This window comes from Oncorhynchus nerka, linkage group LG22 (assembly GCF_034236695.1).
Source record: "Oncorhynchus nerka isolate Pitt River linkage group LG22, Oner_Uvic_2.0, whole genome shotgun sequence".
NCBI classification, from domain to species: Eukaryota; Metazoa; Chordata; class Actinopteri; order Salmoniformes; family Salmonidae; genus Oncorhynchus; species Oncorhynchus nerka.
The window spans coordinates 14,599,188-14,721,083 of record NC_088417.1 but is presented as its reverse complement, the minus strand read 5'-3'; the positions used below and the strand labels follow the sequence as shown (position 1 = coordinate 14,721,083).

The window sequence follows — 121,896 nt, the reverse complement described above, 5'->3', positions numbered from 1 at the left end:
TCAAGCCAGCAGTGAGTGTGCTCTGGGAGGCCAAAGCCACAAAAACAATAATACCGGAACCCCCTCCGACAGCATGTCAGCCCCAGCCCTCCTCACTCAGACTTAATGCGAGTGGTCCTCAGAGCCGATCCTGTTGTCCTCTAGGATGCCTGACCTCAGAACGTCTCTGTGTTTTGCTGCGTCTTTAAGGGTGGCATTGTCTTGCTAATTCAACGAGACAGCTCGCCAGGGTCAGGGGAAAGAGAGAAAGAAAGAGGGAGTGAGGAAGAGAGAGCAACTCCTTCTGAAGTTCATTCTGTCGACTAATGAGGGTCAGGAGAAACAAAAGAGACAAAAGAGAGGGAGACAGAGACAGAGAGAGACAGAGACAGAGACAGAGAGAGAGACTGAGACTGAGGCTCTGTTCACAAACTGACCACACAGAGCCCCAGGACAGCAACACTGAATCATCAACACATTTAGACCCAACCAAATCATGAGAAAACAAAAGATAATTGCTTGACACATTGGAAAGAATTTACAAAAAAACAGAGTAAACTAGAAGGCTATTTGGCCCTAAACAGAGAGTACACAGTGGCAGAATATCTGACCACTGTGACAGACCCAAAATTAAGGAAATCTTTGACTATGTACAGACTCAGCGTGCATAGCCTTGCTATTGAGAAAGGCCTCCGAAGGCAGACCTGACTCTCAAGAGAAGACAGGCTATGTGCACACTGCTCACAAAATGAGGTGGAAATTGAGCTGCACTTCCTAAACTCCTGTCAAATATATGACCATGTTAGATACACAAATAATTTGAAAACAAAGACAATGAGAGAGAGAGTAGAGTGAGTGAGTGAATGAGAGAGAGAGAGATAATAGTTTATCAGCTGGCCTTAACTTCTATTGGAGGCCCAGGATACACAAAGCATAATATTATCCGACCTACTTCACAGCACTTAAAAAAGTTAATTGTTTCTATTTTTGACAGGTCTAGTTTTAAGAATAAGACAAAGGAGGTAAAAGTGGCCTAAAAAAAGTATTCCAGTAAGCAGAACAAGTCAGTTGTAGGGCTAAGCTATAAATATTCATGAACTCATTTCACCACTGTTTAAAGATGCACTATGCAAAAATCTTTCTGCCATTTCCTGGTTGCTAAAATTTCAGTTAATGTGACTAAACAAGCAAGTATAGTGTAGTGAACCACTATACCATCTAAACCGCTGTGAAATATATTTTCCATAACCAAAAATATTGTACTTTTAGCTGTTTGAAGCTTGTGTACAAAACTGAAATTAAAATAAGCAAAAACAAAACTTAAGAACGGGAAGCATAGAAATAGCTCACATAGAACAGATCTACCACTTCTTAGACTTGCTTTCAATGAGAATGACAGATTTATAACTCGGTCAGGTCACCGAAAAAGTTACATATTGCACCTTTAGTCTGTGTGGACAGACACACCTAGGTCATATTCATTAGGCCACAGACTGAAACAGGGAGGGACTACTGTACGTGACTTTGCCCAATAAGAAACACTCATTTTTGTTTTCCGTTAAAAAATGTTTTGCTACGGTGTGCCCTAATGAATACGACTCAGGCATAAGTAAACTAGAAACCAGTTCTTCTTCCCATGTGGTTCTTTAAGCACCTTTAGGAGGATGATATAAGGATATCATGTTTGGACGGGGGCAAAGCCAGTGTAATTTACAGGATCGTGAGAAAAGGCTAGTCTTAATCACAGATCCTTTGACCTCAATCCCCTCAGGAGTCTGGCTTGTTACCCCCTCGCTCTCCTTCTCTTCATCTCCCTCCATCCCACATCTGCCGCTCCTGCAGTCTGTGTCCACCACACACACACACACACACACACACACACACACACACACACACACAAACACACACACACACACACACACACACACAATTCAAGCCTGACTTCTGTGCTCCAGAGCGAGATCCTAAACCTGCTGGTAATAAACTGCACTGTCATTACCATCAGCTCTAAAGACGTGGGGTAATCAGCTCACTGATACTGTCAAACATCCCCACCTGCTGGTTTCTATGGTTAGGAACCAAGAGTGTCCTGAACACAGCTTAATGTAACGGCTCTCTGCTGAAGGAGACATGCCATCGAAGGAAACGCCAACAGTTTTCCTCATATCTGTTTTGACCGAGAGTTAGTGCTCAGTATCTGAGCAGACTATAGAAAGGACTGTGATGAAGAAGTTATATTGAGAGCCCCAAATGGTGTTACCTATAGGGTTGCCAAGAAAATCCTGGATTAAAGACAATGGTTAAATCATTTTACAGCATTTTTTGTTGTTGCTTAGTCTATGAAGGGGCACAGAGGAAGTGAGAGAGAAGTTTTTTCTCACCCAGAATTGTGTAGGCCTACATACATTGCCCACGCGGGAACGGAACTCCTACTGTGCTGTAAACTAGAGGACCGTTCATACCGTGCGAGGCCTTACTATAGCAGAGCAAAGATAGGCTAATTGCTAACATGGCATGTTGTTTTGAGGGGGAATTCACTCCAACACCGTGGCAGACTGGGCCTGCTAATTACAGCCTAGGGTTGGCCAACGCACCTGCTCCACACAGAATCAGCACAGGTTTGCATGGGCAGGAGAAACAATGCTCCGTAACATACACACGCGTGTGCGCACACACACACACACATACAGCATAAAAGGAGCCCAAGGACACAAACTTTCACATGCACGCATACATTCAATTTCAGGTATGACAGACACACACACTCACAGCAGAGACTAGCACATCTCGATTGAAATAAACGCCACTCAGTCACACTGTGTCAAAACCACCCACGCCCGCCACTCGCTCCCACCACTTCCTGCTCTGGGAGATTGGAAATCCTGTGGAGGTCGTGGGCAGCAACTAGTGGTTTGTGCATCAATTTTCTGATTGCTCTCAGCATGGAAAGCCACCAGATAAAGTGTTCCTGCGTCAGTAGCACTCAAGACCCACAGTTAGCGCCTTTTGATGAGTTTCAGGTGACTCGCTGCACTGTGAAAAGTAGAGAGTTCATTTTATGTTTAATGCACATGTCCCAAAGTTGCTTGATAGAGCACTCCCACTGGGTATAGACATTATTAGTTCAAGTTTAGTTTTGGTTGAGTTGTCAACTAATTGTGAATTCAATGTGAAATCAACAACAATGTCACCATGTAATTGGATTTGGGTTAAAAAGTGATATGGTTTTGCAAATCCAAATCTATTTTCCACCTTGATTTAACATCATCACATAACTTTTGGGGGTTGAAATGATGTGGAAACAACATTGAATCCAACTATTTTTGCCCAGTGGGCTGTGAACTACAAAATCTGTTCTAATATGAATAACAATGCCTCCAAACAGGGCAGTAAGATACTATTTGCACTGCCTCCAATTGTAAGGTATGTCTACAGTAATTGAATAAACCCTATACCATATTTACTTGCACCATGCTGGAAAGGACCCGAGCCAGCACAGTACGTTTTGGATCTGCCCTATTGTGTGAATCAGGTATTACTCTCAATAGCCTATTTATTATGATAAATCCTTCCATTCAAATTCTAAACATCTGTAGCAATACCTTTGAATATTCTGGCATTCTCCCAAAAGGGCACGTGAGGATATGAACTTTCTCATGTCATTGAACAAAAACATAAACGCAACATGCCACAATTTAAAAGACTGAGTTACTGTTCATAAAAATAAATCATTACATTTAAATAAATTCATTAGGTCCTAATCTATGGATTTCACAATATTGGGAATACAGATATGCATCTGTTGGTCACAGATACCTTTAAAAAAAAAAGTGGATCTGAAAAATGGTCCGTTTCTGGTGTGACCACCATTTGCCTCATGCAGCGCGGCACATCTTTTCGATTAGAGTTGATCAGGCCGTTGATTTTGGCCTGTGGAATGTTGACCAAGTTTGCTAGATACTGGAACACTCTGTCATACACGTCAATCCAGAGCACCCCAAACATGCTTAATGGTTGACATGTTTGGTGAGTATGCTGGCCATGGAAGAACTGGGACATTTTCAGCTTGTGTACAGAACCTTGCGACATGGGGCTGTGCATTATCATGCTGAAACATGAGGTGATGGTGGTGGATGAATGGCGTGACAATGGGGCTCAGGATCTCGTCACGGTATCTCTGTGCATTCAAAATGCAATCAATAATATGCAATTGTGTTTTTTTCCCGTAGCTTATGCCTGCCCATACCATAACCCCACAGCCACCATGGGGCACTCTGTTCACAACGTTGACATCAGCAAACTGCTTACCCACACAACACCATACACACTGTCTGCCATCTGCCCTGTACAGTTGAATCCAGGATTAATCTGTGAAGAGCACACTTCTCCAGCGTGCCAGTGGCAATCGAAGGTGAGCATTTGTTCACTGAAGTCGGTTACGACGTCGAACTGCAGTCAGGTCAAGACCCTGGTGAGGACGACGAGCCTGTTGAGGACAACTGCAGACAGTTGCTGCCTAAATTCTTTGGTTGTGCAAACCAAGTTTCATCAGCTTTACATCTTGTGGTCATATTTTTGTTCAGTGTAATTTACAACGTAATGAGTTGGATTACACAAAAAAATGTGATTACATTTGATCCAGCTGTATTCAATTCCCTTTATGGTGTTGGCCTTAATAGGGTTAAGAGTATTTAGGTGATAAAAGGATTATCCCAGTCTGTACTCTACATCCTAGATTCATCTCTCCCCATATAGATTTCCCACGCAAATAGGTTGGTCTATGTAAAGCGGACACACAAGGTCCCATCTTCCAAATGAGAACTTCTCTGCTCCCCATATTTATTATCTGTTGGGAGAAGTTGATTCTAATGAACAATCCTGTGACAGTTTATTATTAATAAATTCATACATTGGAAACGTATTTCAACAAATCATCATGTCATCCCCACCCCTTCTCCTGACCTTCTGTGGCTGGTGATCCCTGACAAACAGGTTGGCATAATGGCACGCTACCCAGTAAAGCAGTGCCAGCTGAGCTCAGACTGGATTACTGTCACCCATTACGTAATGATGGCATAATCATTACAGCTAGACGACCTATGACAAATCTATCATTTCCAGCATCTTAGGGTTTCCCAAACTTTGTCCTGGGACATGCAGATGAAGGAGAGAACATGAGGACAGGACACTGCGTTATATTATTGAGATGCAGTTTGTCTGCCAGACAGACAGTGTGTGTGTGGTAAACTGGATAATGCGAGTGATGGGGGCTAGGCTGGTCATTAGCGGTGTGGTACTACTGTGTATCTGATATCCGCCTGGTCCATTTGGCGGGCGAGCGGCAGTGGATGACTGGTAGTGTCCTGAATTCGGCTAAGAGAGATAATAATAATAATAATAACAACACAAGCAGTAAAGCGACCAATAGTGCTTCTCTGTAACCCAACGAGGCATTACACTAGCGATACATGTGCTTTGCTTTTCCTGTGGTCCAATTGAAACGTTCAATGCAATTAGTAATGACAACTATCAGGAAACGCATCATTCTGTCTGGGTCCCTATTTGCGATTAGCGTACTTACCCGTAAAAGCCTGATAAACTGATTGAGTTAGAGGGAGGGGCCCCTCGTAGGACATAAGACCCCCCGGTTCGGATGTCATGGATCTGGGGCTGAAACCTCATCTCTCTGATCTGTCAACATCATTATGGAATGCAGAGGAAATATTTTGCAACGGAAGACAAAAATGTGTTTCTTATTGGACAAGCACAAGTAGTGCATCCTATTTCAGTTGGTTTTGTTCCATTTCATGTCTAATGAATATGACCCAGCTGTAGTAGGAACTGGTTTTCCATTATGATAAATCACAAGATGCTTTGATTTTGTTGACTAGTAAATGATCCTCTTATCAGACCAGAGTGGAAGGAAACCAGACAGCGTCATTTTCTGAGGCTGGTAACTTTAATGAACTTATCCTCTGCAGCAGAGGTAACTCTGGGTCTTCCTTTCCTGTGGCGGTCCTCATGAGAGTCAGGTTCATCATAGCGCTTGATGGGTATTTGCGACTGCACTTGAATAAACGTTCAATGTTCTTGAACGTTTTCACATTGACTGACCTTCATGTCTTAAAGTAATGATGGACTGTCATTTCTCTTTGCTTATTTGAGCTTTTCTTGCCATAATATGGACTTGGTATTTTACCAAATATCTTCTGTATACCACACTACCTTGTCACAACACAACGGATTGTCTCAAACACATTAAGAAGGAAAATAAATTCCACAAATTAACTTTTAACAAGGCACACCTGTTAAGTGAAATGCATTCCAGGAGACCACCTGGAAGCTGGTTGAGAGAATGCCAAGAATGTGCAAAGCTGTCATCAAGACAAAGGGCGGCTACTTTGAAGAATCTCAAATATGAAATATATTTGGATTCTTTTCACACTTTTTTGGTTACTACATGATTCCAAATGTGTTATTTCATAGTTTTGATGTCTTTTCTATTATTCTACAATGTAGAAAATAGTAAAAAATAAAGAAAAACCCTTAAATGAGTAGGCGTGTCCAAACTTTTGACTGGTACTGTATGGTCAAAGTTGTTTTCTCGAGATTAAAGTAGCCTCTAATCACCACATCAAATAATCCAAAACCAAAGACCAGGAGCCAGCCAGTTATCGTTCATTGAAGTACAATTATTTCCGAAAATATCATAGAATTACAGTAGTGGGTCTGTTTTTATTTATTTTATTTTGATGAATTCTTTATGTGATCGTTTGGGTTAGGACACTATCATAAGTCCTTATGAAGTGTTTCACTTCACTGCTCATGTTTGTCTTTTTTTGTTCTCTGATTTTACATGCAAAATAATACAAAAAATGTTGAGCCCATAGAGCCTAGACCATAAAACAGGCTGGTAATTGAGGAAACACAGTAATGTTGTGAGATGGTATACAACAGTCTTTCATGCCACGGAGAGTCACTGTGACAGTGACAGGTGTGTGTGGATTCCTTCCTTTGAAGATGGACATCACCCACTGGGCAATAACAACACAGAGCTTTGTTAGAGGGGCAATAACAACACAGAGCTTTGTTAGAGGGGCAATAACAACACAGAGCTTTGTTAGGGGCAATAACAACACAGAGCTTTGTTAGAAGGGCAATAACAACACAGAGCTTTGTTAGAAGGGCAATAACAACACAGAGCTTTGTTAGAAGGGCAATAACAACACAGAGCTTTGTTAGAGGGCAATAACAACACAGAGCTTTGTTAGAAGCAATAACAACACAGAGCTTTGTTAGAAGGGCAATAACCATTCAGTCACCACAACTGCCCAGTACCCGGGGCTCCGACTAAGGACTTGATAGCTACAAAGACCTCTCACTGGGTTAGATTACTCTAAATAAGGGGAGTGCAGCCTGTACACTAAGATTACATTTCCCTTCCTAAGGTCATACGGGGTGGCAGGTAGCCTAGTGGTTAGAGTATTGGGCCAGTAACCGAAAGGCTGCTGGATCGAATCCCCGAGCTGACAAGGTAAAAATCGGTCATTCTGCCCCTGAACAAAGCAGTTTCCCGGTAGGCCATCATTGTAAATAAGAATGTGTTCTTAACTGTTAGATAAAGGTTCAATACAACGAAACTGGGGTTGTGAAGGAAAGTACCCAACATATAACATCTATAGGCTTAGACAGTATTGTTTGTAAGACACGTCAGCAACATAGGGAAACGGGGATACCTAATCAGTTGTACAACTGAAATGTGTCTCCGCATTTTACCCTACCCCTCTGAATCAGAGAGGTGTGGGGGGATGCCTGAACTGGACAGGGACGAGCAATGTTGGAGATTTCTTACTGTCAACCAGAGTGACAAACCAGGTGGAAGAAATATAAATCTGGTTAAAACAATACCGTCTTCCACGAACTCTGTCCTACAGTAATTCCCCATAAGGACACAAGACAGGCACTCTTTGGTCTATCTCCGCTCCATCCCTTCCTGTCTTGGTTCTTTCTCTTCCCCACTCTCTCTCCCTCTTTCTCTCTGTTCTTCATCTCTAGGTGGGAGTCCTGTTCCTGTTGATGGGAGGACAGTGTGTTGGCCCCTGATAAACAACAGGGAGACCCCACTCCAGAGGGTATAATCTGGGATGAAGAGACTGCACTCCAGGCCTCTGCCCTGCTCGCCTGCGGCTGTTAAAGGCTTGCAGTGCCAACCTAAGGCGGGCATCCCCGAGAGACCCTTCTAAACATCCCAATCCCTCACAGGAAACAAGGACCGCCTGGCACTACCCAGAGGGCATTGCCACGGCAACTTGAGAGGTAGCAAAAGGAAATCATAAACTGTGTGTGTTTGTATGTATATGTGATCACTGCTGTAGCTCAGGCACCAGGTGGCTTGGGGGTTTCAATGGGTGGAACACACCCCATGTCGTGGTTGATCTGTGTGTCGAGGTAACAGCCCCAAGGGCAGCCGTCTGTCTGTTTCCACTCTGGGCCTCACTGGAGGACGCAAAAACACTCATAGCACTCCACCTATGATAGGCCAGCCACAGGGGGGCAAAGCTAGGATGCCAATCCAACGCACAAGAAAACAAACTGTAACCTGATGGCATGATGACACAGCATCTTGATAGTCTGTATTTTGTTTTTCTTTCAGATGTTAAAGCTACTGAACAACCACTGGCAGAATCTAGCAAGTGTAATATTACGAATGAGCAAGCCTATTTTATGAGACAATAGGGGTGGTGGTCAAGATTGTCCTGGTTAAAACAACAACTTAGTACTTGTGTTTCCTGAGGGTTGGAAGCATAGCGGCAGGAAGTAGGGTCGCTGAGGGTGCTGCAGCACCCCCTGAAAAATCTGAATTAAAATAACATATAAATAAGATGGGCAACATCCACATGAGGGAATTCTTTGTTCAACAGTGACATCTAGTGGCCATGAGGCTGCACTGACATTTCCAGGAAATAACAATTACACTGCCTCTTCCAGATTATTCCAATTGTATATATATATATATATATATATATATATATATATATATATATATATACCAGTACAATTATTTTGGAGCTCTCAGAAAAACTAGGACCAGTGACATTATATGGACCCTGTACCGTGCCATGTAGGGAGAAGTTGCCCCTTGACACCGATCTTGGGTCAGTTTTGCATTTCCCCTACAAATGATTAACGGGGAGAGGAAGCTGATCCTAGATCTGTACCTAGGGGAAACTTCACCCTGGACCGTACAGTGTGGTCCGCATAACAGCTTGAGTTACCTGGTAGGACTCTGTCATTTTCCCATCAGCCCACTCTTCAAGAAGAACCCGAGGTCCTGATATGAGCCACACGTTGTCAAAGCACTTGGTCAGGTCCCTGCAGTACATCTCCAGTCTGGAATACAAAACAGACTCTATTATACTGGAGCCACACACGTTCAACAGACTTCAAAGTAAAGTAAGCTTTCAGGTAGATTAGATTGACAGAGTTTCATTTCAGCATAGGTCATTCCATTTATATACAGCATTAGGACCAAGTAGTATCACTTAACGTGTGGAATAAATGCAATGAATATAACTGAATGTTTAAAAGGGGTTCCCATCTACCTGTTCCAGTAGCCGGTGTTGTTTTTATAGTTGTGGGGCACAATGTTGGACAGCTATAAGGTCTCGGCTATTGACTGCTGTTGATAGGGACAGAAACTGAGACTATTCTGTGAGAGGGATTCATATCACATACCTTCAAAACAAAAGTACTGAAGTCACTGGTGTAAATGCCATCAGCTGAGGACGAGACAATACAACAAGGTCAGCTTACTATTCTAAATGAAAAGATGACAGCCTCGTCAAACATCATGTGAAACTGTAAACAGAATTAATGTAAACTGTAACGATGACCTGGAATGACACCACTGTTTTGGACTTGTGTGTTGGGAGGGTAGGGCAGTGGTTCCTAAAATGTGGGGCACGAGAAAGTAACTCAGTCCGGTTTTAAACTGACTCTAGAATATTGAAATAGAAGAATGCACAAGGTGCAATTTCTAAATTGGGTAGTGCATCATCAGTTCCTCTTGTCATGTCAGTCATTACATACTGTAGAGAGATATTTATAACTTGTCAGAAATGTCCAGATCAACTAGCCCATGCCAGCTTTTTTTTTTTTTAAGTTCATAGATAGCATTGTATTCCATCACTCAAATATCCTCTCCTAGAACGAACTGCAAAAATCTCTGAAGCTGGAGACTCTTACCTCCCTCACTAGCTTTAAGCACCAGCTGTCAGAGCAGCTCACAGATCACTGCACCTGTACATAGCTCATCTGTAAATGGCCCATCCAATCTACCTCATCCCCATACTGTATTTATTTATTTATCTTGCTCCTTTGCACCCCAGTATCTCTACTTGCACATTCATCTTCTGCACATCCTACCATTCCAGTGTTTAATTGCTATATTGTAATTACTTCACCACCATGGCCTATTTATTGCCTTACCTCTCTTATCCTACCTCATTTGCACATGCTGTATATAGATTTTTTCTACTGTATTCTTGATTGTATGTTTGTTTATTCCATGTGTAACTGTGTTATATATGTCAAACTGCATTGCTTTATCTTGGCCAGGTCGCAGTTGTAAGCTAGTTGAGAACAAGTTCTCATTTGCCTGTTAAATAAAGGTGAAATAGAAATAAACTAAAACATGAATACACAGACATTGCACAATGTATAAAATTGCAAGAAAATGTGCTTTAAACTGCAACATTTTCTTTGCAGCCCATGACAAAATGTGAATCATTTCAGGAAGTAAGTTTTAAACTTGCCAAATTCCCTCCACCGACAAGAAGTGTGTGAACAGTTAGGGTCATGACCAGTGCTTGTGCCCATAGATATAGACGTGGCGTGTGTGGGATGTTCCCCAATGCTGGAAGGGGGGTTCCGAGTGAAAAAGTTTGGGAACACCTGGCGTACCTCTGAAGACTTGTCTCCTGCAGGGGCCATATGGCCCCTGGACCAGACAGTGCCCAGGTAGTCTGCATTGTGTGCAGTGAAGGGTTCTGGGATACTGTGGTCTGGCTTTAACTTAATGCTTCCTGTCGGCTTTCCCTGCGGCAGCAAAACGAAGAAGCACATCTAGGATCTCGCTCTAACTGTCGCTCTCATTGCTAACATTAGCCTACCACTAAATTATTTCCAAATAGTTTCATGTGACAGGTGCTCTGCGACCCATCTCAGTACTTTTCCTGGCTTAGTCATAGGACAATGTGAAGCCATACAGCCCTATGTCCTGCTGGACTTGCCGAACTGTAACAAAGCATTGGTATTATTCAGGCAGACAACAATAGGGCAAAATTCTACCAATCTAGTTAGCTATTTGAAAGCGAAATGAAAATACATCCACATTTAGCTAGTGGCTGTATTTGTGGCTACTTTTTCATATAATTCATTGAGTATTTTATGTAGCTAGTAACAACAACACTACAGTTGTCTCAACTTTTGAGGGAGCATGCAATTGGCTTGCTGACTGCAGGAATGTCCACCAGAGCGGTTCCCAGATAATTGAATGTTCATCGCTCTACCATAAGCCGCCTCCAATGTCATTTTAGAGAATTTGTCAGCACCTCCAACCAGCCTCACAACCGCAGGCCATGTGTAGGGCGTCGTGTGGAGGAGCGGTTAGCTGATATTAAGTATCAGTAGTAGAGGCACTTCACGGTTGAAGCAACAGTCAGTACAAGGAATACACCACATTATCACATAAAAACGTTAGGTTCTTTATTATGCTGCGGTGATCAACATCCTAGCACTCTATTAAAACACATGAACACACACATAATGTAAATACACTTGTCTATAATTCTAATTTAAAAAAAGGTTGTTGTAGCTTAGTTGGTAGGGCATGACACTTGCAACATGGTTAAGGGTTCAATTCCCACGGGGGACCAGTACAACAAAAAAATATGAAAATGTATACAATAACTACAGTAAGTTGCTCTGGATAAGTGTGTCTGTTAAATGAAAAGTAATGTTCCTACGCTGTCCATGACGACAGTTGTTACAAGAAAGTAGACGCAAGAAAGTAGACACATGATGCGGCAATCAAATGCTTTTTAACAGTTTTTTTTATTGTTTACTTTCATATACAAAAAGATAAAATTGAAATATTCCTTTCTAGTATTTTTTTTTCTCTAACAGTCTGGGTGTAGTTGTTTTACACTGGGCAAATACTACATTCATACTGGTTTATTCTGGCACCAAGTGCAGAGTCGAAACAGCCACACCTCAACAACTAGGCAAATCTATTTCAAACTCTGAATACTGAGATCTAAAATTACCACAGTAAAAAAGGAACAAGGATCCACTGCAAATTAAAGAACTATGTTACAATGATCGTTCAAAATAATTCCTCATCATTACAGCAATACAATGGACGTTGGATTTTTTCTGGGATTTTCATATATATATATATATATATATATATATGAAACTTTTAAACACGTTCTTCGATCCAAAAGAGGGGTTACAGCAACAAGCTCAACTCTCTGTATACATTTAGTCTTATACAGATTATTTTAGGATATTTATGTTAAAATCAGTAGTACAAGCCATCTCTGTTCTACAATTTAGCTACAATAGTGAAACATAACCTACAACATTTACATTTCACGAATCCTGGTATATAAACAACACTTTTAAATAAGACCCCTTGACAAAACAAGAACCCCCCCCCCCCCTCGTTTTGGTGGGTCTTGGAAGAAAGACATTGTGAATCAGTCCTTGCGGTGGAATTGTTTTTCAGTTTTGTTTGGTTGAACATTTCCAAACAATGCAAGGAGCCACTGGCAAGCTCTTAAGAGGAAAAAACAAACATTCACCATTGACAATGTCTACCAACAGCAAATCCCACCTCTTTTTAAAGAAGCAAAATAAACTGTCACTTTATGGAATAATGGCTTTTTAAAGTGTAGAGCAGCAAGCTATTCTCATCCAGAGGCTAAAAAAAAGTTATGGAAGTTTTTAGCAATTGGCAGAGTCAATAGTTCTCTCCAGCTGGGGAAGGTCTTAATATTTTAAGAGGATAAGTCGATTGCCCGGGCTCACAGCTGGCTGCTGCTGATTGACGCAAGACTTGAACCAACTGATCTCTGGGAAAACATGAGGTAATGTTCAGATAGCTTGAGCCACTGTCCACGCACAGTAAATAAGCACCGTAATAACACTTAAAGATGCTCAGAGTTGGGTAAAGTAAAAATAAGAAGAATCAAAGTGGGATTGATAACCAATCTTAGAGTACAATGGTAATTAGTGTTATGGTTTTTTTCTTTTAGAGAGAGCAAGAAATCTCAGCCAACTGAATCTTTTAACAGTCTGAAAAAAAATCCTCAGTCAGTAACAAATCACCAGAACCATTTTGTTTCAGTTCTGCCTGATGACAAAGTGAGCTGTCAAACCTCTATACACTAACAATTTCAGTTGGGGAAAGTAGCAGACAAAGCACTTAAAAGGCTTTTCCATACAATACAATTTCTTTGCTATTGAAAAAAAAAAGAAGTGAGCTGCTCAGAAACAAAGAGGGTTTTCACATTGTCAAGGGGTGCATGATACATGTTACACCAGTACAAACGAGGTAACCTGTTGGCATGACGAAAGTGTACACCATTATTCTGTAGTATCGATGACTATCCAGCTAGCAACACTGTTTCACGTGAGGTCTGAGGTAATTGGTTCCTGAACAACCTGGATCTAAGACTGCATCCAGAATTACAGCTGGTCACGTAAGAGTTTTTACATTACATTATATATATATATTTATATGAGATTTGTTTTTGTCAGGTACTAATAACAAATAAACAAAGAGAGGGGCACCACAGTGGTTGCTTCAGCAACAACAATGAGGAAAATAAAGGCACAACAACATCAGAACACCTCAGGTTTTCCGTCCGACGCTCCCAGATAGCAATGTTGCTGATATCACATGCTGTTTATATTCCAAAACTTCACCCTTGTCATCATGAACCACAATGTGAGTAATGGTAAGAATAGAGTTGACCCGATATCCAATACAGAGGAGGCTGGTGGGAGTAGATATAGGAGGACGTACCATTCCAGTCATTACAATGAGCAACAAACACATCAAACACATGGAAACAACGCATTTGAGACTCCGTTCAATTGATTCAATTCCAATGAGCCAATCCTCCTATATCTCCTCCCACCAGCCTCCTCTGATCCACTGCACTAAAGCTAAAATATTAATTTGAAAAGACCTGTGTTGTCCAGCTCCCATTCCATCTCATCCTGGCCCTAAACTCTCAGATTTAAGACTCAACTAGAGACAGTAGAATCCTTAAAATGGCACCAGAGTATAAAAAAAAAAACAGACAATGATGAAAAAACGGACTAATACTTGCCTTTCCCATCGGGGCTAAAACTTTAAAACGCCGATTGGTATTGTATAACTCATAACACTGACCAACAAAATAGAAAGAATTAAACCCTTAAGGTAACACTGCACAGCATGTGATGCTCAGTGTGCATCAAGACCACTATTTGGAAAGAAACAGATTTACAATTTGAATTCTAATAGCTCACTTTGCATACCTTGCTCTCCCTCATCAAATGCATCCACTTAACTCTTGAAAAAATGGAGGTAAAAAGGTCCTAGCAGGTCAAATAAAGGGCAAAAATGTAAATAGATTTTCTCTAGCTTCTCAAATCAAAGTCAAAGGTTACAAATGTTAACAGCAAAGTGAGACAACCTGGTCTCAGAGCATTTCGTATTATTCTTTATGTAAACCCAAGACATACGTTTAGTATATGTTATATTTCGTATGGTAAATTTGTGAATGTCCATTACCCACTTCATATGGTCCATTACTAACTACAATTCGTATTATATGTAACGAATTTGCAAAAGGTATGATATGTTACGAACTTTAGCTTGATGGCTAATGTTAGCTAGTTTTGTGGTTCGGGTTAAGTTTCGGAGTTAGGTTAAAGGTTTAGGGGAAGGGTTAGCTAAAAGGGTTAAACTTAGAGGAAGGGTTAGCTAACATGTTAAGTAGTTGCAAAGTAGCTAAAAAGTAGTTTAGTTGAAAAGTTGCTAATTAGCTAAAATGATGTGAGATTAAAACTCGCAACCTTTGGGTTGCTAGGCATTCATATTACACGCCCACCCATCCTACTTTCATTGTCTTATGTAACCATACCAAACGTAACATATCATACTAATTTGAGTGTCCATATATACATTTACTATGTTAAAACTAGGTAATGAGACCAGGCTGAGAGAGAATCGGGACACATTACAACCCCCCCAAAAAAATATTCAAAAAGAAAGATTTTGGTTCCACCTCTTGCAGACTTAGGTACAAGGGATTTGGCTACATGTTTCTCATGGTTAAAAGTCTGTGACTGAATAAAAGGTGAAGGCCTATCAAAACTCAACGAACACTATGACCAAGACAATGACTGGGGATCGACAAACCAACAAAGAGCATTTTTCAACCAGACGTTTTTGTTGGTCACTAGCTCAAGGGCCTATTACAGTATCCATGAGGTCAGAAAGAATATGTAGAACTATTGCTGTAGATATTGCTTGCTACATTTTATATCCAAACGGGCAATTTCTTGATCCCGTTACATTTATAGCATTAATACAGTTAAAAACTGTTTTACAATAAGATTCTACATAAAACACTAACCTAATAATTTGACACAGGCATAACCTTGATTTGCTAACAAGGCATTGAAATCAAACCAATAATAGCTCCGTCCTGGTTAATGATGAAATGGTGTGAAGTCAACCCAGAGAAAATAAAAAGTGATATACGAGTGTGCTTCCTTATTGTTTTCTTGCTCTATAACACAGGGAAAGTGGGGCTCCTTGAACAGTAGTCCCTTTACACACCCAAATACTTGTTAAAGTTCTCTAACGACAAAAGCTTAAAATTATGCTAGCTATGGTTTCACTTATTCAAAGCAACTGGGATCGCAGAAATCCGCAGGCCCACGTCAAACACTGGGGTTCATGATGACAAGAGGTTGAAGTCATGAGTCTCTCCATGAGTGCAACTAAAACACACTGAAACCCTCTGCTTATACACACACACACGTGTAACGCTGCTGAGAGATGTCAAACCTTAACATGTATGGCACAGTGAACAATAACTTATAACAATAGCTCTCCTCTGTAAGGTGTAGGGTTAAGGAGCTGAGGCCGCTGCGGTGCCCCTTGTCAGCCAATGTGTGATGAGATGACGGGGACGAGAATCCGGGGACAATAACCCCCACACCCCCCAAGGTGCTACCAAATCAAACATCAATCAAGAAAATATTACGTTATGCTTTAAAAAGTTAGAATGCTATAAAATCGAGAGAGAAACTAATTTGGAGACACGTTGCTTTGTATAAGGAAATTCAATGGTATCTCTTGGTACTCATTTAGTCTTTTCCATATAAATCCTTTCTTTTTTTCATCACGGAATGGGATAAGTCATTAAATACATTTTAAAAGCGATGACAAATCCAAGGTACACTATATAGGCAGAAGTATGTGGACACCCTTCAAAACCTGTTACTGATAGGTGTAGAAAATCGAGCACTCAGCCATGCAATCTCCATAAACAAACATTGGCAGTAGAATGGCCTTACTGAAGAGCTTAGTGACTTTTAAACGTGGCACAAATCAGTTCATCAAATTTCTGCTCTGCTAATGTGAAGTCGAATCTAGGAGCAACAACGGCTCAACCGCGAAGTGGTAGGCCACACAAGTTCACAGAATGGGACTGCCGAGTGCTGAAGTGGGTAAAAATCGTCTGTCCTTGGTTGCAACACTCACAACCAAACTCCAAACTACCAGCTCCCCGGAAGCAACGTCAGCACAATAACTGTTCGTCAGGAGCTTCATGAAATGGGTTTCCAAGGCCGAGCAGCCGCACACAAGCCTAAGATCACCATGAAAAATGCCAAGTGTTGGCTGGAGTGGTGTAAAGCTCGACGTAATTGGACTCTGGAACAGTGGAAACGCGTTTTTTGGAGTGATAAATCACACTTCACAATCTGGCAGTCCGACGGACGAATTTGGGTTTGGTGGATGCCAGGAGAACGCTACCTGCTCGAATGCATAGTACCAACTGTAAAGTTTGGAGGAGGAATAATGGTCTGGGGCTCCTTTTCATGGTTCGGGCCCTTTAGTTCCAGTGAAGGGAAATCTTAACGCTACAGCATACAATGACATTCTAGACAATTATGTGTTTCCAACTTGTGGCAACAGTTTGGGGAAGGCCCTTTCCTGATTCAGTATGACAATGCCCGCATGCACAAAGTGAGGTCTATACAGAAATGGTTTGTTGAGGTAGGTGTGGAAGAACTTGACTGGCCTGCACAGAGCCCTAACCTCAACTCCGTCGAACACCTTTGGGATGAATTGGAAAACCGACCTCACCAATGCTCTTGTGGCTAAATGGAAGCACGTCCCCGCATAGATGTTCCAAAATCTAGTTGAAAGCCTTCCCAGAAGAGTGGAGGCTGTTATAGCAGCAAGGTGGGGACCAACTCCATATTAATGCCCATGATTTTGGAATGAGATGTTTGACGACCAGGTGTCCACATACTTTTGTAGCGATGTAGCGTATATCGTGGGGTATGCAAAAATATTACAGGTCAGACACGATGATGGTGGATATTTGTTTTTTGGGAGGAAAAACCAATACAGGTTCAATGTCCCTTTAGGTAACGGAGAGGAAAAGACAAGTTGGGAGAAGTCAGCAGAAATGATGAATAATGCTCAGGTGTCATACTGTATATAGGTAGAATTCTACAACTGTATAGCGCTATTTACAAGATTTTCTTTCATTTATACAACATGACATGGTACATTTTATCCTCCAAAATTCCTTAATCACAAAATCCCCCAAAAAAAAATCACATTAAAACATACTTACTACAAGTCAACACAACTAACAAAATATATAACAGAACTCATATACATTGAAAAATCTGAGGTATTTCTGGTTTGAGGTGGTCTGTGGTTCATGAACAATATATATATTTTTTTGTGTTTTAGTTTTCTGACTTATTTATACTCGATTTTATCGTTTGTGTTGTTCTCTTTCACATCGGAAGCCTTGTCATCCCTACCAACGTACTTTTGCTCTTGTATGTACGTTTAGTTAAACCTACTGAGACTTGTATATGTAATGCACAGGGGGGGGGAAATGGAACACATATTCATCTTTGAGCTGAAACAGCAGCATTGTAGACATTCACTGTTACATTATGGCATACGGAAATGTTGCGTGTCACTTTTCTCTTCTAATGAACGAGAACGTGTAACCAATCTGAATGAAGTGAAGTTTAAAATTGGTTGTTACGCTTGGTGCCCTGTCGAAAACCTTTCTACAATGCAGGACCTACCCGGTCAAAACTCTAAGTTTGGTCCATGTGAGAAAGAGGTAAATAACGAAGGTACCAGGCAGTGACGCTTCAACTGTACTCTGCCCTCCCTCTCGACACTAGTGAAGGATATAGGCTTTTGCTGAGGCCTAAGATGGGCCTTCTGTGGATAGAGTCTAGGTCCTTAGCTCCCAATGTCCAATACACTCACTGAAACAAAATATGAAGAAATAACAGAACAAAAAGACAAAAAAAAAAAAGGAAACCATTTAATTCATCTTCAGCTGTTTACGGCTGAAACTTTCTTTTCATGGTCTTAATTTCCATCCCTCTCCGCTACACATTCAGTCAGTCACTCTCACTGCACAGATAGTCACAAGCACACACACACTCATTCATTCTCACACCCGAAATGCATACAAATCTTCACCATGGTCTTGCACCTATTGATGTTTTCGTAGTTTGTTTGGGCACCTTCAATGTTTAGACCATTTTCATCTCAGCTAAAAAGGTTTGAACCATGTCAGAAAAGCCCCTCTCACCAAAGTCTGCCCCCACCCTACCCATCAAAGGCAGCGGATGTGGCTCTCGCTCTACTTTACGGGACGCATTGCGATATCACCTTTAATCATAATCTCCTGCCCCCTTGAGACTGGTTACCTGAGAAGTAGCTCCGTACCAAACAAAATGCACTATCCAGATGCTGTGGGAAGCAAGCCATTTGCTATAGTCAACCCCATTCAGAGTCACCAGTGTGAACATAGCCAAATCCAAAATGAAACGAGTCCAGTTGCCTTCCACTTTTCTCTGTGTTCTAGAGACACCCGTTAGTTCCGAAGGTTTGTATAGCACGCTGTCGGAAAAGGAAAAGTTTTCTGAAAACTAAAATCCCTTGAGGAAGGTTAGTTGTGTGTAAGTCTTAATGTTCATATAAGGTTTTTGCAGCATTGATGTATTGTCCAACATGGTAGATGGTTGCTTAGTTGGTTGGTTTTGTCACAGGCAATCCTGTCCAGAAGACAGAAAGAGGAATAAACTAAACCCAAATAAACGGCTGAGAGCTGAAAACGGTTGAGGTACCTGCACCTTGTCAGCATTCATAAGTCGGCACCTGAATGCACTTTTGAGATGTCAATTTAGTTTTTTTTGTAATTCTTTTTTTCTTGTCCTCTCTTGATAAAAACACAGTAGAGAAGAAGTGTGCTGGTAATATTGATCCGATTGGAAAGAAAATAACAATAAAAATAAATGTAAAAAAAGATGTCAGGATAAAACAGCAGCTGCATTCATGTTTTTTCTTCTTCTGAGATCGGCTGAAGCTGAAGAAGAACAAGACACGGCTGTTTTGTTTGCTTGCATGTTGTCGCTCTGCGTTGGGTGGGTGGGTGTTGGTAGGGCGAGGTTGGGGCTCAGATACTGGACTCTTTGGGTGGCAAGTCCACGTTGGTGACAGAGGTAACCATGGAGACCAAGCAGTCTGAGGTAGGGGGGCTGGTCAGCCGGCGGATCTGCGAGATGCGCTCCTCCACGCAGCCGGCCGAAAGCCGCGCCTCGGCGTCATGGTCCCAGCACTCTTCTATCGTCTCACACATAGACTCTAGGCCCTGCGAGACACATCAGAGGACAGGAACATCTCAGCACTTAACTAACCATCATGTTGCAGGTAGTGTGACATATGTGAATCTAAAACTATACTGCTGTAAGGACATCCGACTATTGACCCACTGCTCTCTGCGTTGGAGACAAAGCGAGAATACTCACAGCATGTTTGAGCCAGCAGTCCTTGAAGACCGGCCTCATCTTTTTGTGGACCACCACATCCTGTAAGTCCTCCAGGGACGGGTGCTGACCGATCTCCTCCTCAAACGGCAACATGTACTCATCCACTGGGCCTGACCATACAACACAACAGCAACATCTTAGCATGGAACCCCAACAGGCTATGCTACGTCATTACCCACAAGCTATCAACATTCATGTGTACTAATTTGTCAATTACACTGCATTAAAAGTTTTCAGCCTGATTCCAATGTGGTATGATTGACGATAAATCAGCAAGTATGATCCCGTGTGTGCGTTTGGGTGTTAGTGTGTGACTCACCGTCGGCCGCCTTGCAGCGCGACACCAGCTCCCACAGCACCAGACCCATGGAATACATGTCTATCCTGAGGAAGGCATCCCGCTGAAAGTTAATGGCCCCTTCCAGGACCTCCGGCGCCATGTAGCGCCTGGTACCCACCTGCACGACGGACAAGACACTGTCAGACTAGGTCCCCTACACGCTCTCACAGCCTCACGCACTTCCTTTTCCATGTTGCGTGAGTACATGAGCTTTAAAACAGTGTCTCCATTTTGTTTTTTGTTCATAAACTCAGCAAAAAAGAAACGTCCCTTTTTCAGGACCCTGTCTTTCAAAGATAAATTCGTAAAAATCCAAATAACTTCACAGATCTTCATTGTAAAGGGTTTAAACACTGTTTCCCATGCTTGTTCAATGAACCATAAACAATTAATAAACATGCACCTGTGGAACGGTCGTTAAGACACTAACAGCTTACAGACGGTAGGCAAATAAGGTCACAGTTATGAAAACTTAGGACACTAAAGAAGCCTTTCTACTGACTCTGAAAAACACAAAAAAAAAGATGCCCAGGGTCCCTGCTCATCTGCGTGAACGTGCCTTAGGTATGCTGCAAGGAGGCATGAGGACTGCAGATGTGGCTAGGGTAATTAATTGCAATGTTTGTACTGTGAGACACCTAAGATAGCACTACAGGGAGACAGGACGGACAGCTGATCGTCCTCGCAGTGGCAGACCACGTGTAACAACACCTGCAGATGATCGGTACATTCGTACATCACACCTGCGAGACAGGTACAGGATGGCAACAACAACTGCCCGAGTTACACCAGGAACGAACAATCCCTCCATCAGTGCTGACTTTCCGCAATAGGCTGAGAGAGGCTGGACTGAGGGCTTGTAGGCGTGTTGGAAGGCAGGTCCTCACCAGACATCACCGGCAACAACATCGCCTATGGGCACAAACCCACCGTCGCTGAACCAGACAGGTCTGGCAAAAGTGCTCTTCACTGACGAGTCGCCGTTTTGTCTCGAATTCGGATTAGCATTTATCGTCAAAGGATTGAGCGTTACACCAAGGCCTATACTCGGTGTAACAAGCTTTTTTGTCATTGCAGGCAATCTCAACGCTGTGTGTTACAGGGAAGACATCCTCCTCCCTCATGTGGTACCCTTCCTGCAGGCTCATCCTGACATGACCCTCCAGCATGACAATGCCACCAGTCATACTGCACGTTCTGTGCGTGATTTCCTGCATGTCAGTGTTCTGCCGTGGCCAGCGAAGAGCCCGGATCTCAATCCCATTGAGCACGTCTGGGACCTGTTGGATCGGCGGGTGAGGGCTAGGGCCAATCCCCCAGAAATGTCAGGGAACTTACAGGTGCCTTGGTGGAAGAGTGGGGTAACATCTCACAGCAAGAACTGGCAAATCTGGTGCAGTCCATGAGGAGGAGATGCACTGCAGTATTTAATGCAGCTGGTGGCCACACCAGATACTGACTGGTACTTTGATTTTGACCCCCCCTTTGTTCAGGGACACATTCAATTTCTGTTAGTTACATGTCTGTGGAACTTGTACAGTTTATGTCTCAGTTGTTGAATCTGTTCATACAAATATTTACACGTTACATTTGCTGAAAGGACATTTATTTTTTTCCTGAGTTTAGTTCGTAAAGCAGTTAAAGCAGTGTCTCCATGATGTTCTTTGTTCATAGTTAGTATGATCTTTAAAGCAAGATAACGGTCTTTGTTCATAGATAGTAGGATCGATTTACTTGTCAGAAATAGCTCACTGATTTCTGTTTACGGATGAAAAGTAGTTAACTAAAATCGGGAACGGGGCGCCATTTGGGACAGACTGATGGTGACTCACTCACCTGGCCATGAGTGTCCCCTGGGGGCTTGCCCGGCTCGAACCGCACCGCCAGCCCAAAGTCTCCGATGATGGCCGTCAGGTCCGTACGCAGCATCACGTTCTTACTCTTGAAGTCCCTGGAGGGGAGAAGGAAAAGAGGACGGGGGGGTCAGTGATGGTGTAGAGCAGGGCAATTGAACGACACGGCAGCAGGGCTATTGAACTATATGGCTCGAGGGCAAAACTGGGTCATGTTTAGTAGGGCACAACGTAGCAAAAACTGTTGCGGCAGAAAACAGAAAAGCGTTTTCTTATCAGACAAGTTCAGGTAATACCTCCCCATTTCAAAACGTTGCCTGCCCACTGAACCAGACCCTGGTTTTCTTTTCTACCAGTTCAATTAACATCAGTGATTGGCCTGCGAGTTTCCTTGCCTGGTGTCCTGAAAAGGACCATATAGTATTACAATGAATAACCCTGGCTTAGAGAGATAGGATTGGCCCCACAACTGGTTTGGGATCAGTTGGCCCTTTGTCATGATCGGTCTTATCATGAACTACACACAAATAAAGAAGAAAGACCCGCTGCCCACAGGGAACGGTCCTGTCTAGACTTATAGCACAGTTTAAATCAGAACTGAGAGACACAGAACGGTCCTGTCTGGACTTATAGCACAGTTTAAATCAGAACTGAGAGACACAGAACGGTCCTGTCTAGACTTATAGCACAGTTTAAATCAGAACTGAGAGACACAGGGAACGGTCCTGTCTAGACTTATAGCACAGTTTAAATCAGAACTGAGAGACACAGGGAACGGTCCTGTCTAGACTTATAGCACAGTTTAAATCAGAACTGAGAGACCCGCTGTAAACAGGGAACGGTCCTGTCTAGACTTATAGCACAGTTTAAATCAGAACTGAGAGACACAAGGAACGGTCCTGTCTAGACTTATAGCACAGTTTAAATCAGAACTGAGAGACACAGAACGGTCCTGTCTAGACTTATAGCACAGTTTAAATCAGAACTGAGAGACACAGGGAACGGTCCTGTCTAGACTTATAGCACAGTTTAAATCAGAACTGAGAGACACAGAACGGTCCTGTCTAGACTTATAGCACAGTTTAAATCAGAACTGAGAGACACAGGGAACGGTCCTGTCTAGACTTATAGCACAGTTTAAATCAGAACTGAGAGACACAGAACGGTCCTGTCTGGACTTATAGCACAGTTTAAATCAGAACTGAGAGACACAGGGACGGTCCTGTCTAGACTTATAGCACAGTTTAAATCAGAACTGAGAGACACAGGGAACGGTCATGTCTAGACTTATACTGAATGTTGAAAGTGTTTTCCCAATGGCATAAAGTGTAAACAATTTTGATTTCCTGCGGTCAAATAAAATTGCAGTCAAGAGGTTTGAGTGGTGTTAAAAGAAAAGATGCCCTCAAGAATAGATCTCTCCGGATTGTACGACACAGGGGCCCGCAGAGTGAACAAAAATGTGAACAAAAATGTAGCATAATCATTGCTAAGGTATAGGATTACCTTAACTTACCAAATAGGTCATTGAGAAATCAGAAACGCTGCTCGAACCAGACCCCAAGTCTAATGTCTCGCATTCTCTCTCACACAAACCAGTGCTGACCTCGTGTGCCCTTACCTGTGAGCAATGGCCGGTTTGGGTCCCTCTCCTTTGTAGCGAGGAACATCCTCGTGCAGGTAGGCCAGCCCGCAGGCCATGGTCTCAGAGATGTGACACAGCTCAGTCCAGCTGATCGCGTTCCCCTTCAGATAGTCTGTCAGGGAGCCCTGGAGTATACACACAGGCAGACACAGACAGAACAAGAGAGAGCGAAAGAGAAAGGAAGCATGAGAGAGAGAAAAAAAAGAAAGTGAGACGTGGAGCTGTTAACAACAAGATAAAGTAAGACATCCCGAGAGCACACTAAATAACTTTTCAATGATTGAACTGGGGAAAATATTTGACCGCAGAGACAGGGTTGCTATCATTCATACATAGTTTATTGTCCGAGATCAATGAAGGCCAGCCACTGAGGTCTGTCAAATCGAGTGCTATTAAACTGTAGCAAAACAACTTTTGCGGAATTGAAAATTCAACAGCGAGGGAAATAAAAAGGCAATACCTCTCGGGTAGGGGATGGGCATAGTTATTTGAATAGCCAAACAACCAAAAGGTCAAAGGGTCTAAACACTTTCCGAAAGCATTGTGTGTATTGTATATACAGTACCAGTGAAAAGCTTGGACACCACTACTCATTTCAAGTTTGTTTTTTTTAAACAATGTTTTTCTACATAGTAGAATAGAAGTGAAGACATCAAAACTATGACATAACGCATATGGAATCATGAAGTAAAAATATTTTATATTTGAGATTCTTCAAAGTAGCCACCCTTTGCCTTGATAACAGCTTTGCGCACTCTTGGGATTCTCTCAACCAGCTTTTGTCACCTGGAATGCATTTAAATGAACAGGTGTGCCTTGTGAAAAGTACATTTTCTTTCCTTCTTAATACGTTTGAGCCAATCAGTTGTGTTGTGACAAGGTAGAGGTGGTATACAGAAGATAACCCTATTTTGTAAAAGACCAAGTCCAAATTATGGCAAGAACTGCTCAAATAAGCAAAGAGAAACGACAGGCCATCATTACTTTAAGACATGAAGGTCAGTCAATGCGGAACATTTCAAGGACTTTGAACATTTCTTCAAGTGCAGTTGTAAAAACCCATCAAGTGCTATGATGACACGGTCTCTCATGAGGACCACCACAGGAATGAAAACCCAGAGTTACCTCTGCTGCAGAGGATAAGTTCATTTGAGGTAACAGACTCAGAAATTGAAGCCCAAATAAATGCTACAGAGTTCAAGTAACAGAAACATCTCAACATCAACTGTTCAGAGGAGACTGCGTGAATCAGGCCTTCATGGTCGAATTGCTGCAAAGAAACCACTACTAAAAGACACCGTTAAGAAGTAGACTTGATTGGGCCAAGAAACATGAGCAATGGACATTGGACCAGTGGAAATCTGCCCTTTGGTCTGATGAGTCCAAATTTGAGATTTTTGGTTCCAACCGCCTCGTCTTTGTGAGACGCAGAGTAGGTGAACAGATGATCTCCGCACATGTGATTCCCATTGTGAAGCATGGAGGAGGTGGTGTGATGGTGTGGAGGTACTTTGCTGATGACACTGTCTGATTTATTTAGAAGATGAGGCACACTTAACCATCATGGCTACTACAGCATTCTGCAGCGATACGCCATCCCATCTGGTTTGCGCTTCGTGGGACTATCATTTGTTTTTCAACAGGACAATGACACAAGACACACCTCCAGGCTGTGTAAGGGCTATTTAACCAAGAAGGAGAGTGATGGAGTGCTGCTTCAGATGACCTGGCCGCCACAATCACCCAACCTCAACCCAATTGAGATGGTTTTGAATGAGTTGGACCACAGAGTGAAGGAAAAGCAGCCAACAAGTGCTCAGCATATGTGGGAACTCCTTCAAGACTGTTGGAAAAGCATTCCAGGTGAAGCTGGTTGAGAGAATGCCAAAAGTGTGCAAATCTGTCAAGGCAAAGGGTGGCTACTTTGAAGAATCTCAAAAATATATTTTGAATTGTTTTCCACTTTCTACATGATTCCATGTGTTATGTCATAGTTTTGATGTCTTCACTATTATTCTGCAACGTAGAAAAAAGTAAAAATATAGAAAACCCCTAGAATGAGTAGGTGTTCTAAAACTTTTGACCGGTAGAATGAGTGTGGTTTATATAAACTGAGCACATTCGTAAAAATTGAATTAACTTCACAGATCTTCATTCTAAAGGGTTTAAACACTGTTTCACATGCTTGTTCAATGTACCATAAACAATTAAGGAACATGCACCTGTGGAACAGTCGTTAAGACACTAATAGTGTACAGATGGTAGGCAATTAAGGTCACAGTTATGAAAACGTAGGACACTAAAGAGGCCTTTCTACTGACTCTGAAAAACACAAAAAGAAAGATGCCCGGGGTCCCTGCTCATCTGCGTGAACGTGCCTTAGGCATGCTGCAAGGAGGCATGAGGACTGCAGATGTGGCCAGGGCAAGAAATTGCAATGTCCGTACTGTGAGACGCCTAAGACAGCGCTACAGGGAGACAGGACGGACAGCTGATCGTCCTCGCAGTGCCAGACCACGTGTAACAACACCTGCACAGGATTGGCACACCGGTACAGCGTCGACAGGTACAGGAAGGCAATAACAATTGCCCGAGCTACACCAGGAACGCACAATCTCTCCAATAGTGCTCAGACTGTCCGCAATAGGCAGAGAGAGGCTGGACTGAGGGCTTGTAGGCCTGTTGTAAGGCAGATCCTCACTAGACATCACCGGCAACAACATCGCCTATGGGGACAAACCCACCGTCGCTGGACCAGACAGGACTTTCAAAAGGTCGGATTCGCATTTATCATCAAAGGAATGAGCGTTACACCGAGGCCTGTACTCTGGAGCGGGATCGATTTGGAGGTGGAGGGTCCGTCATAGTCTGGGGCGGTGTGTCACAGCATCATCGGACTGAGCTTGTTGTCATTGCAGGCAATCTCAACGCTGTTGAGCGCCACATCCTCCTCCCTCATGTGGTACCCTTCCTGCAGGCTCATCTTGACATGACCATCCAGCATGACAATGCCACCAGCCATACTGCTCGTTCTGTGCGTGATTTCCTGCTGGACAGGAATCTCAGTGTTCTGCCATGGCCAGCGAAGAGCCCGGATCTCAATCCCATTGAGCACGTTTGGAACCTGTTGGATCGGAGGGTGAGGGCTAGGGCCATTCCCCCTAGAAATGTACGGGAACTTGCAGGTGCCTTGGTGGAAGAGTGGGGTAACATCTCACAGCAAGAACTGGCAAATCTGGTGCAGTCCATGAGGAGGAGATGCACTGCAGTACTTAATGCAGCTGGTGGCCACACCAGATACTGACTGTTAGTTTTGATCACCCCTTTGTTCAGGGACACATTATTCCATTTCTGTTAGTCACATGTCTGTGGAACTTGTTCAGTTTGTGTCTCAGTTTGTCTCATACACACATGCCTATTTTAATGGCAAGGCTTGTCCTAAAATGTGACATTGCTACATACTAGGGTACACCATGACATTCAACATTTGTATAAAAGTTTTTTTGTGTGCGCCCCATAAAAAAGTAGTGCCCGGTAACCTACACACATTTCATGCCTGTAGCTTGTTGTTATTGTCGGTCAATGACAGTGGAGCTACAGTCAGAGGCTACATGTGTAGAAAGTGAAGTGGGAGATTTCTAATCAACGCAAACTGGAATTTCAATCACGGAATTAAGTTGGCTAAATGAGAAGGAGTAGGCTGCAATGATCAACCAACAGGTAGGCTGTTGTTTAATATGAATGGAGTTGTTGTAGACAAGGAGCGCAGCAAAATAGCCACAATTAGCCTTGTTAGCTAGATAGCTTCTTTATATCAATTTGATGCAGTCATGCCAGACCAGATGAGATGTTAGAGAACCTAGCGCCTTAACACCTCTCCCTCCACCCCTGTTTCCCTACTTCTCCTCCTCACCCTCTGGTGGAACTCAGAGATGAGCCACAGCTCCATCTCCAGGTTGGTCCCGCGCTTCTCGGCCGCAATGTAGCGCAGCAGGTTTTCGTGCTTCATCCCCGGCGTGAGGAACACGTCCCGCTCATTCATCCACGACTGCTTATCCTGTGGGAGGACACACAAACGTTACATCAACGCTTCAGAGGGTACACAAACAGAGGGAACATTACATCAACGCTTCAGCCACTTACCTGAATGGGGAAGACCTTGACAGCCACGTATTCGTTCATCATCTGGGCCTTCCACACGCAGCCGAAGCGCCCCCTTGCCTTGATCTCCAGCAACTGCAGGGGTTTGAGCCCCACCAGGGGGGAAGGAGGGGGAACTAGGCCAGGATCCTGGTAGATAAATAGTTCAGAGGTCAGTACAGGTAAACACTGGGACATTACATTCAACAAGCCTATGAGGACAGAGTGCGGCTCACAACACACTTACGACTTCTATAATAACTGGAGCTTTGATATCAAATGAAAAACTTCTAAAACTCTGTTGCAAAACAGTTTAACTTTAAGAAAAACAAATAAGCCCAAGATTCTACACATGCTAAAGACTAACACTAATATACTACCAGCAATATACTAACAGTCCTATAGGGGGGACCTATATCACAGTGGTCCTATAGGAGGGGGACCTATATCACAGTGGTCCTATAGGGGAGGGACCTATATCACAGGGCAGTGGTCCTATAGGAGGGAGCTATATCACAGGGCAGTGGTCCTATAGGAGGGAGCTATATCACAGGGCAGTGGTCCTATAGGAGGGAGCTATATCACAGGGCAGTGGTCCTATAGGAGGGAGCTATATCACAGGGCAGTGGTCCTATAGGAGGGAGCTATATCACAGGGCAGTGGTCCTATAGGAGGGACCTATATCACAGGGCAGTGGTCCTATAGGAGGGACCTATATCACAGGGCAGTGGTCCTATAGGAGGGACCTATATCACAGGGCAGTTGTCCTATAGGAGGGACCTATATCACAGGGCAGTGGTCCTAAAGGAGGGACCTATATTACAGGGCAGTGGTCCTAAAGGAGGGACCTATATCACAGGGCAGTGGTCCTATAGGAGGGACCTATATCACAGGGCAGTGGTCCTATAAGAGGGACCTATATCACAGGGCAGTGGTCCTAAAGGAGGGACCTATATCACAGGGCAGTGGTCCTAAAGGAGGGACCTATATCACAGTGCAGTGGCAGCCGACTACCTCTAGATGGCGATGGTCATTAATAGAGGCTTTGCACGGTAGCTTAGGGGCTGCTAACAAGATGGCCTCCGAAGAAGAAGGGATAAAAGAGCGAGGAAGTGAAAGGAATAGGAGTGAGAAACCACAAACAGGAAAGAGGTGGCACCACATAAGATAATTCAACAGCTACAAATCTCTACAGACAGAGAGAGCCAATACCACTGACAGACAGGAGGACCAAAATGGACATAAGTGTTGACTTTGTGTTTTTAACCCTCAATGACTTTTTTGTGTGTAGTATTGATGTACTTGGCTGAAGCAAGTCGGCACGCATTTTAAATGTTTCAAATAAATTCATTAATTCAAAGATGAGTACAGAAGAGCGACGGGAAGCAAAACTGAACGAGACAGAGCTAAGGAGATGGTCGGGGGAAACTGGCCGACCTCGTTGATGTCCACGTGGCCATAGGGCGGCTTGCGGTGGCGGTACATCCAGAAGGCCAGCAGCAGGGCCATGGAGAGCATGGTGATAGGCAGCAGTGAGTAGACCAGCACATTGAGTAGGGTGGGCGTGGGGGGAGGCGGCTTGATCACTGGAGGGACAGAGAGAGGGACAGAGAGAACACAGTGTTACCGAGAGGAGCGAGAGAACAGTCATACGTAGTTACAGTATTAGGTAGCTACAGTATTAGCTAGGTACAGTATTAGGTAAGTACAGTATTAGCTAGGTACAGTATTAGGTAGGTATATGAATAGGTAGGTACAGTATTAGGTAGGTATATGAATAGGTAGGTACAGTATTAGGTAGGTATATGAATAGGTAGGTACAGTATTAGGTAGGTATATGAATAGGTAGGTACAGTATTAGGTAGGTATATGAATAGGTAGGTAACAGTATTAGGTAGGTATATGAATAGGTAGGTACAGTATTAGGTAGGTACAGTATTAGGTAGGTACAGTATTAGGTAGGTACATGAATAGCTAGGTACAGTATTAGCTAGGTACAGTATCTGGCAGGTACAGTATCTGGCAGGTGCAGTATCTGGCAGGTGCAGTATCTGGCAGGTGCAGTATCTGGCAGGTGCAGTATCTGGCAGGTGCAGTATTAGGTAGGTATATGAATAGGTAGGTATATGAATAGGTTGGTACAGTATTAGGCAGGTATATGAATAGGTAGGTACAGTATTAGGTAGGTACAGTATTAGGTAGGTACAGTATTAGGTAGGTACAGTATTAGGTAGGTACAGTATTAGGCAGGTACAGTATTAGGCAGGTACAGTATTAGGTAGGTATATGAATATGTAGGTACAGAATTAGGTAGGTATATGAATAGGTAGGTACAGTATTAGGCAGGTATATGCATAGGTAGGTACATTATTAGGTAGGTATATGAATAGGCAGGTACAGTATTAGGCAGGTACATGAATAGGTAGGTACAGTATTAGGTAGGTACAGTATTAAGTAGGTACAGTATTACGTAGGTATATGAATAGGTAGGTACAGTATTAGGTAGGTACAGTATTAGGTAGGTACAGTATTAGGTAGGTATATGAATAGGTAGGTACAGTATTAGGTAGGTATATGAATAGGTAGGTACAGTATTAGCTAGGTACAGTATTAGGTAGGTATATGAATAGGTAGGTACAGTATTAGGTAGGTATATGAATAGGTAGGTACAGTATTAGCTAGGTACAGTATTAGGTAGGTATATGAATAGGTAGGTACAGTATTAGGTAGGTATATGAATAGGTAGGTACAGTATTAGGTAGGTACAGTATTAGGTAGGTATATGAATAGCTAGGTACAGTATTAGCTAGGTACAGTATTAGCTAGGTACAGTATTAGCTAGGTACAGTATTAGCTAGGTACAGTATTAGGTAGGTACAGTATTAGGTAGGTACAGTATTAGGTAGGTATATGAATAGGTAGGTACAGTATTAAGTAGGTACAGTATTAGCTAGGTACAGTATTAGGTAGGTATATGAATAGGTAGGTACAGTATTAGGTAGGTATATGAATAGGTAGGTACAGTATTAGGTAGGTACAGTATTAGGTAGGTATATGAATAGGTAGGTACAGTATTAAGTAGGTACAGTATTAGGTAGGTATATGAATAGGTAGGTACAGTATTAAGTAGGTACAGTATTAGGTAGGTATATGAATAGGTAGGTACAGTATTAGGTAGGTATATGAATATGTAGGTACAGTATTAGGTAGGTACAGTATTAAGTAGGTACAGTATTAGGTAGGTATATGAATATGTAGGTACAGAATTAGGTAGGTATATGAATAGGTAGGTACATTATTAGGTAGGTACAGTATTAGGTAGGTATATGAATAGGTAGGTACAGTATTAGGTAGGTATATGAATATGTAGGTACAGTATTAGGTAGGTATATGAATAGGTAGGTATAGGTAGGTACAGTATTAGGTAGGTATATGAATAGGTAGGTATAGTAGTAGGTAGGTATTAGGTAGGTATATGAATAGGTAGGTATATGAATAGGTAGGTACAGTATTAGGTAGGTATATGAATAGGTAGGTACAGTATTAGGTAGGTACAGTATTAGGTAGGTACAGTATTAGGTAGGTACAGTATTAGGTAGGTATATGAATAGGTAGGTACAGTATTAAGTAGGTACAGTATTAGCTAGGTACAGTATTAGGTAGGTACAGTATTAGGTAGGTATATGAATAGGTAGGTACAGTATTAGGTAGGTATATGAATAGGGAGGTACAGTATTAAGTAGGTACAGTATTAGGTAGGTATATGAATAGGTAGGTACAGTATTAGGTAGGTATATGAATATGTAGGTACAGTATTAGGTAGGTACAGTATTAAGTAGGTACAGTATTAGGTAGGTATATGAATATGTAGGTACAGAATTAGGTAGGTATATGAATAGGTACAGTATTAGGTAGGTATATGAATAGGTAGGTATATGAATAGGTAGGTATATGAATAGGTAGGTACAGTATTAGGTAGGTATATGAATAGGTAGGTACAGTATTAGGTAGGTACAGTATTAGGTAGGTACAGTATTAGGTAGGTATATGAATAGGTAGGTACAGTATTAAGTAGGTACAGTATTAGCTAGGTACAGTATTAGGTAGGTACAGAATTAGGTAGGTATATGAATAGGTAGGTACAGTATTAGGTAGGTATATGAATAGGGAGGTACAGTATTAAGTAGGTACAGTATTAGGTAGGTATATGAATAGGTAGGTACAGTATTAGGTAGGTATATGAATATGTAGGTACAGTATTAGGTAGGTACAGTATTAAGTAGGTACAGTATTAGGTAGGTATATGAATATGTAGGTACAGAATTAGGTAGGTATATGAATAGGTAGGTACAGTATTAGGTAGGTACAGTATTAGGTAGGTACAGTATTAGGTAGGTACAGTATTAGGTAGGTAGGTACAGTATTAGGTAGGTATATGAATATGTAGGTACAGTATTAGGTAGGTATATGAATAGGTAGGTATAGTATTAAGTAGGTACTGTATTAGGTAGGTATATGAATAGGTAGGTACAGTATTAGGTAGGTATATGAATAGGTAGGTACAGTATTAGGTAGGTATATGAATATGTAGGTACAGTATTAGGTAGGTATATGAATAGGTAGGTATAGTATTAAGTAGGTATATGAATAGGTAGGTATAGTATTAAGTAGGTATATGAATAGGTAGGTACAGTATTAGGTAGGTATATGAATAGGTAGGTACAGTATTAGGTAGGTATATGAATATGTAGGTACAGTATTAGGTAGGTATAGTATTAAATAGGTGCAGTATTAGGTAGGTACAGTATTAGGTAGGTATATGAATAGGTAGGTACAGTATTAGGTAGGTATATGAATAGGTAGGTACAGTATTAGGTAGGTATATGAATAGGTAGGTACAGTATTAGGTAGGTATATGAATAGGTAGGTACAGTATTAGGTAGGTATATGAATAGGTAGGTACAGTATTAGGTAGGTATATGAATAGGTAGGTACAGTATTAGGTAGGTATATGAATAGGTAGGTACAGTATTAGGTAGGTATATGAATAGGTAGGTACAGTATTAGGTAGGTATATGAATAGGTAGGTACAGTATTAGGTAGGTATATGAATAGGTAGGTACAGTATTAGGTAGGTATATGAATAGGTAGGTACAGTATTAGGTAGGTATATGAATAGGTAGGTACAGTATTAGGTAGGTATATGAATATGTAGGTACAGTATTAGGTAGGTATATGAATATGTAGGTACAGTATTAGGTAGGTATATGAATATGTAGGGACAGTATTAGGTAGGTATATGAATAGGTAGGTACAGTATTAGCTAGGTACAGTATCTGGCAGGTGCAGTATCTGGCAGGTGCAGTATCTGGCAGGTGCAGTATTAGGTAGGTATATGAATAGGTAGGTATATGAATAGGTTGGTACAGTATTAGGCAGGTATATGAATAGGTAGGTACAGTATTAGGCAGGTACAGTATTAGGCAGGTACAGTATTAGGTAGGTATATGAATATGTAGGTACAGAATTAGGTAGGTATATGAATAGGTAGGTACAGTATTAGGCAGGTATATGCATAGGTAGGTACAGTATTAGGTAGGTATATGAATAGGCAGGTACAGTATTAGGCAGGTACAGTATTAGGCAGGTACATGAATAGGTAGGTACAGTATTAGGTAGGTACAGTATTAGGTAGGTACAGTATTAGGTAGGTACAGTATTAGGTAGGTATATGAATAGGTAGGTACAGTATTAGGTAGGTATATGAATAGGTAGGTACAGTATTAGCTAGGTACAGTATTAGGTAGGTATATGAATAGGTAGGTACAGTATTAGGTAGGTATATGAATAGGTAGGTACAGTATTAGCTAGGTACAGTATTAGGTAGGTATATGAATAGGTAGGTACAGTATTAGGTAGGTATATGAATAGGTAGGTACAGTATTAGGTAGGTACAGTATTAGGTAGGTATATGAATAGCTAGGTACAGTATTAGCTAGGTACAGTATTAGCTAGGTACAGTATTAGGTAGGTACAGTATTAGGTAGGTACAGTATTAGGTAGGTATATGAATAGGTAGGTACAGTATTAGGTAGGTACAGTATTAGGTAGGTATATGAATAGGTAGGTACAGTATTAGGTAGGTATATGAATAGGTAGGTACAGTATTAGGTAGGTATATGAATAGGTAGGTACAGTATTAAGTAGGTACAGTATTAGGTAGGTATATGAATAGGTAGGTACAGTATTAAGTAGGTACAGTTTTAGGTAGGTATATGAATAGGTAGGTACAGTATTAGGTAGGTATATGAATATGTAGGTACAGTATTAGGTAGGTACAGTATTAAGTAGGTACAGTATTAGGTAGGTATATGAATATGTAGGGACAGAATTAGGTAGGTATATGAATAGGTAGGTACATTATTAGGTAGGTACAGTATTAGGTAGGTATATGAATAGGTAGGTACAGTATTAGGTAGGTATATGAATATGTAGGTACAGTATTAGGTAGGTATATGAATAGGTAGGTATAATATTAAGTAGGTACAGTATTAGGTAGGTATATGAATAGGTAGGTATAGTATTAAGTAGGTACAGTATTAGGTAGGTATATGAATAGGTAGGTATATGAATAGGTAGGTACAGTATTAGGTAGGTACATGAATAGGTAGGTACAGTATTAGGTAGGTACAGTATTAGGTAGGTATATGAATAGGTAGGTACAGTATTAAGTAGGTACAGTATTAGCTAGGTACAGTATTAGGTAGGTATATGAATAGGTAGGTACAGTATTAGGTAGGTATATGAATAGGGAGGTACAGTATTAAGTAGGTACAGTATTAGGTAGGTATATGAATAGGTAGGTACAGTATTAGGTAGGTATATGAATATGTAGGTACAGTATTAGGTAGGTACAGTATTAAGTAGGTACAGTATTAGGTAGGTATATGAATATGTAGGTACAGAATTAGGTAGGTATATGAATAGGTAGGTACAGTATTAGGTAGGTACAGTATAGGTAGGTACAGTATTAGGTAGGTACAGTATTAGGTAGGTAGGTACAGTATTAGGTAGGTATATGAATATGTAGGTACAGTATTAGGTAGGTATATGAATAGGTAGGTATAGTATTAAGTAGGTACAGTATTAGGTAGGTATATGAATATGTAGGGACAGTATTAGGTAGGTATATGAATAGCTAGGTACAGTATTAGCTAGGTACAGTATCTGGCAGGTGCAGTATCTGGCAGGTGCAGTATTAGGTAGGTATATGAATAGGTAGGTACAGTATTAGGCAGGTATATGAATAGGTAGGTACAGTATTAGGCAGGTACAGTATTAGGCAGGTATATGAATAGGTAGGTACAGTATTAGGTAGGTATATGAATATGTAGGTATAGTAGGTAGGTATATGAATAGGTAGGTATAGTATTAAGTAGGTATATGAATAGGTAGGTACAGTATTAGGTAGGTATATGAATAGGTAGGTACAGTATTAGGTAGGTATATGAATAGGTAGGTACAGTATTAGGTAGGTATATGAATATGTAGGTACAGTATTAGGTAGGTATAGTATTAAATAGGTGCAGTATTAGGTAGGTACAGTATTAGGTAGGTACAGTATTAGGTAGGTACAGTATTAGGTAGGTATATGAATATGTAGGTACAGTATTAGGTAGGTATATGAATATGTAGGTAGAGTATTAGGTAGGTATATGAATATGTAGGGACAGTATTAGGTAGGTATATGAATAGGTAGGTACAGTATTAGGTAGGTATATGAATAGCTAGGTACAGTATTAGCTAGGTACAGTATCTGGCAGGTGCAGTATCTGGCAGGTGCAGTATCTGGCAGGTGCAGTATTAGGTAGGTATATGAATAGGTTGGTACAGTATTAGGCAGGTATATGAATAGGTAGGTACAGTATTAGGCAGGTACAGCATTAGGCAGGTACAGTATTAGGCAGGTATATGAATATGTAGGTACAGAATTAGGTAGGTATATGAATAGGTAGGTACAGTATTAGGTAGGTATATGAATAGGTAGGTACAGTATTAGGCAGGTACAGTATTAGGCAGGTACATGAATAGGTAGGTACAGTATTAGGTAGGTACAGTATTAAGTAGGTACAGTATTACGTAGGTATATGAATAGGTAGGTACAGTATTAGGTAGGTACAGTATTAGGTAGGTACAGTATTAGGTAGGTACAGTATTAGGTAGGTACAGTATTAGGTAGGTATATGAATAGGTAGGTACAGTATTAGGTAGGTATATGAATAGGTAGGTACAGTATTAGCTAGGTACAGTATTAGGTAGGTATATGAATAGGTAGGTACAGTATTAGGTAGGTATATGAATAGGTAGGTACAGTATTAGGTAGGTATATGAATATGTAGGTACAGTATTAGGTAGGTATATGAATAGGTAGGTACAGTATTAGGTAGGTATATGAATAGGTAGGTACAGTATTAGGTAGGTATATGAATAGGTAGGTACAGTATTAGGTAGGTATATGAATATGTAGGTACAGTATTAGGTAGGTATATGAATAGGTAGGTACAGTATTAGGTAGGTATATGAATAGGTAGGTACAGTATTAGGTAGGTATATGAATATGTAGGTACAGTATTAGGTAGGTATATGAATATGTAGGTACAGTATTAGGTAGGTATATGAATATGTAGGGACAGTATTAGGTAGGTATATGAATAGGTAGGTACAGTATTAGGTAGGTATATGAATAGCTAGGTACAGTATTAGCTAGGTACAGTATCTGGCAGGTGCAGTATCTGGCAGGTGCAGTATCTGGCAGGTATATATCTGGCAGGTGTGCAGTATTAGGTAGGTATATGAATAGGTTGGTACAGTATTAGGCAGGTATATGAATAGGTAGGTACAGTATTAGGCAGGTACAGCATTAGGCAGGTACAGTATTAGGCAGGTATATGAATATGTAGGTACAGAATTAGGTAGGTATATGAATAGGTAGGTACAGTATTAGGTAGGTATATGAATAGGTAGGTACAGTATTAGGCAGGTACAGTATTAGGCAGGTACATGAATAGGTAGGTACAGTATTAGGTAGGTACAGTATTAAGTAGGTACAGTATTACGTAGGTATATGAATAGGTAGGTACAGTATTAGGTAGGTACAGTATTAGGTAGGTACAGTATTAGGTAGGTACAGTATTAGGTAGGTATATGAATAGGTAGGTACAGTATTAGGTAGGTATATGAATAGGTAGGTACAGTATTAGCTAGGTACAGTATTAGGTAGGTATATGAATAGGTAGGTACAGTATTAGGTAGGTATATGAATAGGTAGGTACAGTATTAGGTAGGTAGGTATATGAATATGTAGGTACAGTATTAGGTAGGTATATGAATAGGTAGGTACAGTATTAGGTAGGTATATGAATAGGTAGGTACAGTATTAGGTAGGTATATGAATAGGTAGGTACAGTATTAGGTAGGTATATGAATATGTAGGTACAGTATTAGGTAGGTATATGAATAGGTAGGTACAGTATTAGGTAGGTATATGAATAGGTAGGTACAGTATTAGGTAGGTATATGAATATGTAGGTACAGTATTAGGTAGGTATATGAATATGTAGGTACAGTATTAGGTAGGTATATGAATATGTAGGGACAGTATTAGGTAGGTATATGAATAGGTAGGTACAGTATTAGGTAGGTATATGAATAGCTAGGTACAGTATTAGCTAGGTACAGTATCTGGCAGGTGCAGTATCTGGCAGGTGCAGTATCTGGCAGGTGCAGTATTAGGTAGGTATATGAATAGGTAGGTATATGAATAGGTTGGTACAGTATTAGGCAGGTATATGAATAGGTAGGTACAGTATTAGGCAGGTACAGTATTAGGCAGGTACAGTATTAGGCAGGTATATGAATATGTAGGTACAGAATTAGGTAGGTATATGAATAGGTAGGTACAGTATTAGGCAGGTATATGCATAGGTAGGTACAGTATTAGGTAGGTATATGAATAGGTAGGTACAGTATTAGGCAGGTACAGTATTAGGCAGGTACATGAATAGGTAGGTACAGTATTAGGTAGGTACAGTATTAAGTAGGTACAGTATTACGTAGGTATATGAATAGGTAGGTACAGTATTAGGTAGGTACAGTATTAGGTAGGTACAGTATTAGGTAGGTACAGTATTAGGTAGGTATATGAATAGGTAGGTACAGTATTAGGTAGGTATATGAATAGGTAGGTACAGTATTAGCTAGGTACAGTATTAGGTAGGTATATGAATAGGTAGGTACAGTATTAGGTAGGTATATGAATAGGTAGGTACAGTATTAGCTAGGTACAGTATTAGGTAGGTATATGAATAGGTAGGTACAGTATTAGGTAGGTATATGAATAGGTAGGTACAGTATTAGGTAGGTACAGTATTAGGTAGGTATATGAATAGCTAGGTACAGTATTAGCTAGGTACAGTATTAGGTAGGTACAGTATTAGGTAGGTACAGTATTAGGTAGTACAGTATTAGGTAGGTATATGAATAGGTAGGTACAGTATTAGGTAGGTACAGTATTAGGTAGGTATATGAATAGGTAGGTACAGTATTAGGTAGGTATATGAATAGGTAGGTACAGTATTAGGTAGGTATATGAATAGGTAGGTACAGTATTAAGTAGGTACAGTATTAGGTAGGTATATGAATAGGTAGGTACAGTATTAAGTGGGTACAGTATTAGGTAGGTATATGAATAGGTAGGTACAGTATTAGGTAGGTATATGAATATGTAGGTACAGTATTAGGTAGGTACAGTATTAAGTAGGTACAGTATTAGGTAGGTATATGAATATGTAGGGACAGAATTAGGTAGGTATATGAATAGGTAGGTACATTATTAGGTAGGTACAGTATTAGGTAGGTATATGAATAGGTAGGTACAGTATTAGGTAGGTATATGAATATGTAGGTACAGTATTAGGTAGGTATATGAATAGGTAGGTATAGTATTAAGTAGGTACAGTATTAGGTAGGTATATGAATAGGTAGGTATAGTATTAAGTAGGTACAGTATTAGGTAGGTATATGAATAGGTAGGTATATGAATAGGTAGGTATATGAATAGGTAGGTATATGAATAGGTAGGTACAGTATTAGGTAGGTACAGTATTAGGTAGGTACAGTATTAGGTAGGTACAGTATTAGGTAGGTACAGTATTAGGTAGGTACAGTATTAGGTAGGTATATGAATAGGTAGGTACAGTATTAAGTAGGTACAGTATTAGCTAGGTACAGTATTAGGTAGGTACAGTATTAGGTAGGTATATGAATAGGTAGGTACAGTATTAGGTAGGTATATGAATAGGGAGGTACAGTATTAAGTAGGTACAGTATTAGGTAGGTATATGAATAGGTAGGTACAGTATTAGGTAGGTATATGAATAGCTAGGTACAGTATTAGCTAGGTACAGTATCTGGCAGGTGCAGTATCTGGCAGGTGCAGTATCTGGCAGGTGCAGTATTAGGTAGGTATATGAATAGGTAGGTATATGAATAGGTTGGTACAGTATTAGGCAGGTATATGAATAGGTAGGTACAGTATTAGGCAGGTACAGTATTAGGCAGGTACAGTATTAGGCAGGTATATGAATATGTAGGTACAGAATTAGGTAGGTATATGAATAGGTAGGTACAGTATTAGGCAGGTATATGCATAGGTAGGTACAGTATTAGGTAGGTATATGAATAGGTAGGTACAGTATTAGGCAGGTACAGTATTAGGCAGGTACATGAATAGGTAGGTACAGTATTAGGTAGGTACAGTATTAAGTAGGTACAGTATTACGTAGGTATATGAATAGGTAGGTACAGTATTAGGTAGGTACAGTATTAGGTAGGTACAGTATTAGGTAGGTACAGTATTAGGTAGGTATATGAATAGGTAGGTACAGTATTAGGTAGGTATATGAATAGGTAGGTACAGTATTAGCTAGGTACAGTATTAGGTAGGTATATGAATAGGTAGGTACAGTATTAGGTAGGTATATGAATAGGTAGGTACAGTATTAGCTAGGTACAGTATTAGGTAGGTATATGAATAGGTAGGTACAGTATTAGGTAGGTATATGAATAGGTAGGTACAGTATTAGGTAGGTACAGTATTAGGTAGGTATATGAATAGCTAGGTACAGTATTAGCTAGGTACAGTATTAGGTAGGTACAGTATTAGGTAGGTACAGTATTAGGTAGGTACAGTATTAGGTAGGTATATGAATAGGTAGGTACAGTATTAGGTAGGTACAGTATTAGGTAGGTATATGAATAGGTAGGTACAGTATTAGGTAGGTATATGAATAGGTAGGTACAGTATTAGGTAGGTATATGAATAGGTAGGTACAGTATTAAGTAGGTACAGTATTAGGTAGGTATATGAATAGGTAGGTACAGTATTAAGTGGGTACAGTATTAGGTAGGTATATGAATAGGTAGGTACAGTATTAGGTAGGTATATGAATATGTAGGTACAGTATTAGGTAGGTACAGTATTAAGTAGGTACAGTATTAGGTAGGTATATGAATATGTAGGGACAGAATTAGGTAGGTATATGAATAGGTAGGTACATTATTAGGTAGGTACAGTATTAGGTAGGTATATGAATAGGTAGGTACAGTATTAGGTAGGTATATGAATATGTAGGTACAGTATTAGGTAGGTATATGAATAGGTAGGTATAGTATTAAGTAGGTACAGTATTAGGTAGGTATATGAATAGGTAGGTATAGTATTAAGTAGGTACAGTATTAGGTAGGTATATGAATAGGTAGGTATATGAATAGGTAGGTATATGAATAGGTAGGTATATGAATAGGTAGGTACAGTATTAGGTAGGTACAGTATTAGGTAGGTACAGTATTAGGTAGGTACAGTATTAGGTAGGTACAGTATTAGGTAGGTATATGAATAGGTAGGTACAGTATTAAGTAGGTACAGTATTAGCTAGGTACAGTATTAGGTAGGTACAGTATTAGGTAGGTATATGAATAGGTAGGTACAGTATTAGGTAGGTATATGAATAGGGAGGTACAGTATTAAGTAGGTACAGTATTAGGTAGGTATATGAATAGGTAGGTACAGTATTAGGTAGGTATATGAATATGTAGGTACAGTATTAGGTAGGTACAGTATTAAGTAGGTACAGTATTAGGTAGGTATATGAATATGTAGGTACAGAATTAGGTAGGTATATGAATAGGTAGGTACAGTATTAGGTAGGTACAGTATTAGGTAGGTACAGTATTAGGTAGGTACAGTATTAAGTAGGTACAGTATTAGGTAGGTATATGAATAGGTAGGTATATGAATAGGTAGGTATATGAATAGGTAGGTACAGTATTAGGTAGGTATATGAATAGGTAGGTACAGTATTAGGTAGGTACAGTATTAGGTAGGTACAGTATTAGGTAGGTACATGAATAGGTAGGTACAGTATTAAGTAGGTACAGTATTAAGTAGGTACAGTATTAGCTAGGTACAGTATTAGGTAGGTACAGAATTAGGTAGGTATATGAATAGGTAGGTACAGTATTAGGTAGGTATATGAATAGGGAGGTACAGTATTAAGTAGGTACAGTATTAGGTAGGTATATGAATAGGTAGGTACAGTATTAGGTAGGTATATGAATATGTAGGTACAGTATTAGGTAGGTACAGTATTAAGTAGGTACAGTATTAGGTAGGTAGGTACAGTATTAGGTAGGTATATGAATATGTAGGTACAGTATTAGGTAGGTATATGAATAGGTAGGTATAGTATTAAGTAGGTACAGTATTAGGTAGGTATATGAATAGGTAGGTACAGTATTAGGTAGGTATATGAATAGGTAGGTACAGTATTAGGTAGGTATATGAATAGGTAGGTACAGTATTAGGTAGGTATATGAATATGTAGGTACAGTATTAGGTAGGTATATGAATAGGTAGGTATAGTATTAAGTAGGTATATGAATAGGTAGGTATAGTATTAAGTAGGTATATGAATAGGTAGGTACAGTATTAGGTAGGTATATGAATATGTAGGTACAGTATTAGGTAGGTATAGTATTAAATAGGTGCAGTATTAGGTAGGTATAGTATTAAATAGGTACAGTATTAGGTAGGTACAGTATTAGGTAGGTATATGAATAGGTAGGTACAGTATTAGGTAGGTATATGAATAGGTAGGTACAGTATTAGGTAGGTATATGAATAGGTAGGTACAGTATTAGGTAGGTATATGAATAGGTAGGTACAGTATTAGGTAGGTACAGTATTAGGTAGGTATATGAATAGGTAGGTACAGTATTAGGTAGGTATATGAATAGGTAGGTATATGAATAGGTAGGTACAGTATTAGGTAGGTATATGAATAGGTAGGTACAGTATTAGGTAGGTACAGTATTAGGTAGGTACATGAATAGGTAGGTACAGTATTAAGTAGGTACAGTATTAGCTAGGTACAGTATTAGCTAGGTACAGTATTAGGTAGGTATATGAATAGGGAGGTACAGTATTAAGTAGGTACAGTATTAGGTAGGTATATGAATAGGTAGGTACAGTATTAGGTAGGTATATGAATATGTAGGTACAGTATTAGGTAGGTACAGTATTAAGTAGGTACAGAATTAGGTAGGTATATGAATATGTAGGTACAGAATTAGGTAGGTATATGAATAGGTAGGTACAGTATTAGGTAGGTAGGTACAGTATTAGGTAGGTACAGTATTAGGTAGGTAGGTACAGTATTAGGTAGGTATATGAATAGGTAGGTACAGTATTAGGTAGGTATATGAATAGGTAGGTACAGTATTAGGTAGGTATATGAATAGGTAGGTACAGTATTAGGTAGGTATATGAATAGGTAGGTACAGTATTAGGTAGGTATATGAATAGGTAGGTACAGTATTAGGTAGGTATATGAATAGGTAGGTACAGTATTAGGTAGGTATATGAATAGGTAGGTACAGTATTAGGTAGGTACATTATTAGGTAGGTACAGTATTAGGTAGGTATATGAATAGGTAGGTACAGTATTAGGTAGGTATATGAATAGGTAGGTACAGTATTAGGTAGGTATATGAATAGTTAGGGACAGTATTAGGTAGGTATATGAATAGGTAGGTACAGTATTAGGTAGGTATATGAATAGGTAGGTACAGTATTAGGTAGGTATATGAATAGTTAGGTACAGTATTAGGTAGGTATATGAATAGGTAGGTACAGTATTAGGTAGGTATATGAATAGGTAGGTATAGTATTAAGTAGGTACAGTATTAGGTAGGTATATGAATAGGTAGGGACACATTGTTTTCTCCTTTAACTTAAGCCCTGCTTTGACTTCAACGGACAAAAAGGTTTGCAGCCTGGATGTCTGTGTGCTCAATAATATCATTGTTGTGCTGTCATCCTGGGCAGAATTGCCCCTCTACCTTTTCAAGGTTTGCAGTCTGCAAACAAGGGTTGTAATTCAATACTCGTGGCCTCTTGCACATTTCAGTCCGTCATGTTTAAGACCCTACAATTTCCTTCTGTGAAGACCGTTAAGGAACAAAGTCAATAGTTAACCCTGGGTGAGGCCCGCAGAGCTTCCAACTCAACATATACCAACTTCCAGCTGGTATAGGTTTTACACCGATGTCAAATATAATATCAACCTACTGAGTTTCACTTCACACCAGCCAGGGGTTGGAATACCAAGATAACAAACCAAGATATCATAATAGTATGATGCTATAGCAAAGCATATGATATTTGCTCTGAAACAAATGGAGCAAGCAGTGATTGGGAAAATCTAATACTCCAAAATGACGACATTCAGATACAGGTCAATATAAACTGTACATCTGACTAGCCCTTGAAATCTGAGTATGGGAGTGAACGTTGCAATTGAGATGTAGCCTAGCCATAGAAATATAATAATTAGAAGAGATGTTACTACTCAACTCCGTGTTCTGTGTTGGGTGGACCGGCGGCCAGATCCATTTTCTATGGATGTAACAAAGAGACGGCGTCCTACAGGTCTACTTACTTGGTCCATTGACATCGGGCAGGTGGGTGAACCTCTCGTTGCAGAAGTTCCCCTCGCAGCAACAGAAGAAGACCTGAGGATTCTCCTCTGTCGCCACACACTCTTGCCTGAGAAAAAAAAAGACAACATTTTAGTGACCGTCAAAGGGAAACGCTTTAGTCTAGAGTAGAGAAGGGAGCGCCTCAGCTTTCTGCTGACTTCAGTGCTTAAGAGGGCCTGTGGTTATTCCCTACGCCGGGTCGTGTTCAGAAGGGAAGTTCCGTTATAAAAAGCAGTGAAACAGGAAGGTTCTACTAGAAACTGCTCAATAAGAAACGCTGTTTTAATATCGTTTTCCGATGCAAGACGTTCAGAAAAGCTTTGCCACTGTGTACCCTAATGAACACGACCCGGAAACAGAATTGGGGCCTATGACCTGCTCAGACACCTAACTAACCCTTAGCTCCTCCTTCCTCCTCCTTCCGTTCCCATCCGTCGCCATGAAGCGCTCACACTATTGACTTCTTGACCACTGTGGAGGACAGGAGGAGGAGGAGGGAGAGGACTGGCAGTGTCGCCATCATACTGCTGATGGGGCGCCGGGCACATCGGCCTGGGTCAGCGATGTGGTAGCCTGGCGGGTCATTGGGCAGTGTCCTCTCCCCTCAAAGAGCCAGAGCCAATGGCGAGGCCAGCCAGTCGACCCTGACAACACTAGAAGGGGGCCCGGGCGAAGTGGAGGAGTCTCCTCAAGCTGTCCCGATATGAACACCAACCCCCAACAGTAGGATGGTTGTGATCATGACGCAAATTTGAAGATTGAGATTTTAAAGACCTTTGACAGCTCTTTGGTATTGGCCATAGTGGAGTTTGGAGTGTGACTGTTTGAGGTTGTGGACAGGTGTCTTTTATACTGATAACAAGTTCAAACAGGTGCCATTAATACAGGTAACGAGTGGAGGACAGAGGATCCACTTAAATAAGAAGTTACAGGTCTGTGAGAGCCAGAAATCTTACTTGTTTGTAGGTGACCAAAAATACTTATTTTCCACCATAATTTGCAAATAAATTCATTAAAAATCCTACAATGTGGTTTTCTTGATATTTTTTTTCTCATTTTGTCTGTCAAAGTTTAAGTGTACCTATGATGAAAATTACAGGCCTCATCTTTTTAAGTGGGAGAACTTGCACAATTGGTGGCTGAGTAAATACTTTTTTACCCCACTATATGTTGCACAGTTCATTCAGAACAGGACGGACCTCCTCACCGGTGGTGGCAAGATAACATATCTTTACCCAAGTCTAATCTACAACAGTCTCGGGCGTCTTCAACAGTCTCGAGCGTTTCAAAAAAGCTTTTCGACTTAAGCCCGTCACTCAACACACTTCGACGTTTGGTATTTCCAACATGCACCAGAGGATCTGCTCGTCTGCTATTTTAAGAAGTGACGACCTCTAGTTTAAGCAACCTGGGATTGCTGGCATTGCGTTTCAAGATCAGTCATTGTTGCTGGCCCACTTTCGCACTGGCAGTCTCGATGAGGGAATGGTTTCATACAGTGCCTTTTCATGGTGAGAACTCACGCAGCTTTAACATTGAGCTTGTAGAAAACCTCTGGTTAAATACCCCGAAACAAAAGCCCTTTATGTTACCCTGGCTCTTCTCATTCAACACTATAAAAAACAACAATGTCCATTCTTTCCAAGTTGATCATTTAAACCCCATGTACACGTGTCTCACTCTGTAAACAACAATGCAGTGGATTGGTTTTAGCCAAAACCTTTTTTCTCCTCTATAATGTTTATGCGAGAAGAATGGAGAAGCGACTGTATTCAAGCTTCCCATCCGGATCCATCTATTCAACGATTTATCTGGGTCTTGGGAGAAAGTTGGCCGGAAATAGATCGCAACGGCATTCGGTTGAAAAATCTACAGCAACACTCCGCCTGACTTTTCCGGCGACAGCGAAGCCTTGGTTATGGAGCACCTACGGGACCCGCCGGGCGCAGGGCAACTGTATATTCCAGTTTGACAGAGAGACATTTAATATGGAGTCCATGCTTCTACGTCTGCATTGCTTTCTGTTTGGGATTTGAGGCTGGCTTTCCAGATGTTGTCATCTGCTGATGTACAAAGGGCTTTAGAAAAACATTTGATGAGTAACACTTCCGATAGATGAAATGGAAATTAAAATGTTCGATAACACAAGCGAAATGTCGAAGACAAGCTCGTGTGAGGTTGCACACACACATTCCAGACGTGAAGTCAATAGGCAGTAATGCTTGAGTGACAAATCCAACTGTGATTGTTAAAGTTGTATATATGGTCATATTTGATGGTTAGATTAACATGGTCATTATCGATCAGTGACGTATGGGGACCCCAATGAGCCTCATTCTAAACACTTGTTGAGGCATTGATCCCACTCGGGAAATAAAAACATTGAGCAGAAACCCACCTCACCTGATTCCACCTCTTGGCCACAGCAGAGCCCCTATTCATAAAGAGCGGAAGAGTAGGAGTGCTGGTATAGGATCAGGGTTTACCTTTGGACCATACCCTGGATGCCAGCACAGCACCCCTACTCTCAGACTCTTTGTGAATACATCCCAGGACTCCAGTCTTTAAGGCAGAGGAAGGCAGCTCATCTAATCTACAACTCAACAGTATTATATAGGGCCTTGCTCAAGGGCACAACGGTAGGAGATTTGACCTGTCGTAGCAGTTGAAGTCGTCCAGCCAGCAGCCCTTCTTCACCAGCTCGATGGTACCAGAGTTGTTGCGCCAGGAGGCGTAGCAGTGCAACCTCTTGTCCTTCTCACCCTCGCAGCTCTCTACCCCGCTCTGGTTGGTCTTCTCGATCTCATAGTTCACGTTATAGAACAAGCACTCCCGTGTGTCCACCTCGCCATGGCTTGGTCCTGTCACAGAGAGAAAGATGAGGATGCGCTAGTTTAGTCGAGCATTAGAAGAATACCATTAGCCCAGATTAAATACACAGTATAACCTATCATTTACGCACTCAAACCCCAGAGCTGTGTTTGGTACAACTGTCGTCTCAGAAGTTCCACATCTAGACAAAATCACAAAATATGCTCTCCCTTTAAATACAACCAAATATGCAAGTCAGGATTGAGAAATTAACTAAAAGATCAGGACCAATCAAGAATCACAGATGACGCATCAAACACCTCAACCCCTGTGTGTCAAGGGGTTTGGGAAAAGAACAGTTTGATACTGAAGCACAACCGAAAGGAGGTGATTCTCCTGTATCGCGTAGTGTGGTAAAGTAGCGGTGATTGGTGTGGTGAGTGGCGGCGTGTTTGATGAGGACATGGCACACGGCATCGCAAATAGAAGCACATAGACGCCTCCCTGCAGCGCACAGAAACTAGGCTTGCTTTACTCTTGTCAAAACACCACTCGAGACTTTACTCATGCCTTATTTTGATAACAGGGAACAGGGAGGTGATATTTTCTGACGATGAAACCAGAGTACGTGCCGAAAGAGAGAGCGAGAGAAGTAGAGAAGGAGAGAGAGAGAGAGAGAGCGAAGTAGAGAGAGAGAGAGAGAGAGCGAAGTAGAGAGAAGAGAGAGAGAAGTAGAGAGAGAGATGAGAGAGAGTGAGAGAAGTAGAGTAGTTTAGAGGAGAGAGAAAGAGAAGTAGAGTAGTTTAGAGGAGAGAGAGAGCGGGAGTGAGAGAAATGGTGTGGAAGGGGAGAGAGGATGTTTATGGTAAGGAAGGATTGTACACAGACTGAAGGCATGTCGACTGCAGCGTTTGCCAGCTCACAAAGAAGCATTAGCACTGAACAGTTTTCCATGACAGAAGAAAGACATGCTGGAGGAAGAACACATTAAAACCTGTGGCAAACCAAATGAGCTTGAGGGGGGAAAAAAATCTACCTTTTCAGCACCCAAAAGCCATTTGACCAACCTTTTCAGCTCAAAGGTTTAACAGCTAGTGGGAGTCCATAGCAACAATCCCCAGAGCCATACAGGCCTTAGGCTATCTCTGCATTTCCTGGAATATTACAATGGCAGCATGACAAGGGCAGCATATCCTTGCCATGGCAGAGGAGAGAAAGGTCATCAGGGAGATAACCTCGGTGATGTGTGTGAATAGAGACAAAAGAGAGAGAAAAACACCCCTTGTTCCAAAAGAAACCAGCCCAAAATAACAGCCTGAAGAAGAGCTCCTCTTCCCCTCCCTGCTGGAGCAATATATATGAGAGAGAGAGAGAGGGTGAGCGGCACAGTGAGCGAGAGAGAGAGAGAGAAGCTGATCGAGAGAGAGAGAGAAGCTGATCTCGAGAGAGAGAGAGAAGCTGAGAGAGAGAGAGAGAGAGAGGCTGATCGAGAGAGAGGCTGATCGAGAGAGAGGCTGATCGAGAGAGAGAGAGGCTGATCGAGAGAGAGAGAGGCTGATCGAGAGAGAGAGAGGCTGATCGAGAGAGAGAGAGGCTGATCGAGAGAGAGAGAGGCTGATCGAGAGAGAGGCTGATCGAGAGAGAGGCTGATCGAGAGAGAGGCTGATCGAGAGAGAGAGGCTGATCGAGAGAGAGAGGCTGATCGAGAGAGAGAGGCTGATCGAGAGAGAGAGAAGCTGATCGAGAGAGAGAAGCTGATCGAGAGAGAAGCTGATCGAGAGAGAAGCTGATCGAGAGAGAAGCTGATCGAGAGAGAGAGAAGCTGATCGGGAGAGAAGCTGATCGAGAGAGAAGCTGATCGAGAGAGAAGCTGATCGAGAGAGAAGCTGATCGAGAGAGAGAGAAGCTGATCGAGAGAGAAGCTGATCGAGAGAGAAGCTGATCGAGAGAGAGAGAAGCTGATCGAGAGAGAGAGAAGCTGATCTCGAGAGAGAGAGAAGCTGATCTCGAGAGAGAGAGAAGCTGAGAGAGAGAGAGAGAGAGAGGCTGATCGAGAGAGAGGCTGATCGAGAGAGAGGCTGATCGAGAGAGAGAGAGGCTGATCGAGAGAGAGAGGCTGATCGAGAGAGAGAGAGGCTGATCGAGAGAGAGAGGCTGATCGAGAGAGAGAGAGGCTGATCGAGAGAGAGAGAGGCTGATCGAGAGAGAGAGGCTGATCGAGAGAGAGAGAAGCTGATCGAGAGAGAGAAGCTGATCGAGAGAGAAGCTGATCGAGAGAGAGAGAAGCTGATCGAGAGAGAAGCTGATCGAGAGAGAGAGAAGCTGATCGAGAGAGAGAAGCTGATCGAGAGAGAAGCTGATCGAGAGAGAAGCTGATCGAGAGAGAAGCTGATCGAGAGAGAGAGAAGCTGATCGAGAGAAGCTGATCGAGAGAGAAGCTGATCGAGAGAGAGAGAGAGGCTGATCGAGAGAGAGAGAGAGGCTGATCGAGAGAGAGAGAGGCTGATCGAGAGAGAGAGAGGCTGATCTCGAGAGAGAGAGGCTGATCTCGAGAGAGAGAGAGGCTGATCGAGAGAGAGAGAGGCTGATCGAGAGAGAGAGAGGCTGATCGAGAGAGAGAGAGGCTGATCGAGAGAGAGAGAGGCTGATCGAGAGAGAGAGAGGCTGATCGAGAGAGAGAGGCTGATCGAGAGAGAGAGGCTGATCGAGAGAGAGGCTGATCGAGAGAGAGGCTGATCGAGAGAGAGAGAGAGAGAGAGAGAGAGAGAGAGAGAGAGAGAGGCTGATCGAGAGAGAGAGAGGCTGATCGAGAGAGAGAGAGGCTGATCGAGAGAGAGAGGCTGATCGAGAGAGAGAGGCTGATCGAGAGAGAGAGGCTGATCGAGAGAGAGGCTGATCGAGAGAGAGAGGCTGATCGAGAGAGAGGCTGATCGAGAGAGAGGCTGATCGAGAGAGAGGCTGATCGAGAGAGAGGCTGATCGAGAGAGAGGCTGATCGAGAGAGAGGCTGATCGAGAGAGAGAGAGAGAGAGGCTGATCGAGAGAGAGAGAGGCTGATCGAGAGAGAGAGAGGCTGATCGAGAGAGAGAGGCTGATCGAGAGAGAGAGAGGCTGATCGAGAGAGAGAGGCTGATCGAGAGAGAGAGAGGCTGATCGAGAGAGAGAGAGAGGCTGATCGAGAGAGAGAGAGAAGCTGATCGAGAGAGAGAGGCTGATCGAGAGAGAGAGAAGCTGATCGAGAGAGAGAGAGAAGCTGATCGAGAGAGAAGCTGATCGAGAGAGAGAGAAGCTGATCGAGAGAGAAGCTGATCGAGAGAGAGAGAGAGAGAAGCTGATCGAGAGAGAGAGAGAGAAGCTGATCGAGAGAGAGAGAGAGAGAGAGAAGCTGATCGAGAGAGAAGCTGATCGAGAGAGAAGCTGATCGAGAGAGAAGCTGATCGAGAGAGAGAGAGAAGCTGATCGAGAGAGAGAGAGAAACTGATCGAGAGAGAGAGAGAGAAACTGATCGAGAGAGAGAGAGAGAAACTGATCGAGAGAGAGAAGCTGATCGAGAGAGAGAAGCTGATCGAGAGAGAGAAGCTGATCGAGAGAGAGAGTGTACATTGTATATATATATATAATATGACATTTGTAATGTCTTTACTGTTTTGAAACTTCTGTATGTGTAATGTTTACTGTTAATTTTGGTTGTTTTTCACTTTATATATTCACTTTGTATGTTGTCTACCTCACTTGCTTTGGCAATGTTAACACGTTTCACATGCCAATAAAGCCCTTGAATTGAATTGAATTGAGAGAGAGAAGCTGATCGAGAGAGAGAGAAGCTGATCGAGAGAGAGAGAAGCTGATCGAGAGAGAGAGAGAGAGAGAGAGAGAGAGAGGGAGGAGGGTGGGCGAGGAAGTGTGAAAGAGCATGAGTGAGAATGAGGGTGAACGAGCGGTTGCGCGAGGGAGTGAGATGCTGAGTGACTGAGGAGAGTGAGTGAGAGAGAAGGTGAGCGAGGGAGTGAGAAAATGTGTGACAAGGTGAGTGAGGGAGAGAGAGTGAGGGTGAACGGGGGAAAGAGGGCTGTGTCGGGGGGCTAGGGTCAGTTTGTTATATCTGGAGTACTTCTCCTGTCCTATTCGGTGTCCTGTGTGAATCTAAGTGTGCGTTCTCTAATTCTCTCCTTCTCTCTTTCTTTCTCTCTCTCGGAGGACCTGAGCCCTAGGACCATGCCCCAGGACTACCTGACATGATGACTCCTTGCTGTCCCCAGTCTACCTGGCCATGCTGCTGCTCCAGTTTCAACTGGCCTGGGCCCTAGGACCATGTCCCAGGACTACCTGACATGATGACTCCTTGCTGTCCCCAGTCCACCTGGCCATGCTGCTGCTCCAGTTTCAACTGTTCTGCCTTACTATTATTCAACCATGCTGGTCATTTATGAACATTTGAACATCTTGGCCACGTTCTGTTATAATCTCCACCCGGCACAGCCAGAAGAGGACTGGCCACCCCACATATGCTCTCTCTAATTCTCTCTTTCTTTCTCTCTCTCTCGGAGGACCTGAGCCCTAGGACCGTGCCCCAGGACTACCTGACATGATGACTCCTTGCTGTCCCCAGTCCACCTGACTGTGCTGCTGCTCCAGTTTCAACTGTTCTGCCTTATTATTATTCGACCATGCTGGTCATTTATGAACATTTGAACATCTTGGTCATGTTCTGTTATAATCTCTACCCGGCACAGCCAGAAGAGGACTGGCCACCCCACATAGCCTGGTTCCTCTCTAGGTTTCTTCCTAGGTTTTGGCCTTTCTAGGGAGTTTTTCCTAGCCACCGTGCTTTTACACCTGCATTGTTTGCTGTTTGGGGTTTTAGGCTGGGTTTCTGTACAGCACTTTGAGATATCAGCTGATGTACGAAGGGCTATATAAATAAATTTGATTTGATTTGATTTGAAAGAGGGTGCATGAGGGAGTGAGAAAAGGTGAACACAAATTTGACAGCGCCGACCACGGCCAATCTGTGCATTAACCATCACTAGGCAATGGGATATGTGGGAGTATACACCTTTACCCTTCTCTCCCAGACAAAGCCTTGTATAACTCACCTTGAGGAGGAATTCAGTCCCATTCAAAATCCTATTTTCCTTAACCTCTAAACTGGACCCTAACCCCATAACCTAACCCAAGCTCGTAACCCTAAACCCAATTGTAACCCTAAAACTAATTTTAACCCTAAACTCCCTAGAAATAGCATTTGACCTTGTGGGGACAAACAAAATGTCCCCCAAAATGTTTACTACTCTTGTGGGGATTTTGGTCCCCACAAGTATAGTTAAACACATCCACACACACACACCTGGTGTACATAAACACTCACAGCAGAAACACACACACTCCAGCAGCAGTGTGAGACTGGGAACAGGGAGCTTGGTGCCAATGTCCTGCTCATGTTGCTGCATGACGGCTTGAATACTAAAAACCCCGCTGCCTCAGCAATGGACACTTCTCAATGATCAGGAGCTGAATTTGCAGGGTTCCATGGGAATATTAAAGCTAATGGCGACAGCGGATGTCAGGAGCAACCAAAAGGAAATGTGTGCTCAAAAAGCCATTGTTTCAGGTGCATGTTACAACCACATTGGGCAATATAATTTGTCTGTTACCAGAGTTTTACTGGCCCACATAGAGTATGGCTGGCGACAATGATTTGAACGGGCTAATTCACGACTTAACCAACCACTCTATGAAAAGAAAAAAGAAAAGTGTGCTTATGATCATTGGTGGTCTTAAAAAAGACTCTTAAATTCAGTCGCCATAAAAGGCAAGTAAACCAATCCCAGGCCTCACTAGAGGAGATGTCAGAGAGAGGCAAGCCGCTTCCTAGTTGATGGGAAAAGGCAGTGGATCATCATAGCCATTCAAACAGCTTTATCCTGCTTCAGGCACAAGATTAAAAAAAGAGAAACCATCTGTATCTAGCACTCAGGAGCAAGCAGATCTTCGGCACTTCATACAGCACATCTTGTTCAGTACCGACTGCCTCAAGAGCGTGGAATGACTTAGCCACCCCAACAACAACAACAAAAACGTTCCCAAGAAGAGGAAATGTCTTTACAATGTTCAATCTTAGCTGACAAGAGACATTTCAATCTGAACTGGCCAAACCAAACACTGCTTTTGATCCACAGCAGTTGGCGAGCTCTGGTGCTAAATAGAGGTTACAGAGCAAATACTCAATCAGAAACCAATTCACATTCAACTGAGGCAAATTCCCTTCACATTCCATACGTTCATCAAGCTAAAGGAGAAACTCCTAATTCAGTTATCCAAAAGCACAGTGGGCAACACCAAAGTCCTTTCTCAGTTACAAGGACTTATTTCCCTCTTGTTTTCCACATAACAATGACTATGAACTACAAACTATGAATCATCAAGACTTGATAAATCAACCTCAAACTTTAAGACTTTGTTGTTAATCGTAAGCTTAAATATGGAAACGTTTTAAGATGGTCATAGCATGGATCATTCATTTTGAATTTTAGGACCCCTGTATGTAATAAAAATAAGAATATATATATATATATATATATATATATATATATATATATATATATATATATATATATATATATACACATAAACGGTGTATATAGAGTACCAGTCATACGTTTGGACACACCTACAGTTGTGGCCAAAAGTTGAGAATGACACAAAAACTAATTTTCACAAAGTCTGCTGCCTCAGTTTGTATGATGGCAATTTGCACATACTCCCGAATGTTATGAAGAGTGATCAGATGAATTGCAATTAAATGCAAAGTCCCTCTTTGCCATGCTAATGAACCCCCCCAAAACATGTCTGCTGCATTTCAGCCCTGCCACAAAAGGACCAGCTGACATCATGTCAGTGATTCTCTCTTTAACACAGGTGTGAGTGTTGACAAGGACAAGACTGGAGATCACTCTGGCCATGAGGGGGGTGCTTGGTATCATTGTTCTTCCTCTGTCAACCATGGTTAACTGCAAGGAAACACGTGCCGTCATCATTGATTGTTGTGAAGAAGGCTTCAGGACACTCAAGAAAGTCCAGCAAGCGCCAGGACTGTCTCCTAAAGTTGATTCAGCTGCGGGATCGGGGCACCACCAGTACAGAGCTTACCTCTGGACTGGCAACAGGCAGGTGCATCTGTACGCACAGTGAGGAGAAGACTTTTGGAGGATGGTCTGGAAAAACATTAGGGACAGACTGATATTCCGCAAAATATGCTGAGGACTGGGGTAAAGTGATGTTCTCTGATGATTCCCCTTTCTGATTGTTTGGGGCATCCGGAAAAAAGCTTGTCCGGAGAAGACAAGGTGAGCGCTACCATCAGTCCTGTGTCATGCCAACAGTAAAGCATCCTGAGACCATTCATGTGTGGGGTTGCTTCTCAGCCAAGAGAGTGGGCTCACTCACAATTTTGTCTAAGAACACAGCCATGAATAAAGAATGGTACCAACACATCCTCCGAGAGCAACTTCTCCCAACCATCCAGGAACAGTTTGGTGATGAACAATGCCTTTTCCAGCATGATGGAGCGCCTTGCCATAATGCAAAAGTGATAACTAAGTGGCTTGGGGAACAAAACATCTATATTTTGGGTCCAATGCCAGGAAACTCCCCAGACCTTAATCCCATTGAGAACTTGTGGTCAATCCTCAAGAGGCAGGTGGACAAACAAAAACACACAAATTCTGACAAACTCCAAGCATTGATTATGCAAGAATGGGCTGCCATCAGTCAGAATGTGGCCCAGAGGTTAATTGACAGCATGCCAGAGCGGATTGCAGAGGTCTTGAAAAAGAAGGGTCAACACTGCAAATATTGACTCTTTCCATCAACTTCATGTAATTGTCAACAAAAGCCGTTGACACTTATGAAATGCTTGTAATTATACTTCAGTATTCCATAGTAACAACGGACAAAAATAGCTAAACACACTGAAGCAGCAAACTTTGTGAAAATTTATATTTGTGTCATTCTCAAAACTTTTGGCCACGACTATACTCATTCCAGGCTTTTTCTTTATATTTACTATTTTCTACATTGTAGAATAATAGTGAATACATCAAAATGATTCAATAACACATATGGAATCATGTAGTAAGCAACAACAACAAAAAGTCTTAAATAAAAATATATTTGAGATTTGAGATTCTTCAAAGTTGCCACCCTATCTTTAAAGACAGCTTTGTACACTCTTGGCATTCTCTCAACCAGCCTCATGAGGTAGTCACCTGGAATGCATTTCAATTATCAGGTGTGCCTTGTTAAAAGTTCATTTGTGGGAATTTCTTTCCTTCTTAATGCGTTTGAGCCAAATCAGTTGTGTTGTGACAAGGTAGGGGTGGTTTACAGAAGATGGTCCGATTTGGTAAAAGACCAAGTCCTCCTTATGGAAAGAACAGCTCAAATAATCAAAAAGAAATGACAGTCCATCATTACTTTAAGCGCTCTGGGGTAGGGGGCAGTATTTTGACATCCGGATGGAAAGCGTGCCCAAAGTAAACTCCCTGCTACTCAGGCCCAGAAGCTAGGATATGCATATAATTGGTAGATTTGGATAGAAAACACTCTAAAGTTTCTAAATCTGTTACAATAATGTCTGAGTATAACAGAACTGATATGGCAGGCAAAACCCAGAGGAAAAACCATCCCCTAAAAATAAAATTCAGCTTACCACTATTTTCAATGGCTAGTATTTTAATAATAAGGCCAAGTCCTCCCAGATTGCAGTTCCTATGGCTTCCACTAGATGTCATCAGTCTTTAAAAAGAGTTTCAGGCTGGGTTTTGGAAAAATGACCCAGAAATTGTCGTTTTTCTAGGTGACTCCCTTTGTGGCTGTAGTGTTTCCAAACGCGTGGAGGAAAGCGCATTCTTTCTTATTCATCTCCGGTAATGAACATACTATTCTCAGTCTTAAATTTGATAGTTTATTTGCATATAAGAATACCTAAGGTTTGATTATAAACGCTGTTTGACTTGTTTGGAAAAGTTTATTAGTAACGTTGGGGATTCATTTTGTATGCATTTTGATGGAGGGAAACTGGGTGGATTATTGACTGAAGCGCGCCAGGATATGAAGAACATTATCGAACAAAAGGACCATTTGTGATGTAACTGGGACCTTGGAGTGCCAACAGAAGAAGATCAAAAAGGTAAGGCATTTTTTATATCGCCATTTCTTACTTTTGTGTCGCACCTGCCTGGTTGAAATATGATTTTCATGCTTTTGTATGCGGGGCGCTGTCCTCAGATAATCGCATGGTTTGCTTTTGCCGTAAAGCCTTTCTGAAATCTGACAGCGGCTGAATTAACAAGAAGTGAAGCTTTATTTTGATGTATAACACATATATTTTTAAGAATTATTTTTGAATTTTGGGGCCCTCAATTTCACTGGATGTTGGTCAGGTGGGACGCTACAGTCCCACGTACCCTAGAGAGGTTTAAGAGATGGTCAGTCAATGCAGAAAATATCAAACTTTGAACGTTTCTTCAAGTGATTGTGATTTAATTAGATTTTCAAACCATTTTGCTTGATTCATTACGGGTAGATGTCTGACAACAAACAATAGTTTCATCAGTTTAAATTCACTGAACATTACACTAAGATGACTCAGGCACAACAATCTAGGCCTAAGCATGTCACCCATGCTCTCTCACCTTCCAAATAATTGTTAAAGCGCAAGAAGAGCAGATCAATCTAGATATCACCGAGTGAAATGAACCAAGCGTGTTTATCGCAACCAAAAGGCAGTCCCAAAAACTGAGCTCGAACTAAGACGTTTTTCAGCTATAGAGGCCTATTCCCAGGAACCCTGCACCATGGCAGCGATTCAAAGGGGAAGAAAAAGCACTGGATCTTCGAAGCAGACTCTTTCATAAAGACGGAGAAAAGAAAAGTCTGGAAGTAATTTCATATGGCCCATAAACGGCATCTGTCTGCACTACTGTGCACACACACGGGGCCACAGGAACAGACCGAGGCACAACTGCGAGCGGTGTACCCACATTTGTTCCAAGGACCCTGGTCTGTAATTAGAAGCAGAACATGCCCTACCGCATGAACACAGCGGCTTTATCACACAAAACAAATTGAGGTCTTCTCCACTTGCCTCCGAGGCTTGTTTGCTGTATAAACAACAAAGGAATTATATTATGTTGCATGTTTATTTTGTTGGGACATCCGCAACCCCAGAATGAGCTATGACTTGAATTGGACATTTTTTGGTCCGTTCTGTGGCTGGGTACTCAAAGCTTTCGCACTAACAGGATAGGAGACATTTCTGAACCAAACGGTTCATTTTGATAATAGGCCTATATAAAAGAAAACATCACATTGTATGAGAAACATACTTACAACATAGCCAATACAAAGACGACACTGAATCATGCTTAGAGGGAAATGTCTCAACATTTGTATCAAAACAATCAGAACATATCATTAGTTGAAGTCGGTAGTAGTAGGCTTCCAACTTCATTCTTACTTAAAATGTGAAATCTCATTCATCAAGCAAATGTGTGAGACAACAAACACAGGGGAAAAGGCAACTTTTATCAAGCCCATAAATTCCTGTAAAGATGAGGTCATTAGCTGCCTCTACATCAACTACCATAACTGTTGTGTACATTCCACGTCAGGACAAGAAAAATAACAAGCTGGCACTTAACCAACTGTTCCAGTCTGTAATGCCCACATGTTAAGATGACCACTATCATTCCTGTTCCCAAGTACTCGAAGGCCTCAAATCAAATCTTATTGGTCACACACACATATTTAGCCAATGTTATTATGGATGTAGCGAAATGCTTGTCATGGCACAATGACTACAGCCCTGTAGCACTCACATCTGTAGTCATGAAGTGGTTTGAGAGGTTAGTTATGATTCACATCAACTCCACCATCCCAGATACCCTAGACCCACTCCAATTTGCATACCGCCCCAAAAGAGCAGTAGATTACGCAATCTCAATTGCTCTCCACAATGCGTTCACCCACCTAGATAAGAGGAATACATACATATGTGAGAATGCCGTTCATTGACTACAGCATTCAACACTATTGTCCCCTCCATGCTCATCACTAAGCTTAGTACTGGGACTGAACACCTCCCTCTGCAACTGGATCCTGGACTTCCTGACGGGTCGACCCCAGGTGGTGGGGGTAGGCAACGTCACCTCAACACAGGGGCCCCCACAGGGGTGTGCTTAGTCCCCTCCTGTACTCTCTGTTCTCCCACGACTGCATGTCCATACACGACTCCCAACACCAAGTTTGCTGACTCGGTGGTAGGCCTGATCGTCGGCAACAATGAGTCAGCCTACATGGAGGAGGTCAGTGACCTGACAGTGTGGTGCCAAAGCAACAACCTCTCCCTCAACGTCAGTAAGACCAAGGAGCTGATCGTGGACTACAGGAAACTGTGAGCACGTCACCATCCACATCGAGGAGCTGCAGTGGAGTAGGTTGAGAGCTTCAAATTCCTCGGTACTCAAATCACTTTAAACAATAATAAACACTTAAAAGGCTTTAAACACATGTGCACAGTTGTGAAGAAGGTGTGACAGCGCCTCGGCCCCCTCAGGAGGTTGAACAAGTTGGGCATGGGCCCTCAAATCCTCTAAAAGTTATACAGCTTGTACCACTGAAAGCATCTTGACTGGCTGCATCACTGCCTGTTATGGCAATAACACCGCCGTCGATTGCATGGCGCTACAGAGGGTATTGCGGACAGCCCAGTACATCACTGGGGCCAAGTACCTGCCATCCAAGAAATCTCTATCAGGCGGTGTGGAAGGAAGGCCCAGAAAATGGTTATTGGTCCAACCACCCAAGCCAAAGACTATTATCTGTGCTTCCGCACGGCAGGCAGTATCCTTACTGACCTTTCAGTTTTGCACCGTCTCTATGCACACTCTCAGAGCCTTACACTCACTCCATCATCTGTTCACTCACACATAATATGCACATACATTTATAGTGACTGTACACACACACACACACACTGCTGCTACTCTGTTTATGTTCTATCCTGTTGTACATCCCACAGCCTTTTTCTGAAATCTGTACACAATGTAATATTGACCTGGCCTAAACTTGTAGGCCCTATAAGGTGAAGCCCATACCCAACCCTTAATGATAGCGTGCCTAAGGCTTAAATATCTGGGTGACATTCAGTTGGGCAAACTGTAGAAAAACATGTTGTAACTTGAAAATAAAATTAGGCCTACCTGTTGTTATTGGACGAGCTCAATTTGGCTAGGAATTTTCAGGGACCTCCCGATACGGTATTATCACGATGCCATCACGATAGTTAGGTGCCGATACATATAGAATTGTAATACAGATCGTATCACGACTCATGATTCTATATATTGCGATTTAAATTTGTGTTTGATGTTCCAATAATATTTATCACTGTATGTCTGCTGCAGAGAGGACAAGGGAGCCATTAAAAAAAACAAGTTGTTTTGATCAGTTATGGAAATAAAAGTGCTGAAAACATGTTGGTTCACTATTTAAAAGGGTTGAGGTCATACTATAGAGAAAAATACCGGAGTTTTGGCGCAGGTACATCAGACTAGACTTAGCTACCCCTAAGAACGTACGTTCAAGAGTCATCCATTACCTCAAAAGGTCACGTCGCTACAGAGGTAAAACTGTAGAGTACAGAATTCAAGGAGGGTTTTGGCCCCAAAACATCAATGTAAGATATGCTAATAATTCAGCTGGCTCACTAGCTGGCCATCTAAGCATTAAAAGAGCTCCAGCCACAACTCTCTGCGGATCCGGAATTTAAAAACGTGAACCAGATTACTTTTCCATGCCACGGAGAGCCGGAAAATGGCGCCAGGTGGCTCAGGATGAGAAATGGGCTGCCATAAGAGAGGGGCCCCCTACTGAGAGATCTGCCCCCAGCTGCAAACAAACACTGAAATGGCTGCAGGTCACATATTGACAGGTAAAATAGCTTGACGAAGCGGGTCCATCACTTACGCAGCCAGTGCTATATCCTTATATAATCAATGTGACATAGCCGAGACCAGGGGTTCTTACACATTATTAGCCTGGGACCCAAATGAGAAATGTTGTTTTTTCCTGGGACCTTGGTACATTTCATTGCCCTTATACCCAGTAACAAATGCAACATAGACAAATAACAATGGAAACCCACCTATTAAATGTTTGTGTCCCCATTAAAAACACTCTTACATATCTGTCTAGCTTGGAACTTTTGCTGTTAAAATACACTGCTCAAAAAAACAAAGGGAACACTAAAATAACACGTCCTAGATCTGAATGAATGAAATATTCTGATTAAATACTTTTTTCTTTACATAGTTGAATGTGCTGACAACAAAATCACACAAAAATGATCAATGGAAATCAAATTTATCAACCCATGGAGGTCTGGATTTGGAGTCACTCAAAATCAAAGTGGGAAAACCACACTACAGGCTGATCCAACTTTGATGTAATGTCCTTAAAACAAGTCAAAATGAGGCTCAGTCATGTGTGTGGCCTCCACGTGCCTGTATGACCTCCCTACAACGCCTGGGCATGTTCCTGATGAGGTGGCGGATGGTCTCCTGAGGGATCTCCTCCCAGACCTGGACTAAAGCATGGATGGAGCGAGACATGATGTCCCAGATGTGCTCAATTGGATTCAGGTCTGGGGAACGGGCGGGCCAGTCCATAGCATCAATGCCTTCCTCTTGCAGGAACTGCTGACACACTCCAGCCACATGAGGTCTAGCATTGTCTTGCAGTAGGAGGAAACCAGGGCCAACCACACCAGCATATGGTCTCACAAGGGGTCTGAGGATCTCATCTCGGTACCTAATGGCAGTCAGGCGACCTCTGGTGAGCACATGGAGGGCTGTGTGGCCCCCCAAAGAAATGCCACCCCACACCATGACTGAGCCACCGCCAAACCGGTCATGCTGGAGGATGTTTGAGTTTATTTTTTATTTTTACAGGGACAGTGCACATTAATCAATGTTTCAGTAAAAGTGCCGGTTTTAGCCAGCCGGCTAATTTTCAACCGCAGTCCCTGGGCAGGTTATTAAAAACAATTACAATATAGACAATAGCAACATAGAACAAGCAAGACATAGCAACATAGGACAAGCAAGACATAGCATACAGACAGAGCAACATAGGACAAGCAAGACGTAGCATACAGACAGAGCAACATAGAACAAAAAGCAGCAAGACAAAATTCATAAAAGCAACAAAGTGTTTCCACACCTCACAAGCTACAGGCAACAGACAACATGGAAAGCGGCAACACACAATGTTGCAGGCAGCAAAACGTTCTCCATGGCATCTACTGTCACGTCTGTCACATGTGCTCAGTGTGAACCTGCTTTCATCTGTGAAGAGCACAGGGCGCCAGTGGTGAATTTGCCAATCTTGGTGTTCTCTGGCAAATGCCAAACGTCCTGCACGGTGTTGGGCTGTAAGCAAACCCCCACCTGTGGACGTTGGGCCCTCATACTACCCTCATGGAGTCTGTTTCTGACCGTTTGAGCAGACACATGCACATTTGTGGCCTGCTGGAGGTCATTTTGAAGGGCTCTGGCAGTGCTCCTCCTGCTCCTCCTTGTACAAAGGTGGAGGTAGCGGTCCTGCTGCTGGGTTGTTGCCCTCCTACGGCCTCCTCCACGTCTCCTGATGTACTGGCCTATCTCCTGGTAGCGCCTCCATGCTCTGGACACTACGCTGACAGACACAGCAAACCTTCTTGCCACAGCTCGCAGGATGTCCCATCCTGGATGAGCTGCACTACCTGAGCCACTTGTGTGGGTTGTAGACTCCGTCTCATGCTACCACTAGAGTGAAAGCGTCGCCAGCATTCAAAAGTGACCAAAACATCAGCCAGGAAGCATAGGAACTGAGAAGTGGTCTGTGGTCCCCACCTGCAGAACCACTCCTTTATTGGGGGTGTCTTGCTAAATGCCTATAATTTCCACCTGTTGTCTATTCCATTTGCACAACAGGATGTGAAATTTATTATCAATCAGTGTTGCTTCCTAAGTGGACAGTTTGATTTCACAGAAGTGTGATTGACTTGGAGTTACATTGTGTTTTTTAAGTGTTCCCTTTATTTTTTTGAGCAGTGTACAATAAAAAAAAAGTCTTCTGAACTGGAATAAACTGAATGATCACACAGGTTTAGACCAGAAAAACAAAACAAACAAACACACACAGTCCTAATGATAGGTGTGTGACTGTTTGAAGTTTTCAACAAGCAGGTTTATTCTGGGCTCAGTTTTTGTCAGTAGAGAACTGGTGCCAAACTGGATCAGAACATCACTGCTTTCTCAGTCAGTTCCTCAGCCTCAAAAAGCAACTTGTGTCAATCAGTGTACTCCAGAATAAAAATGATTGCTTGTATTTTAACAGCAACAGTTTTTTCTTGTTCCATCTTCATCTGTACCGTTGCTAGGGTTGCCCTATCAGTAGCTAGATAGCTTGCTTTGGCTAACGTTAGCTAGTTAGCTATTGGTTGTGTACAAGGGGATTGTTTGAAAGAGAAACTCACATCGACTACAATGAGAGATGGTACTCCCTTATTTCTGCTTATCGTCACCTGTTATTACATGACAACAATGCCTTGTTTCCTGAAGCATTCTGCCCTGTTCTGACAGAACTCTCTGGGTTTACCGTCATGCTGTGGATGTCAGGACCTGTCGTTTTCATTTGTTTGTTTTGTTACTAAGCACTTCCCTACTCAAAACACATTATGGGATTTCCTCGTTATTTCTCAAAGTTTGTATCAAACCAAGAGAGAGAAACTCATCGCTGTATTTGTGTTTGATGACATTTGAACTAAGTCAGAACTTGTGGCTAGCTTGAGTCCATTCGATGACAGGGGTGAGTGATGGCGAGTGGGAATTATAAGCCAGCGGCTAACAGCGCATCATCTACTGCTGAACAACAGCACTGCAGCGTGTGGGTCAGTTATCTTCAAGAAAACTGACGAAAAAAGATCTGGTAAACCTTGAAGCACACGGCATCTTCCACACACCCGCGCACATCTGTCAAAGCAGAGAGCGCACTGAACAGAGTGCAGATACACTTGGCCAAAATCAATTCCAGTAATTCATTAAATAATTATTAATGTACTGTGACATGTAGCAACACACCATTAACAGGTCTGCAACCCACTTTGGGTCACGACCCATAATTTAAGAAAGGCTGGCTTAGATATGTCCAAAAAGGTGATATCTTATAGTGAGCACATATTGTTGGTTCTTATATAAAGCACACAAATCCTACAATGTGCCCTATATCAGTCCTGTAAATTCTACATTTCCATCCCAGTGATATTGTAAAGCAGGGGGTAGGAGGCACAACACCACATCAGTTTGGTCATGTAATCTGGCATTGCCGCAGGGTCATATTTTCTAGGTCTAGGAGGAGAAGCAGAGGGCACCATTTGAAATAATGTCTTTTCTCCAGGTGGGTTTGCAGAAGACGGGTCTTTCCGCTCCAGTTAGTGGGTCCTGCAGGGCATGAAGGGGAGATCCTCCGCTCTCTCTCCCCCCTCCGGCCATGTAAATAAAGCGCTCCATAAACTCTGCCCTGCACTCCCTAACACACGCACACACACACACACACGCACACTCCCCCCCCACACACACACACACACCCACACACTCCCACCCTCCCACCCACCCTATCACACACCCCAATACCCACCTACCTAACTCCCACACACACACCCTCCCTCCCACACACTCCCAACACCCTAACACCCTCCCACACACACCTTCCTGGCACGGGGACTCTTGTTTGTCCGAGCTACTGGCGAGACTCAACTTCGTCGTTGGCATATGCAGCTACCTGAACAGAGAACACTTCCTCCTTTGAGCCCCCCACTGAGTCAGTTGCTTCCTGCAGAGGAAACTGGGCCACTGGATGAGGTCAAAGGGCATTCACTTGAGTCACACCAGCGTGTGTTCACTTTTGCACATCTGTGTGCCTAGCTAATAAAACAGTTGCCTAAGGCTACTATTGCAAGAACAGAAAACAAATGTTGGAAATTGCATCACGCCATGTATGACATCAAAAGATAAACATTATACAGTTTAGTCCAGGGGTATTGAACTCTGACCCTACGAGGTCCCGAGCCTGCTGGTTTTCTATTCTACCTGAATATTATATTACACTAGTGTACCAGGTCTAAAATCAGTCCCCGATTAGGGGGGAACAATAGAATAAATGCAGTGGAATTGGCTTCAGGATCCAGAGTTTGAGGGGATTAAACTATTTTGAAATCAGTATGGCGTCATTCCAGTTTGCCCAAGAAGCAATGTTTTGGTTAATTTGATTTTAGCAACGCCAAATTGTTAAACTGTTTTACTGTCAGATAGGAGCCAACATGAGACTCAATGCATAGTCAAGATAGGCAGGTCAGTCATTGTGGATGACTACCAATACATCACCATCACAGCCAAGGAGCTCCCCTGCACCAAAACAAATACTCCAAATTGACTGGTTCTCAGAAGCAAGGAAGGGAGAATTTCAGATTTTCAAAAAGAACTCGGCACAAAAAAAAAGAAAGCATTTCATTCAAGTAAGTGCCTCTCCATGAAAACAGCAGTCCAAAAGGCAAGTCCGGCTTGCCTTGGGCAAAAAGAGATGAGCTGCAAAATGTGTCCTCGCTGCAAGTGTTTGAGGTAACATGCACACTGTAAATGCAGAGTTGCTATAAAGGATGAGGCCACTGCCAGGAAAGATCCATTTCTATCACTAAAAAGCTTAATATGCTGGTTTCACAGGTCAATAATATTGAATGAATAAATACTTGTTTTGACTCTAAAGCTTGGGGAAGCTGGGGGTACTTAACAAGAAGTAGAGTGGTAGCACTCACTGAACAACAGGTCATTCACCAACAGTGATCTAGAAAACTGTACACAGTATTCATTTAAGATCTTTGAACTGATTCAATATCCAAAGAAATGACAGACTGCTCTTCTATCTAAGTGTTGACGTCAGTTTTTACAAGCGCCTGAGTGGACCGAACAAACTCATCCAAACCAAACATAGCTATAGCTGATGGGGTGACAGCTTTACAAAGAATATCTAAATGGTATTAAAGACCACAACCTGGAGAGATGTAACAAGAAACTGACATCTATCAAAGATTTTTTTTAAGCTACTGAGGAGTAAGACTAGCCTCTTGAACAAGTTACCAGACGCTGCGGGGATAACTAGATAGTTGAACCGACCAGCATTTATAATGTTCCAGAATCTTTTGACACTCCTGTCAAGTTACAAAAGTAAGATAAAGAAAACAACATAAGATTAAGTTCCACAACATGGAAGAGCAGCAACCTTCTGGCCGAAGCACCTTCTGTAGAATACGAGACTGTACACAGAAGTAATGTCAATATTTCCATATAATGCAAGGTATAAGAGTTAATGAACCAGAAGGTTGGCTTTCGTGTCATTAGAAATGTCTACATAAGGGTGTACATTTTAAAAGCTCACAAAAGCTCTGACGAAGGCCGCGAGGCCGATACGTAAAGCTTATTAAAGATCTGTGATACTATCAAGAGCAGTGTGTGGGTTTCTTTTTTCTCATCTTATCCAACTGTTACACCTGCAACAGAGATAGGTGTGCGAGTGCTTTTTGAATTTTGTCATTAGAAATGAAAAGCTAGAAGTAAGCCTAGTCTATGACGTAGGCACAGCAACTGTCAACAGCTTCCTGTACATTCATGTCAAGGCTAGAGTGCAACCTTTCCATAAAAATCGTGTAGAGGGAATTAAGCAAGAAACTACGTTCTAGCAGTTTCTATACATTGATGTCAGCAAGGGCCAGTGAAAGGAAAAAGGACTATGAAAAATAAATGGGCATAGGGCATCTTGAACCGTTTGTTTGCTGTGCCTAGAGAGTGAAGGTTTATACTGACAGTGTACAAATAGAACTTTGGAATACTGACACTGGGCTTTTTGGGAGCCATTCGAGTCAGGGAAAGCAGGTTACCAAAACAACACCGGGGAAATTCCACGGTAACAGAGTGATGCTGATATTCAGATTGGCATACATTTTATAGTGAATAAACAAAAACTAATGACTGCAAAGTTGTAGGAGTTGCTTTAACTCTATGCACAAGGACTACTTCAAAACTACAGTGGGGCAAAAAAGTAATTAGTCAATTGTGCAAGTTCTCCCACTTAAAAAGATGAGGCCTGTAATTTTCATCATAGGTACACTTCAACTATGACAGAGAAAATGAGAAGAAAAAAAATCCAGAAAATCATATTGTAGGATTCTTAATTTATTTGCAAATTATGGTGGAAAATAAGTATTTGGTCACCTACAAACAAGCAAAATTTCTGCCTCTCACAGACCTGTAACTTCTTCTTTAAGAGGCTCCTCTGTCCTCCACGCGTTACCTGTATTAATGGCACCTGTTTGAACTTGTTATCAGTATAAAAGACACCTGTCCACAACCTTAAACCGTCACACTCCAAACTCCACTATGGCCAAGACCAAAGAGCTGTCAAAGGACACCAGAAACAAAATTGTAGACCTGCACCAGGCTGGGAAGACTGAATCTGCAATAGGTACGCAACTTGGTTTGAAGAAATCAACTGTGGGAGCAATTATTAGGAAATGGAAGACATACAAGACCACTGATAATCTCCCTCGATCTGGGGCTCCACGCAAGATCCCCCTGCTTAAGCCAGTACATGTCCAGGCCCGTCTGAAGTTTTCTAGAGAGCATTTGGATGATCCAGAAGAAGATTGGGAGAATGTCATGTGGTCAGATGAAACCAAAATATAACTTTTTGGTAAAAACTCAACACGTCGTGTTTGGAGGACAAAGAATGCTGAGTTGCATCCAAAGAACACCATACCTACTGTGAAGCATGGGGGTGAAAACATCATGCTTTGGGGCTGTTTTTCTGCAAAGGGACCAGGACGACTGATCCATGTAAAGGAAAGAATGAATGGGGCCATGTATCATGAGATTTTGAGTGAAAACCTCCTTCCATCAGCAAGGGCATTGAAGATGAAACGTGGCTGGGTCTTTCAGCATGACAATGATCCCAAACACGAAGGAGTGGCTTCGTAAGAAGCATTTCAATGTCCTGGAGTGGCCTAGCCAGTCTCCAGATCTCAAACCCATAGAAAATCTTTGGAGGGAGTTGAAGGTCCGTGTTGCCCAGCAACAGCCCCAAAATGTCACTGCTCTAGAGGAGATCTGCATGGAGGAATGGGCCAAAATACCAGCAACAGTGTGTGAAAACCTTGTGAAGACTTATAGAAAACGTTTGACCTCTGTCATTGCCAACAAAGGATATATAACAAAGTATTGAGATAAACTTTTGTTATTGACCAAATACTTATTTTCCACCATAAATTTGCAAATAAATTCATTAAAAATCCTACAATGTGATTTTTTTTTTTCTCATTTCGTCTGTCATATGATGAAAAATTTTTTTGGCCAGGTCGCAATTGTAAATGAGAACTTGTTCTCAACTTGCTTACCTGGTTAAATAAAGGTGAAATAAATAAATAAAAAAAAAATTACAGGCCTCTCATCTTTTTAAGTGGGAGAACTTGCACAATTGGTGGCTGACTAAATACTTTTTTGCCCCACTGTATATCCACTGAATATTTTACAAAAACACATTTACTTGAAGGACAGTGCAGATGCAAAGTTTGGTAACAAAGACAGTTAAGTTCATCCATTGCAACATTTATTTTGAACATTAGCATGAGCTCCAAACCCCCATGTTCAAACAAACCATATCATTATCTTCTATTTTTCCGAAAGATATTATGCAAGTTTTGTATAGGTGCAATAAAACGGTTGTTGTGCTGGGGAAAAGAGAAAATCAATCAGATTGTGGGGTTGGGAAATAGCAACATTGTGGTTCATTTATGAAATAGCTGATTTAAGCTCCACTCACAAAAGCCCTATTCTGTTTTTCAATATCCTCTAAGACAGAAGGCCTCTCTAATCACTATGGAGACAGGCCTACATTTAAAAAAAAAAACACTCCATGTCCCTGAATGGAGGCTTGACTATACCCCTGAATGGAAGCCTATAGCTGGTGAGGGAGGCAAGGTCATCTTTCTCACACGGTGAATAAGCGTGATGACAATGGCGAGATGCTGTTCCGGTGCATGTTTCCCACAAATGAAAACAACAAGACTCAAACTACGCTATACACAGACCATCAAAGTGTCAGATTCACCTTTGCCAGATCCATTCAAGTAAACAGGCTTTGAGCTGGCATTCCTTACGTCAATAAGACAGGTGCTCTGTTGTGTCTCAAAAACCCAAGGCCAATAACAAGGTTTGGGCCATAATGAGGTTTCAATGAGCAGTTCATTTTCAAATCCATATGATCACATTGGAGCATTCTGCATATCTGCGTCACTACGTGTTAGATTATCACCAAGAGTGTTAATGATCATATACGTCTCAGACACACACAAATATCTGGCAAACCAACCATATATGTTTGATGGCTATGTCTGGACATTAAATGCAGTCCAAAGGTTTATCAAAGAACAGCCATGCCTCATATTCTAGACAAAGTGTCAAGGGATTCAATCTTTGATAAGACAGACATGGTCTTTAATTCGGAACAAATTGCATTTATTTTCTGACATATAGAGAAGCAATTTTATCAGATTGTTTTTTAAATTCTTAATAGCACTAGTCAAACGTTCTCTGGATGAAGGTTCTGAGTTAACATTGGTATCTTTAAAATGATAAGCAACAAAGACTTTTGTCGTAGTATTAAAGCCAGCCCTAACTCAATTCACATAACCTCGGCCTACTCTAAGGAACCCCAAACGACAATCATTCAGCGCCCTAAATACAAAAACAAGACAGTGCCTCTTCACATTCACAACGCTGCCTACATTTATCGAAAAAGAAAAACACACCAGACGAGAGAGAAGATATATATATATATATAAATAAATAAAAATTAAACAGCTCTTCACTCCTTTTTACTACATCACCTCCAAAAGCAGGCTCCGCCGCCACGCTACACTCGGCCAGGCCTTGGCAGGCCGCCAGCTGGATGCCAAAAAGGGCTTTTTCTTCTGCGCTGCGCTGCTCCCACTCATTCAGATACTAACTCAAATACTCTGCTATTTATAGACACTGGAAAAACACCAACCACAACTCGACCGCATAACCACGGAGCAAAACAAAAATAATAACAATAAGGGGAGAAGAATACATATCTAAAAGAGAGGGAAACGGAGCGGATGGGAGGGCGTGTGTGAGGGATTCGGAGTGAAGACTGGGTACAGGCAGGCTACAGCCATTGGAGCAGACGATTCTCTCATTCTCATCCCAAACCAACAGGGTCTGCAGAGGGCACCTTCCAACTGGAACGCTGGAATCTCAGTGGGGGTTCCCAAAACTAGGTCACGACAAGGCCTGAACCGCATACCTTATGCAGAGGTGGCATAGCATAGGCCTGAATGTACTGCACAGCACATTCAGTATTGTCTACAAGGTCCGTTTACAAAGGTCTGACCTTCTGAAGGCCCTCTCCGTCACAATATAAACCATCGAAATCAATCAATCTAGCTGGCATTGTGTGTGTAGTGCGGGTGGGGAAACACCCAGTGTTCACCAACCACAACAAAAAGCAACAGAATACAGTAACACAGTCATACAGAACTCTGGCCACACAGCGCAAGGCAACTCAGCTGCACAGTTTTCAAAATGAGGTTAGGATTTACTTCGTTCCAGGCCTCTGAAATGTTTCAGCCTCATTTATCAGTCTGCGTGGCTCGGAATACCCTGCCGCCCATCTGACAGTGACAGCATAATATTAGCCTATTGCTTAATGTGTGGCGATCAATCAGTGTTTGCCCTCAGTGACAGTACAAAAGGACCCTAGACAATGGACCCACAAAGCACCAACTGAGCCTCAGCAGCACCAGGGAGAGATGGGCATAACTCCCGAGGTTCTCTTTCAAAGCATCTCACAACTGCCAGACAGAAATGTTAAGGGCGAAATACTTACTGACGCAAAAGTATGAGTTGTGTAAATATTTTGTCATAGGATTTGGCCGTGGGGGAAGTTTCCTAGACCTGAAAGTAACCCTAACAAATAGCCAATAGGAACATGCTGAGCCCCCTATTAGCCAGCTTGTGTTAGTCTACCCTCTATTTAAAATAATCACACAGCCTGAAGCATGACCTCCACTCACGATTTTCTCAAATTAAGCTCAGAGGAAATGTTAGCGCTGTAAATGTAGGCTACTTCTGAAAATTAGCCTGTAATATTTACAGTTCCCCCAGTGGTGTGATAAAGTTTTCAGAGTCAGTCTACATCCTTGGGGGCTGTCCATTTCCCATGCAGCTGTAGACAGCCATTGTTGGAGCCTTATTCACAGCAGGTGGTCAAGTCACTGGGTTTACCATGACAAAGACGCGCCCCCTGTGACCCTCTCCCTCTGTCGCTGCCCCGCCCCCCTTCCCTCCCCCAACCACTCGAGAGGATCTTGCCCATCACCATGTCTATGGTTCGGCCTGCTACCCCTCTCAGGACTGGGGGAATATGTGACCCTCTCACACACTCCTCCAAAATCTCCATTGTCCATCAATAGTGAATGTATGTTCTCTAGACGGTCACGGTGACATTAAATTAAACAAGAATAGAACAGCAACGTTTTGACTGTGGCCTTGGCTTACAATATGATACAAATGTATGATGAAGCTGAGTCACAGGCAACGTCAATCGTTTTTTTTAAAAGGCATAGAAAAATGGCTTCAAGGTCTGAAATATTCTTTTTTTTTAACCTTTTGCTCCCTCTCAGCCAGATCAAGGCCGTGCTGGAACAGGATGCCGAAGACATCAGAGAAATGGTCAAACAGACGTCTGCTTGTAAGTGTGTGTTGACGGTCTGCGACAGCTGGGCCCGAGACGGGAGGGTCACCAGAGGAGCCTGGGAGTCTACGTGAACCAGTGTACGCCTCCATCTGGAGACGGCGGATGAGGAAGAAACCAGACGAGCAGCTGCCGCCGTCATCTCCATCAAAAAAAAAAAAAAAAAAAAAAGGTTGAGCAAGGGAGGGAGAGCAGGAGAGAATAGGGAGTTCGCTCCCCTGTCTACACACAGCACAGACATGGGGCGTGAGGGAGGGAGAGCAGGAGAGAATAGGGAGTTCGCTCCCCTGTCTACACACAGCACAGACATGGGGCGTGAGGGAGGGAGAGCAGGAGAGAATAGGGAGTTCGCTCCCTGTCTACACACAGCACAGACATGGGGCGTGAGGGAGGGAGAGCAGGAGAGAATAGGGAGTTCGCTCCCCTGTCTACACACAGCACAGACATGGGGCGTGAGGGAGGGAGAGCAGGAGAGAATAGGGAGTTCGCTCCCCTGTCTACACACAGCACAGACATGGGGCGTGAGGGAGGGAGAGCAGGAGAGAATAGGGAGTTCGCTCCCCTGTCTACACACAGCACAGACATGGGGCGTGAGGGAGGGAGAGCAGGAGAGAATAGGGAGTTCGCTCCCCTGTCTACACACAGCACAGACATGGGGCGTGAGGGGAAGAGGAAGGAGGGGGGGGGGGGGGGCCTGACCCATCCATCTGAGAGAAAACACCACTGCATCTAGATCCAGAAAGCTAAAGGGGATAGTCCTTCCTTTTGTTTTCAGAAGCAGTCCAGAAGTTATGTTGTGCTCATATTCCATGCAATCTGGTTCAGAGTAACCTATGTATTAGCCAAATATGCAAGCCGACATACATTTACATTTTAGTCAGTAAGCAGACGCTCTTATCCAGAGCAGTAGTGAGTGCATACATTTTCATACTTGTTCTTACTGGTCCCCAGTGGGAATCAAACCCACAACCCTGGCGTTGCAAGTGCCACGCTCCACCAATTGAGCCACACAGGACTTTATTTAATCTTTATTTAACTAGGCAAGTCAATTAAGAACAAATTCTTATTTACAATAAATTGCCTACCCCAGCCAAACTCTAACCTGGACGATGTTGGGCCAATTGTGCGCCGCCCTATTGGACTACCAATCACGGCCGATTGTGATACAACAGCCCGGAATCTAACCAGTGTCTGTAGTGATGCCTCTAGCACTGAGATGCAGTGCTTTAGACCGTTGCGCCACTCGGGAGCCCAATTTAATGGAAAGGATTGGCCCCATCTAGACGATTGGCATCTTTTTTTTAATACCAAAACTTTGATTTGGTGTGAATTAGCTTAACGACAGACAAACTGCTTGGGAAGTTGAAAAATGTAGGCCGCATCCAGGACAAATGTAACATGGCCTTCAGTCAGACTATGTTGCCGATGGTCACTCTGACAGAGCTCCAGAGTTCCTTTGTGGAGATGGGAGAACCTTCCAGAAGGACAACCATCTCTGCAGCACTCCACCAATCAGGCCTTTATGGTAGAGTGGCCAGACAGAAGCCACTCCTCAGTAAAAGGTACAGGACAGCCTGCTTGGAGTTTGTGAAAAGGCACCTAAAGGACTCTCAGACTATGAGAAACTAGATTCTCTGGTCTGATGAAACCAAGATTCAACTCTTTGGCCTTAACTCTCTGCAACATGGCACATAATACTACAAATGAAGAAACATATCATATATGCATATTAGAGGTCGACCGATTAATGGAAATGGCCGATTTCAAGTTTTCATAACAATCGGAAATCTCTATTTTTGGACGCCGATTTTGCCGATTATTATTATTTATTTTTTTACAACTTTATTTAACTAGGCAAGTCAGTTAAGAACACATTCTTATTTTCAATGACGGCCTAGGAACGGTGGGTTAACTGCCTTGTTCAGGGACAGAACAACAGATTTTTACCTTGTCAGCTCAGGGATTCAATCTTGCAACCTTACGGTTAACTAGTCCAACGCTCTAACCACCTGCCTCACGAGGAGCCTGCCTGTTATGCGAATGCAGTAAGAAGCCAAGGCAATATTAAGCTGATCCACCCCTTTTTTTTTTAAAGAAGTCAAGGTAAGTTGCTAGCTAGCATTAAACTTATCTTATAAAAAACAATCAATCATAATCACTAGTTATAACTACACATGGTTGATGATATTACTAGTTTATCTAGCATGTCCTGCGTTGCATATAATCGATGCCGTACGCATTCGCGAAAAAGGACTGTCGTTGCTCCAACGTGTACCTAACCATAACCATCAATGCCTTTCTCAAAATCAACACACAGAAGTATATATTTTTAAACCTGCATATTTAGCTAAAAGAAATCCAGGTTAGCAGGCAATATTAACCAGGTGAAATTGTGTCACTTCTCTTGCGTTCATTGCACACAGAGTCAGGGTATATGCAACAGTTTGGGCCGCCTGGCTCATTGCGAATTAATTTGCCAGAATTTTACGTAATTATGACATAACATTGAAGGTTGTGCAATGTAACAAGAATATTTAGACTTAGGGATGCCACCCGTTGGATAAAATACGGAACGGTTCTGTATTTCACTGAAAGTATAAACGTTTCATTTTCGAGATGCTAGTTTCCGGATTCGACCATATTAATGAACTAAGGCTCGTATTTCTGTGTGTTATTATGTTATAATTAAGTCTGATTTGATAGAGCAGTCTGACTGAGTGATGGTAGGCACCAGCAGGCTCGTAAGCATTCATTCAAACAGCACTTTCCTGCGTTTTGCCAGCAGCTCTTCGCAATGCTCCAAGCATTGCGCTATTTATGACTTCAAGCCCATCAACTCCCGAGATTGGGCTGGTGTGACTGATGTGAAATGGCTAGCTAGTTTGCGAGGTGCACGCTAATAGCGTTTCAAACGTCAGTCACTGAGACTTGGAGTAGTTGTTCCCCTTGAAGCAGCATTACCCATGCAGAGCGAGGGTGGCTGTGGTCGATGTGTTCCTGGTTCGAGCCCAGGTAGCGGCGAGGAGAGGGACGGAAGCTATAATGTTACACTGGCAATACTAAAGTGCCTATAAGAACATCCAATAGTCAAAGGTATAGGAAATACAAATCGTAGAGAGAGAAATAGTCCTATAATTCCTATAATAACTACAACCTAAAACTTCTTACCTGGGAATATTGAAGACTCATGTTAAAAAGGAACCACCAGCTTTCATATGTTCTCATGTTCTGAGCAAGGAACTTACTTCCGGGTTGGAGCGAGCGGTCGCATCCGCACTTCGGTCCGCAGGTAGTATAACTTTTCATTACATTTCATTATAGTACAACGGTTTGATTTGTCTAATCTTAGCAATTTCTTCTTAGCTAGCTACATAGCCGTCATTGTATCAAAGATAATTGCGTAATTATCGTATTTCGTCGTCCTAACGTAGTCTACACTGCTATCTGCCCAGCAGCTAGCCAGCTAGCAAACGTCCACCATCTACCGAATAGCAGCACTGTAGAAACTATTACACTCAACTGAACGACTTGATTAGTGTAGTGTTAGCTAGCTACATAGTTGTCTTTGCTGTCTTCGTATCCAAGATAATTGTGTAGTTTAGAGTGTGTAGTTTTAGAGTGATTATCTTAATTTACCGAGGTTAGCTAGCCAGCTATTTGTCGTCCTTAACGTAGGAGACACTGCTAGCTAGCCAACAGCTAGCCAACGTCTACCGAATAGAACTTCCGCACTCAACAACCCGGTCGCATTCCGCTTCGCTCCACAGGTAGTATCACATTTTCATTTCATTTCATTACAGTACAACGGTTTGATTTGTTTGATCGTAGCTAGCTACATAGCTAGCTACATACTTTGCCTTCTTTGTATCAAAGATAATTGTGTAGTCTAGAGCGATTTTCTAGGTTAGCTAGCCAGCTATTGTCGTTCTTTTAACGCAACGTAACGTAATCAACACTGCTAGCTAGCCAGCTAGCCCCCGAATAGCAGCACTGTAGCCACTGCCAGCTAGCCTACAAAGTCAACAACCCAGCCACTGCCAGCTAGCCTACTTCAGCAGTACTGTATCATTTTAATCATTTTAGTCAATAAGATTCTTGCTACGTAAGCTTAACTTTCTGAACATTCGAGACGTGTAGTCCACTTGTCATTCCAATCTCCTTTGCATTAGCGTAGCCTCTTCTGTAGCCTGTCAACTATGTGTCTGTCTATCCCTGTTCTCTCCTCTCTGCACAGACCATACAAACGCTCCACACCGCGTGGCCGCGGCCACCCTAATCTGGTGGTCCCAGCGCGCACGACCCACGTGGAGTTCCAGGTCTCCGGTAGCCTCTGGAACTGCCGATCTGCGGCCAACAAGGCAGAGTTCATCTCAGCCTATGCCTCCCTCCAGTCCCTCGACTTCTTGGCACTGACGGAAACATGGATCACCACAGATAACACTGCTACTCCTACTGCTCTCTCTTCATCCGCCCACGTGTTCTCGCACACCCGAGAGCTTCTGGTCAGCGGGGTGGTGGCACCGGGATCCTCATCTCTCCCAAGTGGTCATTCTCTCTTTCTCCCCTTACCCATCTGTCTATCGCCTCCTTTGAATTCCATGCTGTCACAGTTACCAGCCCTTTCAAGCTTAACATCCTTATAATTTATCGCCCTCCAGGTTCCCTCGGAGAGTTCATCAATGAGCTTGATGCCTTGATAAGCTCCTTTCCTGAGGACGGCTCACCTCTCACAGTTCTGGGCGACTTTAACCTCCCCACGTCTACCTTTGACTCATTCCTCTCTGCCTCCTTCTTTCCACTCCTCTCCTCTTTTGACCTCACCCTCTCACCTTCCCCCCCCCTACTCACAAGGCAGGCAATACGCTCGACCTCATCTTTACTAGATGCTGTTCTTCCACTAACCTCATTGCAACTCCCCTCCAAGTCTCCGACCACTACCTTGTATCCTTTTCCCTCTCGCTCTCATCCAACACTTCCCACACTGCCCCTACTCGGATGGTATCGCGCCGTCCCAACCTTCGCTCTCTCTCCCCGCTACTCTCTCCGCTTCCATCCTATCATCTCTTCCCTCTGCTCAAACCTTCTCCAACCGATCTCCTGATTCTGCCTCCTCAACCCTCCTCTCCTCCCTTTCTGCATCCTTTGACTCTCTATGTCCCCTATCCTCCAGGCCGGCTCGGTCCTCCCCTCCCGCTCCGTGGCTCGACGACTCATTGCGAGCTCACAGAACAGGGCTCCGGGCAGCCGAGCGGAAATGGAGGAAAACTCGCCTCCCTGCGGACCTGGCATCCTTTCACTCCCTCCTCTCTACATTTTCCTCTTCTGTCTCTGCTGCTAAAGCCACTTTCTACCACTCTAAATTCCAAGCATCTGCCTCTAACCCTAGGAAGCTCTTTGCCACCTTCTCCTCCCTCCTGAATCCTCCTCCCCCTCCCCCCTCCTCCCTCTCTGCAGATGACTTCGTCAACCATTTTGAAAAAGAAGGTCGACGACATCCGATCCTCGTTTGCTAAGTCAAACGACACCGCTGGTTCTGCTCACACTGCCCTACCCTGTGCTCTGACCTCTTTCTCCCCTCTCTCTCCAGATGAAATCTCGCGTCTTGTGACCGCCGGCCGCCCAACAACCTGCCCGCTTGACCCTATCCCCTCCTCTCTTCTCCAGACCATTTCCGGAGACCTTCTCCCTTACCTCACCTCGCTCATCAACTCATCCCTGACCGCTGGCTACGTCCCTTCCGTCTTCAAGAGAGCGAGAGTTGCAACCCTTCTGAAAAAACCTACACTCAATCCCTCCGATGTCAACAACTACAGACCAGTATCCCTTCTTTCTTTTCTCTCCAAAACTCTTGAACGTGCCGTCCTTGGCCAGCTCTCCCGCTATCTCTCTCAGAATGACCTTCTTGATCCAAATCAGTCAGGTTTCAAGACTAGTCATTCAACTGATACTGCTCTTCTCTGTATCACGGAGGCGCTCCGCACTGCTAAAGCTAACTCTCTCTCCTCTGCTCTCATCCTTCTAGACCTATCGGCTGCCTTCGATACTGTGAACCATCAGATCCTCCTCTCCACCCTCTCCGAGTTGGGCATCTCCGGCGCGGCCCACGCTTGGATTGCGTCCTACCTGACAGGTCGCTCCTACCAGGTGGCGTGGCGAGAATCTGTCTCCTCACCACGTGCTCTCACCACTGGTGTCCCCCAGGGCTCTGTTCTAGGCCCTCTCCTATTCTCGCTATACACCAAGTCACTTGGCTCTGTCATAACCTCACATCGTCTCTCCTATCATTGCTATGCAGACGACACACAATTAATCTTCTCCTTTCCCACTTCTGATGACCAGGTGGCGAATCGCATCTCTGCATGTCTGGCAGACATATCAGTGTGGATGATGGATCACCACCTCAAGCTGAACCTCGGCAAGACGGAGCTGCTCTTCCTCCCGGGGAAGGACTGCCCGTTCCATGATCTCGCCATCACGGTTGACAACTCCATTGTGTCCTCCTCCCAGAGCGCTAAGAACCTTGGCGTGATCCTGGACAACACCCTGTCGTTCTCAAATAACATCAAGGCGGTGGCCCGTTCCTGTAGGTTCATGCTCTACAACATCCGCAGAGTACGACCCTGCCTCACACAGGAAGCGGCGCAGGTCCTAATCCAGGCACTTGTCATCTCCCGTCTGGACTACTGCAACTCGCTGTTGGCTGGGCTCCCTGCCTGTGCCATTAAACCCCTACAACTCACCCAGAACGCCGCAGCCCGTCTGGTGTTCAACCTTTCCAAGTTCTCTCACGTCACCCCGCTCCTCCGCTCTCTCCACTGGCTTCCAGTTGAAGCTCGCATCCGCTACAAGACCATGGTGCTTGCCTACGGAGCTGTGAGGGGAACGGCACCTCAGTACCTCCAGGCTCTGATCAGGCCCTACACCCAAACAAGGGCACTGCGTTCATCCACCTCTGGCCTGCTCGCCTCCCTACCACTGAGGAAGTACAGTTCCCGCTCAGCCCAGTCAAAACTGTTCGCTGCTCTGGCCCCCCAATGGTGGAACAAACTCCCTCACGACGCCAGGACAGCGGAGTCAATCACCACCTTCCGGAGACACCTGAAACCCCACCTCTTTAAGGAATACCTAGGATAGGATAAAGTAATCCTTCTCACCCCCCTCCCCTTAAAATATTTAGATGCACTATTGTAAAGTGGCTGTTCCACTGGATGTCATAAGGTGAATGCACCAATTTGTAAGTCGCTCTGGATAAGAGCGTCTGCTAAATGACTTAAATGTTATGTTAATGTTAAACATTAGCTTTCTTACATGGCACATATTACAATTTTACTTTCTTCTCCAGCACTTTGTTTTTGCATTATTTAAACCAAATTGAACATGTTTCATTATTTATTTGAGGCTAAAGTGATTTTATTGATGTATTATATTAAGTTAAAATATGTGTTCATTCAGTATTGTTGTAATTGTCATTATTACAACAACAAAGAATTAAAATAATCCGATTAATCGGTATCGGCTTTTTTTGGTCCCCCAATAATCATAATCGGTGTTGAAAAATCATAATCGGTCGACCTCTAATGCATATTCAACTACCTGGAAATGTTGAGTTAGGACGTAGACATTTTTGAGCTGGTATGGAGAGAGAGAAATCTGTGGCAGAAGTGAGCTTCCCTAGACAACTGATCATTGTGCAAATTAATTGATGCTTTCAATAAACATTTGGAGAGGAAAAATATTTTAAAATATGTCAACAATCCTTTGATTCTTAGCCAACCCAGACTGTTTGTCCTAAATAACCCACCTTTCTTGGTCCTATTGTTTAAATATTCACGCGGTTAAAGTTAACATCCCTAATCCACACATCGCAGGACAGTCCTTCACACGTCCGCGTCCTCCAGAGGCCAACCCAGACGTAAAATGGGAATCTTTGTTCTTCCCCCCCGATCTGAGGGAGGTGGTGTCAATATCCTACTAAACTCAAAAGGGGAATGGGTGACTGACCACCATGCCCCATCCCCCCTGCCTCCTCTCCCAGTCCCACCCCCAGCATGGGGCTCACGGGCTCCACAAACAGGCCTCAGCAGCAGCCTGCCTGACATCTCAGCACAGGAGGAGGGGTGGGTCAGTGCGTGGGACACAAAAGCAGATGGGGGGCCCTAGATAGGGGCTGGGTCTGCCCCACCAGAAAGGGGACCCAGATTCTTAGACAAATGGCCTCTAGAGAGGAGACCTAGGAGGGGGGAGCCACCCCGCAGGTCCTCTGGGGGAAGAGGAGGCTTCTTTCAGACACGGGAGCATGAGGGCCATCAATCCCACAATGAAAGGAGCTCCAAAACCAGAAGCCACCCCCCCTCCCCCCTAGCACTCACAGTGAGTTAAAGTTGTTGCAACCACTTCTCTCTGAAATGGGCAGAATGGGTGGAGCAGAAAATCAGAGGACAGAGGGAAAGATAATTATGCCCCAGTGCAAAACCAAACCCTAGCCAAAAACAAACCCCAGGACTACCTGGCTTGATAACTCCTTGCTGTCCCCAGTCCACTGGCCGTGCTGCTGCTCCAGTTTCAACTGTTCTGCCTACGGCTATGGAACCCTGACCTGTTCACCGGATGTGCTACCTGTCCCAGACCTGCTGTTTTCAACTCTCTAGAGACAGCAGGAGCGGTAGAGATACTCTGAACGATCGGCTATGAAAAGCCAATTTACTCCTGAGGTGTTGACCTGTTGCACCCTCTACAACCACTGTGATTATTATTATTTGACCATGCTGGTCATTTATGAACATTTGAACATCTTGGCCATGTTCTGTTATCATCTCCACCCGGCACAGCCAGAAGAGAACTGGCCACCCCTCAGAGCCTGGTTCCTCTATAGGTTTCTTCATAGGTTCTGGCCTTTCTAGGGAGTTTTTCCTAGCCACTGTGCTTCTACACCTGCATTGCTTGCTGTTTGGGGTTTTATGCTGGGTTTCTGTACAGCACTTTGTAACATCAGCTGATGTAAGAAGGGATTTATAAATATATTTGATTGATTGATAGCCAAATCCTCTAGACATTTCCCGTGGCTCTGGGTGGACTGGGTTGGTGGAAGTAGTATAGGGAAATAGTTACACCTACCCAATCAATCTTGTAGGTCAGGTTGAGTTTCCACCATATTGCTTAGACTCATTTGATTCCTGTAGATCAAAGTGTCTAGCGGCTGGGGCTAGAGTGTTGAAGTCATGGTATCGGTCTGGTATTGGTGTTCAACTCAAAATGTAGAGAAGAGAATGTTCTGGCAACTTTCTATAAGGACAGAGCACAGCACGGAACTCCTGTTACAGAACAGCTCCAAGGCAAAGAACACAGCATCAGTTCTTACAATATTTCATTAACTAGAGGCTTCTGCCGTGGCCCCTAATGGTCAAGAATATCCCATCATTTTATAAGAATTTGGGTACCATATAATCTGCAGTTAGGCAACAGAGATAAAAGAGCCAGATTGGAATCTCATTCCAAGAGAAAAACCATGAAAGTGGATATGGGTAGAATCTAGATAGTTGGATGCTGTCCATGCATTTCCCAAGCGGGATATGAAATTGACTCTAAAAGCTTGATCTCTACGTTTTGTGCTAAACAGTAAACATTGGTAATACATTATCATGCTATGAAACGTGGCAGGTATCGTCGAACAGCAAACACTTGGCTAATCCCATCCCACTGCATGTTCAGGAGGACTTTGAGTGCTGCGTATGATGTACGACGCAGCCCCCTGCAAGATAAGGCCTTGCCAAATATCATTGTTTATGTACCGCATTCCACCCATGCGGCTTTGCCCAGATACGTGTTATCGGCATAGGTAAACAAACTCTGGGGCCAGAACACTGTGGCTTCTCAGCAGCACACAACGGAGCTGGGACGCTCACAAGCCTTCCCACTTCAAACACTGCACTCGCACTTCAGAAATAATAGAATTGGGGACAGGATATAACTAACCTGAGACATTATCCAAGGTTTGGCAAGCTGTTTGTCAGCACTCAGCATGTATCCCAGGCCCATGCAGAGGAAAAAGGTTCACAAGGGCGGTGATAAACAGTGCAAATGAAGTGCCGCTCTCTTAAGTAAACTAATGTCAAGCATCTCTATAGGCGTATAGGCTTAAGGGTTGCCCATCCCCAAGCAGCAAGCATGAGCACGGTCAATGAGTTTCCAGCAGGCAAACAACTATGCATGAGGCCTCATGGCAGTTAGCTAAAGGAGTCAACATTGCCCCACCAGGAACGGCAAGGATGAAGACATGCGAGCATTAGGATAAAGTTGAACTTAGAAACCATGGAGCAGCCAGTGCACTAAAGATGATAACTGCAATCCGCTCTGGCTTATGATCTTCTGTCTCCTGTAACAACTGATATTAATAGCGGTTAGGAGAGATTCTATTAATGCTTCAGCTTAGCAAATAGCTGGAACCTCTGGCAAATAAAGCAAAATAAGCCTGTAGTCACTAACTGTACTTGCATTAGTCTATCAAGAGTAAATCAGTGTTTGTGTGCTTTTTCAAATAGGCAGCACATCATACATTTACTCCTACACAATCATCAATTCAGCCACTCTGTCAATACACAGTCAATGCAATCATGTTCCATTTCCTTTCGCACAGCGTCTTTGCTGTGGGCGAGAAAATGTAATCGCTCACTGGGCCGCTGTGCTCCATTGAATACATTTGGTTGGGTTCAAACCTGCCATGAGTCGCGATTTGTGCCAAGCCGCAGCAGTAGAGTCAAACATGGACGGCTCATGTTTCCCATAAACTGGGAGAAGGGAGCCCAAAGCACATCCATGTTGTAACCAGAGTTTTGATCTGTGCTTATCAAATTAGCCCCTGATTCTTTCTGTGGGTTTTGGAGATCTGCAGGTGAATTAGGAAAGAAGCCGTTGTAAACCGACAGATTAATGGAAGCAACGATACTTCACTTTCAGGGACCGAAGCCAATAAGGAAGGCATGCAAGTGGTGCATTGTATACATTTCTTACCGTGTTTGCGCAACATGTTATGAAGGAGCGCGCTAAGCCTCTCACAGCGTGAGGCGGACGACGAGGAAATTCCACAGCCAGCGCAGATCTCCCTCCTCGCTCCAACCAAACTCGCTGCTTCCTTCTTCTCTCACTCTAGGCTGGCTGCTGTAAATGTGTCAGATTCTGAACCCCACTCTCAAAAACAAGACTTTTGCACAGAGGTGATGAAGAAAGGTCTACCTTCGCGTTGCTTCAGTTAGCCACGTTGTCACATTCAACTGAAGCTGATGTGTATTAATTCGATCATGGTCACAGCCTATTTCTTTACAATAGGCCCATTTGTACTTGCTGTTGAACAATCACTGCTTTTTCTATGTGAGATTTGCTTTCACAACAAGCATTGAGAATGATTTTGCTGCGGGGGCCAGATTTCTATGCAATGAGATTAATTTCTGCTTGTTTTGTTCCATTCTAGGAAATGACTGAGCAAACATGATAACGAATACAAGTGTTGATGAATGAACAGCATGGAGTCAAGCATGGGGTTGGGATTTTCAGGGCAGAATTCCAGCCAGTCTCTCATGTTAAAGTGTGTGTGTGTGTGTGTGTGTGTGGGGGGACGCAAAAACTACAAGGTGCCTGCCATCTTTATGAGGAAGATTGATTCATTGAGGGAAAAGCTCAAAACAAAATCACAACCTTTTCTTTGGGCTCACACATTCATCCTTTTTGGAAAAGAAACTGACCGATTCTCTCCCAAACACCTATGCCATGAATCTCCTACAGCTCAACATCTTTGTTTCTTGGCAGGGGGGGAAAATAGACCCTGTCACTTTAAATCTCTACGCCTGCTAGAGGCTACCCATCCCCCACAGTGTTTGTCCCCCCTCTTACACTCCCCCTCCCTAATTCTCTGTCAATGCACTATAAAATGTATCCATATGAAAATGATAAATGCACTCAACTGCAAATCTTGGGACTATATGCAGAAATGGGCTAGATGTTGTTTCTCAGGTAGAGAAGAGAGGGTAAAGCAGTGGCCATTATAGACCAGAGGAGCAACCCTCCCCCACTACACCATGTGGCCAAACCTTTGAAAATCCAGCACAGCACAGCACAGCACAGCACACACAGACACACCACATTGTTACTGATTCAGTGACTTTACAATGAGAGAGCACTAAAAGCATTCCAAACCCCATGTCCTGCTCTCACACAGCACATGCACACACACATATGGTGGGCAAGGTCAATCGACACCGGGACATGCAGCCCTTGCCTCGGCTGACGCCGTGCTGTCATAGACGATACGGGACAATCGCAGTCTCTCCTCCACTCAGCAAAAGCAAATGAATCGACAGGAGTGAGTGAGGAGAGAGATGCTATGACTCAGGTCAGCATCTCCTGCCAGGAGAGAGAGAGAGAAAGAGAGGTAGAGAGAAAGAGAGGTAGAGAAAGAAAGAGGTAGAGGTAGGAGGGAGAAAGAGAGAAGTAGAGGAGGAGAGAGCGGTAAAAGAGGAGAGAGAGAGGTAGAGGAGGGAGAGATGGAGAGAGCATGGGCAGGGATCTGGCGTTCCTTTGTCTCAACAGAGTGGATGATCAGCTGAAAAGAGCCAGAGCACAGCGAAGCTGCATATTTACTACCTCTGCTGCTATCCAGGGAGCCACGGCACCAGTGAGGCCATTACACAACGCATCCAGCAGCCAAAACAGATCATTTTATGGGACCCTTCTAACAGCATTGCAAAGCCATTTTACTATTCTGGCTGCTAATGATCTGAGTGGCAGCGATGATTTGGCATGTTGCATTACAATGACTTGTCTCTTCCCACCGACTGGCTCAGAAAAGGGAAAATACATATTCAATAGTAGCCCAAATGTTTTGGTTGTGTATTGAAGACATATCTTTCTGTTGCTTACAAGAAACCAAGAGTATTGCCATTGACCTATCAAATCCCTAGTGATCTTTAGGACTCGGATGGTTGAAAGGACTACGTTTCTGGTATTGAGGTAGATATGTAGATATAGGTAGGGATAAAGTGACTGGGCAACAGGATAGATAAACAGTAGCTGCAGCGTGTGAGGAGTCAAAAAACAGTTCAATGCAGATAGTTAAAAAGTTAGCCCAGGTAGCTATTTGGTTAACTATTTAGCAGTCTTATGGCTTGGGGGCAGTAACTGTTCAGGATCCTGTTGGTTCCAGACTTAGTGCATCGATAGCTCAGCCCCAGTGATGTTCTGTGCCGTACGCACTACCCTCTTTCAGCCTCCTGTGGTGGAAGAGGCGTTGTCGTTTCTGTTTCACGAATGTGCTGGTGGGATTGGACCATGATAGATACTTAGTGATGTGAACATGAAGCTCTCAACCCGCTCTACTACAGCCCTGTTGATGTGAATGGGGACGTCCTCGGTTCTCCGTTTCCTGTAGTCCTAGATCAGCTCCTTTGTCTTGCTGACGTTGAGGGAGAGGTTGTTTTCCCTGACACCACACTGCCAGGTCTCTGACCTCATCCCTATAGGCGGTCTCACCGTCGTCATGGTGATCAGGCCAACCACTGTTGTGTTGTCGGCAAACTTAATATTGGTGTTAGAGAGGACTAAGCACACACCCCTGAGGGGCACCTGTGTTGAGGGTCAGCGTGGTGGATGTGTTGCCTACCCTCACCACCTGGGGAGACCCGCCAGGAAGTCCAGGATCTAATTGCAGATCGAGATGTTCAGTCCCTGGGTCCTGAGTTTATGATCTTGGAGGGTACTATGGTGTTTAACGCTGAGCTGTAGTCAATGAACAGCATTCTCACTTAGGTGTTCCTCTTGTCCAGGTGGGAGAGGGCAGTGTGGAGTGCAATAGAGATTGTCATCATCTGTGGATCTGTTGGGCAGCTTACGAATTGGAGTGAGTCCTGGGTGTCTATGGTGTTGATGTGAGCCAAGACCAGCCTTTCAAAGCATTTCATGGCTACAGATGTGAGTGTTAAGGGGCGATAGTCATTTAGACAGGTTACCTTGGTGATCTTGGGCACAAGAACTATGTTTTTTGCTTGAAATGTAGGTATTACAGACTGGGAGAGCTTGAAAATGTCAGTGAAGACACTTGCTGGCTGGTCAGGGCATGTTCGGAGCACGCGTCCTGGTAATATGTCTGGCTCCGCGGCCTCGTGAACTTTTATCTAGGCTAACCAAAAAACTGTAGAATGCATTGAACCTACACTGCATTTAGCCTGACGACTCACAATAGAATCTTCCGCATTTGGCCGGAGCAAGCAGTACAGGGAGCCAGGCAACACTGTATTGGCTAACTATCCAGAATTGCCACTTTGTAACCAATTACCAAAGTATCAAGACATTAGGATAGTGTTTGACAACAAGCATAATTTGTGTCTGTGCTTTGGTATGAATGGTAATCATACACAAAGTGATTCATTAACTTGATACATTTTTTCAGATATGTGACAAATCATTTTATTTCAACAAAAACAAAAATAGACACAAGAGCCATTTTAGAGGAGGTAACTACACAACAGAACAATCACATAATGCATTTAATTCATTCCATTTTGCGTGGAAATCCTGAGTAGAATACTTGTAAAAAACCTATTTGGAAAACCCCAAAGCCAAAGCATACATTATTTGTTGTTACAACAAAAACTATTAGGCTAGGCTACATGATAATGGGCTCTGTGAAATAAGTGTGGAATTCTACTACTTGTTGTGATCTTAAGTAAGTATCATTCATTCCAGTATCAACACCTCCCTGTCATGCGCTTCAATGGGGAGAGAAATCTTCACTCATGCTTTAAAAAAATGTTGTCTACACAGGACAAACTACACGGATAAATGTGTCGTATAAACGTGCAAACACTTCAAATTAGCTTGTGGATCTCTTGCATATTTATGTATTTTCCAATAGAGTACCACACTTCTATATTTAAATGATCTTTGAAACATTATGAGGCCACATATTTGGCAGAAATATGAATTACGAGCTGCCATACGTAAATAAAATATATAGTCTAATAAAAAGCTATTTTAATCACTGAGCCTTGACAATTGATATGACAAAATAATCTAAATAATTCGGAAATTATATGTGGTTGCGATCTACTTATTGATCTTTATAGACAATGAATCACTGCATCGAGAAGCCTAAATAACCTCTCGCGTCGTCACTTATTAAAATAACATAAACAAGATGTCAACTATTGAATTACTGCATTAGCTATTCAATACCATTTGACAACTATCATTTATATGTGTATCTTATTAAGGCAATATCAATAGCCAGGCGACTACCTACAGCATGTTATCCCTGGATTGTCTCTACATTATTACAAGCATCAGAATTGGTGTTTTGCGACTCTCTTGCAATTTCAAATCACTGGATACAGTCTATAACTGATTGACAAGACACTAACCTCAATAAGCGATATGACATAATAGGGTGCTTGCTTACCTGCACAAAAAGTTCCCAGAAGAAGTGCAAAAGTCAGCCAGGAAGCAAACATATTCCTTTAATTAAAAAGAAACACACCAGATGTTCTCCTTTTTAATCTCTTTTCCTTTGCGAACATTTAAAAAGATGATCGGCATTACACAACGAGCCAAATGACCCAAGGCCTTCGATGTCCACAGCACCAAGAGTTCGCGTTGCTTTTGTGTGTACAGTCCCCCAATGCAACAAAATTGCACGGGCTAGAAGTAAGTTTTACATATAAACAAATCCATCGGGAAAGGATCGGTCGATTCCAGGATGTAAAATCGACAAGGTAAAAGAAACTCGATGATTAAAATAAACAAATGTCTCGCTCCGCGGTGCGCGTTAACCGTTTCTACTCTGTTGTCGTGAGTCGCTGAGGACAGGGTCCGACATTCACATGCAAGAAACTGAACTGAGTCCAAGATGGCTTCTGAGAGGGGAGTAAGCCAGAGTAAGCACAGTCAGTGGGAAAACCCGGATGTTTAAATAAAATTCAGGAATGCAATCAAAGAGGCATAGGGTGGAGTGCAGTGCAGCAATCCTGGAGCAAAATACTAGGCAGGTAGTAGGACATAGAGGGAATTAAATCAGAGGCTACTAGACGTTGATAATAAAGGTCAACAGGCAAAAATATATCATATGTGGAGGGAATTGCTGATGCCTACATCTAAACAGCAACCTATTTTTGGCTTAACAAAAGTGGTTGGAAAGAAAACCTGGTTTGATTTTTGGATAATGCTGCACACTATGTTCTGCTTTTTATAAAGGTAAGTATGCTTTCATTACAATATGTTTATTTATCTTAGGCATCCTGGGGATCAAGTCAATTAAACCAAATTTAAAAAAGGTTAAATGACCAATGGCAGGTTACTAATATAGCCTATGCTATGCACGTCTCTGAATTAGGTACTTATAAGCCTATCCACATATAATGAATCTTTATGAATACCTGTATAAGTAGCAAGTTCAATTGGTTATTGTAGTTCTAACAGCATATTACAATTACATATTGTATGTGATCAGAGCCATATATAAAGCCAAATACCCTTATATAGAGCCATAAATACACTATATGACCAAACGTATGTGGACGCCTGCTCGTCAAACATCTCATTGCAAAGTCATAGCCATTAATATGGAGTTGGTTCACCTTTTGCTGCAATAACAGCCTCCCCACTTCTGGGAAGGCTTTCCACTAGATGTTGGAACATTGCTGCGGGGACTTGCTTCCATTCAACCACAAGAGCACTAGTGAGGTCGGGCACGGATGTTGGGCGATTAGACCTGGTTCTCAGTCTACGTTCCAATTCATCCCAAAGGTGTTCGATGGGGTTGAGGTCAGGGCTCTGTGCAGGCCAGTCAAGTTCTTCCACACCGATCTCAACTAGCCATTTCTGTATGGACCTTGCTTTGTCATGCTGAAACAGGAAAGGGCCTTCCCCAAACGGTTGCCTCAACGTTGGAAGCACAGAATTCTCTAGAATGTCATTGTATGCTGTAGTGTTAAGATTTCCCTTCACTGGAACTAAGGGGCCTCGCCCGAACCATGAAAAGGAGCCCCAGACCTTTATACCTCCTCCTCCAAACTTTACAGTTGGCACTATGCATTGGGGCAGGTAGCGTTCTCATGGCATTTGCCAAACCCAAATTCTTCTGTCGGACTGCCAGATGGTGAAGCATGATTCATCACTTCAGAGAACATGTTTCCACTGCTCCAGAGTCCAATGGCGGTACACCACTCCAGCCAACGCTTGGCATTGCGCATGGTGATCTTAGGCTTGTGTTTGGCTGCTCCTCCATGGAAACCCATTTCATGAAGCTCCCAATGAACAGCTTTTGTACTGACGTTGCTTCCAGAGGCCGTTTGGAACTCTGTAGTGAGTGTTGCAACTGAGGAAAGACGATATTTACGCGCTACGCACTTCAGCACTCGGCGGGCCCATTCTGTGAGTTTGTTTGGCCTACCAATTCGCGGCTGAGCCGTTGTTGCGCCTAGATCTTTCCACTTCACAATAACAGTACTTACAGTTGACCGGGGCAGCTCTAGCAGGGCAGACATTTGACAAACTTACTTTTTGTCACTGAGCTCTTCAGTACAGGCCATTTTACTGCCAATGTTTGTCAATGGAGATTGCATGGCTGTGTGTTTGATTTTGTACACCTGTCAGCAACCGGTGTGGCTGAAATAGCCAAATCCACTCATTTGAAGGGGTGTCCACATACTGCTGTATATACAGTGCCTTGCGAAAGTATTCGGCCCCCTTGAACTTTGCGAACTTTTGCCACATTTCAGGCTTCAAACACAAAGATATAAAACTGTATTTTTTTGTGAAGAATCAACAACAAGTGGGACACAATCATGAAGTGGAACGACATTTATTGGATATTTCAAACTTTTTTAACAAATCAAAAACTGAAAAATTGGGCGTGCAAAATTATTCAGCCCCCTTAAGTTAATACTTTGTAGCGCCACCTTTTGCTGCGATTACAGCTGTAAGTCGCTTGGGGTATGTCTCTATCAGTTTTGCACATCGAGAGACTGACATTTTTTCCCATTCCTCCTTGCAAAACAGCTCGAGCTCAGTGAGGTTGGATGGAGAGCATTTGTGAACAGCAGTTTTCAGTTCTTTCCACAGATTCTCGATTGGATTCAGGTCTGGACTTTGACTTGGCCATTCTAACACCTGGATATGTTTATTTTTGAACCATTCCATTGTATATTTTGCTTTATGTTTTGGATCATTGTCTTGTTGGAAGACAAATCTCCGTCCCACTCTCAGGTCTTTTGCAGACTCCATCAGGTTTTCTTCCAGAATGGTCCTGTATTTGACTCCATCCATCTTCCCATCAATTTTAACCATCTTCCCTGTCCCTGCTGAAGAAAAGCAGGCCCAAACCATGATGCTGCCACCACCATGTTTGACAGTGGAGATGGTGTGTTCAGGGTGATGAGCTGTGTTGCTTTTACGCCAAACATAATGTTTTGCATTGTTGCCAAAAAGTTCAATTTTGGTTTCATCTGACCAGAGCACCTTCTTCCACATGTTTGGTGTGTCTCCCAGGTGGCTTGTGGCAAACTTTAAACGACACTTTTTATGGATATCTTAAAGAAATGGCTTTCTTCTTGCCACTCTTCCATAAAGGCCAGATTTGTGCAATATACGACTGATTGTTGTCCTATGGACAGAGTGTCCCACCTCAGCTGTAGATCTCTGCAGTTCATCCAGAGTGATCATGGGCCTCTTGGCTGCATCTCTGATCAGTCTTCTCCTTGTATGAGCTGAAAGTTTAGAGGGACGGCCAGGTCTTGGTAGAATTGCAGTGGTCTGATACTCCTTCCATTTCAATATTATCGCTTGCACAGTGCTCCTTGGGATGTTTAAAGCTTGGGAAATCTTTTTGTATCCAAATCCGGCTTTAAACTTCTTCACAACAGTATCTCGGACCTGCCTGGTGTGTTCCTTGTTCTTCATGATGCTCTCTGCGCTTTTAACGGACCTCTGAGACTATCACAGTGCAGGTGCATTTATACGGAGACTTGATTACACACAGGTGGATTGTATTTATCATCATTAGTCATTTAGGTCAACATTGGATCATTCAGAGATCCTCACTGAACTTCTGGAGAGAGTTTGCTGCACTGAAGGTAAAGGGGCTGAATAATTTTGCACGCCCAATTTTTCAGTTTTTGATTTGTTAAAAAAGTTTGAAATATCCAATAAATGTCGTTCCACTTCATGATTGTGTCCCACTTGTTGTTGATTTTTCACAAAAAAATACAGTTTTATATCTTTATGTTTGAAGCCTGAAATGTGGCAAAAGGTCGCAAAGTTCAAGGGGGCCGAATACTTTCGCAAGGCACTGTATAGTGTATCTCTATATGTGTCTGTAGTTGTAAGAAAGTAGTTCAGATGTATCAAAATCTGGCAAAGGGTTATATGTCGTAACTTGGAAACACGTCATTGTTTTTACACAGTGTACACAATGGACATTGTACAAAGATAATTGGCGTTCATTGAATTGGTCCAGAATAGCTTTCCAGAACCATGCAGAATATGTAGGCCAAGGAGCCTTGTCACATTGAGTGAGACATAATATTTTAGTGAAGTTATGTTATGAACATATACTACTACAGAAACATATTTGTAACAACACAAAGGGATGGTTCCCAAACGGAGCCTCGTCTTCTGAAGTGTTTTACCCACTGGCTAGATATTTCTCATAGTGACAGGAGACATTTTACAGTAGTAGATAGCAGCTGGCCTCCAACTCTCTCTCTCTCTCCCTCACTCCCTCACTCACTCACTCACTCACTCACTCACTCACTCACTCACTCACACACACACACACACACACACACACACACACACACACACACACACACACACACACCTTCTCTCACTCACTCACTCACTCACTCACTCACTCACTCACTCACTCACACACACACACACACACACACACACACACACACACACACACACACACACACACACACACACACACACACACACACACACACCTTCTCTTAGCCGGAGAAGGAAAGATGAGTATTTCTGTGCCTCATCCACAAATCTGTTGAGTAGGTCTGCCAAGGAGCACTCAGCCAAATGAAGAATATGAAAAGCTGTGTACTGTCATTAGATCATCATCGTAATCATTCAAGCAAAGCTAACCGCACCCAACGAAATATGTGACAGTTATTCATTTCATTGCGCATCTCCTGCTCCCACACACACTCTCTCTCTCTCATTCTCTCCCCTTTATTCTTGGTTGTTATTCTCTCTCTCTCTCTCTCTCTCTGTCTCTGTCTCTATCTCTGTCTCTGTCTCTGTCTCTGTCTCTCTGTGTGTATGTGTGTGTGTGAAAATATCGATCCAGAGCCTCATCTTGCCAGGAGCTGAAGATTTGGAGAACATTGAAACCTAACAATGAAATATCTCCTCTTGTCTGGAGCTCAAGCCTGTAGCACATTGTAAGACTGGATGCCATGCGCTATGGCTTAACTGTAAAAAAGTGATCAGTGCTTGAATGAGTTATCCAGATTAACTGTCTGCATATAGCAAGGTAGTAACATGTGGATAATTAACATTAGGTGTATTCTGTAATGAGCTTTGAAAATATAGCAGCTGACAGTTTGAGACTGGAGTATTTGTGTTAGTTAGTAAGTTACTGGAATGTTGGCCAAGTGGAAAGAATTGTAATGATTAAAAAGACAGAGAGAGAGAGAGAGAGAGAGAGAGAGAGAGACAAAGTTTGATGGATTGTCCCTCCGCTCGGTGTGCATGTCCCAAGTAACACTTGTAGTGAATGAGTGTACATAGTGTCAGAGATATTGTGCTAAAATATGCACATGCGTAAACTAAAGAATTCTGTGTGAAATACATCTATTCTAAGCATCATAGCCTCCTATAATCATAACCTCCTACCAGGCCGGCAGGTACCCTAGTGGTTAGAGCGTTGGGCCAGTAACTGAAAGGTTGCTGGATCGAATCCCTGAGCTGACAAGGTAAAAATCTGTCATTCTGCCCCTGAACAAGGGGCACTGTTCCCCGGTAGGCTGTCATTGGAAAAAAAAAAAAGATTTGTTCTTAACTGACTTTCCAGGATAAATAAAAAGTTGTCAGTGATGTCTAAAAATATCATCTGACACCACTAATGTGTTCTTTTTTTGTCTTCTCTTTTTCCTTCAGCTCTGTCCTGCTCTACAGAATCACACAAATATCCTGCAAAGAGACATATCATGAAAGAGGGACTTAAAGCAAAACTTTAAGCTTCAGACATTCTTGAAACAAAAGACGTTTGGTGTCAAGAGTGAGTTTATGTGAGATCAAAACAGTGTAAATTGCAAGGGTGATGTCAGCTGGGAGAGGTATATTATTGACAGGCAGTAATGTGTCAAATGCTCCCTCTTTACATTCATGTTGTTCATATATGATATATCTCTCCACCCTTAATGGTTGCCATGGGAACAGGAGGAAAGGTTACAATGCCTTAACATTTCCTTAAGACAGTGGTTGATCGTTGCGGCACCTTTTGTTGAACCTGCCAACACATCCTTTGTGGTTAAACCCACTCAGTTTATTCTGTCATGTTTGTATGAAACATTCATCTCACTTAATAAAATGGCATGGTGCACGACAGCTCAGTTTCAAAAAGCTCTGTAGCTTTAGAAAAATACTAAACGGTGCAAAACTATCATTAGTCAACACGCAGCCCTAATGACCTCCCTCAGACAACCCATAATAATCCACTACAACTGTGGTGTAATTACTCGGTTTGCTGTATTGCAGGCGATGATGATGCACAGCAAGCGAAGCTGGATAACAAACGGACATACATCAGACGCAACTTAAAGCACACACTAATCAACATGAAGTTTGGATTGTAGGCCTGTTCCGTTTAGGGGCGGTTTTCATACTTCACTACTGTGCTTATCAGTTGGGAGAATGGCAGGGTTATGGTGACAATGGGCTTCTCGTCTATGTCAGGGTTTCCTATGGCAGTTAGCCATTAGATTAGCAGACGGCTAGTTTTCCGACGTGGAAACAAATATACTTATGAGTGGCCAACCCGGCAGTGCTCTTTGAACAGCATGTAGGTGTGTGATAGTGTTCTGTTGAAGGAGAGACAATATGATAGAAGTGATGTGAATCTCTCTGACAACATATTGTTTGTTTTCTCTTGGTGTTGCTTGTATCACATACACACACACACACACACACACACACACACACACGCACACGCACACTCTACTGCACATTCAGTTAATGTATTGATAGAAAAAGTATGTGCAGGTCACAGGAGGTTGGTGGTACCTTAATTGGGGAGGGCAGGCTCATGGTAATGGCTGGAGTGGAATTAGTGGCATGGTATTAAATACATCAAACACATGGTTTCCATGTGTTTGATGCTATTCCATTTGCTTCATTCCGGCCATTGTTATGAGCCGTCCTTCCCTCAACCGCCGGCAGGTAGGCACCAGCACTATTTCTCTGTGAGGCTGGAGGATTTAATGCAAGTCCAGGTAGGCACCAGCACTATTTCTCTGTGAGGCTGGAGGATTTAATGCAAGTCCAGGTAGGCACCAGCACTATTTCTCTGTGAGGCTGGAGGATTTAATACAAGTCCAGGTAGGCACCAGCACTATTTCTCTGTGAGGCTGGAGGATTTAATGCAAGTCCAGGTAGGCACCAGCACTATTTCTCTGTGAGGCTGGAGGATTTAATGCAAGTCCAGGTAGGCACCAGCACTATTTCTCTGTGAGGCTGGAGGATTTAATGCAAGTCCAGGTAGGCACCAGCACTATTTCTCTGTGAGGCTGGTAGATTTAATGCAAGTCCAGGTAGGCACCAGCACTATTTCTCTGTGAGGCTGGAGGATTTAATGCAAGTCCAGGTAGGCACCAGCACTATTTATCTGGGAGGCTGGAGGATTTAATGCAAGTCCAGGTAGGCACCAGCACTATTTCTCTGTGAGGCTGGAGGATTTAATGCAAGTCCAGGTAGGCACCAGCACTATTTCTCTGTGAGGCTGGAGGATTTAATGCAAGTCCAGGTAGGCACCAGCACTATTTCTCTGTGAGGCTGGAAGATTTAATGCAAGTCCAGGTAGGCACCAGCACTATTTCTCTGTGAGGCTGGAGGATTTAATGCAAGTCCAGGTAGGCACCAGCACTATTTCTCTGTGAGGCTGGAGGATTTAATGCAAGTCCAGGTAGGCACCAGCACTATTTCTCTGTGAGGCTGGAGGATTTAATGCAAGTCCAGGTAGGCACCAGCACTATTTCTCTGTGAGGCTGGAGGATTTAATGCAAGTCCAGGTAGGCACCAGCACTATTTCTCTGTGAGGCTGGAGGATTTAATGCAAGTCAGGTAGGCACCAGCACTATTTCTCTGTGAGGCTGGAGGATTTAATGCAAGTCCAGGTAGGCACCAGCACTATTTCTCTGTGAGGCTGGAGGATTTAATGCAAGTCCAGGTAGGCACCAGCACTATTTCTCTGTGAGGCTGGAGGATTTAATGCAAGTCCAGGTAGGCACCAGCACTATTTCTCTGTGAGGCTGGAGGATTTAATGCAAGTCCAGGTAGGCACCAGCACTATTTCTCTGTGAGGCTGGAGGATTTAATGCAAGTCCAGGTAGGCACCAGCACTATTTCTCTGTGAGGCTGGAGGATTTAATGCAAGTCCAGGTAGGCACCAGCACTATTTCTCTGTGAGGCTGGAGGATTTAATGCAAGTCCAGGTAGGCACCAGCACTATTTCTCTGTGAGGCTGGAGGATTTAATGCAAGTCCAGGGAGCATCACACGGCGGCCTTGCATCAGTGCCCCGTCATCAGCAGAGCCTCATGTGCCTCTGATCATAGGTAAAGAACATAATGTAAGTCCTCTACATAACATCACAATGTGTTCCTGATGTCCATCAATGATTAATGCGCCCCATTATGTTTCATAATGAGAGGTGATCATCATATAGAACATGGCACTCTCGGGGCACAGATCTATAAGTACGCTTTACCCACGTAAAATATATGATACGTTGCTGTACAAATCTAGCATTTGATAAGATCTAAGCCGAGGCAAATCTGTCGTCTACGTTTTGCAGTGATTGCTACTGTATGCTTCAAGGAAGCATCTCGTATGACTCACAGAGCTGGAACTGTGTCAATATTTGATGGAGTGGTGGAAATCGTTTTCCAGCAAAACAATATCTCTGGCAAACATGAAACTAATCACGAGCAATCCAGTGGAGGCGAAACCTATTCAGCTACTTAATATCTTAAACCTATCTGTATGCATCCTCAATGAGACAAATACATTTTCTTCTGCAAATCTGTGGGCGAACTGTGAAGTTATCCACTCACTCTACTCATATTTTTATTTTATTTGGGACATATTATTTTATTACTATTTTGGTGATGCAAACGAGCCCAGATCTGTCAGAAATAAATACTGTACACTTCATTCTTTTCTGGCTTAGTTTTATCAATTGTTACACTGTTTTAAATTGTTATAAAGTGATATAAATTGTTACAGTGTTATAAATGGTTAGAAAGTGTTTTAAATTGTTACAGTGTTATAAATGGTTAGAAAGTGTTATGAATTGTTACAGTGTTTATAAATTGTTACAGTGTTATAAATGGTTAGAAAGTGTTTTAAATTGTTACAGTGTTATAAATGGTTAGAAAGTGTTTTAAATTGTTACAGTGTTATAAATTGTTATAAAGTGATATACATTGTTACAGTGTTATAAATGGTTAGAAAGTGTTATAAATTGTTACACTGTTTATAAATTGTTATAAAGTGATATAAATTGTTACAGTGTTATAAATGGTTAAAGTGTTATAAATTGTTATAGTGTTTATAAATAGTTAGAAAGCATGTTATAAATAGTTAGAAAGTGTTATAAATTGTTACACTGTTTTATAAATTGTTGTAAAGTGTTATAAATTGTTACACTGTTTTATAAATTGTTGTAAAGTGTTATAAATTGTTACACTGTTTATAAATTGTTACAGTGTTTATAAATTGTTATAAAGTGTTATAAATTGTTACAGTGTTTATAAATAGTTAGAAAGTGATATAAATTGTTAGTGTTTATAAATTGTTATAAAGTGTTATAAATTGTTACAGTGTTTATAAATAGTTAGAAAGTGATATAAATTGTTACAGTGTTTATAAATTGTTATAAAGTGTTATAAATTGTTAGTGTTTATAAATGGTTATAAAGTGTTATAAATTGTTACAGTGTTTATAAATGGTTATAAAGTGTTATAAATTGTTACAGTGTTTATAAATGGTTATAAAGTGTTATAAATTGTTACAGTGTTTATAAATGGTTAGAAAGCATGTTATAAATTGTTAGTGTTTATAAATGGTTAGAAAGCATGTTATAAATTGTTAGTGTTTATAAATGGTTATAAAGTGTTATAAATTGTTACAGTGTTTATAAATGGTTAGAAAGTGTTATAAATTGCACATTGTTGAAGACATTTTTTGAATGAGACACCACTGCTGGATTATAATTAAGTTTACAGTGATTTTTGCACAAATCTCTGCTCCTTTGCACCACAAAAATGTTTCACAGAGTATCATATTTTTGATAAATGAGAAGGCTTTAGTTTAGTAGGTCTGGGTTGGTGGTGCTTGTAGTTTAGCTGAGGTAATTTGAAGACAACCTAGCAAAATTGTGTAATTGGTCAAGATGCACAGATAAAAACATGGTCCATTTAATTCCATTCTGCCATAATGAAACAGTGCATTCGGAAAGTATTCAGACCCTTCACTTTTTCCATTTTTTTTTATGTCACAGCCTTATTTTAAAATTAATAAAAAATTTAAAAGAATTGTCCTCATCAATCTACACACAATACATCATAATGACAAAGCAAAAAACGTTTTTGGACATTTTGTTAAAACCATTTTTTTTTTAAATAAAAAATCTAATTTTCACAAGTATTCATACCCTTTACTCAGTACTTTTTTTGAAGCTCCTTTGGCAGCGATTACAACCTCAAGTCTTCTTGGGTGTGACGCTGTATTTGGGGAGTTTCTCCCATTCTTCTGTGCAGATCCTTTCAAGCTCTGTCAGGTTGGAGAGGGAGCATCGTTTCACAGCTATTTGCAGGTCTCTCCAGAGATGTTCGAGCGGGTTCAAGTCCGGGCTCTGGCTGAGCCACGAAAGGACATTCAGAGTCTTGTCCCGAAGCCACCCCTGCGTTGTCTAGGGTGAGTGCTTCGGGTCATTGTCCTGTTGGAAGGTGAACCTTCACCCCAGTCTGAGATCCTGAGCACTCTGGAGCAGGTTTTCATCAAGGATCTCTCTGTGCTTTGCTCCGTTCATCTTTTCCTAGACTAGTCTCCCAGTCCAGTCAAAATAACAAAGAGAGTGAAATGAAAACGAAACAGTCCTGTAAGGTGCAGCAACACAAAACAGAAAACAACTACCCACAACCCATAGTGGAAAAACAGGCTGCCTAAGTATGGTTCTCAATCAGAGACAACGACAAACATCTACCTCTGATTGGGAACCATACCAGGCCAAACACAGAAATACAAAAGCATAGAACAACACATAGAATGCCCACCCCAACTCACGCCCTGGCCAAACTAAAATAGAGACAGAAAAAAGGAACTAAGGTCAGAACGTGACACAAGCGGGCTGTTATGTGCCTTTTACTGAGGAGTGGCTTCCGTCTGGCCACTCTATAATGGCGCCGGAGGGGATGGCTGCCGTTTTACAGGCTCCTCACCAACTGTGCTATTTTGATTGTTTTTTCTCATTGTTTGTAACTAATTTTGTCCATAATGTTGCTGCTACTGTCTCTTATCACCAAAAAGAGCGTCTGGACATCAGAACAGTGATTACTCACCTCGAACTGGATGAAGATTTTTTATTTAATGAGGATATAATGCTTTGTTGAGACAAGGCCCAAATCCCTGTCATGTGCGTGAAAAAAAGACTGAGAAAAGGGGGAGGAGGGCGGGGTGCCTTGTAAGAACTTGCCGTTGAGTAGGTAAACCACCACTACCTTCTGTATCATTGGCCAACGTGCAATCATTGGAAAACAAACTGGATGATCTACAAGTAAGACTTTCCTACCAGCGGTACATTAAAAACAGTAATATCTTATGTTTTACCAAGACTTGGCTGAACGACGACACGGATAATATATAACTGGCTGGCTTCTCCGGGGTTAGGCAAGACAGAGCAGCTACGTCTGGTAAGATGAGGAGTGGAGGTGTGTGTCTATTTGTCAAAAACTGCTAGTGTGCAATGTTTAATATTTAAAAAGTCTCGAGGTATTGCTCGCCTGAGGTTAAATACCTCATAATAAGCTGTAGACCACACTATCTACCAAGAGAGTTCTCATCTATATTATTCGTAACCATCTGTTTACCACCGCAAACCGATGCTGGTGCTAAGACCGCACTCAACGAGCTATATAAAGCCATAAGCAAACAAGAAAATACTCATCCAGAAGCGGCGCTCCTAGTGCCCGGGGACTTTAACGCAGGAAAACAAATATATTTTACCTAATTTCTACTTGCATGTCTCACCAGAGGAAAAAAACTCTAGACCACTTTTACTCCACACACAGAGAAACATACAAAGCTCTCGCTCACCCTCCATTTGGCAAATCTGACCAAAATTCTATCCTTCTGAATCCTGCTTACAAGCAAAAACGCTGATCCTAAACACTGGGGCCCCTCAGGGGTGCGTGCTTAATCCCCTCCTGTACTCCCTGTTCACCCACGACTGCGTAGCCAAGCACAACTCCAACACCATCATTCATTTGTTGACGATACAATAGTGGTAGGCCTGATCCCTGACAAAGATAAGACAGTCTATAGGGAGGAGGTCAGAGACCTGACAGTGTGGTGCCAGGACAACAACCTCTCTCTCAATGTGAGCAAGACAAAGGAGCTGTTTGTGGACTATAGGAAACGGAGTGCCGAACAGGCCCCCATTAACATCGACGGGACTGAAGTGGAGCGGGTCGAGAGTTTCAAGTTCCTTGGTGTCCACATCACCAACAAACTATCATGGTCCAAACACACCAAGACAGTTGTGAAGAGGGCACGACAACACATTTTCCCCCTCAGGAGACCCAGATCCTTTTCCCCAGATCCTCAAAAAGTTCTACAGCTGCACCATCGAGAGCATCCTGACCGGTTGCATCACCGGCTGGAATGGCAACAACTTCTGACCATAAGGCGCTACAGAGGGTAGTGCGTACGGTCAAGTACATCACTGGGGCCAAGCTTCCTGCCATCCAGGACCTATATACTAGGCGGTGTCAGAGTAAGGCCCAAAAAATGATCAAAGACTACAGTCATAGACTGTTATCTCTGCAAGCTGTACCGGAGAGCCAAGTCTAGGACCAAAAGGCACCTTAACAGCTTCTATCCCCAAGCCATAAGACTGCTGAACAACTCATCAAATGGCCACCCGGACTATTTAAATTCACCCCTCCCCCTAGTTTATACACTGCTGCTAATCCCTATTTGTTATCTATGTATAGGCACTTTACAAATTACCTCGACTAATCTGTAACCCCTCATGCTGCCAAACATACCCTTGTAAAACTGACCATCCTACCAATCCTCGACTTTGGCGATGTCATTTACAAAATAGCCTCCAATACCCTACTCAACAAATTGGATGCAGTCTATCACAGTGCAATCCGTTTTGTCACCAAAGCCCCATATACTACCCACCATTGCGACCTGTATGCTCTCGTTGGCTGGCCCTCGCTTCATACTCGTCGCCAAACCCACTGGCTCCATGTCATCTACAAGACCCTGCTAGGTAAAGTCCCCCCTTATCTCAGCTCGCTGGTCACCATAGCATCTCCCACCTGTAGCACACGCTCCAGCAGGTATATCTCTCTAGTCACCCCCAAAACCAATTCTTTCTTTGGCCGCCTCTCCTTCCAGTTCTCTGCTGCCAATGACTGGAACGAACTACAAAAATCTCTGAAACTGGAAACACTTATCTCCCTCACTAGCTTTAAGCACCAACTGTCAGAGCAGCTCACAGATTACTGCACCTGTACATAGCCCACCTATAATTTAGCCCAAACAACTACCTCTTTCCCTGCTGTATTTAATTAATTAATTAATTTTGCTCCTTTGCACCCCATTATTTTTATTTCTACTTTGCACATTCTTCCATTGCAAATCTACCATTCCAGTGTTTTACTTGCTATATTGTATTTACTTTGGCACCATGGCCTTTTTTTGCCTTTACCTCCCTTATCTCACCTCATTTTCTCACATCGTATATAGACTTGTTTATACTGTATTATTGACTGTATGTTTGTTTTACTCCATGTGTAACTCTGTGTCGTTGTATGTGTCGAACTGCTTTGCTTTATCTTGGCCAGGTCGCAATTGTAAATGAGAACTTGTTCTCAACTTGCCTACCTGGTGAAATAAAAAAAATAAAAAACATTGACTCAGTACCGGTACCCCCTGAATATAGCCTCGTTATTGTTACGTGCATTTATTGTGTTACTTTTTTATAGATTTTTTTTTATTTTTAACTTTAGTTTATTTATTAAATACTCTTTTTCTTGAATTGCATTGTTGGTTATGGGCTTGTAAATGAGCATTTCATGGTAAGGTCTGCACCTGTTGTATTCGGGGCATGTGACAAAAATTTGACTTAATTTGATTTTTACCATAAAGGCCTGATTGGTGGAGTGCTGCAGAGATGGTTGTCCTTCTGGAAGGTTCTCCCATCTCCACAGAGGAACTCTGGAGCTCTGTCAGAGTGACCATCCGGTTCTTGGTCACCTCCCTGACCAAGGCCCTTCTCCCCTGATTGCTCAGTTTGGCCGGGCGGACAGCTCTAGCAAGAGTCTTGCTGGTTTCAAACTTCTTCCATTCAAGAAGGATGGAGGCCACGGTGTTCTTGGGGACCTTCAATGCTTCAGAAATGTTTTGGTACCCTTCCCCAGATCTGTGCCTTGACACAATCCTGTCTCGGAGTTCTACAGACAATTCTTTTGACCTCATGGCTTGGTTTTTGCTCTGACATTCACTGTCAACTGTGGGACCTTATATAGACAGGTGCCTTTCCAAATAATTTCCAATCCATTGAATTTACCACAAGTGGATTCCAATCAATTTGTAGAAACCCCTCAAGGATGATCAATGGAAATAGGAAACAGTATTGAATATTTATGTAAATAAGGTATTTCTGTCTTGTTATTTGTAATACATTTGCAAAAATGTCTATAACCTGTTTTCACTTCGTCCTGATGTGGTATTGTGTGTAGATTGATGAGGAATTGTTATTTATTGAATCCATTTTAGAACAAGGCTGGGACGTAACAAAATGTGGAAAAGTTGAAGGGGTCTGAATACTTTCCGAATGCACTGTATGGATACATTTTGGTGCCATTTAAAATGCGTAATTCCACATGAATCCTAATTAAATGGATTGTTGGTCTGAATTTCAACATATGATTTCTTTCACTATTTGCAAGCAGGAATGGAGATGAAGATAGAATAGCAATTACATGCGATAAATCTAGAAATGTAAGTATCCTGTCTGCAATAACCATATGAAGTTTTTAAATCTCATCGTGAGATTGTGGATTAAATTATGATCATTCAAACAAAAAAAACAAAGTTGTTGATACCTCAGAGGATTGTCGTAAGTCATCAGTATAACATTTTTTTGGGGGTGTTTAAAACTATTTCCATATTTGACAATTGATCATGTAAAGCCCAGAACAGACATAATGTGGGTAAAGATGACAGCTGACAGAGAGTTGTGGTACTGGGGCTTGAAAACGTAAACCCATTCTTTTCTGGCTGAGGAGCCAAGCAATTGAGAGTGAAAGGCACTGCGGGGTCATCTTCCTCATGAAAAACACAAAATACTGCCCTGTGGTCACTATTACAAATGGCAGGATTCCTCCCCTGTGTGTGTGTGTGTGTGTGTGTGTGTGTGTGTGTGTGTGTGTGTGTGTGTGTGTGTGTGTGTGTGTGTGTGTGTGTGTGTGTGTGTGTGTGTGTGTGTGTGTGTGTGTGTGTCTTGCCCAGAATTTCCACTACCCGCTCAGCCCTCCCTGCTTGACACTGCCTGGCCGAGGTGACGGTCTTCCAGGTCACCATCTGCATAATGGGCTTGGATGGGCCCAGAGGAGGAGAGGAGAGGGCAGGGAGGGGAGGGTGACTACGGCCTTTTCCTCTCTTCCTTCCTGCAGAGCAGATCACCAGTCTGAGCAGGCAGCGACTGATTCATAGCCCCCTGTCACATCCTCTGGGGCCTACAGGCAGTGCCCCAGCCATTGCCTCTAATAGCCAAACCTGATGCTCCCAGTCCCCTGCTGTCTCCACCACGAGATTATCAACAGCTTACCAATTTATAGAACCCCCCTGCAAACAGTAAAACGGTTACTCCGGGGTTTAATAAATTATCATCAGTGCTTTGGTGCACCCCATTAAACATGAGAGAGAGAGAGAGAGAGAGGGGCACAGTGTGAGAGAGAGAGAGAGAGAGAGAGAGAGAGAGAGAGAGAGAGAGAGAGAGAGGGGCACAGTGAGAGAGAGAGAGAGAGAGAGGCACAGTGAGAGAGAGAGAGAGGCACAGTGAGAGAGAGAGAGAGAGAGGCACAGTGAGAGAGAGAGAGAGAGGCACAGTGAGAGAGAGAGAGGCACAGTGAGAGAGAGAGAGAGAGGCACAGTGAGAGAGAGAGAGGCACAGTGAGAGAGAGAGAGAGAGAGAGAGAGGCACAGTGAGAGAGAGAGAGAGAGAGAGAGAGAGAGAGAGAGGGGGGGGGGGCACAGTGAGAGAGAGAGAGAGAGAGAGAGAGAGAGAGAACAGGGTTTGAACACTGCATTTATTGTACACAGCTATCATGCACTTTTGGTGTAGGACAAAGATGTGACGAAGATGTGATGAGCACATAGCCTATAGTTAATCAACGGGCAAAACTGACATTTTCTGATGTTTCTGATGTCTTTCGTGATATATTTTCCAGATATCTTTCATTACCTGGTTAAAGCCTTTTTTCTGACTTCAACTAGTTTACAACCAAATTTGCTTTATGGATACATACGTGTTATCTTTCCTTATATTATTAATGACAGTAATAGGTGCTATCCAACAGGCATCAATCAGCAGCCAGTGTGTTAGTAGTCTATGTTCATGATTCGGAACACCTTGTATGTCAGAGGTAGGCTAAGGTGAGGCGAGGGTTTAATGAAGTGCTAACTGCTGCTCTGGCATTTCAGAATGTCGCAGACAGTGTCATAAAATGGAATGAGCGGATATTACACACATACAAGTATTAGTGCTTCACCAAATGAATATGCGACTTAGTCCTGGAGGAAATGTGTTACGGCCCCATCCTCACACCAAAGACATATACTGTAGCTGGTCTTTGAACTTTTGTCCCACTGTCTGGCCTTCTTCCTAAATAATAAGCGTGTTAATGTTATTGTCATCTGATTCATCCTGTTATCAGTTGAGGAGAGCGATTTCAGCGGACCGGAACGGTCGATAGTGACAATGCATTTTCAGTGTATCGTGTGTATGGGGAGAGCGAGAGAGAGAGAAAGATAAAGAGGGAACAGAGAGAGAGAGAGAGGGGGAGGGGGGGAGAGCGAATGGGCAAGGAAAAGAGACCAAGAGGGAGAGAGAAGAAGAGAGAGAGAGAGAGAAAGAGAGAGAGAAGGAGAGTGAGAGACCAAGAGCAAGCAAATGACAGAGTGAGAGAGCAAGAGAAAGAGAAAGAGAGAGAGAGGAGAACGAGGGAGGAAGGGAACACCACATGTGGCTACTTTAAATACTGCAAAGCTGCTCCGGTGAGAGAAACAAAGAACAGCCAGAGCACAGAGGAGAAATATCTATACGCAGTTCAGGGGATGGGCTTCCTATGGAGATGAAATATCATTGCCTCTTTAGAAAAGACAGAACAGGTTACAGCAAACAAAGGTTACATTGTGTGAAGCTCTTTGTGGAAATAATGGAGAAATGTTTGACCTTTCAATTGTTTACCAATCACACAAATGTTCTCTCAGTAACACGTTTTAACTTTTGAGCTAAAGATCTTGTAGGTTCTATGACTCAGGTGAGCACACTTTTTATGTAGCAAAACTTAACCTGATGGAAATAAAATAATGCAATAAATTGCCTATATAGCCAGTAAACAATCCTTTCTTTACCTGGACATGCAACTATTTTCTTGGTATGTCATTACTTTAACAGAATGTTTCCTTAAAGTTCAAACATGACTACATTTCATTTCAATTTTGGTTTCCCAACCGGTTTGACACTGGGAATGCTATCAAATAGTTCAGAGAACGTTAAATGAAAATTCCCCAAAATGTCAACTTCATGTTCATCATCTCCAGGCCAACACCACCCCAACATTAACATATGTGAAAATGGTGCGTTTCTATGTTTTGTTGTAAAAAAAAAGATAGCAGAAGATAATTGTGTCACGCCTGCTCCCCCTCCCTGGCGCTCAAGGGCACCGCCCATCATTACGCACACCTGTCACCTTCGTTATGCGCATCAGTGCTTCATTGGACTCACCTGCACTCCTTCACAGTTTGATTGCCTTCCCTATATCGGTCTGTTCCTGTTTCATCCCTGTGTCAGCATTAATGTCGTTATGTTTTTTATATCCAGACGCTGTCTTGTCCTGTTTCATGTCTGTTTATTAATTAAATGTTTACTCCCTGTACTTGCTCCTCATCTCCATGTGTCTGTCCTTACAAATTGTTGCTAATTGCCAAACCAATTAGTAGGCAACACCTACTCATAATTGGTTAAAATCACATGATGTACTAGGCATGTCAGTTAAGAACAAATTATAATTTACAATGACAGCCTCCTCCAGCCAAACCCTAACACTGGGCCAACTGTGCACCACCCTATGGGACTCCCAATCACAGCCAGTTGTGATACAGCCTGGAATCAAACCAGAGTTGGTAGTGACGAGTTTAGCACTGAAATGCAGTGTATTAGACCGCTGCACCACTAGGGAGCCTGGAAACACTTATCTTCTTCTATCTTGTCTACTACCAAACATAAAAACTTGACTTTTTCACATATGTTGATGTTGGGTTGGTGCTGGAGATTTTGACATTTCCCTTTTAAGAAATGTGTTCCAAGAACGTTAAGAAACAATGCTCTTCTGTGGGAATTTTAGTACTTCATCATAATGTTTCTGACAGGTTTCCGCATTGTTCTATTTATGTTCCCTAGTGGCGCAGCAGTCTAAGGCACTGCATCTCAATGCTAGAAACATCACTACAGATCCGGGTTTGATTCCAGGCTGTATCACAACTTGCTGTGATTGGGAGTCCCATAGGGCGGCGCACAATTGGCCCAGTGTTTGGCTGGGGTGGGCCGTCATTGTAAATACAGATGTGTTCTTAACTGACTTGCCTAGGTAAATAAAACATGTAGATTCCATTCACAGCACCAACAAAACTGTCTCTATGCTCTCTTGTTAACTGTGTTCATGTGTGTTGGCTGTGCCCGCTAATTGGCCACACTGAATTCTTCAAAATTGTGTCTGTTTGAATAGACTAATATTAACAGTTTTGTTTGAGTTAATTAAAGACATGTCATGCTAGCTCCATCCTGGTGGCGTAGTGGATTGTTAACAGAAGAGCGTAGGTTTGAATCTCACTAATTACATGCCTGTAATGATTTTCGTTGGTGGAAGAAGGAGTAGACCAAAGCACAGCGTAGTACGCGTTCATGATGCCTTTAATAAACTGAATACAAACGAACAAGAGAATAAAGGAAAACCAAAACAGTCCCGTATGGTGAAAACACTGAAACGGAAAATAACTACCCACACCCATAGTGGGTAAACAGGCTGCCTAAGTATGGTTCTCAATCAGAGACAACGATTGCCAGCTGCCTCTGATTGGGAACCATACCAGGCCAAACACATAGAAATAGAAAACATAGAACACAAAACATAGAATGCCCACCCCAATTCACGCCTTGACCAAACTAAAATAGAGACATAAAAAAGGAACTAAGGTCAGGACGTGACAGTGCCCATAAAAAATAAATAAATGTGTTTGCATGATTAATGCCTAAGAAAATTAATTTCCATGTGTCCTATCTGTGCCTGGAGTTCAAAACAGTTAACGTAAACTAGCAGTCTTATTGAAAGCGTTATTTAACCATGTTCTCAGAACTTTAATTGCCTTCAAATAACCAATCCTTTTCATTCTGAGAACGTTAATAAATCTTTGAAGGAAAACTTTCAGGGAACCATTGTAAAACCTTCCCAGAACCTCCCTGCAACCTAAAAATGCACGTTTCCAGAACAGGCCGACACTTTCACTTCCAATCTCAGAACTTTAAAAAAAACACTGCTTGTTTGTGTGCCTCCATCGTCATGCCTCTATTCCAGTAAACATATACACACAAACCATGCATCCGCTTTTGATGGCGATACAGCCTCACTAACTCACTAGATGCATATCTCCTACAAGAAGCCTCACTAACTCACTAGATGCATATCTCCTACAAGAAGCCTCACTAACTCACTAGATGCATATCTCCTACAAGAAGCCTCACTAACTCACTAGATGCATATCTCCTACAAGAAGCCTCACTAACTCACTAGATGCATATCTCCTACAAGAAGCCTCACTCCTGCAGCAGGAACAGGTATTGTGGAGGCCATTGTTCTAGAAAAGCCTGGGTTGTTTTATTTAACATCCAGAACAGATTTCTATCTGGTTTAATTTGAGTTTATTAACCTTTAGAGTCTCGTAAATCAGGGGGAAGATAACAAAAAATATATAAAAAATACCTAATTAAACTTTAATTATTTGATAGGGAGACATTTCAAACAAAAAGATAGGGGAAGAAACTGACAGTTGGTTTCACTCTGAGTCCGTTTAGCAGAAATACTGTAGTATATCAAATTTGACATAACATCGGTCATTTGCGTGGCATTTCAGGTTGGTCTAAGAGATCCAGTATTATGAAGAGTCAGAAGAGATTTGATCAAGCCCCCATCAATATCCAATGGCAATCGGGACATAGTATCTAAAATCTCTTACAGTAATATTAGTGTAATTTGACTTAAAACATCCATGGATTAGTACCTGCAATATAGAGTATGATAAAGTAATTGATAACTGTATTTGAATGACCAGTGGCCTCCTGTGTGAAAGACATTATTTTAGTTTCTTTGTTTTTGAAGGTGTAGGTAAGATCATCTGAGGTAAAATCCACACCACTGACAAAGGAGAGGGAGGAATAGAGAGGGGAAAAGAGAGCGAAGGGCAGAAATGAGAGATAAAGAGAGAGACAGAGAGAGAGAGACAGAGTGAAAGAGAGATAGACAGAGAAGTTGAGAAGGGTCAGGATTGAAAGAGGAGTGTCTGTCCAGTTCAGTATGAAACCTCTAATCTAACCCAGCAGTGGCCGGGCAGAGGCAGATGTTGAAATACTGTTGCCGAGGTGATGGGAGAGGTAGGCATGCCAGCATGGAGTCAAGAGTCAAAAAAGCTGTGAGGGGAAAAAAATCAACAACACTGGCAAATGCAGAACATAACATAGGAAAACCAGAAAGAACAGCATACATGAAGAATTGCAATTGTGGACTCTGGTCTAGATCCCACCTTAGACTGCACTGCAGGTCTATCAGGATCAGAACCTTAAGAAATACAACATAATGTTCTACTGTAGTTATGTGATCAGAACGATGAACATCTCGCTAACACATTGAATGTGTGTTCAAATCCGACCTTGATTTGACTTATTAACAAGGGGACCAGCTCAAACGAGGTGGCTCCAAAATGTCACCATTCCACCATTGACCATTGGAAAACGAGCAGGGCTAACAATAGAGACGGCTAAAGTTTGAGTGTTGTCAAGCCGCTCCAACGGCCCTTCTCTCTCTAATGAGGCAGCAAAAAGGATGAAAATCCAATATTATTATTGTTTCTTTGACATTTAATTTCCTATTACCAGTCCACTTGGCCTGGAACACACACACACACACACACACACACACACACACACACACACACACACACACACACACACACACAGGAGGCTGAAATGATTTGGCATGGGCCCTCGGATCCTCAAAAGGTTCAACACCATCGAGAGCATCTTGACTGGCTGCATCACTGCTTTGTATGGCAAATGCACCACCCTCGACCACAAAGCTCTACAGAGGGTGGTGCGGACAGTCCAGTACATCACTGGGGCCGAGATCCCTGCCATCTAGGACCTCTAAATCAGGTGTCAGAGGAAGGCCAGAAAAATTGCCAAAGACTCCAGCCACCCAAGCCATAGACTGTTCACTCTGCTACCGTCTGGGAAACGGTATCGGAGCATCAGCTCTCGGACCAATAGGCTCCGAGGCAGCTTCTACCCTCAAGCCATAAGTTTGCTACATTTACATTTACATTTAAGTCATTTAGCAGACGCTCTTATCCAGAGCGACTTACAAATTGGTGCATTCACCTTATGACCTCCAGTGGAACAGTAGTGCATCTAAATCTTTTCAGGGGGAGGGGGGGGTGAGAGGGATTACTTTATCCTATCCTAGGTATTCCTTAAAGAGGTGGGGTTTCAGGTGTCTCCGGAAGGTGGTGATTGACTCCGCTGTCCTGGCGTCGTGAGGGAGTTTGTTCCACCATTGGGGGGCCAGAGCAGCGAACAGTTTTGACTGGGCTGAGCGGGAACTGTACTTCCTCAGTGGTAGGGAGGCGAGCAGGCCAGCGGTGGATGAACGCAGTGCCCTTGTTTGGGTGTAGGGCCTGATCAGAGCCTGCTAAATAGTTCATTAATGGTTACCCAGACTATCTGCACTGATAGTAATTACAATTTAGAAATTACACACTGGAGTGATAGATAGTGCAGTAGATGAATGTGCAAGTAGAGATACTGGGGTGCAATGGAGCAAAAAAATATATAACAATATGGGGATGAGGTAGTTGGGTGGGCTATTTACAGATGGGCTGTGTGCAGGTGCATTGATCGGTAAGCTGCTCTGACAGCTGATGCTTAAAGTTAGTGAGTGAGATATAAAACTCCAGCTTCAGTGATTTTTGCAATTCGTTCCAGTCATTGGCAGCAGAGCAGAACTGGAAGGAAAGGCAGCCAAAGCAGGAGTTGGCATTGGGGATGACCAGTGAAATATAACTGCTGGAGCGTGTGCTGTGGCTGGATGCTGCTATGGTGACTAGTGAGCTGAGATAAGGTGGTGGAGATAAGCAAAGTCTTATAGACGACCTGGAGCCAGTGAGTTTGGCGACTGGAAGCGATATCATGCGAGGGCCAGCCAATGAGAGCATACAGGTCGCAGTGGTGGGTAGTATATGGGGCATTGGTGACAAAACGGATGACACTGTGATAGACTACATCCAATTTGCTGAGTAGAGTGTTGAAGGCTATTTTGTAAATTACATCGCCAAAGTCAAGGATCAGTAGGATGGTCAGTTTTACGAGGGTATGTTTAGCATGATGAGTGAAGGAGGCTTTGTTGCGGAATAGGAAGCCGATTATAGATTTAATTTCGTATTGGAGAAACTTAAAATGAGAGTTTACAGTCTAAGCAGACATCTAGGTATTTGTAGTTGTCCACATATTCTAAGTCAGAACCGTCCAGAGTAGTGATGCTAGACGGGCGGGCGGGTGTGGGCAGCAATCATTTGAAGAGCATGCATTTAGTTTTACTTGCATTTAAGAGCAGTTAGAGGCCACGGAAGGAGTGTTGTATGGCGTTGAAGCTCGTCTGGAGGTTTGTTAACATAGTGTCCAAAGAAGGGCCAGATGTATACAGAATGGTGTCGCCTGCGTAGAGGTTGATCAGAGAATCACCATTTACTTATCTACCTCAAATACCTTATTATTATCTATCCTGATGCCTAGTTACTTTACCCTGCCTTTATGTACATATCTACCTCAAATACCTTATTATTATCTATCCTGATGGTTAGTCACTTCACCCTGCCTTCATGTACATATCACCTCAAATACCTTATTAGTATCTATCCTGATGGCTAGTCACTAGCCAGGGGCTAGGGTAGCCTAGTTGTTAGAGCGTTCGACTAGTAACCGGAAGGCTGCACGTTCAAACCCCCAAGCTGACAAGGTACAAATCTGTCGTTCTGCCCTTGAACAGGCAGTTAACCCACTGTTCCTAGGCCGTCATTGAAAATAAGAATTTGTTCTTAACTGACTTGCCTAGTTAAATAAAGATAAAATCTATCCTGATGCCTTGTCACTTTACCCTGCCTTTATGTACATATCTACCTCAAATACCTTATTATTATCCATCCTGATGGCTAGTCACTATACCTTGCCTTCATGTACATATCTACCTCAAATACACTCGTACAAATCCACATTGATCTGCTACTGTTACTCCCTGTATATACTGTACCCCTGAACAGTGATCTGGTAGTCCCTCTATATACTGTACCCCTGGACAGTGATCTGGTACTGGTAGTCCCTGTATATACTGTACCCCTGGACAGTGATAAGGTAGTCCCTGTAAACACTGTACTCCTGGACAGTGATCTGGTACTCCCTGTATATACTGTACCCCTGGACAGTGATCTGGTACTGGTAGTCCCTGTATATACTGTACCCCTGGACAGTGATAAGGTAGTCCCTGTATATACTGTACTCCTGGACAGTGATAAGGTAGTCCCTGTATATACTGTACCCCTGGACAGTGATCTGGTACTCCCTGTATATACTGTACCCCTGGACAGTGATCTGGTACTCCCTGTATATACTGTACCCTTGGACAGTGATCTGGTACTCCCTGTATATACTGTACACCTGGACAGTGATCTGGTACTGGTACTCCCTGTATATACTGTATCCTAGACAGTGATCTGGTACTCCCTGTATATACTGTACCCAGGGACAGTGATCTGGTACTAGTATTCCCTGTATATATTGTACCCCTGGACAGTGATCTGGGACTGGTTATCCCTGTATATACTGTATCCCTGGACAGTGATCTGGTAGTCCCTGTATATACTGTACTCCTGGACAGTGATCTGGTACTGGTATTCCCTGTATATACTGTACCCCTGGACAGTGATCTGGTACTAGTATTCCCTGTATATACTGTACCCAGGGACAGTGATCTGGTATTGGTATTCCCTGTATATACTGTACCCCTAGACAGTGATCTGGTACTCCCTGTGTATACTTTATCCTGGACAGTGATCTGGTACTAGTATTCCCTGTATATACTGTACCCCTGGACAGTGATCTGGTACTAGTATTCCCTGTATATACTGTACCCAGGGACAGTGATCTGGTACTGGTATTCCCTGTATATACTGTACCCAGGGACAGTGATCTGGTACTGGTATTCCCTGTATATACTGTACCCCTAGACAGTGATCTGGTACTCCCTGTGTATACTTTATCCTGGACAGTAATCTGGTACTAGTATTCCCTGTATATACTGTACCCCTGGACAGTGATCTGGTACTAGTATTCCCTGTATATACTGTACCCAGGGACAGTGATCTGGTACTGGTATTCCCTGTATATACTGTACCCAGGGACAGTGATCTGGTACTGGTATTCCCTGTATATACTGTACCCTTGGACAGTGATCTGGTACTCCCTGTATATACTGTACACCTGGACAGTGATCTGGTACTGGTACTCCCTGTATATACTGTACCCCTGGACAGTGATAAGGTAGTCCCTGTAAACACTGTACTCCTGGACAGTGATCTGGTACTCCCTGTATATACTGTACCCCTGGACAGTGATCTGGTACTCCCTGTATATACTGTACCCCTGGACAGTGATCTGGTACTCCCTGTATATACTGTACCCTTGGACAGTGATCTGGTACTCCCTGTATATACTGTACACCTGGACAGTGATCTGCTACTGGTACTCCCTGTATATACTGTACCCCTGAACAGTGATCTGGTAGTCCCTCTATATACTGTACCCCTGGACAGTGATCTGGTACTGGTAGTCCCTGTATATACTGTACCCCTGGACAGTGATAAGGTAGTCCCTGTAAACACTGTACTCCTGGACAGTGATCTGGTACTCCCTGTATATACTGTACCCCTGGACAGTGATCTGGTACTGGTAGTCCCTGTATATACTGTACCCCTGGACAGTGATAAGGTAGTCCCTGTATATACTGTACTCCTGGACAGTGATAAGGTAGTCCCTGTATATACTGTACCCCTGGACAGTGATCTGGTACTCCCTGTATATACTGTACCCCTGGACAGTGATCTGGTACTCCCTGTATATACTGTACCCTTGGACAGTGATCTGGTACTCCCTGTATATACTGTACACCTGGACAGTGATCTGGTACTGGTACTCCCTGTATATACTGTACCCAGGGACAGTGATCTGGTACTAGTATTCCCTGTATATATTGTACCCCTGGACAGTGATCTGGGACTGGTTATCCCTGTATATACTGTATCCCTGGACAGTGATCTGGTAGTCCCTGTATATACTGTACTCCTGGACAGTGATCTGGTTCTGGTATTCCCTGTATATACTGTACCCCTGGACAGTGATCTGGTACTAGTATTCCCTGTATATACTGTACCCAGGGACAGTGATCTGGTATTGGTATTCCCTGTATATACTGTACCCCTAGACAGTGATCTGGTACTCCCTGTGTATACTTTATCCTGGACAGTGATCTGGTACTAGTATTCCCTGTATATACTGTACCCCTGGACAGTGATCTGGTACTAGTATTCCCTGTATATACTGTACCCAGGGACAGTGATCTGGTACTGGTATTCCCTGTATATACTGTACCCAGGGACAGTGATCTGGTACTGGTATTCCCTGTATATACTGTACCCCTAGACAGTGATCTGGTACTCCCTGTGTATACTTTATCCTGGACAGTGATCTGGTACTAGTATTCCCTGTATATACTGTACCCCTGGACAGTGATCTGGTACTAGTATTCCCTGTATATACTGTACCCAGGGACAGTGATCTGGTACTGGTATTCCCTGTATATACTGTACCCAGGGACAGTGATCTGGTACTGGTATTCCCTGTATATACTGTACCCTTGGACAGTGATCTGGTACTCCCTGTATATACTGTACACCTGGACAGTGATCTGGTACTGGTACTCCCTGTATATACTGTACCCCTGGACAGTGATAAGGTAGTCCCTGTAAACACTGTACTCCTGGACAGTGATCTGGTACTCCCTGTATATACTGTACCCCTGGACAGTGATCTGGTACTCCCTGTATATACTGTACCCCTGGACAGTGATCTGGTACTCCCTGTATATACTGTACCCTTGGACAGTGATCTGGTACTCCCTGTATATACTGTACACCTGGACAGTGATCTGGTACTGGTACTCCCTGTATATACTGTATCCTGGACAGTGATCTGGTACTCCCTGTATATACTGTACCCAGGGACAGTGATCTGGTACTATTATTCCCTGTATATATTGTACCCCTGGACAGTGATCTGGGACTGGTTATCCCTGTATATACTGTATCCCTGGACAGTGATCTGGTAGTCCCTGTATATACTGTACTCCTGGACAGTGATCTGGTATTGGTATTCCCTGTATATACTGTACCCCTGGACAGTGATCTGGTACTAGTATTCCCTGCATATACTGTACCCAGGGACAGTGATCTGGTACTAGTATTCCCTGCATATACTGTACCCAGGGACAGTGATCTGGTACTGGTCTTCCCTGTATATACTGTACCCCTAGACAGTGATCTGGTACTAGTATTCCCTGTATATACTGTACCCAGGGACAGTGATCTGGTACTGGTATTCCCTGTATATACTGTACCCCTAGACAGTGATCTGGTACTCCCTGTGTATACTTTATCCTGGACAGTGATCTGGTACTAGTATTCCCTGTATATACTGTACCCCTGGACAGTGATCTGGTACTAGTATTCCCTGTATATACTGTACCCAGGGACAGTGATCTGGTACTGGTATTCCCTGTATATACTGTACCCAGGGACAGTGATCTGGTACTGGTACTCCCTGTATATACTGTACCCTTGGACAGTAATCTGGTACTCCCTGTATATACTGTACACCTGGACAGTGATCTGGTACTGGTACTCCCTGTATATACTTTATCCTGGACAGTGATCTGGTACTGGTACTCCCTGTATATACTGTACCCCTGGACAGTGATCTGGTACTCCCTTTATATACTCTACCCCTGGACAGTGATCTGGTACTGGTAGTCCCTGTATATACTGTACCCAGGGACAGTGATCTGGTACTGGTAGTCCCTGTATATACTATACCCCTGGACAGTGATCTGGTACTGGTAGTCCCTGTATATACTGTACCCCTGGACAGTGATCTGGTAGTCCCTGTATATACTATACCCCTGGACAGTGATTTGGTACTGGTTATCCCTGTATATACTGTACCCCCGGACAGTGATCTGGTAGTCCCTGTATATACTATACCCCTGGACAGTGATCTGGTACTGGTAGCCCCTGTATATACTGTACCCAGGGACAGTGATCTGGTATTGGTAGCCCCTGTATATACTGTACCCAGGGACAGTAATCTGGTACTGGTACTCCCTGTATATAGTGTATGCCTGGACAGTTATCTGGTACTCCCTGTATATACTGTACCCCTGGACAGTGATCTGGTACTGTTACTCCCTGTATATACTGTATCCTGGACAGTGATCTGGTACTCCCTGTATATACTGTACCCAGGGAAAGTACTGGTACTCCCTGTATATACTGTACCCCTGGACAGTGATCTGGTACTGTTACTCCCTGTATATACTGTATCCTGGACAGTGATCTGGTACTCCCTGTATATACTGTACCCAGGGACAGTACTGGTACTCCCTGTATATACTGTACCCCTGGACAATGATCTGGTACTTCCTGTATATACTGTACCCCTGGACAGTGATCTGGTAGTCCCTGTATATACTATACCCCTGGACAGTGATCTGGTACTGGTAGCCCCTGTATATACTGTACCCAGGGACAGTGATCTGGTACTGGTACTCCCTGTATATACTGTACCCCTGGACAGTGATCTGGTATTCCCTGTATATACTGTATCCTGGACAGTGATCTGGTACTGGTACTCCCTGTATATACTGTATGCCTGGACAGTGATCTGGTACTCCCTGTATATACTGTACCCCTGGACAGTGATCTGGTACTAGTATTCCCTGTATATACTGTACCCCTGGACAGTGATCTGGTACTGGTACTCCCTGTATATACTGTATCCTGGACAGTAATCTGGTACTGGTACTCCCTGTATATACTGTACCCCTGGACAGTGATCTGGTACTCCCTGTATATACTGTATCCCTGGACAGTGATCTGGTACTCCCTGTATATACTGTATCCTGGACAGTAATCTGGTACTGGTACTCCCTGTATACACTGTACCCTTGGACAGTGATCTGGTAGTCCCTGTATATACTGTATCCCGGACAGTGATCTGGTACTCCCTGTATATACTGTATCCCTGGACAGTGATCTCGTACTCCCTGTATATACTGTATCCCTGGACAGTGATCTCGTACTCCCTGTATATACTGTATCCCTGGACAGTGATCTGGTACTCCCTGTATATACTGTATCCCTGGACAGTGATCTCGTACTCCCTGTATATACTGTACTCCTGGACAGTGATCTGGTACTGGTAGTCCCTGTATATACTGTATCCCTGGACAGTGATCTGGTACTCCCTGTATATACTGTATCCCTGGACAGTGATCTCGTACTCCCTGTATATACTGTATCCCTGGACAGTGATCTGGTACTCCCTGTATATACTGTATCCCTGGACAGTGATCTGGTACTCCCTGTATATACTGTATCCCGGACAGTGATCTGGTACTGGTAGTCCCTGTATATACTGTATCCCTGGACAGTGATCTGGTACTCCCTGTATATACTGTATCCCTGGACAGTGATCTGGTACTCCCTGTATATACTGTATCCCGGACAGTGATCTGGTACTGGTAGTCCCTGTATATACTGTATCCCTGGACAGTGATCTCGTACTCCCTGTATATACTGTATCCCTGGACAGTGATCTGGTACTCCCTGTATATACTGTATCCCTGGACAGTGATCTCGTACTCCCTGTATATACTGTATCCCTGGACAGTGATCTGGTACTGGTAGTCCCTGTATATACTGTATCCCTGGACAGTGATCTGGTACTGGTAGTCCCTGTATATACTGTATCCCTGGACAGTGATCTGGTACTGTTACTCCCTGTATATACTGTATCCCTGGACAGTGATCTGGTACTCCCTGTATATACTGTATCCCTGGACAGTGATCTCGTACTCCCTGTATATACTGTATCCCTGGACGTGATCTGGTACTCCCTGTATATACTGTATCCCTGGACAGTGATCTGGTAGTCCCTGTATATACTGTATCCCTGGACAGTGATCTCGTACTCCCTGTATATACTGTATCCCTGGACAGTGATCTCGTACTCCCTGTATATACTGTATCCCTGGACAGTGATCTGGTACTTCCTGTATATACTGTATCCCTGGACAGTGATCTGGTACTGGTAGTCCCTGTATATACTGTATCCCTGGACAGTGATCTGGTACTCCCTGTATATACTGTATCCCTGGACAGTGATCTCGTACTCCCTGTATATACTGTATCCCTGGACAGTGATCTCGTACTCCCTGTATATACTGTACCCCTGGACAGTGATCTGGTACTTCCTGTATCTAGCTCCATTCTTTATTCCTCTCGTGTCACTATTTTTGTATTATTATTATTATTTATTTAAAATGTCATATTATGGCTATGTACAGTGTTGTAACAATGTGCAAATAGTTAAAGTACAAAAGTAAAACAAAATAAACATAAATATGAGTTGTATTTACAATGGTGTTTATTCTTCACTGGTTGTCATTTTCTTGTGGCAACAGGTCACGAATCTTGCTGCTCTGATGGCACACCGTAGTATTTCACCCAATAGATATGGGAGTTCATCAAAATTGGATTTGTTTTCGAATTCTTTGTGGGTCTGTGTAATCTGAGGGAAATGTGTCTCTAATATGTTCAGTGGTGTAAAGTACCTACAGTAAGTAAAAACACTTTAAAGTACTACTTAATAAGTCGTTTTTTGGGTATCTGTACTTTACTTTACTATTTATATTTAAACTTTTACTTCACTACATTCCTAAAGAAAATAATGTACTTTTTACACCATACGTTTTCCCTGACACCCAAAAGTGCCCGTTAGATTTGGAATGCTTAGCAGGACAGGAAATGGTCTAATTCACACACTTATCAAGACAACATCCCTGGCCATCCCCTGCCTCTGATCTGGAGAACTCTCTAAACAGTGTGAGTGTTGAAGAGTGCCCCTGGCTAACCGTAAATAAAAAATAAAAAATATATTGGTGCCGTCTGGTTTGTGTAATATAAGGAATGTGGTTTGATTTATACTTTTATTTTAACTTTTGATACTTAATTATATTAATTAATAATTATATTTTAACAATTACATTTACTTTTGTTAATGAAGCTTATTTAAAAATACACTTTTACTCAAGTAGAATTTTACTGGGTGACTTTCACTTTTACTTGAGTCACTTCTATTAAGGTATCTTTACTTTTACTCAAGTATAACAATTGGGGACTTTTTTCACCACTGAATATGGTCATACATTTGGCAGGAAGTTAAGAAATGCAGGTCAGTTTCCACTTCATTTTATGGGCAGTGTGCACATAGCATGTCTTCTCTTGAGAGCCAGGTCTGTCTACAGAAGCCTCTTAGTAGCAAGGCTATGCTCACTGAGTCTGTACATAGTCAAAGCATTCCTTAATTTTAGGTCAGTCACAGTGGTCAGGTATTCTGACACTGTGCACTCTGTTTAGGACCAAATAGCATTCCAGTTTGCTCTGTTTTTTGGTTCATTCTTTCCAATATGTCAAGTAATTATCTTTTTGTTTTCTCATGATTTGGTTGTGTCTAATTGTGTTGCTGTGCTGTGGCTCTGTGGGTTTTGTCACAGGACCAGCTTGCTTAGTGGACTCTTCTCTAGATTTATCTCTCTGTAGGTGATTGCTTTGTTATGGAAGGTCTGGGAATCGCTTCATTTCTGGTGGTTGTAGAATTTAAGAGTTATTTTCTGGAATTTGATCATTGGCGGGTATTGTCCTTATTCTGCTCTGCAATCATTATTTGGTGTTTTACGTTGTACACCAAGGATGTTTTTGCACAATTTTCCATGCAGTCTCATTTTGTAAATTCTTGGTTGGTGAACAGACCTCAGATCTCACAACCATACGGGCAATGGGTTCGATAACTGATTCAAGTATTTTTTATCCAGATCCTAATTGGGATGTCGAATTTGATATACCTTCTGATCTTTCTCACTCTCTCTCTCCCTTTCTCTCAATTCAATTCGGGCTTTATTGACATGGGAAAAATATGTTAACATTTCCAAAGTAAGGCAAATAAACAGTTACCATTATACGCACAAAAGTTTCAAAAGAGAAAGAAGTTTGAAATGGTAAATTATTAACTATGCACAAAAACCAGTGTATCGGTCCAGACCAGTCGGTCACATCAGTCTCTCTCTCTCTCTCTCTCTCTCTCTCTCTCTCTCTCTCTCTCTCCCTCTCTCTCTCTCTCTCACACACACACACACACAATCTCTATTGTATTCCACACTGCCCTTGCACACTGCCTTCTCTATTGCATTCCACACTTCCCTTTCCCACCTAGACAAATGGAACACCTACATGAGAATGCTGTTCATTGACTACAGGTCATCGTTCAACACCATAGTGCCCGCAAAGCTCATCACTAAGCTAAGGACCCTGGGACTAAACACCTCTCAGTGTAGTTATTCCCTCCCTTAGGCAATCAAACGGGCAAAACGTCAGTACAGAGACACTTTGCGGACAGAGATGTCTTGCTTTTGGATAAGCTAAACACCTTTTTCGCCCACTTTGAGGATCACACAGTGCCACCGACGCGGCCCGCTACCAAGGACTGTGGGTCTCCTTCTCCGTGGCCGACGTGAGTAAGACATTTAAACGTGTTAACCCTCGCAAGGCTGCCGGCCCAGACGACATCCCTAGCCGCGTCCTCAGAGCATGCGCAGAGGCAACTGAACTAAATGACTATCGCCCCGTAGCACTCGATTATGTCATCATGAAGTGCTTTGAGAGAATAGTCAAGGATCATATCACCTCTACCTTACCTGTCACCCTAGACCCACTTCAATTTGCTTACTGCCCCAATAGATCCACAGACGATACAATCGCCATCGCACTGCACACTACCCTATTCCATCTGGACAAGAGGAATACCTATGTAAGAATGCTGTTCATTGACTACAGCTCAACGTTCAACACCATAGTACCCTAAAAGCTCATCATTAAGCTTGGGGCCTGGGTCTGAACCCAGCCCTGTGCAACTGACTTCTTGACGGGTCCCCCCCCTCAGCCCCATCCTGCACTCCCTGCTCACCCATAACTGAGTGGCCACGCACACCTCCGACTCAATCATCAAGTTTGCAGCCGACACAACAGAAGTAGGCCCGATTACCAACAATGACGAGACAGCCTACAGGAAGGAGGTGAGGGACCTGGGAGTGTGGTGCCAAGAAAATAACCTCTCACACAACATCATCAAAACTAAAGAGGTGATCGTGGACTTCAGGAAAGAGCAGAGGGAGCATCCCCCTATCCACATCGATGGGACAGTAGTGGAGAAGATGGAAAGCTTCAAGTTCCCTGGCGCACACATCACTGACAAACTGAAATGGTCCACCCACACAGACAGTGTGGTGAAGAAGGTGCAACAGTGCCTCTTCAACCTGAGGAGGCTGAAGAAATTTGCTTGTCACCCAAAACCCTCACAAACTTTTACCGATTCACAATTGAGGCCATTCTGTCAGGCTGTATCACCGCCTGGTACGGCAACTGCACCTCCCGCAACCACAGGGCTCTCCAGAGGGTGGTGCGGTCTGCCCAATGCATCACCAGGGGCAAACTATCTGCCCTCCAGGACATCTACAGCACCCGATGTCACAGGAATTCCAAAAAGATCATCAAGGACAACAACCACCCGAGCCATTGCCTGTTCACCCCGTTATTGTCCAGAAGGCAAAGTCAGTACTGGTGCATCAAACCTGGGACAGAGAGACTGAAAAACAGCTTCTATCTCAAGGCCATCAGACTGTTGAATAGCCATCAGTTGCACCTTAGAGGCTACTGCCCTATATACATAGACTTGAAATCACTGGACACTTTAATAATTGGAATACTAAACAAATGTTATTTGTTACAGGCGCTGAATACAACAGGTATATAGACCTTACAGTGAAATGCTTACTTACAAATCCTTATCCAACAAGGCAATTTTAAGAAAATACCTAAAAACAAACGAGATAAAAACTTCAACTGGTTTTCTATTCTATTGGACTGTATTTTAGTCAATGCTGCTCCGACGTTGCTCGTCTAAATATGAATATATTCTTAATTCCATTCCTTTACTTTCTGTGAAATTTTTAGATATTACTTGTTAGATATTACTGCACTGTTGGAGCTAGAAACTCAAGCATTTCGCTACACCTGCAATAACATCTGCTAAACATGTGTATTGATTTGATTTAAAGTAGCTGTGCAGCAACGCTCCCCATCCAACTTGATAGAACTTGAGAGGATCTGCAGAGAATAATGGGAAGGAACTCCCCATATGCAGCCTCGAGTCATATACCCAAGAAGACTCCAGGCTGTAATCGCTTTGTCATTATGGGGTATTGTGTGTAGATTGATGAGGGGGGAAAACTAAGGTCTGAATACTTTCCAAATGCACTGTATGCACATGTGAGTGTATGTACATACAAGCATGTGCGTGGTATTCAGTGATTGATACGAATAACACATCCATTAAGCATGTTGCTTAACACCTGGAGGAGATGGTCTTTCATTTCAGTGTGTGAAATCAATAGTGGAATTACACCTCTGCTGATATCCCCATCGGACAGCCAAGGTACCTATGTTTAGCCCGTCCATCCTGCCTGCCTTGGTAGCGTGGCAATGGTGAAACCATTAAGCTGCTAAGTGACACAACATACTGAAAGGCATGGCGTGTTGAATGTGAGCAATCAGACAGTCTTGACTGGCCACTTGGTATGATAATGCATGGAGAATGCTCAATTAAGCACAGCCCAAACACCAATGGATTAGGTATCGTTGAGCGAAAGTAGTTGAAAGAAAACAAATACTTTTTGAGCCCAGGGCTGGTGGGAAGATGTTTTTGTGTCACCAAACAATTGCTAATGACATATTGGACAAATACATTGATGCCTTGATTCTCAGAAATTAAACTTCAACTGGTATTTTACTCCTGTTGTGACGGTTGAACGTTGTTTTATTATATTTATGTGATATATTGTTTTATTATATTTTTGTGATATATTGTTTTATTATATTTATGTGATATATTGTTTTATTATATTCATGTGATATATTGTTTTATTATATTTATGTGATATATTGTTTTATTATATTTATGTGATATATTGTTTTATTATATTTATGTGATATGTTGCAGTTTCTGTTACAAAAACAAGTAAATAGTGAAGCAGGTTATAACTTGTAACTTAAAACTGTCAAGAGAGTCCTTGAAAATGATAGATTTCTTACTTTGTTTCAGTTTTATTTGCTCCATATTTCCGCAGTTGCAACAAAACACTGAATAACACTCCATTATATACAAACTTGATGTTTATTCCATGGTGTTAGAGAATTTTAAGAAAGGGAAAAAAGGGAAAAGTCATTGAAGAAAGTACAATAGAGAAGATATCCTGCTGTATATCTTAGACTCCATCAATATATATTTTAGATTGAGACAGTAATATTCTTTAAAGTGATGTTTGTGACGACCAGACAGATCTGCCATGGCTGAAAGTTTTTCTCAGTATTCTTCTTC

At 42.8% G+C, this 121,896-nt stretch overlaps 1 protein-coding gene across 1 annotated transcript; it reads right to left on the bottom strand.

The window, feature by feature from the left end:
- Nucleotides 1-17,887: 17,887 nt before the first annotated feature.
- LOC115104882 (activin receptor type-2B) lies at nt 17,888-86,821 on the bottom strand. The gene is made up of 11 exons (XM_065006973.1): nt 86,402-86,821; nt 46,878-47,085; nt 44,185-44,291; nt 29,564-29,712; nt 28,130-28,276; nt 27,900-28,043; nt 23,963-24,111; nt 22,325-22,439; nt 20,468-20,606; nt 20,128-20,258; nt 17,888-19,970 (listed from the first exon to the last, which is right to left on the bottom strand). The coding sequence occupies exons 1-11, from the start codon at nt 86,451-86,453 to the stop codon at nt 19,776-19,778; spliced, it is 1,536 nt and encodes a 511-aa protein (XP_064863045.1). The 5' UTR covers nt 86,454-86,821; the 3' UTR covers nt 17,888-19,775.
- Nucleotides 86,822-121,896: the final 35,075 nt, after the last annotated feature.

What these genes read in the sequence shown, in the direction of transcription:
- LOC115104882 (XM_065006973.1), bottom strand. Translation starts at nt 86,453, where the DNA reads ATGTTTGCTTCCTGGCTGACTTTTGCACTTCTTCTGGGAACTTTTTGT. An exon ending in TCTGGGAACTTTTTGTGCAG is followed by an intron (nt 47,086 to 86,401) that starts GTAAGCAAGCAC and finishes TCTCTGTGACAG; the next exon opens with GACCAAGCCATGGCGAGGTG. An exon ending in GCCCGATGTCAATGGACCAA is followed by an intron (nt 29,713 to 44,184) that starts GTAAGTAGACCT and finishes CTGTCCCTCCAG; the next exon opens with TGATCAAGCCGCCTCCCCCC.